The 101,777-nt window shown below is 53.1% G+C and overlaps 4 protein-coding genes and 1 non-coding gene across 6 annotated transcripts; 4 read left to right on the forward strand and 1 right to left on the reverse strand.

Annotated features, from left to right (window-relative positions):
- Nucleotides 1-3,859: 3,859 nt before the first annotated feature.
- ITGA5 (integrin subunit alpha 5) lies at nucleotides 3,860-29,030 on the forward strand. Its single transcript, XM_075551540.1, has 30 exons — nucleotides 3,860-4,232; nucleotides 11,176-11,306; nucleotides 14,356-14,462; nucleotides 14,556-14,676; nucleotides 14,875-14,936; nucleotides 15,035-15,080; nucleotides 15,560-15,685; nucleotides 15,859-15,903; nucleotides 16,016-16,059; nucleotides 18,350-18,406; nucleotides 18,517-18,569; nucleotides 18,834-19,042; nucleotides 19,271-19,462; nucleotides 20,586-20,631; nucleotides 20,786-20,887; nucleotides 21,084-21,139; nucleotides 21,257-21,411; nucleotides 21,669-21,806; nucleotides 21,926-21,993; nucleotides 22,739-22,889; nucleotides 22,993-23,085; nucleotides 23,188-23,267; nucleotides 23,381-23,461; nucleotides 23,546-23,651; nucleotides 23,977-24,129; nucleotides 25,182-25,268; nucleotides 25,358-25,471; nucleotides 26,230-26,331; nucleotides 27,241-27,363; nucleotides 27,992-29,030. Exons 1-30 carry the CDS (start codon nucleotides 3,991-3,993, stop codon nucleotides 28,073-28,075), a joined length of 3,174 nt encoding a protein of 1,057 aa, XP_075407655.1. The 5' UTR covers nucleotides 3,860-3,990; the 3' UTR covers nucleotides 28,076-29,030.
- A 10,097-nt stretch (nucleotides 29,031-39,127) lies between these two features.
- On the forward strand, nucleotides 39,128-53,905 carry ZNF385A (zinc finger protein 385A). 2 transcript variants are annotated; one of them, XM_075551541.1, is made up of 7 exons: nucleotides 39,129-39,252; nucleotides 46,938-47,048; nucleotides 48,631-48,793; nucleotides 50,976-51,218; nucleotides 51,937-52,106; nucleotides 52,334-52,429; nucleotides 52,565-53,905. In XM_075551541.1, the coding sequence occupies exons 1-7, from the start codon at nucleotides 39,166-39,168 to the stop codon at nucleotides 52,793-52,795; spliced, it is 1,101 nt and encodes a 366-aa protein (XP_075407656.1). In that variant the 5' UTR covers nucleotides 39,129-39,165; the 3' UTR covers nucleotides 52,796-53,905. The 2 variants fall into 2 exon arrangements, with proteins under 2 accessions (XP_075407657.1, XP_075407656.1); XM_075551542.1 differs by lacking the exon at nucleotides 46,938-47,048 and having other exon boundaries at nucleotides 39,128-39,252.
- A 6,325-nt stretch (nucleotides 53,906-60,230) lies between these two features.
- GPR84 (G protein-coupled receptor 84) lies at nucleotides 60,231-61,464 on the forward strand. Its single transcript, XM_075552920.1, has one exon. The coding sequence runs from the start codon at nucleotides 60,231-60,233 to the stop codon at nucleotides 61,419-61,421; it is 1,191 nt and encodes a 396-aa protein (XP_075409035.1). The 3' UTR covers nucleotides 61,422-61,464.
- A 10,819-nt stretch (nucleotides 61,465-72,283) lies between these two features.
- Nucleotides 72,284-92,597, reverse strand: COPZ1 (coat protein complex I subunit zeta 1). The gene is made up of 9 exons (XM_075551543.1): nucleotides 92,506-92,597; nucleotides 80,708-80,776; nucleotides 79,323-79,404; nucleotides 78,595-78,686; nucleotides 77,434-77,489; nucleotides 75,867-75,944; nucleotides 75,660-75,711; nucleotides 74,422-74,460; nucleotides 72,284-73,605 (listed from the first exon to the last, which is right to left on the reverse strand). Exons 1-9 carry the CDS (start codon nucleotides 92,521-92,523, stop codon nucleotides 73,558-73,560), a joined length of 534 nt encoding a protein of 177 aa, XP_075407658.1. The 5' UTR covers nucleotides 92,524-92,597; the 3' UTR covers nucleotides 72,284-73,557.
- Nucleotides 92,598-98,932: 6,335 nt separating this feature from the next.
- LOC142452255 (U11 spliceosomal RNA) lies at nucleotides 98,933-99,066 on the forward strand. The gene has a single exon (XR_012785278.1). It is a non-coding gene; the product is annotated as a U11 spliceosomal RNA (small nuclear RNA).
- Nucleotides 99,067-101,777: the final 2,711 nt, after the last annotated feature.

Raw genomic sequence — 101,777 nt, forward strand, 5'->3', positions numbered from 1 at the left:
TACAGCTCTGGGAGAGAGACACGTCTGATCAGAGCACATGGGTGCAAACGAAGAGGGAAGGAGAGAGAGTGGAACACATCCTGGGCCAGCAAGCCCCGATTCCTGCTCCGAGCAGCCAATATACAGAGGACCGGCCCCGCCACGCAACAAAATGTCCCTCACTGACCCATAGCGCTACGGGGGACAACAGTGGAGGCATAGTGCAGGAATTGTGTGCCATCTGACTCTACCACATTGACCGATGTCTCCCCTCACCCACTTTCCTGTTGTACATCCCCCAGGGAGGGGGTCATATGTAGATCATTGTGATCGGTTCCCTCTTTCTCCCCCTACTTTCCCCTTCCCCTCCTGGCATCGCTACTCTCATTGTTGGTCCTGAGGGGTTTATCTGACCTGGATTCCCTGTGTTTCCAGCTCTTATCTGTACCCTGGTACATGCGCTGGTCTAGCCAGATTTGTAAGGTAGAATTGGGGTCATGATAGTGGGGGGAAGGGAGGAAGCATTAAAGAAGTAGAGGGAAGTTGTATGTTTCATCGGTGTTGTACTGCACCCTGACTGGCTCATCTCTTCCTTGTGAAAACATGCAACTTTCCTCTAGTTCTTTAATGCTTCCTCCCCACCCCCACTATCATGACCCTAATTCTACCTTACAAATCCGGCTAGACCAGAGCATGTACATGGGCAGGTACAGATAAGAGCTGGAAACACAGGGAATCCAGGACAGATAAATCCCTCAGGACCAATAATGAGAATAGCAATACCAGGAGGGGAAGGTGAAGGGGGGGAGAAAAAGGGGGAAGCAATCACAATGATCTACATATAACCCCTTCCTAGGGGGATGGACAACAGAAAAGTGGGTGAAGGGAAACAGTGATCGGTGTAAGACATAAAAATAATAATTTATAAATTATCAAGAGTTCATGAGGTAGGGAGGGGGTAAATGAGGATCTGATATGAAGGGCTCAATTAGAAAGAAAATGTTTTGAGAATGATGATGGCAACAAATGTACAAATGTGCTTGACACAATGGTGTGTGTATGGATTGTAATAGGAGCCACATGAGCCCCAATAAAATGATTTTAAAAGAAGAACGGGTACCCTGAACTCCTCTGGAAATTCACTCTCCCAACTTTAAAACTCTAGCCTCCAGGGCAGTCAGGCTGGTGACAATAGGGGCCTCATGAGTGTTCTGCCCTTGCCCTTCACCTCTTTGGCCTCTCTGTGGAACAGACCATGAATCATAACAGTCAGTCATCAGTGCAAATCATTCCTACGGAGAGCAGAAGAGACAGAGGGTACCAGGGAGGTCAGATCGGAGAGAACACAGAGGCATTTGGAACACACAGGCTGGGCCCAAGACAACCTAAGAGAGACACTCACTCACTCAGTGCCATTGAGTCAATGCCGACCATAGTGACCCTATAGGATTAGGTAGGACTGCCCCTGTGGATTTCAGAGAGACCTGAACTCCTTACTGAAGGTAGAAAGCCTGAACTTTCTCCCATGGAGTGGCTGGTGGTTTTGAACTGCTAACCTCATGGTTAGCGGCCCAACACATAATCACTACACCATCAGTGCTCCACAAGGCAAGGCAGAGAGGAAAAGCTGAGAAAAGACAAGGCAATGAGAGGCAGTGGGCTTAGAGGAGAGCGCACTGGGGTTGGAGTCCACACGCTTGGACTGTGGACTCAGCTCTACCACTAACATGTTAGCCAGCATGCCCTTGGACAAGCCACTTCATCTGTCTACACCCATTTCCTCCTCTGAATTAGATTGCTGGACTGATGACCTCTAGGCAAGCCTCTTGGCTGGCCTTTTTAGGCCAGCTTCCAGGTTTGGAGGCTTATGCTGAAGTAGCTCCAACTGTAAGAGAACCCCAAGTTTAGACCCAACCCTGAGCAGGGGGGTGGGGGAAAGAGAGAGTGTCAGGCAAAACCAGGCATGGTGGGAGGGAAGGCAGGAGGTGTTGGGGCCACTGGGAGAGGACTTATAAGGGCAGAGAGATCCAAGAGAGGAGGGATATTGGGGGGAGGAGAAAAGCCAGCCAGAGAATGACTAAGGGGCTCCCGGTGTAAACAGGAGCAGAAAATGGACAGGGAGGGGGGCCTGTTTGAGTTGGCCAAGGTTAGGGAGAGGAGAATTGGGGCTGGACACTGTGTCCCCTGTCCCTCACCCAGGCTCCTGGGAGGAACTGAGTCATACATCTCTCTCCCTGAACACACATACCCCTCTTAGCAACCCCTCTCCCCTACCCTAAGCTCCCAACTCCTGAGAAAATCTGAAGAGCCTCACAGGGCTGAGAACTAAGAGAGCCTGATTCCCACCAGTGCTTTGCTGGGTTCCACAGCACTCAGGGCAGAGCCCTCTCCTCCCTAGGGGCAGTGCTGAGAGGCTGTGGCCTGAGTAGTTTTCACCTAGAGGTTACTTCTTTAGTAACACTGTGCTTAAAATCCTTCCCTAGAGATACCTTGGGTTGCAGCAGAAGAAAGGGTCAGGGCCCTGCAGATGCAGGAGTCGGATGGGGGCCAGCATCGCCCTGGAGCCTGGCCAGCTCCTATTAGATTCTACTCATTAGAAGAAGAAACCCCAAAGAAGGGCTTTTAAAAACAGCTGGATGATTTGGGACAGACAGAGGAGTGGCAAGGTGGCAGGGAAAGTGACTCTGGGCACTTCCATTCTGAGCTCCCTGGGCCAGGCCAGGGGGCTGGGGAAGAGAGAGGGCAGGGTTTGACTGGGGGTGGGCAGGGGGCTCATTCTGGAAGGAGTGTGTCCTGGAGGCAGAGGGCAAGAAGAGAGCTGGAAAGGAGAGGGGGTTAGGAGGGAGATTAGGCCCCTTGGTTCCCCCTCCCCCAGACTCAAGATAAAGATTAGAATCCTGAAAGGTGATCTCATCACAGGGAGCCAGGGCCAGGAGAAGGCGTGGGGAGGGGGTCACTGCTTTCCCTTCCCCTTCCACAGAAGATCATTCTAAGGAGAATTAGGGTCCTGGGTTCCAGCCCCCAGAACCTACAGGCAATAGAAGCAGCATGTCCGGACCTTGTTCAAAATACCACCTTAGCCCTTGCTACAATTCTTCAGGGTGGGCTCAAGAAGAAGGGATGAAGGGGTCCAAAGCTCTCATAAAACTCCCCTGCTCTTGGTCAACTGCCAGATCCAACAGGAGGGCTCCACAGGGTAGGCCGGGGCCTACCCCAGCCCCACAATTGTCCTGAACTTTGAGCCCACTCTGTCCATCCACCCAGTTCAGGGCTTTCCTCATCTGGTGTGTGTGGGGGGTGGGGGGGTCTCAACTCCTGGGTTTTCAATTGGAGCAGCTTCAAGGTGGGGGGGGGCGGGTGTCGGAGGGGGAAGCACGGAGGTGAACTCAGGGACTGGGGCTGGTCCTTTCGGAGGCTGCCTGGGAGCACACTGTACCTACCCTCCTGAAGCCCAATCGCGCTAGAGCGAACCCAGGCCTCGGGCGGCCCCAGGAAGGCAAGGGGGAATCCCAGTTGGTCGGATGCCAGCGGAGTCTCCCATCCCCGTGGACGTGAGAGAGACCCTGCACACAGAGGCAGCCTCCCTCTACCCTGCAGAGGTGATTTCTTTCCTCTTTAGGAAATGCTCCGCTCCCTTTTTCCGACTTCTTTTCCGACCGTTTACGTTGTACATCTGGAAAGGCGGCGGAGGGGGGGGAAACGGCGAAGGGGGAAGAGCCCAAACCCGCCCAGTCTGACCCAGTCCAGACAACCGGCCTCCAGCTGGGGCTGGGGAAGTGGGGGTGGGGTGGGGGCAAAGAGGTGCGGCCCCCCCATGCCCCTTCGGGGTGGGGGGCTCGGGCTGAGCGTTCCAAGGACCCAGGAATGCCCCCCCGCCATCCCCCCCGGCCGGCGGGGGGAGGGCTCAGCCGGGAGTTTGGCAAACTCCTCCCCGCGTTGAGTCATTCGCCTCTGGGAGGTTTAGGAAGCGGCTCCGGGTCGGTGGCCCCAGGACAGGGAAGAGCGGGCGCTATGGAGAGCCCGACGCCAGGGTCCCCTCTCCACGTCGTGCAGCCGCGCGGGAACCCCCGGCGTCGGCCGCCGCGGCCGCCGCCGCCGCTGCTGCTGCTGCTGCTGCTCTGGCTGCTGCTGCTGCCGCCGCCACCCCGGGTCGGGGGCTTCAACTTAGACGCGGAGGCCCCGGCTGTGCTCTCGGGACCCCCGCGCTCCTTCTTCGGCTTCTCGGTGGAGTTTTACCGGCCGGGGGCGGACGGGTGAGTGCGGCGGGCAGGCGGCGGCGAGTGGAGGGGAGGAAGGTCTGGAGACGGGGGGCGCGGCTGGGGTCTGGAGGGGACCCGGGCTGGAGCTGGAGGGGCGGAGTTTGGAAGCACTCCGGCAGGAGTTGGGGGCCCGCGCTGGAGTTGAGGGCCCGCGCCGGAGCAGGGAGGGGACAAGGGCTCGCGTGGAGGGGGCCTGGCGTTTGAGATCGGTGGGCAGAGGACACGGAGCTGGAAGCTGGGGGCGTCTGGGCCGGGGTCCTGGGGCCAAGGGAGAGGAGAGTGCGTGAATGGAGAGAGCCGGGGTCTCGGCTGAGATCCCAGGGCTGCCGGGACCGGAGGCGGGAGGGGGCGCAGAGACTGGGAAGGGCTTGCAGGCGCCCTGGAAGACCTCGGGTTCCTAGGGGGCCATTGTGCAGAGAGCGAACCGGTAGAAGCAGAAGAATTAGCTGGGCGTCATAAGGGGGAGACTGAGAGGGTCAGGGGGTTAAATGGGGGCCAGCTTCATCCTCCCCTCCCCCCTCGACTCAGCCTGGGGAAAGACCCCAGACCTCCCTTTCTCTTCGGATTCCTACTCCACCTTCCACCCCAATCTCTGTTCAGAGGATTGGGAACTTGTGGGGTGTCCTAGGACTCTGGCTCTTGGGGCTCCCTGGTCTGGGGGGCGGGCTCAGCCAAGGGCGGGTGCTTCGATGTGTCGGTCGGTCGGGAGGGGGGTGCGAGCGTGAAGGGGGTGGGCGGTTTCCCTCTTCCTCTAGCTCTTGGGAGGAAGAGAAAAGCTGATTTCCTGTAGCTTGTCGACTGGCTACAGTTGAACTGAGACCGGGATTTGGAGGCTGAGGTCGGAAGCCTGAGAGACGTCAGCTCGCTGGGCCTAAGAACCCGGGGAAGGGGTGGCCAAGAGCAGGACAGCTGGGAACAGAGGCTTCTCAAAATTAGGTCTATGTTCCCAGCTCAGCAAGGTAGCAAGCAGATGGGGAGCCTGGATGTCTGGAAAATGGGGTACCCACAGGCTTGGGAGCAGAGGCCACAATGGGACAGGGTATGGGGAGTAAGAGGGGGGAGGTGGTTACACCTGAGCTGTGCCAAGGACACACACACACACACACACACACACACACACACACACCAACAGGGCCTAATGCAATCCATCTCCCCAATCTCCGAGCTTTGGGATTGCTGCTGGCTGCTCCCTGCCACCCTCCCCAAGCCTCTCAGTCTGACAGGACTCCTGTCAGAGGTGAGGTGTTTTCACACATGGGATACAGGCACGGTTTCTTTCATTTCTAGGCAACAGTGGTTCATCTAACTCTACGATGAAAAGAGGGGGAGACGAGTTCTCTTTTGTGTAAAGGCAGGCCTTGGAGATGGGGGGGAAAGGATGATGTTTCAGGCCCAGCTGTGCTGTTGGTTCTGGGCTACTCAAGGTCCCCACCCAACCCCAACAACCACCACCACCACCCCACCTCCAACTGGCCTATTGCCCAAACCCCATTGCATCACCTCGGCCTGGAGCCTCTGCCAGGCCTGGTCTCCTGCACACTTCTTACCACAACCCAAATGGCAGAGAGAAAGGGCAAGACAGCAATGGGGTCTCTTCCCTTGTGTAAGGTATTCAGTTAGCTGGCTTTTAACTTTCCTCTTGCCTCCCCACTAACAAGATTGTCATTTCCCTTTAAAACACTCCTCTAAAACATCTAGACACTCACATCCTGCACTCCTGCTCCCCGAGGTGTCTGACTGGCCCTCTGCCTGATCTTACAGCCCCTAAAGCTATCCTCTCAAACAGGACCCAGCCTTCTCCTCCCTGCCCCCTTCCCTTCTGCTCTTGCCCCAAGAGAACCCAGGTGTCCAGCCGGCGCTCTTCCCCCTCCTGTTTTCTCGTTAACATCCTCCCTTAGAGCAGGACTCGGAACCATTTGCCTCCCTGATGACCTCTCACCACAGCTGGGCCTTCCGCCTCCCAGCCCCCACCAGGGACAAACTTAGCCCCTCACCTGTGACGAAAGAGAGAGAGCACCACACTATTCTCCTCGCCCTCTCCGGCATCCCTTCTGCTGCGCACAGGGACAGCATCAAGGGACAGAGTTGAGCACCAGAGACTTTCCTGGGAGAGACAGCGGAGACTGGAGGCAACGCCTGGCTCCACCACTCACTGGAGTTTTGTTCTGAAGCTGCAATGAGATCGGGTGTATGAAAGCGCCTAGTCCGTAGAGGGCACTCTGCACCTGAGGCTTGGCTTTGACCCAGTAGCTGTTTGCTATTTCTGGGCCTCCCCTCCCTGCCTGCTTAGTTCTTTGTCTTAAATTTTTCTCTATTTCTTACTCGCTTTTAGTGCTGCCTTATAAATAGTGATAGTAATACTATCCCTTCACATTCCTTTTGCGCTTGCTTACATGTCTATTTTCCCCCTGGATCTTTAGAACAACCTTTGCGTTGGGCAGAACAAGTTTTATGCACACACACACATATGGAGAGAGAGAGAATGAGAGAGAAGCTTTAGGAGTCCTAGAGATTTCAAACTGAAGTTTCTCTAGGGGCTGTTCAAAAGCAACCCATCATTGGATGAGTTTAGAATCCTAGACCTGGAGAAAGGCAGTGACTTGGCCCAGGTGCAAGCTGGAAAGATGGTCCAGCCTCAACCCAGATCCTTGAACCCTTATCCCCCACCTGGTACAACCCTGCAGAGGTAACACTTCCAATCCAGCCAGGCAGACATACCCTTTGAATGCACCGTTTGGCTCCCTGAAATAGTGAAACTAGCCCCAGGACGCTCCACTGTTGCCCTCTTGGATCCTTGTGAGGGCCCAACTGTAGCGGGACTGGGGAAGCAGAAACTAGGAGTGGGACACTAAGGGCAAGCTCTTACATGACCTTCCTGGCACCAGATGCCTCGCTTGGAGAGAACATTGTTTATTGGCTTGACCTGCAGAACCTGGGATGGAAGGGCCACTTAATCGTCAGGAGTAAGTATGGGTGGCAGCCAGGGAAAAGGTGCCCTGGTGGCTCAGTGGTTAAGTGCTTAGCCACAGGCTGAAAGGGCAAAGGTTCAAACCCTCTGAGCACTTTGTGAGAGAAGCCGCTGTCCTGCTTCTTCAGGGCTGCTATAGTACCTGGTCCACTTGTAGCTGCCCACCCCCACCTTGTCAGGCCACCAGAGTCAAACAGTAACTGTGTATTGAACGCAGACTTGGTTAATCAGAAACCTGGCCGAGGAGACAGTGGAGAGGACAGACCAACTGGCAGTGAGGTAGACCAGAACACTGGCCTGGGACCCAGGCGTCCTAGTTTCTAGTTTTTATGGTGGAAAGGACCCTGCAAGCCTTTGGAAATATTACCTAACCTCTTTGAGACGTGGTTTTTTCATCTTAAAAATGGGACGTAAGGCTAGGTCAGCAGTTTATGAGCTTTTTCTTTCTTTTTTTTTTTAATGAGCTTTTTCTTAAAGTGGCATCTTTATTGCTATTTTTCAAAGGTTTTTCCTTTATTGAATTCAAATGATAGGAAAAGGCATACGGTGAACAAAGTAAGTTTTTAATGCTATCATAGAACAGGTAAAGGAGATTGTTCTAGAAGAAGACGGGAAGGTGTGTCAGGAACTTTACCAGCACATGGCTAAACCAGTAGATGCTCTCCCGTGCCTTCCAGCTGTGGTCCCTGGGGTCCCCCGAGGACCACTCCAGGGTTTCAGGACTCTCTGGCCCCAGAACAAATGGTGCCAATTCTCTTCTCTTGGGCCACCTGCACCCCCACCCTGCCACCCCAAGTTATCTGCAAAACTGTATTAAGTAAGGGATAACGAATTCCTTTTTCCATTTTTTATTAACCAAAAAATATCTAGAGCTGCCAATCAGAGCTTCTGACCAGCATGAGATAACCAGGCTCCCCATATGAGTTGATATAATTCCAGCCCAGAGCAAATACATTTGAGGTTTTAGTTAGCCTGGGCTCGCTTATCAGGTAAATGCATGATTTCCGTTAGGCTCTCTGAAACATTGAAAATAGCCTGAGGACCCTCCCTGTTACCTTCTTAGATCCTCCTGAGGGCCCCAACTGCAGCGGGGCTGGGGAAGCAGAAACTAGGAGTGGGGCAATAAGGGCAAGGTCTCTGGTCTGGCTGGTCTGGCCCCCAGTGCCTCCCTTGGGGAGAGCGCTGTTTCTATGGATTGACCTGGGGTAGCTGGGATGGAAGGGCCACTTGATCCTCGGGAATAAGCATGGTGACAGCCAAGGAATCGGCACCGTGGCATCTCAGTGGTTACATGCTCAGCTGATAACTGAAAGGACAGAGGTTCAAACCCACCTGCCACTTTGTCTTGGAAAACTCTGTCTCACATACTTTGGACATGTTACCAAGTAGGAACCTGGAAAAGTCAAGCATCACCAAAAAAGAGGAAGTCCTTCCATGAGCTGGCGGGGTACAGTGACTACAATAGGGATCTGGAGCCCGAGGATGAGGATAAGGATGAGGATGAAGCAGGATCAGGCAGTGGTTCCTTCTGTTGCCTATCATATTGCTCTCAGTTGGAACTGGCTGGAAGTCGTCTAAAAACCAACAAGCCTCCTTGTGGGGAAAGATGTCCCTATGAAGCAGTTCTCTGTCCGATAGGGTTGCTATGAATCCCTTGATGGCAGTGGAGGTTTTGATGGTTGGCTGGTTGGTTGGTTGGTTGGTTGGTTGGTTGGTTGTTTGGTTGGTTGGTTGGTTGGTTGTAGGTGGTCAGGGGCAGGACTGAGGTAGGACCGGGGCTCTGCCTGCATGCAAGGCCTCTGACCCTTCACACAGCCTGAATGGATGTGCCCTGAGCTGGGCCTTGGGGGCTTGACACACTTGGTAAGGCCTAATCTCCTGCCTTCTAATCCTGCCATCATACTCCAAGCTCCCTCCTCAGGCCCCCTTAAAAGTCTTCAGGCCTAGCTCCTCCCCCAGAGGAATTGGGACTGGGGGAGGATCCCTTAGGCCCACCCCTGTGCTCTCCTGAAAGGAGAGTCTCAGCTTCTGAGATAACCTGGCTCAACTTCTTCACTCAGAAAGTGGGAAAGGGTATTGCCCCAGAGCACACTGAGCTAGTGTCGGAACCAGGACTCCTGGCTCCTGGCCCACGGCTCTATTCCCTGCCACTGCTGCTCCGGTCTAGTGCAGGTCAGTGGCCCTTCCGGCCTTCTGGAGTCTGAGGGACCAGCCAAGTTCCCGGGAAGGGTGTTCCCTTCTTTCTGTACTCAGCAGGGACAATGCAAACTCTCCTCCTCTCCCCGCAACCAGTCTCACCTAATGGGCAGCCAGCCAGCTCCTCTAGGAGCAGAGTGGCCAGCTCCCACCTCCCCGCCCCCAACTGGATCTAATGCCAGAGTGACAGAGGTGGGGCTCAGTGGGGGAGACAAATGGTGGGTGGGAGACAAACGGAGAAGTGAGAGGTTGGAAACTGACAGGAAGCCACAGGCAGTAAACATTTCCTGTCCCCAGGGTAACCAAGGTTGGCACCCCACCCCCATCCCTCCAGGAGCTCTCTTCTGCCCACCCCTACCTGGTTCCCCACTTGGCTCTACCTTCCCCTACAGGCATCCCCTGACCCTCATAAGCCTCTCCTCTTTCCTCACTCAGTCCCCTGGGACCGACTCTCCAAGCCCTATTCTCCCCGGGGACACAGCAACAACAGCCCAGGACCAGGCAGCGTTCAGGTCTGTGGTGCATGAGGTCGCCATCAATGAGGCCACCTGGACCCCGCCCCTCACATCCCTCTTCCATTGGGCGTACCTAGTCCACTTTGAAGACACTCCTACCTTCTAGGGCCTCTACCACAGTTCCAGTTTCCTAGTGAGAGAAGCTGCGAAAGGTATTCCCAAACACCAGGGAAATGGTGATCGTGAAGGCTGAGCGGACACTGAGATCATTAGAGATGGACAAGTCCAAGATCGGAGCAAGAAGGAGAGTCAACCCCAAAGCTGGAAGCAACAGAGGGGGGCAGAGGGACAGAGGAATGAAGCAGCAGGGGCAGATGCAGCAGGTGGGCAAAGACCAAGGCTGCAGGGACAGGGGTCCAAGGGCCAGGTTGAATTGTCCAGACAGCCAGATGCAGTCCTCCTGGGAGGCCCGGAAGGACAAAGCTGAACAGATGAGGGCTGGGTGGAGGTTCTGGAGCCAAGGGGCCAGGGATGGTGACTGGCAGATAATCTGGGACCTTGGTTATGAAGGCTCCCATCCCATTATGAAGGATCCCGTCAGAGGCGACCTCTGCACGTGTCTCAGGAGCAACAGAGGGACCATGTATGGAGCTAGGGCACCAGACAAGCGGATCTGGATTCAGACTCCTGGGCACGATGTGTGAGAGGCTGAGTCAAAGTCCAGCCACGTTGGGGAGGTCCAAAGCTGGGTCGCCAGAGGGCAGGCCCAGGCCCAGGGGAATGAGCATTTTCCCGGTCCTCCAGCCCCTCTCACTTCTCTGCTGCCTGATTTCCAAGACTCACATTTTCCTCCCACACACCCAGGGCTGGGCAGCCCTATGCCGCCTGGGTGGTGGCTCAGGGAAGGGCTTTGCCCGGGTAGAAGAAAGAGCCTGCTAGGTGAGAGGCCACTGGAGCATCTAATCTAAAGAGAGATGTGAGGAGCAGAAGAAACTGGGGTGCAGGCCCTCTGCTCCCTCTTCTTCTTAGGAAATTGACTCAAGTTCCGCTTCCTTTTCATAGCTGGGGGAGCCGGGAGAGAAGAGAGAAAGGCTGGGGAGGAGAGGGAGGGGGAAGTGTTAGTGACAGCGGCACATGGGGACCGCCTGACTCCAGCCTGTGCCTCTGGCATCTGTGGCATCTTCTGAGATATAAATACAACCAGGGGGCACCTACCCCCCCCCCAGGCAGCCCTGGCCTAGCGGGCCCCAGACTAGAGCTTTCATTGCTTCCGGGAAACTCGGAGCAACACGAACAGCCTCTCCTTTTCCCTCCACAGGGTCAGCGTGCTGGTGGGCGCGCCCAAGGCCAACACTAGCCAACCTGGAGTGCTGCAGGGGGGAGCTGTCTACCTCTGCCCCTGGGGCACCAGCGCCTCGCAGTGCACCCCCATTGAGTTTGACAGCAAAGGTAACCAAACCCTTTTGGTAGACTCAGGAGTAGATAGGGAGAAAAGAGTCCCAACCCCACCCGCATGGGGGTGGGGTCTGTGTGGTGCGTGGAGCGAAGGGTGGAGCCTGCCCAGTACCCCAGTGGCCACGTGCCCTGGGCACGGTTCTCTGTCCCTGTCCCGCCCCCGCCCAGGATCTCACACCAAGTTCCCAGTTCAGCCCAGCCCAAGGAGGGCGGGCATGATTCACTAACATGTGGCTCTCATTTCCCCTGAATCACCCACAACTCAGGGAGGCCGGGGCCAAGAGCACAGACAAAGACAGGGCGAGTCACTCAGACCATTCCATTCATTGAACTAAGCCCTGACTTAAGTAACGGTGTGCGGTGTGTGAGACAGACCAGCGCCGCCGGTGCTGCAGGGGATTTAAAGATGATGAGGCCGCCACTCCCAAGGAGCTCAGGGTCTGGAGTAGATGCCAAGTAGATGGGAAGGAAGCAGGCTAGACTACAGGCACGAGAGCAGCGGTTCTCAACCTGTGGGTTGCGACCCCATTGGGGGTCCAACCACCCTTTCACAGGGATCACCTGTGGACCATGGGAAAACACCTGTCTCCAATGGCCTTAGGAACGGCTCCTCTGTCTCCAGGCGAGTCCGCCCACATGCAGATACGCCCTCACCCACATACAGTTACTCTGCGTGAAGACTGTTACCCAGGCTACACCATGCTTTAAGACAATACTTCATTTATTTGTCACTATAAATAAATACTTCCCCAAAAAAAGAACTAAATGTTTCACAATATAGAATTACATATTGTTTTTGTGATTCATCACTATGCTTTAATGATGTTCAATTTGTAACAATGAAAATACATCCTGCCTATCAGATATTTGCATTCAGATTAATAACAGCAGCAAAATTACAGTTATGAAGTAGCAACGAAAATGGTTTTATGGGGAGAGTGGAGGGTGAGTGGGTTGGAAAGGGGGAACTGATTACAAGGATCCACATGTGACCTCTTCCCTGGGAGAGGGACAGCAGAGAAGGGGGGGAGGGAAGACTCCGGATAGGGCAAGATATGACAAAATAATGATGTATAAATTACCAAGGGCACATGAGGGAGGGGGAAAGGGGAGGGAGGGGGGGAAAAAAGAGGACCTGATGCAAAGGGCTTAAGTGGAGAGCAAATGCTTTGAGAATGATTGGGGCAGGGAATGTATGGATGTGCTTTATACAATTGATGTATGTATATGTATAGGTTGTGATAAGAGTTGTATGAGTCCCTAATAAAATGTAAAAAAAGAAAAAAGAAAAGAAAATGGTTTTATGGTTGGGGTCACCACAACATGAGGAAGTGTGTGAAAGGGTCACGGGGTTAGGAAGGTTGAGAACTATTGTCCTAGAGAAACCTACTAGCAGGAGCCCTGGGCGCTCAGGGCTACACCTTGCGCTGCTGCCGGCAAGATCAGAAGTGTAAATGAGTCCACCAGCCTCTCTGTAGCAGAAAGTCGACACTCTCCACTCCCATCGAGTTACGGTCTCGGGAGTCTCCAGGGGCAGTTCTACCCTGTCCTAGGTCACTATGAGACAGGGACAGGTCTGCCCTGTCCTGAAGGGTCACTATGAGTCAAAATTGACTCCTGGCAGTGAGTTTGGTTTGTTTGTTTGCTTGTTTGTTTACCCTCCCAGAGCACTGCTGTGCCCCAGACCCTGTCATCCACTGTTTACATGCATCAACTCACTTGAAAGGATTCTTTCAACCACCCTATGAGGTCTTACTAAGAACGCTAGTGATGAAGTCCTGGTGGTGTAGTGGTTACCTGTTGTGCTGTGATCCACATGGCCAGCAGTTCAAAGCCACCAGCAGCTTCTCAGGAGAAAGACTGGGCTTTCTACTCCCTTCCAGTTACTACCTTGGAAACCGGGGGGGTGGGGGGGCGCTCTGAGTCAGCATTGACCTGATAGCATTGAGTGAGTTTGAGTGAATTTGGACATGTCAGGAGAGACCAGTCCCTGGTGAGGGACGTCATGTTTGGTAAAGAAAAGGGCAGCGAGGGGAAGGAAGGCCCCCAGCGAGATGGACTGACACCGCAGCTCAAGCGTAGGATGGCGCAGGACCGGGCAGTGTTTCATTCTGTCATGCATAAGGTCACTATGTGTCGAAACCGACTCGGTGGCACCTAAGAACCACAAGTGGTGCAGTGGGTAAGTACTGGACTGCTTCACCTACCACCCACACTGTGGAGGAAAGATGAGGCGGCCGGCTCCGGTGAAGACGCACAACCTCAGGCATGAAGGGGCAGCTCCACTCCACGGCAGGAAGTTTCATGTAGGTTCAGTCTTTGAGGTGTGATCTTCACTCTGGAGGTGAGGAAACAGAGAGGTGAAGCACCTGATCCACAATCACACAGCTAGTCAATGATAGGGCCAGGGTGTGAACGCAAGCAGTCTGGCTCCAGAGAGAAAGACAGGCGCATGGACACAGGGGCGGACAGTGATAGAGATGAAAGAGACAATGGGGAGGATGGAAAAATGAAGAGGAGGAGGAGGAAGGCTGTCAGATGGAGAGTAGAGACGGGGCTTGGAAAGAGGCAGAGAGAAAAGGAACAGAGATGTAAAGAAAAGAAATGGAGTAAGACGCTGTTAGAGAGACGGATGAGGCCGGAGAAGTTCAGCCTCTTGGGAAATAGCCAAGCAGAGCTGCCAGCCAGCCCCCTGACCCACTCTTCACCAGGAGCATCAGGGATCCAGCTGAGGTGACAGGAGAGCTGGGGGGGGGGCGGGGAGCAGCTCTAGAACCTCCTCATTCTGTGTGTGTGTGTGTGTGTGTGTGTGTGTGTGTGTGTGTGTGTGTGTAAGCACGCAGGGGAGCGGTAAGTTCGACTGTGCAAAATGATCCTTCTCCACCCCTCTCTCCCTTTGAGTCATGACACCCCAGGGTTTGGACGTGCCTGGCATCCCCAGGCTGAGGAGGGTGTGTGGGGGGGGCGGGGGCAGGACCCTCCTGGGAAAGAGGGTGAGGCTGCCCTGGGCCCAGCATGACTCCCCTCCTCTCACGTGTCCAAGGCTCTCGGATCCTGGAGGCGTCCGTGTCCAGCCCAGAGGAGCCTGTGGAATACAAGTCCTTGCAATGGTTTGGGGCGACCATTCGAGCGCATGGCTCTTCCATCTTGGTGAGGGGGTATGGGCTCTGTGGGCTTGGAGATGGGCTGTGGGTGGGTGTGGGGCCCAGTAAACCTGCAGCCCCTCCTCTCCTGCACCCCCAGGCCTGTGCTCCACTGTACAGCTGGCGCACGGAGAAGGACCCACTGCGCGACCCCGTGGGCACCTGCTACCTCTCCACAGACAACTTCACCCGCATCCTGGAGTACGCACCGTGCCGCTCAGGTAGGGACAAGAAGGGCCCCGTGTCCCGCATCAGCTTTCTCTACTTCTGCGTGTGTTCCAGGCTGTCTCCCTGCTCCCCATTAGCCTTTATGCTCACTGGCTTGTCTAGGCAGGGCCTTCTCTTTGGTTCTCTCTCTCACCCCTTTTCTGCCCAACCCATCCATCCAGGCCCACCCTTATCACCTTCTCCCCTCACAGATTTCAGCCTGGCAGCAGGGCAGGGTTACTGCCAAGGGGGCTTCAGCGCAGAGTTCACCAAGGTGAGAAAGTGTCTGGAAAGGAAAGGGGGTGGGGGAGTGGACACATGGAAGATAGGACCTGGCGTTGGACTCGCCTCCTCCCCCTCTGTCCCCCACAGACTGGACGTGTGGTGCTGGGGGGACCAGGGAGCTATTTCTGGCAAGGTAAGTCCTTCCTGTGCCATCCCCTGCCCCCCCGCCCTCCCACCTGCAATCTCCAGCTCCTCTGTTCCCATGCGTCCTCAGACCCCACCCCAAAACCAAAAGCCAAACTCCCTGCCATGGAGTCCATGCCGACTCATAGTGACCCTCTATCTAGGACAGGGTCCACCCTGGGGGTTTCTGACACGGTCACTGTTGACTGGAGTAAAAAGCCCTGCCTTTCTCCCAAGGAGCGGCTAGTGGTCTCAAACTGCCAACCATGCAGATGGCAGCGCAACACTAAGTGTGCTCCGCCACCTGGGCTCCTGGCAACTCCCACCCCGGTTCTCCTTTTCCTCTCCTGAGGTTGACCTGCCCTATTCTACCACCTTGCACTCATTTCCCTCCCTTGAAGCAGACTTCTGAAATCCTGTCATCCCGACCCCTAAAGCCCTCCTTCCCGCCCCGCCCTGCATCCATCCCCTGCGCCTCGGCTTCCCCAGGCCAGATCCTGTCTGCCACCCAGGAGCAGATTGCAGCCTCCTATTACCCCGAATACCTGATCAACCTGGTTCAGGGGCAGCTGCAGACTCGCCAGGCCAGTTCCATCTACGATGACAGCTACCTGGGTGAGTGAGGTACTTTCCCTATGTACCCCCGTGCCGCCTGCCCTCCCTTGGGGCACCCTGCCCTCTCTGCCATGCTGGATGGCAGACTGATGGTGAGGGCCCAAGAGTGGTGGGGAGATGGGCCAAGGCTGCGAGATCCCCCAAATAATACCCACCTCCTCTGCCTGCCCCAGGATACTCTGTGGCTGTGGGAGAATTCAGCGGTGATGACACAGAAGGTGAGTACGTTTCCCCCAGCTGGGGCCAAGGGGCCGGGCGGCTCCAGAACTGAGAGGTATGGCTCCCCTTGCCTCGCCCTCAGGCAGACACAATTTCCTCCTCTCTTTGCAGACTTCGTTGCTGGCGTGCCCAAAGGGAACCTCACCTATGGCTATGTAAGATCCAGCCCGAACCCCTCCTGCCCCCGCTCCCCTCCCCTGGCCAAGCACAAGCATGCATGGCAGTTTGTGGGGGCTCAAAAGATGGGTTGAAACCTGGGCTCCGGAGGCAAATGTAGGTTCAGATTCCGGCCCGCGCTCAGGGTGAATCACTGTGCTCCTCTCTGCTTTATTCCGTAAAAGTCCTGGACTTCTCACCTGTCTGAGCCTCGTGCCCTCTGTGTAATGGGGTAATCATAGTCCTGACCTCACCCGGCTCGGGGAGAGCTGACATGAGACCATGCATGGAGAAGGGCTGAGAGAACTGTGAGGCACCTCCAACTAGGAGGTGTTATTGATAGATGGTGACAAGTGCTCATAAAGGATGTGGGTAAGAATGCCATGGCAGCTCACTCAATGAGCAAGGTTTGTTGAGGCAAGGCTAAGAGATAAGATAAATTCGGCATCAGACCTCCTCGCAAGGAGGTACGATGAGAGCTGCACACACGTAATTACAGTCTCGTTGGAGCTATTTTTTATGAGCCGTCAATGCGTCGGGCACTACCAGTTTGGGATTTGTATTTTCCATAACAGGCCTATGGGCTAGATTTTACTGTTCACATTTTTCACAAGAGAAAAGTAAAGCTCTTAGGAGCTCTCATACCATAGAGGATCCCTGATGGCAAGGTGGTTACATGTTGGGTTGCTAATCACTAGGTCAGCGGTTCGAAACTGCCAGCCCATCCTTGGGAGAAAGCCAAGGCTTTCCACTGTACTGAGTTACAGCCTCAGAAAGCCACAGGTGCAGTTCTGCCCTGCGCTCCAAGGTCAGTGTGAGTTAGAATCAACTCAGTGACGGTGAGTTTGATTTGAGTGTGGAAAAGACCAAATATGTTGCTTGAGAAAGATTCAAAACCAGGTCTGCCTTGTTCCAAAGCTGGCACTATATCTGAGCTACGTAGTGGTTATGTTGTTGTAGCAGTTTAAGCCAAACTAAACTCACTGCCATCGAGTCTACGCCAACTCATATCGACCTCACAGGACAGGATAGGCTGCCTCTCCGTTTCCGAGATTATAACTCTTTGGGAGAGTGAAAACTCTGTCTTTCCCCCTCAGAGCGGTGGCTGGTTTCAAACTGCAGGCCTTGTGGCTAGCAGCCTAATTAATCACCACGACACCCCAGTAGCTTAGGGGATGTAATAATCTCCTTCCGAGGGCCAGGATGGCTCTGAGAAAAGGCTCTAAAAGATCGGCAGAGACGAGCAGAAAGGACATTGCAGCCAAGGTGGGGGGCGGACTTCAGGGCACGTTAAAAGACGTGTGGACTGATTGAAGGTGTGGGGGTAAGCAAAGGTGGTGAGGAAACAGAAGGGATGTTGAGACTTTGGCAGTGGGTAGCAGGGGACTACTGTGGACTTTCAGGCCTGAGGCAGTCATCCTAGCCTGTTGCAGGGATGGCTGGCTCTCTCTCTCTCTCTCTCTGTGTGTGTGGGGGGGGGGGTGGGGGAACAGGGGGCTGGGGGGCTTAAGGGAAGAGGGACCCCACAACAGGAAAACTAGATGGGAAGTTGTCCAACAGTCTGGGTGGGTGAGGGGCTTCCAGGGAAAGACGGAGAGTGAGCAAGAGAGCAGGGATTCTAGAGGATTGAGGAGCAAGGGGAGCTGTCTATGGGAAGGGGGCACATGGGTAGACATGAAGGTTGTGATTTGGGAGCCCTGGAGGATAAGGAATGACTTCGGGCTGTAACATGTTGGCTCTGACACACCTGGGAACACTCAGCTAATACTTTGAACGTCGACTGCCTACCAAGCACTACGTTGTATTGGGCCAGCGGTTCTCAACCTTCCTCATGTTGTGGTGACCGCCCCCAACCATAAAATAATTTTCATTGCTACTTCATATCTATCATTTTGCTACTGTTATGAATCAGGCATCCCCTGTGAAAGGGTCCTCTGACCCCCACAGGGGTCGAGACCCACAGGTTGAGAACCATTGCGTTAGGCTCTGCAAAGGGTACAACCAAGCCCCTCCCTCGTGGATCCTATATTCCAGTGGGTTGAGATGGATGACGGACCAGAAAACATGTCAGTAGTTGTTAAGTGATAGGGAAAAAATGGTAAAGTACACCTGGGTGGAACTACCCAACAGAGACTTGGGAGTGGAGGGGGCAGCAAAACTCAAAAGGAGCCAGGGACAAGGGGTCTGTGTCGCCAGGGAGTACCTGCCCCTGGGTGGCCTGTGCCCATGCCTTCCTCCCATGGTATTCTCGGAGAGCTCAGGACCAAAGCCTGTCTCCTCATCCTCCAGGTCACCATCCTTAATGGCTCCAACATTCGATCCCTCTACAACTTCTCAGGGGAACAGGTAAGGACACACGAACTACCAAAGGCATCTGAACCCAACACCTTCAGCCCAACTTCCCAGCCTTGGCACTCCCTAGCTTTGACTCGGCGCTTTCCCTTCGCCCTCCCCAGATGGCCTCCTACTTTGGCTACGCAGTGGCTGCCACAGACATCAATGGAGATGGGTGAGTAGTGGGAAACAGAGGGGGGCATGGAGGTGGAGCAGGTAGTCCAAGGAGACTTGTTCTCCAGGACTTTGCTCTGGGTTCTGCTGGCTCAGGGGCAAGGAGAGAGCTGGGAGCTAAAGGCCAGGACCTCTCAGATCTTTTGTCTCACGGGGAGGGGAAGGGAAGCTGGGGCCCAAGATGCCTGAGACTTTTTGGCAGTGGGGTTGGAGGATTGGTGGCAAGGCTGGGTATCTGGATACCGTGTTTCCCTCCCCACCTCAGGCTGGATGACCTGCTGGTGGGGGCACCCCTGCTTATGGAGAGGACAGCCGACGGGCGGGCCCAAGAGGTGGGCCGGGTTTACATCTACCTGCAGCACCCCACTGGCATGGAGCCCATGCCCACCCTCACCCTCACCGGCCAAGATGAGTTTGGTCGATTTGGCAGCTCCCTGACCCCACTCGGAGACCTGGACCAGGATGGTTACAACGGTAAATACCACAGGCTCAGGGGGGTGGGGCATGTGCAGGGTCAGACTGGACTGGGGGAGGGGAAGGGGTCTTGACTGTCACCTGAGTTCCCCAGCAATTTGCGAGAAGTTTGCAAACTTGAACCCCAATGTCTGAGTCTTTGGGGCTGACAGATGGGGGAAAGTATCAGTCCTGGGGTCAGGAGATGAGATTTGGACCCCTGGACGACTGACTGTATGTGTCTTGCAGATGTGGCCATTGGCGTCCCCTTTGGTGGTGAGACCCAGCAAGGCTTGGTGCTTATATTCCCTGGGGGACCAGGGGGCCTGGGCTCTAAGCCCTCCCAGGTTCTGCTGCCCCTTTGGGCAGCTGGCCATACCCCAGACTTCTTTGGCTCAGCTCTGAGAGGAGGCCGGGACCTGGATGGCAACGGATACCCTGGTGAGTTGTGCCCAGGCCCCTTGTCACCTTAGATTTCCCCAGTCACATACACCCATGTCCCCCCTCTGCGCCTCTCCCGGCACTTCTATCTGAGGACAGTTCTAGGTGAGGACCACCAGATGGCAATATCTCCCCCACAGCAGCCTTTTTTCAAAAAATCTTTTTATTGGGGGCTCTTATCACAACCCATACATACATACATCCATTGTGTCAAGCACCTTTGTACATTTGTTGCCATCCTCATTCTCAAAACATTTTCTTTCTATTGGAGTCCTTGGTATCAGCCCATTTCCCCTCCCCCACCCACCCTCCCTCACTCTGTGAACCCTTGATCATTTTTTTTCATGTCTTATACCAACCGCGGTCTCCGTTCACCTGCTTTTCTGTTGTCCATCCCCCTGGGAGGGGGTTATATGTAGATCATTGTGATAGATTCCCCTTTTCTTCCCCCATCTCCCCCTCCCCCTTCCCCTCCTAGCATCACTACTCTCATTATTGGTCCTGAAGGGCTTATCTGTCCTGGATTCCCTGTGTTTCCAGCTCTTGTCTGTACCAGTATACATGCTCTGGTCTAGCTGGATTTGTAAGGTAGAATTGGGATCATGATAGTGGGGGTCAGGAAGCATTAAAGAACTAGAGCAGCGGTTCTCAACCTGTGGGTTGCAACCCCTTTGGGGTTCGAACGATTCATAACAGTAGCAAAATCACAGTGAAGAAGTAGCAAAGAAAATAATGTTATGGTTGGGGGTCACCACAACATGAGGAACTGTATTAAAGGGTGGTGGCATTAGAGGGGTTGAGAACCACTGAACTAGAAGAAAGTTGTGTTTCATTGGTGCGCTGCTGAAGCCTGACTGGCTCGTCTCTTCCGCATGACCTTTCTGTGCAGGATGTCCAATTGTCTACAGATAGGCTTTGGGTCTCCACTTCGCCCTCTCATTCACATTGATATAATTTTTGTTCTGGGTCTTTGATGCCTGATACCTTATCTCAACACTTCATGATCACACAAGCTCACATCCGCCTTCTTAAGCAATGGAACTAAGTCTCTATCGTTAGAAAGATAAGGTAGGCCTCCTAATTTGGGGCCTGCTGTGAAGGATGGTTTCTCGACTTCTTGCAGATCTGATAGTGGGGGCCTTTGGTGTGGACAAGGCCGTGGTGTACAGGTATGAATGCAGGGGGCAGCCTGGGGCAAGTGACCTGGGAATTTCCCAGCATGCTGAGGATGGGAGTCAGGGCAGACGACCTGAGTGTGCTGAGGCATGACCAGCAGGTTACAGAGAATCTTAAGTCCACCCACCTGTTATCCATGCTCCACAGGGGCCGCCCCATTGTGTCTGCCAGTGCCTCCCTCACCATCTTCCCCACCACGTTCAACCCAGAAGAACACAGCTGCAGCCTGGAGGGAAACCCTGTGTCCTGGTGAGCGGGGGCCCACACCAGACTGGCCTCAAGCCTGGGATACCTCTGTCTGTGGCTGGGTGGGTGGGGGCCCAGGTCTGTCTTATGAAGGGGACAAATGAGGGGTAACCTAGGCTAGATGTGGCTGGGTGGCCGGTGGTGGGTGGGCTGCCTTCCGCCATTGAGGTCACCAGCCTGCCTCTTGGTCTTTCTCCAGCATCAACCTCAGCTTCTGCCTCAATGCTTCTGGAAAACACGTTCCGGACTCCATTGGTGAGGGAGGCGGCCTGGGTCTCCCCGGCACTGGGATAGGGAGTGGAAGGCCTGGGGGGCTGAATAGGTGAAATGAAGGGAGGCAACGTGCCCTGCCTTACATCCCCTTCCCCACAGGCTTTGCGGTAGAGCTCCAGTTGGACTGGCAGAAGCAGAAGGGGGGAGTGCGCCGGGCACTGTTCTTGGCTTCCCAACAGGCAACGCTGACGCAGACCCTGCTCATCCAGAATGGGGCTCGGGAGGAGTGCCAAGAGATGAAGATCTACCTCCGGGTAGGGTCCTGACCTCAGAGGGCCAAGGGCTGCCTGGGAAGGGTGGCTGCATTCCAAGAGAGGACTTAGACTCTTGCAGGACTGTGCAAGGGGCTGGGGACAGGCTGCCAGGACCCTTGGAGCGATGAGAGGGGTCAGGTTTGGACTTGTGAGTCCTCTTGAGCCCTGAGTGGATAGATGGAGGTGTAAGGGGCTGAGGAGCCTGGCCACCAAGCCCCCAGAGCCTCCTGACTGTGAATCCTCTCCCCTGGCCCCAGAATGAGTCAGAATTCCGAGATAAACTTTCTCCAATTCACATCGCCCTCACCTTCTCCCTGGACCCTCAAGCCCCCGTGGACCACCATGGCCTGCAGCCAGTCCTGCATTACCAGAGCAAGAGCCGGATAGAGGACAAGGTAAGGACAGGGCAGGGACTAGGGGGCCGGGAGGAGAGAGGTCAAGGCTCTTGGGGGCCTACCACCCACGAGGGGAGAAGGTCTTAACTGCCCTCCTTCAAGGCTGCCCAACTCCCCAGGCTCAGATCTTACTGGACTGTGGAGAGGACAATATCTGTGTACCGGACCTACAGCTGGAAGTGTTTGGGTGAGTCCGGGCCCACATTAAAGCAGGCCCTTTCTGCTCTGGGAGGGTCTTATAGCCTGAAAGCAGGACATCTAAGTCTTGGGACCTGGTAAAGCAGAGATGAGACTACTCTAGCCAGCTACACGAGACAGGCTGTGTGATCCTGGGAAGTGACCTCCATTCTCTGTGCCTAAACTTCTTCCCGTGCAGAGAAAGAATGACAGCATCTATGAGCCCTGGTGGCGTAGTGGTTATATGTTGGGCTGCTAACCACAAAGTCAGCAGTTCTAAACCACCAGTCGCTCCATAGAAGAAAGATGAGGGGGGGAGCGGGGAGGGAAGGGGAGGAGAAAAAAAAGGAAACCGAGCTGATTCCAGGAACCCAAGTGGAAGGCAAATTTTGAGAATGACGAGGGAAACGAATGTATAAGGGTGCTTTGCTCAATTGATGTATGTATGAATTGTGATAAGAGTTGTATGAGTCCCAATAAAAAGATTTATTAATTTAAAAAAGAAGAAGAAAGATGAGGCTTTCTGCTCCCATAAAGACAATCTGGGGGGAAATAAGTCGCAGGGAGGATGTTGGAGAGGATACCAAGGCCTCAAGTAGAAAAAAAAATGTTTTGAAAATGATGGCAACATATGTATACATGTGCTTGATACAACTGCTGTATGGACATTATAAGAGCTGCATAAAGCACCTAGCTTACTAAGCCTGCCCTCGAGTTGTGCCTTATCCCGTGACTTCTGACCCGCCTCCCTCCAGGGAGCAGAACCGAGTCTACCTGGGGGACAAGAACGCCCTCAACCTAACTTTCCACGCCCAGAACGTGGGAGAGGGCGGCGCCTATGAGGCCGAGCTGCGGGTCACCGCCCCGCCCGAGGCCGAGTACTCTGGACTCGTCAGACACCCCGGGGTGAGAGGGGTCTCGCTGATGGTCGGTCGGGGCTGGGGGAGGGGGGGTGAGACCCTGCCCGAGGGAAGCCCCAGACCTGAGCTGCACCCCAACCCCTCTTCAGAACTTCTCCAGCCTGAGCTGCGACTACTTCGCGGTGAACCAGAGCCGTCTGCTGGTGTGTGACCTGGGGAACCCCATGAAGGCCGGAGCCAGTGTGAGTCTGAGAGACGGGGCGGGTTGGGGGGGCGGCCGTGACCAGCCGGCCCAGAACTGGGGGGAGCCGGACCCCTGTCTCACAGCCTGCCCTACCTTGCAGCTGTGGAGTGGCCTTCGGTTTACCGTCCCTCACCTCCGAGACACAAAGAAAACCATCCAGTTTGACTTTCAGATCCTCAGGTGGGGCGGGGCGGTGGGTGGGGTTGGGCGGGGCTTGTGTTAATAGGGGCGGGGCGGAGCAGGGGCGGGGCCGGCTCCTGGCTCCACTCATTCTGGTCTCCCGGATCCCACAGCAAGAATCTCAACAATTCCCAAAGCGACGTGGTCTCCTTCCGACTGTCCGTGGAAGCTCAGGCTCAGGTCTCCCTTAACGGGTCAGTGCGGGAGGGGTCGAGTGGGGCATCCGAGGGAGGGAGACACATACCCCCCCCACTCTTCTCAATCCCCCTCCTGCTCAGTGTCTCCAAACCAGAGGCCGTGCTGTTCCCTGTGAGCGACTGGCATCCCGGAGACCCGCCTGAGGAGGAGGGAGATGTGGGCCCTGCTGTCCACCACGTCTATGAGGTGAGGGGGGGAAGACTGGATGCTCGGAGGGGAGTGGTATGAATGACAGAGGAGGAGGAGCTAGTCCAAGGGCCAATGTGCATGGGGGGCCGGAGGGCCGCAGGAGGGGAGCTTGGCAGAGCGAGGAGGGGCTGCTGCGTGGTGGGCAGACAGGGGTGGGGAGGAGGCACTGGGAATCAGCCTTGAGCTGGAAAGACAGGGCCCCCACTGGAGAGAATTGCCTTGCCGACTCCACCAGTCCCTCCTCAGGTCACCCGGGGGTCTCTCTGGGGGGGTTGGGAGCATCTCACCCACCCCTCTGTCCGCTGTACCCTCTCTGCCTCAGCTCATCAACCAGGGCCCTAGCTCCATCAGCCACGGGACGCTGGAGCTCAGCTGCCCCCAGGCCCTGGAAGGTCGGCAGCTGCTCTACGTGACCAGGGTGACAGGACTGAGCAACTGCACCGCCAGCCACCCCCTCAACCCACAGAGCCTGGAGGTGAGGGGCCGCCTTTGTGGGGGCAGAAGTACGGGATGTGTTGGAAAAGGTTCCGTGGCACCTGGAAGAGCCAAAGAGGATGAGCCTGAAGCTGAGACTGAGGTCACTAAAAGGGTCAGAGGCCCACAGACACCTCAGGCCCTAGTCGGGAAGAAGCCTTTGATCGTCCACAGTGCTGTCTTTGTGGCCAGCACCCACATCCTTTCTTGTCCTCACTCACTTCTGGGGGCCAGGTCTGTCACCTGCTCTGGGAAGCTGTCCTCGGGCCTGTCCTACTAGACTCCAGTGCCTGTCTTTAAAGCTGAATACTCGGTAACAGTGACCAGTTAAATGAGGGCCTCCACTGCCATCAGAGGCTCAGGAAATACCTCGCCTAGTAAAGGCAGCCAGGCCCCCACTGGCCTGGAGCTCATGTGCCAGGGGGAGGGCCACAAAACCAAAAACAAACTCACTATCCATGCCAGACTCACAGAGACCCTGTGAGGCAGAGAGGAACAGCCCCGCATGGTGCCCAAGACTTTACATCGTTATGGGAGCAGACAACCTCATCTCTCCCCCAAGGAGTGAGTAGTGGGTTTGAACCACTGAACATGCAATGGTTGCCATTAGCAACTCGATGTGCAACCCACTCTGCCACCAGGACTCCTGAGTGGAAGGAGATAGGCAATGAAATAAAGGTGGAGAAGTTCACAGGCCGTGAGAAGTGATGAGGGGGGAGCCATCAAAGGCACCCTCTTGAGAAAGAAGCAGGTAAAAGACAGAATGAGCTCACCAGTGCAGAGGGAGAGCCGAGCATTCTAAATGAGGGCAGGAGCAGTGCAAAGGCACTGCGGCAGGAACAGGAGCCTCGCTCCCTATCCATCACCAGGCTCTCCCTCCATGTAGACTCCAGGGACCGTGTTTTATTTCTTTCCATGTTCAATGCTGAGCTCAGGGCCGGATGGGTGGATGGGTCAAGGAGAGATGGTGCAAGGTGCGCTGGAACCCAGGGGAAGGCTGATGGAGAAACTGTGATGAGGTAGGAAAGGCAACTGATGGCCTGTCTCTTGCAGTTGGATCCTGAAGGCTCCCAACACCACCAGCTGCAGAAGCGGGAGGCTCCTAGCCGGAGCTCCGCCTCCTCCGGGCCTCAGATCCTGGTGAGTTGGGTTAGGAATGGGGTCTGTACCTGGGCATTGAGTACATCACCGAGGCAGACCGTAGGTGCAAGCTTGGCCTTCCTTCCCAGGAATGCACAGAGGCCGCGTGTTTCAAGCTGCGCTGTGAGTTGGGGCCACTGCACCGGCAAGAGAGCCGAAGCCTGCAACTTCACTTCCGAGTCTGGGCCAAGACCTTCCTGCAGGTGAGGGACCTTTGCTTCAGCCCTGACACTTGACCTTCTGCCTGAGTGGGCTTATTTCCCACTAGAGCCACTTGTCCGTTAGTGAATAGGAACCAGGGGTTCTAGCTCCTCTCCGAGGCCCTTTCCGGGTAGGCGAGGCTGTATATCTCTGGCGCCACCCCGTGTCCACACGGGGAAGGACAGGCTCACATTCCTGGTCCATTCAAAGAGAGGGGAGAATCCGGACCAACACACTATACAGAATGATAGAAAAACAGTAAGCTGGAAGATGAGTGCACAGAGGAGAGCAATCAGACATAGGACTAGTCGAAGCGACTATGCATATGGTGCTCCAGGCATCCTCTTGGGTGCTTAACCCACGTTAATAGTCGGTGGCGGGGGGCGGGTACTTTATTGAACATCGAATTATACATTACTTAGTTACACTGATTCAACTACATATTTATATTCTTACAGCAGGGACATAGGGAGTGATTCATAAGACAGTGAATCAAAAATAGGGGAAATGCCCACCTGGACCCTGGTGAGGCTGTGGGGCAGGCGTTGGGTCACTCACCACAAAGCTGATGTTTCAAACACACCAGCTGCTGGGGCTGGCTGCTCCCACCAAGATTTACAGCCTCGCAAACTATATGTAAGGTCTCTGTGAGACAGAATTGACTCAGTGGCAGTGGGCTGGTGGGAGCCAGGCCCTTGGCAGCCCTCTGTCCCCTAGATTCGAAGGGGGCTGCCCTGACCACTTTATCCTCCACTCACAGTGGGAGCACCAGCCGTTCAGCTTGCAGTGTCAAGCTGTGTATAAAGCTCTGAAGATGCCCTACCGAATCATGCCTCAGGAGCTGCCCAGTAAGGAACTTCAGGTGAGCCCAGGGCCAGCGTTACCGGCCCCAGAGTACCGGGTCTGACACCAGCCTGGGACACGGGTTGGTGGGAGGGAGTGTCTTGATACAGTAAATATTTATTGAGCACTGACAACTGTGCACCAGGCCCTTGGATAGAGATACAGTGGTCAGCCAGGCTAACAGTGTCGCTTCCCCGCTAGAGTTTAGCGTGGAACCAGCAATGACCACAACGTGACAAGTGCCAGTGTTTCTCACTGCCTGCCCTCGAGTCCATGCTGACTCATAGTGGCTCCCTGTGTGTTTCCGAGACTGTTTATGGGAGTAGAAAGCCCGTCTTCCTCCAGCAGAGCTGCTGGTAGTTTAGAACTGCTGACCATTCAGAACACAGCCCAATGCATACGTAACCACTACACCACCAGGGCTCCTGCCAGTATGTTAGGGGAGGACCACTTCACAGGGGCGCCTGAGCTCAGTCCTTCAGGGACAGATCAGGACAGGCTTGCTGGCAGAAGTGATACTTAAACTGAGACCTGAAGAATAGGTATTGGAAAAAAAATGAGGACCTGATGCCAGGGGCTTGGGTGGAGAGCAAATGTTTTGAGAATGATGAGGGCAACAAATGTACAAATGTGCTGTACACAATTGATGTATATATAGATTGTGATGGGAGGTATATGAATCCCTAATACAATGATTTTAAAAAACAGGCTAACCCCTCAGGAAAAAGAATATTCTGGAGAGAGAGGATAGCAGGTGTGAAGGGCCGCAAATAGACAATATTAACACATTTCAGGAACTGAAATTTCTTAAGGTCAAAAAGTCAAAAATGAGGGCTCGGGGAGTCTAGGGCCAATGGCAGGTGAGGGTCACGTGTAGGATGGGAAGGACTTCTGGGTTTCCCGTGGCCTCACGTGGCTTGCTCCCTAGGTGGCCACAGCCGTGCAGTGGACCAAGGCAGAAGGCAGCCACGGCGCCCCGCTGTGGATCATTATCCTAGCCATCCTCATCGGCCTCTTGCTCCTAGCTCTGCTCATCTACGTGCTCTACAAGGTTAGCCCTGACCCTAGCACAGCGTAAGCATCCTCTTCCAGGGTCTCCGAACCTCCAACCCCATGCCTCTACCTCTGCCTGGCCACACACAGCCCATCAGGGCCCATCCTTCATTCTGAAGCCCTTTAACTTAGAAAGTCTCTTGTCTCAAGTTAGTATATTTTCTATAGACTGAAAATCAAAGTATCCCCCGCCCCCAAAAGGAATGCTGTCATGTCGGGCCAATGGCATATGCTGTCATTCCCCAACAACCCCACTCCCCTCCCACCTCCCATCCCAAACCCCATGGCAGCCAGCAAGAGCCTGGAAGTGGCCTCAGAACCCTTCTCAAGAGGCAGCCACCACCAGATGCTCAGAACTGGTAGCTGCCTTCAAACCTCTGTGCCATTCCCGGCTTAATGAGGGCCATGTTTACATTTGGGGAAAGACCCTTTGGTACCAGCTTTGGACTGGGCATGCCGGACCAGTTCAAGGCGCAGTTTGGGCAGCCTGAATTCAGAGGCTGCTCTGGCTGGGGGTGGGGGGATGTGCCTAGGTGCAGGAGAGCCTTTCTCATTCCCTCTGGAGTCACAGCAGGGAGAAGAGGGAGACAGCACATCTAAACCCTCTTTCCTCTTCTCTGTATTAGCTTGGATTCTTCAAACGCTCCCTCCCCTACGGCACCGCCATGGAAAAAGCTCAGCTCAAGCCTCCAGCCACCTCTGATGCCTGATCCCAGACTCCCCAAATCTGAAGGCCCAGGCCTCTCCCACCCCCCCTCTGTTGACAGAGAGGTGTCTGGGCACTTCCTGAAGGTGCTGAGGGCCAGGGAGAAGCTCCTCTCCCCAGCCCAGGGACATACTTGAAGGGCCAAGCAAGGGGGGTGAGGAGCTGAGGCCCACCCCGCCCCCATGTACTGTGAAGGACCCTCGTTTACACACAGCAGACCCAGGGACAGGGGCCTCAGTCTCCCTGCCGCCTTTGCATTTTGGAGCAAGAGTTCTCTGAAAGCCACTCGGACCCACAGCGCTGGGAATCTCGTCTCAGTGTGCAGGGCTTGACGTGCCACCAGGACCTCCTGTCCGGCCCCAACTGAGACTTCGCTAGGAATGTGGAACCTGGGAGTAAGACCTGGCGGCCCCAGAGAGTCCCGGTCCTGGCGGGCCAACATGGAACACTAACCAGGGATGGTGCCCCAGGACCAGCTCAGGGCAGATCCCAAGCAAGGATTGGCACGGGCCCCAAACCCAGCTCTATGGGAAGCAGAACTCGGGTGAGGCCTGTGGCCCATGCTGCTCCGGGACCCTGACTCAGACCATTGGTAGCCTAACCAGGTAGACCCAGGACTACATTTGGGCCTGCGCAAGACGGCCTGGAGGCCCGGTCCACCCCGATTCAGGAGAAGTCAGGAAACGCCCAGGACCCTGAAGAGGCCATGATGGCCACAGCTATGGAACCTCGGCCTGGCCAGACGCAGACCCTTCCAGGGCTCCTGGAGAGAGTGGGGGCCCATGGTCCTGGGCTCATGGGATCTGGGCTCTGCCCACCAGCTGCACTGACGCTACCCCTCCCCTCCCCTCCCTCTCCCCTCCCTGCCCAACTGCCCCCTCACCTTGGCTCCAGGACACCCGGGACTTATTTAAATTCTGTTGCAAGTGCAATAAACCCGGCCTGGGCGTCCCCACTGACCAGAGCTGGAATCGGTGTCTTTCTACCCTACTCCTTCCAAATCTGTCCTGGGATCAGACACCGTGGAAAGAGGTGATGCCTTGTGCTTCCAAGTTTCTCCCCTCCTGGGAGCCCAGGGCACGAGCCCAGGAACTGGAAAAGAGGTGATGGAAGCGGAGACACTTGGCTCCCCTGCCCCTCCCCCAATCCTGCCTGACCTGTCTCCACTGCCCCCAAGGAAGAGACAGGAACCCCTGCTCTCTGGGTCTGAAGATCAGAGAATGCAAAGGGATAGGTCTAGGTTGAGTACGGGTGGGGTGGGGAGGGGCTCATCTGGGCTTTCCGGAACCAGAATAAGAGGAGGCAGGTGGTGACCCATGAAATCAGTCTCAAGAGAAAGCTGTGGGATTATGATCTTTTCACATGTAATACGCACACATAGCAAACGCATCTGGCTCCAACAGCACACACAGGAAACTGAAGCCTAGGGCGCTGCCAGGGGAAGGGGTGGGGGATAGAAAGTATATAACAGGCTCATTAGCAAACCAAAACCAAGCACACTGCCATCGAGTCAATGCCAACTCATATCGACCCTATAGGACAAGGTAGAACTGCCCCCTGTGGGTTTCCAAGATGGTAATTTTTTACAAGAATAGAAAGCTCTGTCTCAAATATGGTAAATTAGAGAAAAGAAAGCCAGCTAGGTTTGGGTTTTATTTCTTTTAAGGCGATCAGTTATCCTCTGAAGTAGGTCTTCTGCATCCCTTTGTACAAGAAGCTGAGCCCCAGAGAGGTGATGTAACTTGCCCAAGGTCATAGAGGAAGTGGCAGAGTCAAGCCTATCCACGTCTGAGGTGAAAGCCCTCCCAGCCCTCATGCTTCACCGACATGCCCTAGGGCTCAGCCCTTTGAAGAGCAACCTTACAGTGCAAGGTAGCCCTTGGGGTCCTGCCTCCAGGAAGACCTGACCTAAAGTACCTAATGGAGCAAGAGCCAGACGTCCTTGTCAGGCCATAGCAGAATCCAGCCACCAGAGGGCAGCATAGCCATAAATTTATGGGGATGTTGGGAAAGGGTGCACCAGGTCCACCTCACCCTGTCCCATCACCAAAGGCTTTTTAACTCAGACATCTCCCTAGAAGTGCCTGCATCACCTGAAATTGTCTCTCCTGAGAGAGAGAGGCTATTCCACGCCACCCTGTGGCTTCTCAATAATTCTGTGCCTCACAAAACTTCTTCCCAGAACGCATTTATAGGGAGGAAGAGACACGGTGAGTCAAGAAGCCTCCGAGTATTGCCAGGATGGCATTTGTGGCATAACAAAGCATCTGGAACTCTCCAGGAGGGAAAACCATTTTTAAGAAACAAGCTGGCCCCCTCTCTGGGGGTGGGCGTGGCAGCAGCCAAACATGCCCAGGAGCCAGATTCGAGCTCCCTGTCACTGCTAAGAAAATCGGGAGAGCAAGCAGGCTGATGATGATCGTGGAGGTGTGTGTAGGACCTGTTCCTCTGTGTCTCCCAGAGGAACAAGTTCTCTCCCAAGAATGCACAAGACAAGGAAGGGGTCCTTGACCAGAAAGGCCCCAGCTGTAATCTGGGACCTGTTTCTCTGCCCTCGAGCTGAGGGTCCCAGGCTCTGGTCTGTTTCCTCCCTCCCCCCCCCCCCCGAAGTGCTGCAAATCAAGCATAAAATGATCTTCTGACGCGAGAGGGAGAGGTGAGGGCCTGGGAGGCCCTGTACCTCTCCTTGTCTGTATTTGGAGATGGAAAGGAGGAGGGAGGGAGGCCCCAGGAAGGGAACAGAGCAGCTGGGGGTGTGGGGAGGGGGAGGGGGCTCAGGAGAGGCAGCTGGCAAGCGGGAAGCTGATCTAGGGGGTCTCAAGTTTCTTGACATCAATTAGAGCAGCCGGCCTGGGCTCATTAGTAGCCCGGGGTGCAGCGCTCATCAATAATGAATTCACCCCACACACTGCCCCCCTCAGCTGCCTGCAAGGTCACCCCACCCTCCAGCCAGCTGCCTCCCCTTGGGAAGCTAAGCAATCTCTCTTTGGAGACCCCTCTCTCAGCATCCCTGAGGGCATGGTGGGAAGGTGGACAAAGAGCTGAGGGCATGGGGTCCCTGTCACTGATAACCATGCCTGATTCAGACCCTTGTTTTGCCTTGGCGCCAACCCAAGGAGAAAGCCTGGCCAGGGAACAAGGGAATGGCCACATACGGGCCTTGCTGGTGCTGGATTTGAACTTCCTGGGCAACAGGAGCTCCTCTGATGAGCCCAGAGACCCCATACCCTGCCCCAAAACCAACCATAGGCAGTGAAGCCATAGGGCCCTGGAATCAGAGCACAGCAACCTCTTGTCCTTGAGCCAGGCCCAGTCTGACAGGCGCAAATGCTGTTCTTTCCTTCTTACTAAATGAACGTGGGTGAGCACAAGAGACTGTCGGGACCCAGGTAGAGTCTCCACTTCCAGAACCCAGAATGCCAGTCCTCAGACCTCTGCCCCTTCCGCTTCCTAGAGTCCAGTCCTGCCCCCTTCTACCCAGGGCTTCCCGCCTCCAACTTCTCTAAATCCCAGTTGTTCTAGTTACCAGACACAACTTCCCCTCTGGCTGCTTGGCATTATGGGAAAGCTGCTGGCTGCTGCCACTCCCTCTCGGGGCGGGTACCGACAGGTCCCAGGCTGGAGAGGCATCTTCCCTAGACACCTCCAGGTGCACTTCCAGACTCCCCACCCCCACCACACCCCCCACTGGGATCCTCATGTCCTTCAGTTGGCCCTAGCTAGCACACTTCCATCCCAGTGTCCCGCACCCTCCTTCCCCAGGTATCCTCACCAATCCTGCCCCCTCTACCTCACCAGACAGCCCTCTCTGGGTCCAGCAGCCCTCTGCAATCCAGCCTCGTTTTCGCAGGGACTTAGCTTTAGGCCCCGGTGGACATGTCCCCCCCTGCCCCCCCACCCCCCGCCGCCTTCCCTACCAGGTCATCTCTACAAGGTTGCGCCTCTGTCTTCAGCTTCTTGCTAATGATCTCAGTTGCAAGCTTCTGTTTTCACCCCCTCCTCGGGCCCAGGGACGGCACACGCTTCCCTCAGCCCTTCCTCAGGGACCCAGGCATTCACGTGCCAGCACCAGCAATCGACCCACCTTTCACCTCCGCGTCCCAGCCCCAGGCATCCTGTTCCACAGTCGGAGAACAAACTAGCTTCTGTACCCCCATCCCTCCGGAGGGGGCTTGGGTGTCCCACCCAGCGCTGGCCCCATGCTTCCCCAGATTACTGAAGCACACCCCGCCGCCGCCCCACTGCACAGAGGCCTAGGGTCCGACCTCCCACCCGCAGACCCAGCGCGCGGGACCCAGGCAGCTCAGGTCCCAGCGTCCTTGTCACCTCCCTCGAGCCGCTAGACCGGGGGCTCCCAGCCCTGACTGCGTGACACCGGAAATCCAGGAGACCCAGGGCAGCCAGGGGAAGAGCGGGAGGAAGCGAGAGGGGCGGGGGACGCCAGGACGCCCCTCCCGGAGCCCTGGGTGCCCGCGTCTCCGCCCCCCTCCTCCTCCCGACTTCACCTGCTGCGGGCCCCGCCCCCGCTCCGCCTGGGCCGGCCCCTGCTCCTCCCCCGACTCCTCCCCCCGTACCCCCAGCCCAGCCAGAGCGGCCCCCGGGACAGAGCGACGCGGAACCCCGCGCTCCTGGGTCCCCAGCATGATCCTCGGTGAGTGGGCTCTGCGGCTCCAAGCTCCTGGGTCCCTCCCAGTAGGTCACCTCCCCCCCCACCTCCCCGCACCGCGGAGACTGCGGCCGCCAGCCAGCGATCGGCTCCCCCTCCCCCTTCATCTGGATCCACATCTGGGGTCCCCGAGTCCCCTCTTCTCCAGGCTGCGCTTCTCGGGTAATCTAGGGAGTGCCGGAGAGGGAAGCAGAGCGCAGTGAGACCCCGGCCCCATAATGAGGGCGTTGCATATTTATGAAGCTCATGAATATTATATTAAGGCCACGAGCGGCTGGGGGAGGGAGCTAGCTGGTCCTGACCTGGTGGAGTTGGGGGAAAGGACATGACCTGTCCTTCCCCCACCCTCACCTCAGCTTAAACACATCCTCCTGGGCCCGGGATAAGAGGGAAAGGAGGAAGGGAGGGGGTGCGCAGGGAGGAGGTGGGTGCATCCTCGAGGTGTGTTTGGTGGGAGGTGGGAACCTGGAGGCTGGAGACTAGGAGCCTGGGGGGAGAAGAGGGGGTAGGGAACTGTCCATCCCAGGGCCCCTGCGGCTCAGATCCTGCCTCCGCAGCCATCCTGCCCCAACACGCCGGGACCTGCCCTCGCCTCCCTGCTGTGGCTTCCTGGGCCCTCCTTCCCGGTCGGTCTGCCTGCTCTCCTCCTCGCCTGCCTTGGACCTGGGGTGGGGGGCGAGGGGGGTGATGGGGAGAATCCGGCTGGGGGAGGGGAGCTCCTACTGGGCTCTGACAGCCTGTCAGCCACCCCATCCTCATGACCTACATCGGGCAGGAAGCCCTAGGGATGGGGGAGGAGAGGGCCTTAGCTGTGCGCTGGCCTCTCGGCTCTGCTCCAGCTTCAGGCCTGCGCCCTCCGACCTGCAGAACCCGCAATAGTCCACCTGCTTGCGCTGACCTCTGCCCTCTGCCCTGGCTAGGCCGGTTCCAAGGCCCAGTTTATGGTGGAAGCCCTCCTACGAAGTCCAGCCACCTGTGGTCTCCCCCGCCTCCACTGGCGACACCTGGTTCCAGGCTGGTGCCCCCTGGACTGGAGTGGCTCCAGGCCTGGTCCCAGTGTTGAGTCCCACTGTTATTTTGTCTTCATCTGGCCCCAGAGTCCTTTTCTCCTTTTACTTGACCCTCCCGCTGGGCTCTCCTCCCTCTTGCTTTCCTCCCCCATCTCTTTCACCCCCTCTCCTGGCTCCCACCACTTTGTGTGCCCCCCACATCTCCACCTGGCAGTCCATAGAAAGGCCAGGTGAAATGAGGGTGGGGGTGAGTGGGCACAAGAAGGGAGGAGAGGCTGGCAGCTACCAGGGGAAATAAGCAATTCCTAGGGTGACCTCCAGAGTGACCACCACATCACACACCCAGAGAGAAGGCTCTACATTCCTCCAACCTGTGAGCTCCCTACACCCTAACTCCACCCTGAGCACCGGGTCCCCACCCTGGGCTCAGAGCCTCTGAGGCAGAGGCAGCGTCATGCTTGCCCAGAACAAGTCTGTGGGAGCTGTGCGTCCCCTGAAAAGGACATCAGGGACCTGCTCAAGCTGTCGGAAGGCCCCCAACGGCTCTGAAATTTGACCCCACCCACCACCAATGAGACCCCCACCACCACCACATCTCCCCTGGGGATGGGGATGCCAGGTGGGGATCCCACACCTTAGCCCTCTTTGAGAAAGGAAAGAATATGAGAAAGCAAGGGCAGCCCTGCAAGGTCTGGACTTGGTGGCGGGTCAAGGTGGGGTCTCTCTGCTCAGGTTTCCTGTTGCGACCCTGTCTCTACCCTCCCCTCGACCATTGGAGGACACCTTTGCCAGTCAGGTTGGGAGAGATTTCTCAGGGACTGCCCTGCTCCTCCCCTGCCTTCCCGTTTGGTCACCTCCTCCCTTCAGGCCCCACCCCCGCCCACCTCCAGCCTGAGGTTATTAGGGATGGTGTTTTAAGTAGCTGTTCATAATCACGCCCTTGTTGCTTTCATCTGTGACTTCAAAGTCTTTCCAGCCCTCAGTAGGTCCTCTGGCCAACAAGGGGGAAAATAAGGCAGAAGGGGACAGACATATGGGACTCAACTGAAGGAAACCCAGACCCATGGGTGGGGGTTAGGGGGTAGAAGGATTAAGGCTCTTCCCCTCCTCCTGCTCCTTACACATCTCTGGGGAGGGAGGAAAGACTGAAAGTTCCAAAGGGGGAAAGAGGTCAGTTCAAGATGAGGTTCCAGTGCGGGTCTCCCGTCCAGTTTCTTCTTTGGCCCTAGATCCTCATTCCCATTTTAACCCAATGCACCTGAGCCTGCACTTTTTACCACCTCAGGCCCTAAAGCTACTTGCAACCTTAACCCCCAGTACCTCTGATCGTAATCACCTCTTGGCTCAGTCTCCAAACCACTGCTAACCCACAGCCCTACCCTAACACCTTTCCAGCCCAGCGCCAGCTGACAGCAGACACTCCCATTCTTTGCTACCAGGACTCTTGCAGCCCCAGACCCCCTCCCCTAAGGCAGTCAAGAGGCGGGCTCAAACCTGGCTAGAATTTCTGGGGAAGGGAGAACCGAGAGGGGTGACTAGACCTCAGTAGGTTAGAGGGAGCCAGGTGTAGTGTGGCTGTGTCTTAGTACTGGAGGGGTCACAATGCCTAGGGCTAGGCAGGGTATGGAAATGGACCGAGGTCCAGCCAGCCAAGAGGTTACGAGTTCACTGCCATCTAAAGAGCATGAAGCTCACTGTCTTTAATAAAGCAGTTGGCAATTCCCCTCAAGGAGCTGGGTGGGGTTGTAGCTGCTGGAGGTAATTACTCTAATGAGCTTCCCTCTGTAGTGCCCTACCCCAGCCTGGCTCCAGCACCCCCTTGCCCCGCCTGCCAAGTGGCAGGGACATGCGCATACACGTGCACGATCGCATGTGTGCACACGCACACACCCCATTTGCTCTTCTCCATCTTCTTACTGCAAACCTGCCTGAAGCCCTCACCTAGCCGGATGTCAGAGCCCTGGATGCCCTGCCCCTGATTTGCTTTCCTATAGCTACGAATCCTGGACTCTCCTTTCTGCAGTCTACCTAGGAAAATTTTCTGCTTGAAAGCCCTATCTTGGGAGTCAGACTCACGTTCTCACTGCCGCTGAGACAATTTCAACTCATAAGGACCCTATAAGACAGAGAAGACGTGGCCCTGTGGGTTTCCAAGGCTGTAACTCTTTAAAGGCATAGAACACCTCATCTTTCAGCTGGTGGTTTCGAACTGCTGACCTTGGGGTTAGCAGCCCAACAAGACAGTTTCAAATCCCTCCTGAACTGCATGACCCTTTGGTCAAGTTACTCCCTCTCTGTGCCGAGTCTCATCGTCTTTGAGGATTCATTTAGTCAACAAACATGTATTGGGTCCTCATTGTTGCGTGCCAGGCTTGGCTTCACTCAACCCTCTCGACAATGCTGCACGGCAGGTCTGGTTGTTCTTGTGTGACAGATGAGACTGAGCAAGCCTTTGAGAAGCCAGCTAGTGGACAGTGGACTGTTCACAAGGACATCATATATGTAAAGCAGTTGGCAGCTAGCAAGCCCTCAAAAGTGATGACTATTTGTATTTTCAAAAACAAACAAAAAAAAAGGACTGGATTACAGGAAGCCAAACCCCCATTTCTGATCACCCAGCCAATGAGCAGAGGTCCCTACCTGAAGGGGGTCTACTTGGAACCCGCCCACCCAGAGGCACCTCCTGGGAGGATAGGCAGACAGGCCTAGCCAGCTGGTCCCTGAAAGCTCACCATTCTGAAAGCGCATCAAAGCACCTGGCATCCATGAGTTGGGATGGGCTCAGAGGCTACTGCTGAAGAGCAACAAACCCATGGCAGGTGTCTGCCTCTCTCCACCTGGAGCCTCAGAGTGGACCCGGTGGACCCAGGAATGCGGAAAGCAGGCAAATGAGTCTGAAGCTGCCCCCCCACACCCCTCCTACTCCAGTTTCACATCTTTCCAACTTCCCACCCTCCTCTCCCTATGTTCTACACACACACACAGGAAAAGACAACTTGCTGGCTTAAAAGAACTGAGTGGCTGCTACCTGTCTGCCTCCCTCCCTCTCTCCCTTCTTCCCTTCCCTGGGGAGGGCGGGGAATGAGGACTCTCTTGGTCCAGGAAGTGTGTGGAACTGGCCCTGGCCCTCCTCCCTTGCCCCAGGCCCACCAAAAAGATTTGGAAAGCTGTGTTCCAACCTCTGCTTCAAAGTTAGATCGGAGCCCTTTGGGGTGATGTGAGGAGAGAGAGGATTTCCTTAGAGTGACTGGGATCTTGATTTCAATCCCAGTTCTGATATTTAAAAAGGCTGTGTGACATCACACCAAGCCTTTAAACATCTCTGAGCCTCGTTTTTCTCATCTATCAGTTACCTCGTGGAACCGTGGCTACCTCATAGCCAGCGCTACCCCGGAGATCAGATGTGGCAACGTGGGCATTCATTCATTGCCTGCACAGGGTGGGCGCCTCCATTCATTGTTTTCCTCCGGCTTTTCCCTCTCCTCTAAGAGGGATGTTTAAGGGGTGGGTGCCCAGAGAGGCTAGAGCCAGGGAAAGGGCCCAGGAGCAGAGTCCCAGTCTCGAGTGCCCAAAGGCAGGCTGTGGTGCCAGCCCCAAGCCAGCTGCTGGGGGTGGAAGCAGGGTGCTGGGGACAGGGGCACTGCTCAAGTTTCTCTCACCATTCCTGGTGCCGCCCGGGGCTCGTTAAGGCTGCCCTGGCCTTGTGTGCCAGGCAAAGAGGGTGGAGAGAAGCCATAAGGGGACAGACCAGGAAGGAGAGGCCTCCTCAGTTTGCCTGTCCCTCTCTCCCTTCCTTTCTGTCACTGTTTTCCGTCCTGGGGGCTTTGTGCCCTACTGTAGCTCTGGTCCACTTCACTCCCTTTCCTGACTGTCGGTCCTTCTCCCTCAGTGTCTGTCCCTTCTCTCAGTCACCTCTTCCTGTCTCTGTCCCTCTGTCTCTGTCTCTCCCCTGCCCCACCCCATCCCAGCCCTGTAGGGGGTAAAGAGGAGGGAATGGACCAGGGGTCCAGACCCCCAACTGCCCAAGGGTCAAAGTCAGGCATCACTCACTCTTCCTCCAGCCCTTAGCTCCAAGCCCCCAATAGCTCAGACCCCTCTCTGCCTCAAGCCCCCCCCCCAACCTTCCTGGACCAGCTCCCTGCCCCCAGTTGTGCTTCAGCCCTCCCTAGCCCCTCCCTCTCGCCTCTGATTCCCCTAATCCCTGCTCCCCCGCCCTCCCCTCTGCCCCACTTTTCTAGCACTCTGATTGGCTGATTCCACTGACTGGGCTGGGGGCTGGGTGCTAGTACTGGAGGGGGCAGGGGGCAGAACCAAGGGAAGGGGACACTGTCAGGCCCAGGCCCTGAGGGGCCAGGGCCAGGCTACTGCCTGGGGGCAGTGGACACCAACTACTGAAGGTATGAAAAGGGGAGTCATTGGGGGAGCAGAAAAGCTTCTGGAGACCCCGTGCCCCAGAAGGTCAACGGAGACAACAGTTAGGCAGCCTCCTGGGGACCCTGGTGGCTGCCAGGTGGTGCTGGGGCAGAGAAGGGCAGCCTGGGATCACAGAAGGGAGCTGGAGGGGGTAGGGAGAAAGCCAGGGGCATCCTGAGGGTCTTTGGGCTGCTCCCTTGGCACTTGGTTGGTGGCTCAGGGTGGGGGGGTGCATAGGAGAAGCAGGCTTGAGAAAGGGTAGTGCAAGGGCCAGGGCCTGTCTGGATTTTCATTTCCCCTTGGGGTCAGCCCCAGCCATTCTCCGTCCAGAAGCCAGGTCATGGTTCCTCCCACAGAGTTGGAGCTGGACGCTGGCTGGCTCCCTGTGAATGGAGGGGCCAGGCTGTGGGTGACCCAGACAATTTTGGAGAAGGGATTCTGAGGATGGCCCCAGGCAGTCTGCCTCCCAGTGTGGATGCCACTCACCCCTCACCTGCCCCCAGAGGTGTGGGGACCCTGAGAGTTCAGCAGTTCCCCCTGAAAATCTAGGCCTCTCATTTCTACCCTGGGCAGTGGGATGAAGCACCCACTTGCCCCCCACAAGGTGAAGCAAAACCCAAAGAAAGGGGTGGATGAGACTTTGGGCTCCAGCCCCCTCCCTCAGCCCCCACCCCAGAATCAGCAGTAGCCAGGAGACAGACTCTTCCTGAGTCTGTCCGGGCCTTGGGGGCGGGAGGCTGGAGAAGGGGAACTGAAAACCACCCAGAAGGGAGCGTGGGTCTGCCCCCTCCCCCAGGCCCCCTGGGCACCTTGCTCCACTGCCCCAGAGCCAGCACACAGGGGAAGTCTGTGTGTGTGCTTGTGTGCATGCGCTGGGGTCACACGGCCAAGGGTGGGGTGGGGCTCCCAAACCTTTATCTTCCTGCCCCACCGCATGCTTTTCTCTGCCTTCCAGGCAGCCTGAGCCGGGCAGGGCCCCTCCCTCTGCTTCGGCAGACCCCCATCATGCAGCCTCCACTGGACCTCAAGCAGATTCTGCCCTTCCCACTGGAGCCGGCCCCCACCCTCGGTCTTTTCAGCAACTACAGCACCGTGAGTAGCAGCCTGCCTGCCCGTCCCCACCCCCCTCCTGTGGCCCTGGGTGCCCCTCTTCTCCTCTCCTATCGAATCCCTGCTCTCTTTTGATGGCTTGACCTTGACCTCGTAGAGTCAATCACAAGTCCTGATGCCTGTCTGGTACACTGTTAATCACTGCTCCTGGCCAGGCGCCATGGATGTTCAGGGTTTTGTATGGAACATCTCATTTCACTCTCCAACGAATCGCCCGCCCTCCCAGCCAGAGAAGTTGGTTGCGTGGTAGTAACCAGTGGGAGGTGGCGGGGAACGTGCGTTTGGAACCAAATCCAGAGAGCAGAGGAAGAAGCCTGCCCATTGGCAAGTTCCAGCTCTCTGTAACCCACAATTGGGTGGACAGGTGTGTGTCCGGGGTGGGACTTAGAAGGCTGGCCAAGTGTCTGGATTCAATGCTATCGTGATACTACACTATGGATGAAGCAGAGAGCCGTGGTCCATTCTTGAGCAGGGCGGCTTCTTAAAGAGCACAGTGTCAGGGAGCAAGGCTGCTGGAGGACACCAGTAGGAGGCTGCCCCAGTCACGTGACTCGGGCCTGCACTGTGAGCGTGAAGGCAGAGGCTGCGTGAGAGACGTGTGATAATAAAAAAAACAGATCGATCGGCCATGTCACCCCCACCCCCCCACCCCCGGGGCCTGAGGGGTGGGAGAAGAGAAGGGAGGGTGACTCCAGGATGACTTCAGGGCCTGACCTCTGTGAGTGGCAGTCAGCAGTTGGGAGGAGGAGGACGAGCTTCCATTCAGATATTGAACTCACCACTCTAGGATGCGTGCGACTAGCCAAAGCAGTGTCTGCAACTAAAAGTTTGGGCAAGTTACCGTTATTCAACTCACCTGAGCTACCATCAGACCCATATTCCACCACAAGCAGCTATCCACCTTGGCTGTGAGCGAAGCACTGCAGTAGATGTTCACTACCCAATCCCACCGAGTCTTCTCAACAACCCAGCCAAGTAGACCAAGAGCCCAAACCCAAGGTAGACATTCGCATTTCCATTTGACAAATCGTGTTGGGCCGGGTTGTCTAGAGAAACAAAACCAGGAACGCTCATCTCTGTATAAAAACGAGCTTTGTGTCAGTCAAGAAGGCACCCCAGCTCAGTGCACCTCAAGTCCACGGGTCCAGTGCAAGCCGGGGCCCTCGGCAGACTCACATCGCTGCAGGCCGATGACACAGAAAGGTGAAGTAGGAAGGAAGCAGGGAGCTCACAGGCCCGTGGGTGCAGAGTCCTGTGGATCCCTGGTGGGCAGGGTGCCGACAGCTCTCTGGGTTAGCAGCCCACACAGGACCACCCCTGGTGGCAGACACGGGGTCCCAGCATGGGGGAAGACCAAGAGCCAGAGAGAAAGAAGTTCTCCTTGTCTCACTTATAAGGCAACACTTCCAAGGAGGCATCTCCAGGCTACCACCTGATTGACAGGTGGAACTCCACCTCTACGTCCACACAGGTACCGTCAAGCTGGCATAAAATCTGGCCACACAAATGGAAAGACGGAAAGGAAGGCTCAGAGAGTTTAGTACTATGTGTAAGTTGGCACGGTATATGCCGAAGCTAAGATCCCAATCCACATAGTTTGACTTCAAAGCAGGTTCTCTTTAAACCAAAGCTGCTTCCCCCAACTCCTCTCAAACAGCCCAAACCAATATTTGTGTCACGCTTTGCAGTTTTTCAGGTGTTTTCAGATCTCAATTTTTATAGCAACCCTACAGGGTAACCGTTGTGATTATCCTCGCTTCTCTGGCAAAGGACCCTGGGGGACACAAACCGTCTTGCCACAGCCACTAACCTGAAGGTTGCCACCCAGAGGCGCCTATCTTGGACGATGTAGGTCTTGGAGATGTACTTCCAAAAAGTCAAAACCTTGACAACTCCGTGGAATAGTTCACTCTACACACCCCGGGTCGGCATGAGTCCGGAGCTGGTCTTGGTTTGCTATGTGCCAGGCTTATGTCCTTGGGGGCTCACAGGTTAGGAGGTAAGACAATATGCTAACAGTTGTTCTATAGTAGGAGAAAGCCATGTTGGAGGCAGTGGGTGTCGGGGGTGAAGAGTCCCAGGGGGTGTCAAGAAACACTTCCAGGAGGTGGTAGTGCTCCAGAGTGATAGAACCTGAAGCAAGTAGCATATGAACTAGACTTTGAAGAAGTTGGTAAGCTTTTAATAAGGGTCTTAGAGAAGTAGAACGTCCAAGACTGGGGCACAGAGCACAAGCAAGGGCTAGAAAAGAATATTTGAGAAAATGCAATTGATGGGGTGTGACTAGAGTATAAGGCCCCGCCTCACCTCCATACTTACCCTCAACAACAACCCGTCATCACGAATGCACTCAGCAGCCTTATGACCTTGAGCAGACACAGGCCCAGAGAGAGTTTGGGAGTTGTGATTTGTGATATGTGATTGGTTCAAGGTCACAAATCGACTTGGTCAGCTCACATGCACAATCCAGGGTTTCTGACTCCATCCCATGCCACGGCTCCACGGCCTTGGGGGGCACCAGTTATTTAAAGCCAGGAGCACGGACAAGTGCCGAGAGTGCGGTCTTTAAGGTATCTGACTGCCAGGGTTTGCCCTGATGGTCCAAACGGAGCAGCTGTGTGACCTTAGGCAAGTTACTGAACCACCCTCCCCGCCCCCCAGGTCCTCCATTGTAAAACTGAACAGCAAGGGGACCAGGGGCGTAGCCGGAAGCACGTGATATGATATCATCATGCAGTTTCCATGGCAGTTGACATGAGTGGACCCCATATGTGTAAGGGTAGAATTGCAGTCCATAGGGTTTTCACAGCTGTGGCCTTTGAGAAGCAGATCGCCAGGCCTTTCTTGCAAAGTTGCCACTAGGCGAACTTGAACCTGCAACCTTTCTCTTAGTTGCTGAGCACATCAACCAGTAAGGCCTAGCACAGTCAATGTGCAGTCAGTGTGACCTGCTGTGACCATGGCATTGCCTATTATTTTTATCTAAGAGAGGTGCAGAGAGAGACAGGTAGGATGGCCAAGGCCTCCCCCTTGGGGAATCAGCAGAATGAGGCCTGGAGAACTGGAGGAGGTTCCAGGAAAGGAAACGGAGGTGCCTCTGGAGGGGGCAGGGTTGGGCCTGGCTTCCTATAGAGTTGGAGAAGCCAAAGGAGAGAGCACCGAGACCAGCGGCGTCTGCATCACTAGTGTCAGATTCCGCAGGGGAGCGAGGACTGCAGAAAAGCTGCAGGCAAGCCCTTGGCAGCCGGGCACAGCAGTTAAGTACGCAGCTTTGGAGTTGGGCTGCTCAGGTTGAGATTTAAATCCCAGTTCAGCCACTCACCAACTCATGACCTTGGGCAAATTATTTAACACCCCTACCCCCACCCCTCACCCCCAAAAGCTCAGTTTCCTCATCTATAAAATGAGAGCGATAATAGTTCTTCACGGTGTGCTGAGACGAGATGGGATGATGGGATGAAAAAGGGCAGCGTGGTGGCTGCCACCTTCCAGGGACCCGGCCCACATTAGGTGGCGGTGGTACTGTTATTCGCCGGGGTCTGTCCATCCCAGCTCCTCCTCTACATGGGCAGTGGTACCTTAGATGCCATTCTGCCTTACTCTCTCCCTTCAGCCTCCTCCCACTCACTAGAGCTTCCCTCTGCCCTTGCATGTCCCTCACAGCCAGCCCTTCTCTAGGCCAGTCCCCTGCGTCCTTTGTGAGGAGGTGGACCGGGAGGGGATGAAATCCAGATTGGAGAGTGGCAACTCCAGGACCTATCCAGGGAAGGGATGGAGGTGTCTGGGGGAGCGGCTGCGAGGCCCACCTACCGCTCTTCCCTCTGCGCTGCGCGCTCTCGGCCACCGGAGGGCAGCCAGTGCACGAAGCGCAGCGCTTGCGCTGATGGACCCGGGGTCCCCGGCAGGTGGCAGGCGAGTGGAAAGAGGTGGGGAAAGGTTAGGGAAGACGTCCCCAGCCTGAGGTCGCTTCTGTCCTGCACCCCACCCACCCCGCCTCTGCGAGAGTGGTACTAGACACATGGCAGTGCCAGATTCGGTCACCTATTTCTAGTGGGGGAAGTGACAGGCGTCTTGTGCAGAAGAGGCTGGAGAAGGGGTCGTTTGGGGACTCGGAAGAGAAGCCGCTGACTGTTGAAGCACGGGGGCCGGCGTCAGAGACGAAAGAAAAAGCAAAAGTTAGAGAAACAGGGTCGTCCATAGGATTGATTGGTGGGGGCGTGGAACCCAGAGAGGGACCCCAGTGGAGGCAGCCCAGCTCATCTGGTCAGTGCGCTCGGCCCCTGGCCTGAGCTGCCCTTCTCCAGGCAAAGTCTTTTCTGGAGAAAGTATCTGGACATCTGAACGTGGACACCCCCGCCTCTCCTTTGTCACCCCGAACCCCTTCATCCTCTGGAGTCTCTGGTTCCCTGTCCCCGCCCCCGTCCTGGGCCCGCCCTCGGTCCCGCCTCCAGGGCGGGCTCCGGCCCAGGCACACCACCTCCCCTTCTCCCGGCTGGCCCGGCCGCAAAGCCCCGAGCCGCCCAGGCAACCAGCGCCGCGTCCTCCGGCCTGCCTGGCTCGGCCAGGCTTGGCCCCCCTGCCTGGGTCCACCACCCTGGGCCATGGAGCCGCTGCCTCCGGGGTCCCGCAGGGTAAGCCACCGGGCCCCTCCTCTCTCCCCGGCTGCCGCAGCGTCCGCTGCCCCCCCTCCATCCCATCCTCTCCCGCCCCTGCTGATCTGACTACCTCTCCCTTCACCCAGTCTGATGTTTAATCGGCCCATCCCCCATACCAGGCAGGGCCCCATCCACTCTCTGGACCCCAATTGCCACCCCCTGACTGCTGTCACCAGTCCGGGTACCCCTGTTTCTTCCTTCCAGATCCCTGGAGACCCCCACAAACCTACCAGCTTACCCTCTCAGGTCCTACCCCTCCCCTCCAATTACTGTCCCTCATATCCAACCCTGGCCCCATCTCAGCTTCTCTCCTTCCCTGCACCCCTCTCCCCTCACCCCCTGCCTCCACCTGCTCTTTAGACAGCCCCTGCCTCCCTGTCTTTGGGATCTGAATGGTCCTGGCCCTTGGTGCTTCCAATCCCTGAGATTCCACCCCTTGTCTCTTGCCTTTATTTTTGGGGTGTTGGGTGGTCCAACCAGGGGAAGTGGGCTCCATCAGATAAAGGGTAATGGAAGGAAATGTAACCTTATGTAGGCCCTCCCCCCTGCTCCTGATCTGGTTTCCCTCTCCCCTCCCCCTTGCCCTTCCTGATTCATTGGCCCCAGTTACAGGGTACAGAGTCCCCTTCATATTTGCTGGGGGAGGGCAGGTGGGAAGGGAATGTATTGGGGACCTTCCCAGGCTATGTCTAGATCAACACCCTGGGGAAGGGGCTCTGGGGGCTGAGTTCTCGGGGATGCTGGTTTCCACCTCTCCCCAGGGAGCCCTCATCTAGGTCACCAGGGCCTCTTGACCTTGGCCTGAAGCTGCATGTCAGTGGCTCACATGCCACCTGCCCTGAGACTGGGCCTAGGAGCCCTCACCTTCAGCCTGAAGCCTCCTCGGGTCCCAGATGAGAGGATGGAAAGGACCGGTGTGACTCACTGGGTGTCCCCTTCCATGAGCCCACTTCTAGATGGACTTAGGCTGGGGAGGGAGTGTGCAGAGGGAGGACTCTCTCCCCTTAGAGGAAGGACCCACTGGGACAGGGACCCTCTTCAACAGATGTAAGTTGGAATCCAAGAACCAGACTCCCTGCCACATAATCAATTTGGACTCATGGAGACCCTATAGGACAGGGTAGAGGTGCTTCTGGTGGGGTTCTGAGACTGTGACTCTTTACAGAAGTAGAAAGTCTCGCCTTTCTCCCTCAGGAGTTGGAGTCGTGAACCCAAAAGTTGTCCTCAGGGCATTGGCCAGGAGCAGGCTTGGACCATAGGATGGGGTGCTGACACAAACAGGGACCTCTATCCCATTCCTCTTTCTCCCTACTGTTTCCACCGAACTTAGGTTTCCTGATCCAGATTGGGTTTCTGTTTGGGCTGCATTCCCAGCCCCCACCCAGTGTGTGAGAAAGCTTAGGAGCCCAGGCCTCTGGGACCCAGCTAGGGGGGAGGAGGGAGGGGGGAGGCGGGGCGGTCTCTGGGTAGGGAAGAAGGAGAGAGGCCTGGAGCTGAGATGCACCGCCTGTCTCCCCTTCCTGCCTAAAGCTCGCCTCCAACTTGGTCTTTTCTTTCTGCCAAGCACATCATGCGTTCCCACAGATAAACACACAGCTGAAGCTTACACAACCTGACCGTTCAGCCCCAAAATGTTGATACACAAGTGATGTACACACAGAACTTGACACTCGTTCACACTCCACCCATACACAGATTGAGCTCAGCCAGCCTAGATGCACACACAGACACGCCCGTACTTCCCCTGTTTGACTTTTCTGAAGATTCTAGATTTGAGGCGGGCAGACTTAAAGGAAACTGATGATAGTTGAAAAGTGTGAGCTGTCGGCAGGCCAGGAGACTGACGCTGTCCGCTCTGCTCTGCTGGTTGAGCCACACTGCCTCCACCACCACCAAGCCAGGGCAGAGAGGGCGAAGGCCACCCCTTCACCCTCTCACTGGGATGCTTTTGCCCCTTTCCTAACATGAACCCCGACCACCCAGTGAGACTTGGAAGAAGCAAAGAAGGACCAGGATGTGTGGGCCCCTACATCCTCCCCACCATCCTCCCCTGCTTAATATTCCTGTCTCTCATCCACCCGTGTCTCCCTTCCCCCGCAAACCCTGAAGACCCCGGGCACAGAGATGTGGGCCTCAACTGGGGAACTAAGAACCCCTAGGTGTCAATCCATCCATCAGGAAGACAAGAGTTCAGCTCTGATTGGTCCCCTTCTTATGAGCCATCTTAACCCTCCCAGTCCTCCTCAGCCTCAGCTACATTCCAGTCTCGCCTCTCCCTGGCTCCCTGGGGGTGGAGGAGGAGGACTGTTCATGCCTGTAAGCCCCTGACTTCATCCCCTGATAGCGGACAGCCTCAGGAAAACTCCCATCTTCTCCCCTCCTCCTGTGAACTCTTGGCAGGAGACTGCAAGACATCTGCTGACCTAGGGTGGGGGCAGAGATGGATTCTAGTCCCACCCAGCCAGACAGCCCTGCCCCTGAAGGCCCTGTTGATCAGAGAGTGTTGAAATCTCCACTTATTCCCAATTGTGCGATGCCATCACCTACTCCTTCCTGAATTGTTCTATGCCCTCTAGAAGCTGCTGCCTTTAATAGGTCCCAGGAATGTGTCAGGGTATCTTAGGGCCAGAGGTGGGAAGATGGGACCAGAGGCCGGTTGTGGCAGACAGCCTCACCTGAGTGGGGAGCCAAAAGGTCCAAAGAGTGTCCTCTGACCTGGACGTCCTTGGTGACCAAGCCAACCCTCCGTCAAGCCCAGTCAATGCAGGGTGGCCTTGGGCAATGCCAAGCTCTGTGACATGGGAATGCTGTGTCTGGTGATCTTCCGATCCCTTTCAAGGCTGGGAAAGAACAGAGGGACTGAGTTCAGAGCTCTCAGACAGGCTGAGGGATGGGGAGCCCGCCTGGGACCTGGGCCCAACCCGCTGCTGCCAGTTGGAGGTAGGGGGTGGGTGATAGCTCTGTTCCCCACCGGGCCTGGGATTCCTGGCTCACCCCAGCCTGCCTCCACAGATGGACCCTGTGCAGAAGGCTGTGCTGTCCCACACTTTTGGGGGACCCTTGCTCAAGACCAAGCGGCCCATCATTTCCTGTAATGTCTGTCAGATCCGCTTCAATTCACAGGTAAGAAGCCCAACTGCTCACCAACCCAGGGGGGGGAGGGTTTAGGGAAGGACAAAGGCTTAGGGGCATGCTGGAGGAAAGGCAGTGAAGCGGGTGTTAGAGGAGGGGTAGAGGCTGGTGGAAGTGCTTGAGAGAACCAAGAGATGGCTGTGTGTTCTGACAAGAAATAGCCAGGTCCTCTCAGGCTGACCCCTTCCTTCCTTAGGGGCCGGGACATCCCTGATTCCCAGTTTTTCAAAACACTAGTGTCTGTTGGGAGGGTAGCCTCTGGCCCCGCTCACTGGTCCTTGAGCAAGGGCTCAGTTAGCTCACTTACTCCCCCACAGAATCTTGCCCTCCTTGACCTTCTCTTATCTTCTCCCTTGACCCACCCACCTCCCTTTAACCTGGCTTCCTCCTCTCTGGGCCCATCTCTACTCCCTCCACATCCTGGGCCCCACTCCCCTTCCACGGGACTCTCCCAGTGGGAGAAGCCATCCTAAGACCCAGAAGCCAGGTGTCTTCATCCCAGATTTCCTTCTTCCCAGCCTCCACTGGGCCTTGTGTGTGGGTCTAAAAGGGGCTTCTGGCGGGGAGTAGAGTGGGAAGGGGGGTCCACACTCTGAAAGCTTTTGAAGAAACACAGCAGAGCCTCATTCTGCTGAATAGGGGGAAATCAAGCATGCTCTGTTTCCTCGCCCAGTCCCTCCTCCCTCCCCCTCAGTACTACTGGGCTCTGCCCATCCCCACCCAGGGCTTCAGTCTTTTCCTGGCTACCCCTGCCTGGGTGACCTTGGGGCCACAGCAGTGTATGTTCTCCGCAGGGGGTGGGTGCACAGGCTTGTAGAGGAGGGAGAGGTGGAGCCGGGTCCACCTAACATCTAGCCTCTCCTTTAGTTCGGACCCCAGGTTTTCCCTCTCCCAGCTCAAGGAAGGTAGGAGGATAGAAGGGTAGAGGCCCTGGAGGAGCCCTGCTGTCAGAAGGAAGCAATGTCAGAAAGCCCTCCCCTCTTTTTGCCTCCCCTCTCCCTCCCCCACCAAGCGACTCTGTTGTGACAGCTGTCTCTGCTGCTGTCTCTGTCTCCACACTGGGCTTGGGGCCAGGGTCCTCCAGGCTGTCTGCAGAGGCTTGAGGGAAAATGAGACCCAGGAGGGAGCAGTCACTAGGGCCAGGGCATTCGAGCTCTTGGGCCTCTCAGCCTGAAGATGGAAGCAGCAAAGGCTGGCCCCCAGGGGAGGGGAAACAGGCACCGGGGCCTAGAGTCCCAGAGACTCCTGGATGCCTGGGTGGCTAAGCCCCTCCAAGTTTAGGATTCTGCCAGAAGGATAGGGGTCACCCTCCCTGAATCCAGCCCTAGAAGACTGGGTGAGGGTCCTGCATCAGCAACCAGACCCTGGGCACAGTGGGGGAGCACCAAGGTCCCAGCACTCCAGTTTGAGAAGCTAATCTGAGCCCCAGGAACAAGCAGGACTCCTTGGCAGGGGGTTTTACATCTCATGGACCTAGGGAGAGATTTACTGCAGCCTGCTGAGACTACTCCTGAGCTGGGCCCGAAGGTGGGGAGAAGGGTTTGATGAAAGGGAATTTTTTCTCTGTCCCCAGAGTCAGGCCGAAGCGCACTACAAGGGTAATCGCCATGCCCGACGCGTCAAAGGCATTGAGGCCGCCAAGACCCGAAGCAGGGAGCCTGGCACCCGGGAATCCGGAGACCCAGCTCCCCCAGGCAACAACCCCCAAAATGGGGATGGGGTTGCCCCTCGCCCAGGTATGTCTGATTCCCCCAGTATTCTTGCCCCACCCCGTCTCCAACTTTTCTGTGTACTCTTCACCGCATCCCATACTTCCTTCTGTCCCCATCCCTCTTTCTCTGTCGCTCCTCTACCCCCACCCAAGGTGAGCCAAGCACAGTGATGTGAAATTTCCATCCTGTCACCCTCGTCCGTCCCCACCCTGGCTCCTCTCAACAGAGTTCTGCCTGTCTGTCTTCCCACTGCCCAGTGACTCAGAAAGGGGCTAGGGTGAGGCTACCTGGCAAAGCTCCCCAAGAACAAGGGAACCCATCAGGTCCTGGAGGAGAGTTGCTGGGAAGGAGCCAGGATGACTGAGTGCTTGACCCCCAGGGGGACTTCCCTCAGGGAAAACAGAGAGGGCCCGGGAAACCCTGGAACCCCCAGCATGTGATTTTGATAGAACTGTTGGCCCCTCTGGGCCAGGAGTTTTCTCTTCTGGGAAGTGAAGGGTTGAGACTTGAAGATGTCAAGACTTTTCGAGGTTTACCAAAAGCAAACTCAGTCTTGCTCGCTGATGGCTGGTAGCCATCCTCAACTATACTCTGAGCCAAGGAGAAACTGGGCCGAGGGAAGATCAACGTAGGAAGATTGATCTACCTCCCCATCCTGGGGCTCCCACAACAGATGCTGGGCATGGTCAACTCCAGAGAGCCAGCATCCTGCATCTCCTCCCTGCCCTTGCCTGTCCTCCTGGCCCTGCCCTAAAAGGAGAGACAAATATCCTCACCAACCACTTAGGAGCCCCCCTGCACCCACTCAGAACTGCCCTCGGGTGCACTCCATTAGAGCGCTAGAGCTGAGTCCTAGTTAGGGCCTGGCAGCTTCTTAGCCGTATCCTCTTGGCTTAGCGCATTACAACTCTGAAACACAAGGCTGTTGATTATCTTTATTGTATAGCACTGTTCTAAGGAGCTTTGCCAAGAGCCCTGGTGGCACAGCAGGGTAAGCACTGAGCTGCTAACTAAAAGGTCAGCAGTTCAAATCCACCTGCTGCTCCTCAAAAGCGAGATGAGGCAGTCAGCTTCTGTAAAGATTTCCAGCCTCTGAAACCCAATGGAAGGGGTGTCCTCTGCCCTGTCAGGTGGCTATGCGTCAGGATGGCAGAGCAGGTCAGATGCCTTATGCAGATTGCCGCGCTGAGCGCCTGCAGTGGAGGAGTTGGCAGTACCCGCCCTCCTTCCACAAAGTGGTTACATGTTGGGCCGCTAGTCACAGGTCAGCCGGGCCACATGACCAGTCACTCTGTAGGGAAAAGACCTGGCTTTCCACTCCGGTAAATGGTTCCAGTTCCAGGAACCCACAGGGGCCACTCGCCTCTGTCCTGGAGGGGTCTTCATGATTCGGCATCCACGGGAGAGCAGTGACTTTGAAGTGTGTTGCTTTTGTTTTTGTTTGTTTCACAAACCATGAAGTCCTGCTCTGAGGAAGAGTGTGCTGCCCAGATTAGGATGGAGGTAGAGGCCCTCAGAAATGAGGAAGAGAGATAAGAGAAGAGGCTGGATGATGGTCAAGCAAATGCATGCCTTATGGGGGTCAGAGTCGCCCTCCCAGGAGCTCCCCACCCCCACCCCCTTCAGCCCTCCCCATGACCCGGAAACTGGATCGGCTGCTGGGTAGAGAATGGGAGCGCTAGAGTTTCCCCTGTACAGAGGCCTGGGCCTGTGCATCTTTAACGAGCCATGAATTATGGAGAAGGCCGCATCCCTGCGCCTTCCCTCCCTGGCGCTGCTCTTTCCGGTTCCCTTTTGCCAGGTCTGGGTCCGTCTGTCTGCCCGACTCTCCGTGCCTCTTCTTACCTCGGCCTCAGCCTCTTCCCAGGGCTCTTTTACAGGCCTCACAGGGGACTGGGCAGGAGTCCAGGAAGGGGCCAAATCCATGTCCGGTGCCTCTCCCCCTGGCCTGGCCGACTGCCAGCTTCAGCTCAAAGTGGGGAACCCACGGGGCTGAATCCCCAGGCCACGCTCAGCTTAGGGGGATGAGCCAGGCCAGGGCTTGGCGTTCACACCCAGCCAGGCATTCACACCCAGCTGAGCTACATCTGGTTCTCACCCGGGGCATGAGAGCATGTTGTCATAGGGCGTCGACTCCTGAGCCCCAGGTTCCAGGCTTTCTCCAAAAGCCATCTGAGATGCTCCTGTGTTTCTCCCCCAACAACAGTTTCCGTGGAGAATGGAATGGGTCCGGCTCCAGGGTCCCCAGAAAAACAGCCTGGCTCCCCATCCCCTCCCAGCGTTCCGGAGACTGGTCGGGGCACAGCCAAGGGTGAAGTGGGAACCCCAGCCCCAGCTTCCCTGCCTGGGGGTAGCAAAGAAGAAGAGGAAAAGGCCAAGAGGCTGCTCTACTGTGCTTTGTGCAAGGTGGCTGTGAACTCCCTGTCCCAGCTTGAGGCTCATAATAAAGGTATGAGCTTCTCTGGGCCCACCCACACCACCCTGTCCTCCCATCCATATCCGGGGCCCTGGGGGACCTGGCAGCCTACCTTCTTCCCCAGTAGTGTCTTCCCCATTCCCCAGCCACCCTCCACCTTACCTCTTTTACCTAACGCTCCCCCAGACTTACATTGTTTTTGAGAGGGTCCCAAGCAGCTTGGAAAGCCCCCTCACTTAATGCCCAGCCCTTGCATTGTAACAGGGAATGTGGGTACTTGAAGCCTCATTTTAAAACCCCAGCTGGCACTGAGTGGATCCCAACCTACATTCCTGTAGGAGCCCTGATGCTGTAATGGGGAAGCGTGGGCCTGCTAACTACAAGGTTGGCGGTTCATAACCATCCCCTGTTCCATGGAAGAAAAATGAGGCGTTCTGCTCCCTTGAAATTTTACAGCCTCCCAAGCCTTAAGGAGCAGTTCTGCTCTCTACAGCTCTGCGGGGTCACTGCAGGTCAGAACCGACTTGACTGCAGTGGACTTAGCTGTTATTAAGGAAACAAGCAGGCAGCCTCATCTTTCTCCCACGGAGAGGCTGGTGAGTTTGAACCACCTGGTGGATTTGAAGCACCTGAGGTTAGCAGCCCAACACCTAACCCACAGCACCACCGCCACCGAGGCTCCTTTGAAGTCTAGCAGACCTGGAGAATTCGTTTCCTCCAACCCTTACCTTCTACTGTCTATCGGCTCCAGGTACTAAGCACAAGACAATTCTGGAGGCACGAAGTGGGCTGGGCCCCATCAAGGCTTATCCTCGCTTGGGACCTCCCACTCCTGGGGAGCCCGAGGCCCCTGCCCAGGACCGAACCTTCCACTGTGAGATCTGCAATGTCAAGGTCAACTCGGAGGTCCAACTGAAACAGGTGTGTTCAAAGCGCTTCCCAGCAAGCCTCTGGAACTCCGCCTCTGCCGGGGAGGGGGAGAACCCGGAGCTTATGTGGAGCCCCCTTTTCCTGGCCTTATGGAGTAGGGGAAGGGGCGGGGCCCAGTGATTCGGGGCGTGGTTACCGCTGCTGCGGCGCCGCGCCCCGTCGCGGTTGCTCCTTTCGCGGTGACTTACAGCGCCCTCTGCTCCTGCTCCATCCCGCAGCACATCTCCAGCCGGCGACACCGAGATGGCGTGGCCGGGAAACCCAACCCGTTACTGAGCCGTCACAAGAAGCCCAGGGGCGCCGCGGAGCTGGCGGTGAGGCCTGGCCTCTGGGGAATTCAACGATGGGAGAGTCAGGGTGGGGAGAAGGGAAAGGTAGGGTTTGGAGGGTCGGAGGTGCCCCCGAAGACTTGTCTTTCTCTTTCCTCCCTGCTCTACACCCCGCTGCAGGGCACGCTGACTTTCTCCAAGGAGCTGCCCAAGTCTCTGGCGGGCGGGCTGCTCCCCAGCCCTCTGGCGGTGGCTGCGGTTATGGCTGCGGCTGCGGGATCTCCCCTGTCCCTGCGCCCGGCCCCAGCCACACCGCTTCTCCAGGGACCACCCATCACGCACCCCCTGCTCCACCCGGCCCCCGGGCCCATCCGAACTGCGCACGGGCCCATTCTCTTCTCCCCCTACTGACCTCAACCCTGAACCCCCTCTCCCGTTCTACCCCCCACCTCCAGCCGGGACCCAGACCTCCGGGCTCCCAGCGCGCCCCTCCTCCTGGCACTCCCTGAATGATCTCTCTCCTTCCCCCCACCCCGAGGTACGGGGGTTCCAGGAACGGGGAGGGCCAGCGGGGAGGGGGGCTTCAGAAGGGGGGACACCCCAGATCTCAGGGAACCCCGCCCCATGCCCTTCCTTCTCCCTTAGAAAAGGGGGGGCCGTCTCACCCTCGAGCCCCCTTGGAGACACCCCCCCTCCCAAAAGCCATGTCCATTCAACCCTTCCCCCTCAAACCTAGCACAAAACGGGGTTCACAAGCCATGGTCTGGGTCCAGGGGCAGAAATGGATTTTCTTGGCAATAAGCGGACTCTGGGACTCTGGCCTCCTACCCCCAAACTGAAGCGCTTCCGTGAACACCCCGCCCTCCACTGGGGGAGGGGAGCAGGCAGGATCCTGGGTCCCTCATAAGCACTTTGGTTTTACTGCCTGCGACCTCACTGTGCCCGCCCCGCACCATGCCCCAGCCCCCGGTCTAGCCGGGCCCCCTCGCAGGGAGCAGCACTTGGGGGCATCTCTGGCACTTGGGTGGGACCAAGGAGATGCCCCCAGATCCCCTTCCCTTCTTCTTCCCCAGTCCGGTTCCATTCTTTGCACCAGCACCCATCGCCCTAGGGATACCGAGGGGGGCGTGGGGTGTCTAGTCCAAGCCCACCCCCAACCCCTCGCCTTCCGCAAAACTGTGAGCAAAAAGCAATAGAAGCCTCGCCCCCGCCCCTCCCCTTTCCGCAGGATTCTGTAGCCTCCCCCGGCCCCCCACTCCTAGATTTCATGGCCATGGCCGTCTGCACCCACCAGACACCTCCACTGCACAACTCAACTCGGGCGGGGGCGTGACCCCCCCCTCCTCTGTGATTTCTGTATCGTCAGTCCTCCCTGCAGCCAACCCTCGGGGGTCTGCCCAGCCCCATCACCTCTTTCCTCTTTCTGCTTGACGATGTAGCAGCCCCAGCTCCCCACCCGCCTCGGCCCTCCCCCTTTCCCTCTCCCTGATAATAAAATCTAGATTCGTTCTGTCCTCTGCCCCACAGACTCAAGACTCTCTCCGTCTTTTTTCTGCGGTTTTGGAAGCTTTTCGGTCGATGGGGTGGGGGTGGGGAGAGTCTATCAGTATGATGAGCGTGACCCGTACATAGGAAAGGGGACCAGAAGGACGAAGGGGAAGGGTAGACGTAGGAGGGAAGCTAGAGCAAAGGCCGCCGAGCTGCCCGCGAGCCCCCACCTCCCCTGCCTCCGGGCTCTAGAATGGACCCCAGTCCGAGTCTCGGGTTGCCGCAGCGACAGTCGAGAATTTGTCGCAAATCCACTAGGCGGCGCCAAAGACACGGAAACCGTGCCCGAGACGAAGCGCCGCAATGGTCCCTCAGCGATTCCGGGGAGACAGGGCCAGCCCCGCTCGCAGACAAAGAAAGGAACGGGGGCTTCCGTGCCTCCTGGTGAGAAGCCCACACCTCCTCAGGGTTGCAAGGCGCGGGAGGAACTGAGGGTCAGACCTCTAGTCTCAGACCCACATAAATAGTGACCTTGTCTTCCCTGGACCCCCGTTTCCCATTTGCAAAAGGAACCCTTTTGGGTGGAAGGAAAGGTTCGTTGAGCCCTCCTAGGAGATGGCTTCAAAAAGTTGGTGGGAAAATTCCATTCTGTTTTTCCCACGAGGAAGTCTCCCAGCAGATGCCTCCATACACATTCCCATTCCACTCACGCCTTGAATCCTCTCAGTGCACTTTTCTCGCTCCCTCCGCGTTTCCGGTTTCCATTTCTTCTTCTGCCCTAACCCTGAGCACTCGGTCTTGGCTAAACGCTGCCCTGGTGATCCTAAATGGTGGATGCTTCGAACTTGGGGGTGAAGTCAGTTCCAGACCTGGGGAGTGAGGGCCGCACCCCGCAGGATTCCACACGCGCTTTGAAACCTCCGCGCACATGCGTGCTGGAGGAACCAGTACGGTATCTTTTCAGACAGATTCCAACTGCTTGTCTGGTCCCCTCAATGCCCAGGGTGTACAGAGGGTCTCCATTGGCTTCTCGGAATTCAGTTCCATCGCACACCACCACGAGCCACCGGTCATCCTGTAGCCCTCTCCCCCCAACCCACTGGCTGACCAGCAAGCCAGCCAGAAGAGCCCCAAGCGGAAGCCCCCATATTGTGGGGTACCCCCAGTTTGCATCATCTGTGCTCACTTCCCCTCTGTCCATTTCCCAGTCTTGCAGAAGAGAAGGGGGAGGGAAGTGGAATGAAGGCTGCTAAAGAGGAAGGGGAGAGGAAAGGGGCCTCCTCACCGGGGTTTGCCAACTGTGAGGTTGGGGGTGGGGCTCACTATGGGTTCAAAAATGGAACCCATAAAAGGAGCCTGGTGTGTTGGAGGGTTTATTCCAGCTCATTGCCGCTCAAAACAAGTCCCGGGCTGCAGGTGCAGAAGATTGAGAAGCAAGGGTGACGTTTGGGGAGAGAGGGTCTGGGAGACACTGGAGTTAATGAGACTGAGATACTAGCCAATTTGCAAAGGTACCTCAGACCTGCTGGCTGAAAACTGAAGGCACTGCTCCATTCTGTCGTTCCTCTTCCCACATTTACCACCCCAACGACGAGCCCACGCACCTGGACAACTGGGCTCATCCAAGCTCCTCCCTCTTCCTAACCCTTCACTGAGTCACTTGACGTGTCAATTGACGTCTTAACAACCTATAGATCATCATCATCCGATTCTGGTCCCGCAACCTCTGCTCTGTCCACAAGTGGTTACATAATTTGCAGGATCTGGTGCAAAATGAGAATGCAGGGCCCCTTGTACCCAAAGCCTGAACATTTCTTAAACATCATTTTATTGGGGGCTCTTCGAGCTCTTATAATATTCCATACATCAATTGTATCAAGCATATGTGTACATATGTTGCCATCATCATTTCCAAAACATTTTCTACTTGAGCCCTTAGTATCAGCTCCTTCTTTCCCCTCCCTCAAAGCATGAGAAATTCAAGAGAATGACAGAAGAATAGGAAGCCAAGCACCAGGTGCTTCTGAGGGCACCACCCTGTGCAGGGGGGCATGCCCGTGGAGCCAGTCCTGGACCTAACTCGGCTCTCCTTTCTCCTGTGTGGACAGGTACCTCCTTACTGATCTCTCTCACGCCTCACCTACATGCCGGGCACTTCCTACTCAAAAAAAAAAAAAAAATCACTGCCATGGTGTCAATGCCGACTCCCTAGGACAAGGTAGAACTGCACCTGTGACTTTCCAGGACTGTGGCTGTTTACAGGAGTAGGAAGTTCCATCCAGCTTCAGAGAAGCAGCTGATGGTTTCGTACTGCCAACCTTGCAGTTAGCAGCCCAACATGTAAACACTGCACCACCTGTCCTTCTTCCTCCCTACTCAACTGCGTACAAATTCCCCCCATGGCTTCCAGCATAAACCCCCAGCTCCTTCCTGGGACACACAAGCCCATGTTGTTCCATCCCTGCGCACCTTCCAGGATCTTCTTTCTTATTCCCTGTCTTAGACGCTTTGTGCCACCTCAATCGAGTGTAGTCCCTCAAGATGCCCTAAGTCTGATCCGATTCCACGGCACAGAGACTCTGCATGCTGGTTCCCGTCTAAAATGCCCTTCTTAGCTCAAAGCAGCACAACTGTTCATTCAAAACCTGACTCTCCAGAGCAACCACCTCTCCAAGAAACCTTTCCTGACCTGCTGAGCAGCGCACCCCTCCTTTTCTCTATAATACCCAAACTTATTTGACCTACTGCCCCTTCTCCGGCAAAAAAGACTCAGCATGCCCCGCACCCCCACCTCCAGCAGTTAACAACAGTTGTGCTCGAGCCCGCCATCTGGGATACAGTATAGGTGTCTGCTTTTGCAACTTCTTTGGGTGATTCCAGGGTCCCCTGAGGGCAGAATCACCCACTTGGGAAAACACTGCTCCAGAGAAAGGTCAGCAAATATTTTCTTAAAGAAAACCCAAAAGCACTGCCAACTAACTCCTGGCAACCCTACAGGACAGGGTGGGACTGCCCCTGTGACTTTCTAAGGCTGATAGCCCTTTTACAGCAGAGGAAAGCCTTGTCTTATCAGAGAGTAAATATTTTAGGCTATGCTAGACAAGAGGAAAAAGTGATGTAACCAAAGAGCAAAACCAAACCCACTCTCATCCTGTCAATTCTGACTCATCGGGACCCTATAAGGAAGAGCAGGACTGCTCTCTAGCTTTATAGGAGCAGATGGTCCAGCGGGTAAACTCACGGTGCCACCTTAGAGACCTGTGTCCAAGAAAACCAAATCCACTGGCATCAACTTGATTCCACCTCAGAGCGACCCTACGTAGGGTTTGGGGAACTTTGTACATCTTTATGGGAGCGGAGAAGACAGGCTGTCTTTCTTCTGCGGGGCAGCTGGCTGGTTTGAACCACAGACCTTGGGGTTTGCAGTCCAACGCTGACCGGGCAACGCCAACAAGGCTCCTCTTTTGGGTACCCAGAGAGTCATTTCATACCAAACTGGAAAACAAAAACAGGCTTAGCTCATGGGCCGTATAAAAACAGATGGCAGACCAGATTTGACCCAGAGCCCAGTTTGTCAACAGTCTCTGCTTTAGAGAATCCGTTATGCATCTCTGTATTTCTCTCACTGTCTCCCGGGCTAGACAGTGTGCAAGCCTATGGGGAAGCCCGGGTGTGTCTGTTTCCGTATGGTCAGGGTCAAGCTCAGGGCCTGGCGCTCAGAGCACATTTGCTGAGTGAATAAGTGATTGAACCGGAGCCTGAACCCCGTGGGAAGAGAAGTCTGAATGCTGGATGCTCATTTCTCACCTGTCCTCATCACACGCCCCTTTCTCAGGTGGACTAGAGTGACCCATGGGACTTCAATCATCCCTGTGCTCCAGAGAGAGGACAGCCAAAATAAGTGCCAAGGTTTAATCATAGAGCTGCTCCTAGAACTTGGTCTTGTCCCTTTGTCCCTAGAGAGTGACCCAGATGTCCAGGTGTTGCATCTCAATGACAATCCTTGTCAATGATCAGATAGGTGTCCTGTCTTATAAACAGGAAGGATATGGATCTTCATCATAGGAAGGATAAAGGAGGAAGTAAGAAGTGTTGGGGGAGAAGGAAAAAAAAATTTGCCTTGCCCTAACCCTGGTGCCATAGGGCATTGTGCGCGGAGCTGTTAGCCACAAGGAAGACCCTCTCACAGCCCTGGAGACCCTGATGCAGGAACTGCCCTGTGGGTTTCCTAGCCTGGAAATGTTCATGGGAGTAGAAAGCTTCATCTTTCTCCCTTGGAGCAGCTGGTGGCTCCAAACTGCTGACCTCGTGGTTAGCAGGCCGAGCCAAAACCTCCAGCGGGAGAAAGATGAGGTTTCCTCCTCCGGGAAAGAGCAAGCATCCCTGAAAGCCACTGGAGCAGTTCTCCCCTGTCCTGTAGAGTCCGAGCGATGGGTGGCACTGAGTGAGTGAGTGCAGAGGCTTGGGGTTAATGTAATGCCTCCGGTAGGCAGGGCTGCTGTAATCAAAACGTTACCCATAAGTGGCTTTCCCAAAGGAGACTTTCTCACAGTTGAGTTGGCTAGAAGTCTGGACTCAGTACCTGTCTTGAAGGGAAGGCCTGCTCTCTGTGTTAGTGCTGGAGGAGTCTGTCTCTTGGAGCTCCTGCTCCTGCGGGATTTTCTGGTGACTTGGCATTGCTCTGCTCTTCCTCCATCTCCGCTCCCTGCTCCTTAACTTGCTGGTTTAAAACTCTTTTACATTTCAAAAGAGATGGACTCCAACACACCTTAACCTAACCAAGAAAACTCCTTCCCAAATGGCATGGTGACCACAAGCATAAAGGTTAGATGGTTACTCTCACTGGACCGTGGTCCCCAAGGTCAGCAGTTCAAAACCACCAGCCACTCTTTGGAAGGAAGATGGGCTTTCTACTCCTGTTAAGAGTTACAGTGTCGGAAACTCACAGGGACAGTTCTACCTTTGTCCTATAAGGTCAGTGAGGGTCGGCACTGACTCAATGGCAGTGAGTTTATTTGAAGGGGACAGGGAGGCACTGTTCAGTCCGTAATAGATAAAGAGCGTAAGAATTTCCAAACAGAAGTGCACAGTTCACCGGGCACAGAAAAATGAGTCGGACTGGAAGGACGGAAGGAAGTGGCTGAGCTTGGGCAACTGGGGAGTTTTTCAGGCTCCCAGTCCAGCATAAGAGGAGACTTCAGAGAACAGTAGCGCCTGTTGAAGGCTGACTGCGCCTCCCAGGAAGAGTGCTGCTTGTGTCCGTTGGACTACCTCTGCCACCGGAAAAAGAATCGAAGACTGACAGACGCAAGTGGCTCTTTTTGTGGTAGGTGTGCTTGTAGTACTATCTCTTCACCTGCCAGGTGGTCATTGACAGAAAAATCAGGGGTGGGGGTGGGGGTGGGGGGGGGTGTGTGTGTAGAGAGAGAGAGAGGGGAGCAGAGGGCCCTCTCTGGCATTCAGAATAGAGAAAGCAGACTGTGTGTGTGTGTGTGTGTGTGTGTGTGTGTGTGTGTGTGTGTGTGTGTGTGTGTAGGGAGAGAGAGAGAGGAGCAGAGGGCCCTCTCTGGTGTTCAGAATAGAGTAAGAAGACTGTGTGTGTGTGTGTGTGTGTGTGTGTGTGTGTGTGTGTGTGTGTGTGTGTAGGGAGAGAGAGAGAGGAGCAGAGGGCCCTCTCTGGTGTTCAGAATAGAGTAAGAAGACTGTGTGTGTGTGTGTGTGTGTGTCTGTGTGTGTGTCTGTGTGTGTGTGTGCGTGTGTGTGTGTGTGTGTGTGTGTGTGTAGGGAGAGAGAGAGAGGAGCAGAGGGCCCTCTCTGGCGTTCAGAATAGAGAAAGCAGACTGTGTGTGTGTGTGTGTGTGTGTGTCTCTGTGTGTGGGGGGGGGGAGAGAGAGAGAGGAGCAGAGGGCCCTCTCTGGCGTTCAGAATAGAGAAAGCAGACTCCTGGCTGGTCTCGGCCAGTGGGGAAGGAATTGGGGTGGGGTGGGGGGGCAGGAAGATTAATGAGAGCACCTGGGAGGATATTGAAAGGGCCTAGGGTTTGTGGGGGCAGAGAGCACAGAGACTGAGTCATTCCTTTTGATGAGAATTTGGGGAAATGGTTGGTAATGGGGAAAGAGTACGAGAACTGAGGGGAGGAGTGGGGAGTTTAGGATAAAGGGAATGGGTATGGGGGCTGATGACTTAAAGGTGTCCAGGGACCCAGGATCATGCAAGAGTCGCTGCTGCTTTGCTTTGATGATTCCCCAAGACGGGCTTCTGTCTTCCCAGCTTGCAGAAGCCAAAGAGCAGATTCCGGTGAAAGTCCAGGCCAAGTTCTGACTCTTCCTCTTCCCTCCACAGCTCTTCAGCCTCCGTCATGTGGAACGGCTCTGATGCCAACTTTTCCTGCTACCATGAGTCTGTGCTGGTCTACCGTTACATTGCGGTCAGCTGGGGCATTCTGGTGGCTGTGACGGGCACCTTGGGCAACGCGCTCACGCTGCTGGCCTTGGTCATCCTGCCCAAGCTCCATACCCGCTTCAACTTGCTCATCGCCAACCTCACACTCGCGGATCTGCTCTACTGCACCCTGCTGCAGCCCTTCTCCGTGGACACCTACCTCCACCTGCACTGGCGCACGGGGGCCACCTTCTGCAGGGTCTTTGGACTCCTCCTCTTTACCTCCAACTCGGTCTCCATCCTCACCCTCTGCCTCATCGCGCTGGGACGTTACCTCCTCATCGCCCACCCCAAGCTCTTTCCCCAAGTGTTCAGTGCCAAGGGGGTAGTGCTGGCGCTGGTGGGCACCTGGCTAGTCGGCGTGGCTAGTTTCGCCCCCCTCTGGAATGTCTATGTCTTGGTCCCCGTCGTCTGCACCTGTAGCTTCGACCGCATCCGAGGCCGACCCTACACCACCATCCTCCTGGGCCTCTACTTTGTGGTTGGGCTAAGTAGCGTTGGCATTTTCTATTGCCTCATCCACCGCCAAGTGAAGCGAGCAGCCCAGGCTCTGGACCAATACAAACTTCGCCAGGCAAGCGTCCGCTCCAACCACGTGGCCGGGACAGAGGATGCCATCCCTGGTCGTTTTCAGGAGCTGGACAGCGGGTTGGCCTCGGGAGCGCCCAGCGAGGGTATTTCATCGGAGCCAGTCAGTGCTGCCACCACGCAGACCCTGGAGGGGAACTCATCTGAAGTGGGGGAGCAGGGCAACCACAAAGTGGCTAAGCCGATGGCAGAGAGAAATCCACCGAAAGCGCCTGCCCAGGCCAGGCCGACCCCAAGATCCCGGAAAGCCCAGGACTCCCCATCCGAGTTTGGGAAGGTGACTCGGATGTGCTTTGCGGTGTTCCTCTTCTTCACCCTGAGCTATGTGCCCTTCTTGCTGGTCAACATCCTCGATGCAAAGGTCCAGGCTCCCCGGGTGCTCCACATGCTGGCTGCTAACTTCACTTGGCTCAATGGTTGCATCAACCCTGTGCTCTACGCAGCCATGAACCGCCAGTTCCGCCAAGCATACAGCTCCATCCTTCGACGAGGGCACCAGAGTTTCCGCAGGCTCCGTTAGGACAGTGCCCTCAGTCACCAGATTCCATGACCGTCCCTCCTCCCCGGACCAAAGTAGCCAGTTGACACAAAAGTAGGTGAAAATAAAGACTTGGAGGACTTCACAGAGAATCCAAGCCAAAGAGATGAGTCAGTCAGGGTGCAGTGTAGCACTGATGAAACATACAACTTTCCGCTAGTTCTTTAATGCTTCGTTCCCCCCTCGCCCCAACACACACTATCATGACCCCAATTCTACCTTACAAAACTGGCTAGACCAGAGCATATACACGGGTACAGATAAGAGCTGGAAACACAGGGAATCCAGGACAGATAAACCCCTCAGGACCAACAATGAGAGTAGCGATGCCAGGAGGGGAAGGGGAAAGAGGGGGGAAAAGGGGGAACTGATCACAATGATCTACCTATAACTCCCTCCCAGGGGGAAAGGTAACATAAAAGTGGGTAAAGAGAGACAGTGGTCAGTGTGAGACATAAAAAAAATAATTTATAAATTATCAAGAGTTCGTGAGGGAGGGAGGGAGGGAGGAAGGGAGGGAAGGAGGGTGGGGAAGGGGGGGAAATGAGCTGATACCAAGGGCTCAAGTAGGAAAAAAATGTTTTGAAATGATGAGGGTAACATATGTACAAATGTGCTTGACACAATGGATGTATTTATGTATGTGATAGTATGTATGTGATAAGAGCTGTATGAGCCCCCAATAAAATGATTTTTTTAAAAAAGGCCAAGCCATTCCATGAATGTTTCAGTCTGAGGCTGTCCAATGTACAGTGTTATTAATAAATGAACTCTCTAGTTTTAATGTATAAGTGTAGTTCCTGGAAAATAAATAGTCCAGGTTTGGTTTAGAGACTGGAATCTAACAATTGAGTGTATGTGTGTGGAAGGCAGGGATGGGATGAGAGGGAGGTGGTAGTTACATAATCTGGTGTCAATTTGAGAGGATTAGGAGTGAGTAAAGGAGAGGAGTCTGACCTGTAAATCAAGATATAACCAATGAGGCCTGGCCTCCTGAGAATTCTGGAAACTCTGGTACTTTCTCCTTGGGGCAGAAGACACACTCTCTCTGCTCACTCCCTTGGAGACTCTCTACTGACAAGGCTGACTTCCTGTGGGCCATCCTTAAAGAGAAATCACATGGACCAACTCTGATGCAGCTAGAACCCTGGACCTGGAGAAGCCACGTGGAGACCCCTGCCAGTGCTCAGGTGCTTACAATGGCACTGGATCTCAAGACTTCCACCCACTGGCCTGTGATCTTCCTGCATTCGGCATCATTGCATGTATGCTGTGAGTGTGAAGAAGACTTTATAATATGGTGTCAGACATATAGGCTAATATTGGAATTATGGACTTGATCTGGTCTGGGCTGGGCTGTTTCCTTAATATTCAACTGCTCTTGTATATAAACCTCTTTCTTATACACATATGCGTGTTTATGAATTTGTTTCTCTAGTCTACCCAGACTAACACAGGGGGTGTGAGGATGTGTGTCAGAGCAGGGACAGGAAGCAGCCGGCCTGGGACACAGTCCTCTGCTGAAGGTTTCCCATGAACAAAACCCATGAGTTGGTTGGAGGGGACTGTTGTCAGGTGGCATCATGCCGGTGATGGTTCTGGCTCATAGTGACCCTACAGACTACAGAACGCGACGCAACTCAGTCCTGTGCCATCCTCACGATCAGCCTTAGGTTTGAGCCCATGATTGCGGCCACTGTGCCACAACATTTTGCGGAGGGCCTTCCTCTTTGGCGATACCTCTCTGCTTTACCAAGCATGATGTCCCTCTAGAGGGCTCAATCTCTCCCGACAGCACGTCCAAAGTAACTGAGACAAAATCTCACCATCTTTGCCTCTAAGGAGCAAGGCTTGTAGAAGCAAAAGAGCAGAGACTCTAGTTAAGAGGCCTCAGGGGCAAAGCTGGAGAGAGATCATACCAGTCAGAGCCCCTTCCTCCAGCAAGCCTATCAGCCCCCCACCACCCCTTGTACTTCTCTGAGCAGTCGAGCCCTTAAAGCGCCGGTGGTCACCAGGGGGCGCTAGTTCTCTGCGTTTTCTCTCTGGCTTCCTGAGGCCTAAAGCTGCCAACAGGATTAGGAGGCCTAGTGCCCTGAGAGGCAAAGGATTCTCCCTGACCTGGGGGAATCCGCCCTCTCCCTTTTTCTCCAAAATTTAGGAAGAAAGGCCAAGACCGAGGTGCTTATTATTTGAAATATTTATTGTCTTCTAAATGTGGGGGCCTAGGATGCAGCAGGTGAGGAAAGGGGAAGGGGGCCCACACTGGCACTAGAGGAGTGTGAGAGTCATGATGACAAGACTACTCTGCCTCCACGCTGTCCCTTCCCCATCCCAAATCCATGGCTTTAGAGAACAAAGTGGAGTCCAGAGAAATTCAGACAGGGGAGAAAGCATGGTAGTGTGATGACCAAATCAAGACCCTCACAGTCAACACACTCCCAGGGTCCAGGAATCCTGCCTCCCTCTGTCTCCTCTCTAGAACACTTGCTCCTGGTGTCCTGCTTCCACAGTAGCCTAACCAGAAGTCAAGTTTGTGCGTGCTACTGAGGGAGGGCACCAGACAGGCGGGGTGAACCGCAGGACCAATGATGAACGTCAGCTTGGGAGTGGAGAGACCAAGGGTTCCCCGTGAGGACTCCCTGAGATTAGTTCTGTGAATGTGTGCAAGTCATTGGGGCCACTTTGGACATGAGGTTTTATCACTGGTAACAAGAGGGAGTGGCTGGTGTTCTTTCTCACTCAGTGCTGTTCTGTAAACAGGTTGTTGGGGGTAATCCTCACAAAAACACCCTTAAGTATATGATCTCTTTCTCTCAAATAAGAAAATTGAAGCAAAAGTAACTTGCCCAAGGTCAAACAGCTAGTGAATGCCATCCAGATTTGAATGCCCCTACTCGTCTCAACACAAGACAACTGCTTTTTTAAAACTGCAATCAAGTGACCAGCTAGTCCCTAAACGTCCTAAAAAAAAGAAGTCCTGATCCCTAAAAGCTGGACCATTCTCTGAAGGGTTGTAAACAGGGTAACTTTTCATTATTGCTTGAAGGTAAGTCAAAAGCTTTGGCAAGGTGAAATGAGCAGCAATAGGGATTGAGGTTAGACCTCAGGAAGGACTTCTCAATTTTCAATCGCTGGAAAAAAGAAAACTGACTCAGGGGACCAGAGAGTCTGAGCTCACTAAGTACAACTCCCTGCCCTGGAGTCAAATCTGATTCATGGTGACTCTACAGAGCAGCAGGGTAGAAATGTCCACCCGTGGGTTTGCAAGACTCTAAGACATCATTATAGGAGTAGAAAGCCACGTCTGTCTCCAGAGGAGCAGCCAGTTGTTTCGAACTGCTGACCTCACAGTTAGCCGCCCAACGGGTAACCCCTAGGCCACCAGGGCTCCTTCTGGGACCACAGAGGGCAGGGTAGGAGCAACGAAGTAACCCTTTCCTTTGCCGCCCTCCACGCCCTGCCAACCGTCCATCGGATGTGGGATTATCACTCAGGCTCTCTCTTGCGAGCATGTGCGCGGTGCGAGTGTGTCCGCAGTGAAGGTCCCTTGGGTGCGGGGCTCACGCGTGTCTCGGGGAGTGTGTGCGTTCGCGGCCTCGGCTTGCTCGGGAGTGTCAGTGCGTGTGCGTCCATCCCCCTCCCGAGCGCTAGCGCTTTCTGCCGCTATCTCTCACAGCTTCTCTTTGTCTCTCTCCATCTGTCCGTCTCTCCCGCAGGCGGCCGGCCCCGCTAGTGGCTCAGTCGCCGCCTCATTTTGCCCCCTCTTCTAAGCGCGGCCTCCCCCTCCCCCTCCCCCTCCCCCCGCCGGCCTCCCCCCTCCTCCCTCCTCCCTCGCCCCCGCTCCAGCACCCCCGCCCGCTCGGCCCTCGCTCGCCCGCACCCTCTCTCTCTCCCGCTGTCTCTTACGGGCAGATTTATGGTCAGCCCAGGGCCTTTCATTGGCCGAGCGCTGACAGCATTTGATTTAACGCTGCTTCCCATTGGCTGAGCTTGACAGGCCGATTTACGAGTCACTCTGCCATTGGCCAAGCCGCCCCGGCTCTGATTTATGGCGCGGAGGCTGCCGAGAGGAGGGGGCGCAGCTGGGGGGGGGAAGACGCCCCTCCCCTCGCCGCCTCGCCCCTCTCCCCGCTCCCCTCCTGCTCCCTCTTCTCCCCTCCTCGCTCGAACCGCTACCCCTCTGCCGGGGTCTCTCAAGTCCCCTTCCCCTCCACCCACCAGGAGCGGGGCCGCGGTGGGGCCGGGGCGGGGTGAGCACTGAGGTGGAGGACGGGGTCTGAGGGGAAAACGGGAAAGGGACCCGTCCGAGAGGCGGAGGGGCGGCCGAAGTGGGGACAGGATCGTGAGCTAGAGAAAGTTGAGGGGCCACCTCGTGAAAGGGGAAGGGAAGGAAGCCCTGGGAAGTGGGCGTGGGGAGGAAAGAAGGGGAGCCACGCGAGGGGAAGAAGGCCGGCCGAGGGAACCGAAGAGAAAGGGCCTTTGAGGGGACGAAGGGGGGAAGCAGCGGGAGGTGGAGGGACTGAGAGGAACTTCCCCCTGCCCACCTCCCCAGCCCCCCCAAAAAAACAACACCCTCACTATCAGGACAGAGTAAGAGATGGAAATTTCCTCTCCTGACAGCGGCTTTGAAAAGGGACTTAAAAGAGCAAAGGCATAGAGAAGGTTCCAGAGAAAGATGGAAAGAGCGAGAAGGAAAGAACTGGCCGGTTTTAGCAAAGAAAACCGAGGAGGATACAGACTTAAAGGAGGGAGATCGGAACTCAGATTAGTTCTTATTTGTTTTTTGGGGGGTGAGGTGGGACAAGACTAATTCCCTAGAAGAAACAATGAAACTCTTCCTCCTCCGAGTACAGACCCCCTGGGGTCTGCTGGGGGGAGGGGCGAGGGGCCTCCTCCAGGAGATGTTCCACTGTGTCAAGGCTGCAGGCTGCAGTCGGTTCTCCATTCAATACACCTCACCCCACCCCCTTGCCTACCTCTCCAGTTGAATTTATGAGTTCAGGGTTGGCCTTCAGGAATTAGGGATATTTATGCTTCTTTGAGAATGAGGTTTGGAAGGTGATAAATAAGGAGCCATTGGGGGGGGGGTGAAGCTGGGGTTCTATTTTTAGTGGGACCACTTTCCCAAGCTCCCCACCCACCGATTCTCTCTCACTTCTCACCTGAGGCAGAGAAGGGAGCCACTTGAGGGAGGTGGGGAGTGGGTTTCAGGTATCACAAAGGGGGTTCGACTGTCCTGGAGATATTTTCAGAGGACTATAGAGCCTTTGCAGCAGAAAGGATTGAAGGTAGATGGAGAAGGAACTTTCTTCCAACCATCCTGGAATTCTTCTAGCCCCCAGAGTACAGTTACAGCGTTGTTTCTGAAGATGGAGGGAAATGGGGGAGAAATCCATTTCCCCTCTGTTTTCCCCTAAGTTCAGTTGCTGAGGAGTAGGGGAGAAGAGCTAGGAAGTTCAGAGGCAGTTTCTCTGGACACACACACACACACACACACACCCCACCACCACCACCACCACCACCCCCACCCCCACCCCAGGGATAGGAAGATTTGAAATCCATTACACAGACCACAGTTTAGGTCCCTGGGAGAGGAGGTTAGGAATGTGGGACTTAGGGCATCTCCTAGGAGCTGGCCCCCAACCTGTCCACGCCCACTGCTGGCTGAGAATTAAAAACAGTCTGTAGTTCTTCCCAGCCCTTGCCCTGAGCCTCCAGGCAGAGGGGGTCTGTCCCCTAGATCCAGCATGCCTCTTAGCCTTCAGCTCCAAAAGCCATGTGTCTGTGACTCTCAGCCCAGACAGAGGGCTTGCTCTGGGCTTGGGTAGGTAATGAAAAAAAGTTGAGGGTTCCTAATACAAGGGAAGTCTAAGGAGAACAGAGATAAGGCTGGGCAGAGTCCCCAACCCTCCCCCCCCACACACCCCCCAGGATGCCTTCCATCTTCTCTGGCCTCAGCAGGATGGTCACAGTGCACATGCATATGCCCTTGGGCATGTGAACACATGCGTGAACACATACATACACACACATCAGACTGTTCTGCCCAGAGGAGGAGGAGGGAAGGAGGGAGGAAGGTCTACATGGCCCTTTAAGAGCCACTTAGGGTCAGAAAGCCTGGGCTAGAGAGGGGAAGGAGCTGATGTCAGAAGATGGATGGGCAGCAAGATGGGGATTGATGCTAATGGGGGAGTTAAAGCTAAGTACCCAGACACTCAGAGGGCAGAGCTACAGATCTGTCTTCCTTATGCTCACCCCCCTCCCCAAACCAAAGCTGTAAATCTGCCTCCTCAATTGGGGGGAGGGAGGAAGGAAAAGGAGATGTTCTCCTCTTTTTCCGGTTTCTTCCTCATCCAGCACCCCTCCCTCCCAATTCTTTTGTCCTCTCTCAATCGCTCCTCCTTATCCAGGATCCCTTCCTTCCCTTGAAGATTTCCAATGTTCAGTTTCCCAGCAGGAACTGAGGAAATGGTGTGGCGTGCAGAGGCGTTTGGGAGGAGAGCACCGCGTGTGGACCCGTGAATCCCGCAGAGTTCAGGCTGGAATGGGCTGCTAAGATTGTGAGGAGAGCACAGTAGACCAGAGGCTCCCAGTGGCCCTTCCTGTAGCACTGTCTCTTTTGGAGGGAATTCTGGAAGTTTTCTCCCAGAATAATAGGGAGAGGGTGGGGTGAGGAGAGAAGCAGGATGTGGGGAGGCCAGAGGATGGAAGGGATGTGGGAGCCTTGGGGATGGGGTTTATGGAAGCCTCTGGCAACTGGAACTCGAAGGGGTTGGTGGGCCTCCAAGGGCAGTCAGAGAAGCCGCAGGAGCTGTCCACTGCAAGATAGATGGGCTGATTTCTTGGAAACTCCTAGATCATGCCATTCCCTCTTTTTGAGCACACACCCTGTCTGCTGAGTAGACAATTTCAGGTCAAGAATCTATTTCCTGTAAAGGCAGGGCCCTGCTGCACCTTCACACCTTTTAGGGGGAGAGTTGGGATACTCAGGGAGTGAGCCAGACTTTCTTAATGGGCCCAGAGTTAGTAAGCCTTACTTTCTTCCTTGTGCTTCTACATGAGGCTGTTTCACATCTTGCAGGATCCATAACCACCCTTAGCTTCCTCCGGACTGTCCTCAGAGCCAGTTCTGGGAAAGTCCCTGATACATTAGAAGGAAGTCTCTCATTAGAGGGAAGTAGGTCTCTCTCCAGCTCAGAGGCGGTAATGACCCCTTCCAACTCCTGCAAACAATCAGAGCTTGACTACCTGAAGCACATCACCCCTGGGGAGGTCCACATCTTGCACTGATTTCCAGGGAGACTGGCTCCCACCTTTCCAGACCTATCCTTCTCCCTATGTGTCTCTCTACTGGCAGTAAGGGAGTCTGATCTTGCATGAGGCCCTTTCTGCAGCGGAGAGAAATCCTTCTCCAGCTTATGTGTTGCCGTGCTAACCCTGTCGGCCTTCCCAGTCCTGGAGGCAGCTGGTGTCTGAGTGTCCGTGGTTCCTGAATGAATCCTCAGGTTTCATAAGACAATGCCCCTAGGGCATCAATCTCTTCTCTCTCTCCTCCTCCAAGTCCTAGAATCACCTCAGGACTACCTGTTTTTCTGTTTTCTATATCTGGGACAGGGGGAAAGGAGGAGGAGAGCAGGGATAGAGCTGGGGAACTGGGGGTGGCGAATAAGGACCACTGCAACCCAGGCTTCCAGACTCCCAGCATCCGGCCCAGCGCGCCCTCCCCTTCCAGCGAGAGGTCAGCCATTGCCCTCAGCGCTGGGCTCTGGCTTCTTCTCTATACCAGCTATAAATCCTGTCTTTGTCTCCCTTTCCAGACTCCGGCCCCAGGCAGGCTGGGGGTCAGAGGCTGGGGAAAGGGGTCAGTGTGGAGGAGGGGGAGATACAAGCAGAGTGGGAGGAGATGGACAGGAGCAGCTGGTGGGCAGTGAGGGGATGGACCTCCTGACAACAGATCTTGGCAGCACATTCCAGCAAAGCAGCACTCCGACCCAAACCAGAAAGCCAGGATTCCTGAGATGTGGGTGGAAACACCTTGGGAATGCCTCTCCCCCTATGAGCCCCAATCAGGAAAGCTGGGATAGGGGAGCTTTAAGCAAGACCGCTGAAAGAAATGGGAGGATGTCAATTGTGGGAGTCATCCTAATCCCACCACAAATGCCTCTATGTGCATGCCCACGGGACACACACACACACACACACACACACACACACACACACACACGGTTGTGGCTCAGCAGCAGCAGTGAGAACCCTGCAGAGCCAGTCTGTCCCTCGCAGCCTGCTGCTCCCCAGCGACCTTCTTTTGCGACTTTCCTGTCTCCATCTCTTCTCTGCTCCTTCTCTTCTCCGTGTCAGTTTCTCACACTCCCGTTTGTCATTCTCACTTGCTGGGAGCTCTCAGCTGCTTTGTCTCTCAATTTTTTTTCTTCCTTTGTTTCTCTATTTTCCTGTCCCTCACCCCCTCCCTTGGACTCTCCATCTGCCCTGGCTCTGCTACTCCCATGGACTGGCCCAGCCACCCCTCCTGTTCACTCCCACTCCTCAGCCCTCTGCTCTGGCCCTGCATCAGGTTGCAAGGAAGGATGGGGAGCAGAGGCTTGATGTGAGTCTCTGCTTTGGTAGATCTGGGGTCCTATTGGGTTATGATATGATGTGGAAGTGGGCGGAGGAGGACAAGAGGGCTTGCAGCCCCAGGTGACCAGAGAGCAAGGCCTAACTAGGTGGGGTAGTGTGGGAGGAGAGGTTCATAGAAGACACTGAAGGATGAACACTATAGAGAAAAAAGGTAAAGGGAAGCCCTTAGGGTTTCCTTTAAATGTGTGTGTGGCGGGGGGAGGGGGGGTGTTTCAGGGTGAGAAGCGCTTCGAAACACAGACCCAAAGCCAAGATCAGGCGGCCTGACCAGGGAAATGCTGATTCTGCCCCCTCCCTTGTTGCCCCCCTCAAACTTCCCCTAGGAAGGTCTACTCTGCGGTCTTAAGCGCGCTGGTTCCTTCCCCCCCACGCACACACCCCCTCCTGTCCTCCTTCCCCCAGTTAGAATGACATCAGCTCTGGCTGCCACTGTCCCCACACTGCTGATGCACTCTGCCCTGCCTGCGTGAGACCCTGGCCATCACCCTGCCCTACCCATTCATCCCTGGGGCTGGGGTTTACACAGTCCAGCAGCCACCACCAGGATGGGGGCTGGGGGGAGACAAGGCAGTACCAGGAAGGTGGCAGCAGGAGGAGTGGTGAGGAGGCCCAGGCAATGGGGGGGTGGAGGGGCGAGTTGGAGTTGGGGGGAGGCACTTGAGGCAAGAGGCTTCAGCACTAAATCACCCTGGATGGGGGGCTCCCTCTGGCTCAGCTCAGTGGGATAAGGAAAGGAGAGACTCTGGGAGTGGGGCAGAAGGGGGAGCCGTCACATCTGGCAGGCAGGTGTCTGGCACCATTCAGGCTACAGACATTTTCCCAGCCAAAGGGAAGGAAAGGGGGAGGAGGGGGAGGAGGGGCCTCTCAGGGTCTCCTGGGGGAGAGAGAAGAGCTCTCCACAGAAGAAAGAGGCCCAGAATCCAGCAGAAACTGGCCTAGGGAGGGAGTGAATCCGACCCTGCTTCCATCTTCTATGCAGTCAGTGCTAGGGTGGTGGGTTTGCTCAAAGCCTGAAAGAAAATGATAGGCCGGGACCCCTGGTGAATTCCACCCCCAGTAAGAAACACAGAAGGTAGGGGAAGTTCAAATCAGGCCAGGCTCAGAGACTTCCCAGTTTGGGGATGGAGGAAAACTCCACTCTCAGCATGCTGGATGATCTGGTAAGGCCAGATGAGACTGGTAAGGCTGGCGGGCACTGCTACTCCAACCTCGGAGATGCCAACTTCAACTCAGTGCAGGGCTGCAGGGTGCTCCACAAGGCGTTTTCTTCTCTAACCTGCAAAGAGGGGTGCCAGGCACAGGCTGCTGAGCTCTAACTGCCACGTTCCCAGGGAGAAGGCAGACCAGACCGGGCAATGTCTGCCCTCCTGATGCTGGCGGCGCCTGCTTCCCTAGCTGAAGCCCTAATTCATGCTCTTGCTTAATCCTGGCTCTGCAGGCCCACCTTCTGATGCTAGAGGTGACTGAGGAGACCCTTCAAATCACTGGAGAGGAGTGCTCTCCACACTGCTCCCCCCACCCCCAAATCCTGCAGAGGAAGGGGGAAAGAAAACCAAAGCATTCTCTTGTCGCCGCGGCAACCATAAAACCCCCAGCTAAATCCATCTTGTGAGCTCACCGCCCCATTAAGATGCAGGGCCAGGCTCTGCGGCAGCCCAGCCACATTCATTTGTGCGAATAAAGGTGGAGGAGGGGGAGGGGAGCAGGCTCTGGAGGGACGGGGAAATGGCGAGAAGAGGTTATTTACACCACCGTCCTGACCTTCTGGAGCGGCGCTGGCTCAGATAAATAACCCGCTCAGCGCCATTTCAGAGCAGGAGTGGGAGGCGCAGGAAGGGAGCGGGGATGGAGGAGAGCGGGGCTGGAGGAGAGCCCCCACGCAGGTGCGAGGCTCAGGGTTACTAATGGCTGAGGCGGGAGCAGGCAGCTGGCTTTGGGGGTGGTGGGGGTGGGGGGGAGAACTCAGTTCCCTGGGACTCCCACTGAGAAAACACCATCCCCACCCTACCCCTGGCGCCAATTTCCAGGCAAGGGGACGGAGAGATGCCAAGGAGGCAAACAGTCCCGTAAATTAGGGATGGGGAGGGGATGCTGAGGGAGTCTCGGAGGTAGAAGGGAAGAAATATTATAAGATGGGGAGTGAGGGGGGCTGGAGGAATGGGAGCCGCTGCCAAAACGAGAGGAGCAGAAACATCACACAAAGGCAGTTTGGAAAAAGAAACCTGCTTTATTCCTCTGGACACGGAGTATGAAGGTGGCTATCTCCCGACTCCATGCGTTTCTTACACAAGTATGCCCAGTTACCTGCCCACTTTCGTCTAGAAGAACTGGCAGTTAGTGAGTAGGAGAGAACCCAGAAGTCTCAAAAAGTTGGTTTTTTTTTTTGGTGGGGAGAAAGTTTTCAGTGGAGAAAATTAGACCCAAGGGTGGGTGGTTCCATCTTCTTAGGGAAATCAAACCCCAACAGCTTCATGAAGAGACACCTCTCGCCAACCTGCGTCAGAGAAGTGTCCAGATCCTTGGATGTGCAGCAAAGCAAAGGTAGAGAGGAGAGGGTTAAGCAGACTTAGGCAGAGGAGGGACATGCATGTGGGGGAGACTAGGAGGTGCTGAGCCCGGAGATTCAAGTCATAAATTCTGTCCCCTCCCCAGTTCGGAGCAGAGTTCTTCCCAAGACTAGAATGGAGGTTCCGTCCCGAGAGTGGCCTTGCTCCAGGGCACCAAGAGGACGAGCCAGGAGAAGACCCCGGTGGTGAAGGTGGATAGCGAGGGTAGTGGACGCAGAGATGGACACTCCCACACGCACATTCACAGACCATCGCAGTGTTGAGGCTACAGTGTGCGGCTGTGACTGAAATAGAGATTTTATAAGCTCTATCCACTGAAATTTAAGTCACGATTTCCTCTACTGTGTCCGCCCTATAAGTTGTTCTCGATCTCGTTTCCAAGACTGGCAGACAGGACAATAAGAAGGCATGGGAGAAAATGCTGAAGCCAGTATGGGGGACGAAGCTGCGTGCACCTCTCCCCGCCCTCCACTCATTCTGGACTCTCGGCCAGGTCATCATTCCACAGGGAAGAAGTCTCTCTCCCTCCGCTTGCTGGACATATGGCTGCTGGCTGAAGGCCGGGCCAGGGAGGGAAACAGCACATGCCTTCTCCTGCTTTGATCTGAAGTGGGGCTGCAGCAAAGGGCACAGCGTTGGGGCGAAAGGACAGGAGGAACGGGAGTATAATGCAGCCTAGAAAGACGGTGTTTCCCTCGTCCTGTGTCTGAATCTAATGGAGCTTTACTCCCAGACAAAACAGGGAGAGAGAGAGCGAGTGTGTGAGCAAGGGGCACAATCACAAATAGCATGGAGTTTTAAGGACCCCTGGGTTCCCCAAGATGACCCTGAGAGAGTCAGTTCTGGGGCCTAGGTGAGAAGTCACAGTAGACATGCGATGTTTGCAGGGAGGTGAGCCAGGAACAGCGGGGTCTTCACCGAAGCAGTGACCACTTGATCTGTTCTTTGGCTGACTGCAGCACCTATGGAGACAAAAGGGGCTGTGGGGAAGGCTGGGGGGAGGAGTGTGGGGTGAGAATGGGATTCCCTTCCCACACTTGCCTTCCCTATCCTTAGATGGGGATAGAAAACCCACAAGGATAGAGGAATGGGAAGCAGCTCTCTAGGCCCCGAGAGGGTTATCAATTTAGGAAATCCCCGACTAGAAAAATAAAATTTGAAATCCACTGGGAGAACGAAGAGAGAAGGAGGTAAGAAGGCACACTGGGAGGAAAAAAGGAAAACAGACGAAGTGGGGGTTACGAGACAAACGTCAGAGGAGGGCAGTGGTAGCGCATCCAGATGGGCTTCTGGGCGAGACTGCCCAGGGGGGAGAAAGCTGCATCCTGCCCTTGCCCCACCCCACGCAGGTAGACAATCTATAGCAGTCAAGGTAGCAGGATGGATCTGCAAGGCCTGCATATCCTGGAATATGCATTTCCAGCCTGGCCCTCATTTGAATAATGAGAGAGAAAGCGCACAAGCGCGTGCGCAGGAGTGTGTGTGCGCACAGACCATCTGCTTAAGGCAAGCCTCTGCTGGGGAATAAATCACTGAGTGAGGCAGCAGGCAGCAGGGAGGGTTTGAAGGGTAGAGCAAGGCTGGCAGCCACGCTCAGGGGGAACTGGGATAGGAGTTGGGGGTAGGGGAGGAAGCAGTTAACTGCATGTGTCCCAGTTCTCTGGATTAAGAAAGAGAAGAAAAAAAAAAGAAGAGGAAGGAGCCTAGGAGGATGTGTCTTCTAGTATCTAGTGCCATTCAACCATCTGGGCGGCCCAGGCCAGGGGAGAGGGTCATACCTGAGATACTGTCTGCTCCGTCAGGGGCACATCTTCACCCTGCGACACAGAGAGACAGGCAGGCATTCAGCCAAGGGGAAAACTGGAGGAAGACCTCATTGGTGTTGGGGAGTGGAGAAGGAAGAGGTTTCTTTAGACTAAAGCAAAGGGCAGAGGCCCTACAATTATGTCCTACCCTGGAAGGACAAATCACCATGATACAGTCAAAATTTCACTTGGGCTAAGGATCTGTGAGCCCCAAACAGGGCCATTTCATCCATTCCTCTGTTTTAAGGTAGGAGGACTTAAAAGATGTATCCCTGTCCAAGTCATCAGCAAGTTATTTGATCTTCAACTCCCTCAACTGAAGGGTGGAGGCCCTGATTCCCTAGTCGGAGAAGACTGTCTCTGAATATCAATATGGCTAGGGAAAGGATGAGGGGGAGCCAGGGGTAGTTTAATGGATCCCGCAAGGCCTGATGGGTAACGACAGCATGTTAATTTGAAGAAATAAACTGCTGCAACAGCAGCCTGAGAAGGGGAAGGGGGGCTGGTGGGGGGGCCCCTCTCTCTTGCCACATAGAGACATATGTTAGAGGAGAAGATTAAACTATGCAAATGGAGCCCCCGGCAGTTAAGGGAGAAGATTTCCCATTATCCGGCACTGTCAGCCTTCACTCGGTGGAGGTCAGAGCCGGGACATCTATGAATGGGGAGAGCTGCTGTGCTCAGGCATCTCTACAACCACCCCTCGCCATTTCTAGAGAACCCTTCTGCAACCCCATCATCTCCCAACAGGCCTGGAGGGGGCCTTCTGTGGCTAACTCAACAGGCCTTTCCTTCCCTGACTCTGACCCAAAGGGACTGACCAAGAAGTTGTCTCTGATAATCTCAAGGACATACAGCTGTAACAGGTAAGGAAGGAAGCCACTTGTCTGCCTCAGATGATTGGGATCCACACCAAAAAGAATAAACCTACCTCAAGTTCCCTCAGAAAGTTTCTTTCTTTAACTCATTGAGTATATATTATGTCCAGTTTGTGTAAAAACTTTAAGAGATGTTAGGCACCGTGGTGACAGGTGCAGAAATTGGTTCATTTTGCTTCCCTTCTTTGGGATGAGAATCTGAAAGGGGAAGGAGGTCGTATTCAAAGACCCCTGACCCTCAGATGCATTTACGTAAGAAATCACTCAGCAGGTGTGGCCCTGGAAGGCGTCTGCGAGTAGATGGAAGGATACAGGGAGCACACGCCTACTTACCCTTAATGCCACCCGGTGCACAACTTGCTGAGGATCACTCTCTAGGATCACCCTACAGAGACGGAAAAGAGATCACTGTTCACTCTTCCTGAAGGATCAACTGACTGAAGGACCTCTGGCCACTCGGCCCACATGCAGTAAGATAGGGGCAGTCACCCATTGCCTAACCTCAGGCCCCAGGAGGTTCAGCTGGGGCACAGAACTCACCCTCCATCCACGATTTCATCCACAGCCAAGAAAAGCCCTTCCATGTTCTCCAGGAGAGCTCGCTTTTCTACATTTTTCCTGACCCCCAAAAGAAAAGAGAAAAACCAGCCTGTAAGTGTAAGAAACCTAGGACATTGTCTGAGCTGGGGGTCCCAAACTAGACCAATCAATGTCTGCACCAACCACACAGACAAAGGAGTAAAACAACTGAAGAGGAACTTCGCCCCCAATCCACTCTAAATCCCGTCCTAATCTTACTTGCTGAGTAAGGACCAGGTACATATTTTTAAAATACAGCCAATATCTGACGATTTCAGGGTTGATTACCAAGAGCTAGTTTTTCTTTCCTGCCTGTCACAATGCTGCGCCCGAAACTGCTCATAAACACTGACATCCGTGGGTGGAAATGGGTGGAAAATACACAAAGCTAAACCGCAATCTGGAGGCCGTGGGAGAGGTAGGGAAAGGCCTGAGGGTAAACTCTTTGCACCAAGCACTGACAAACCTAAGTCTCTCTCCCTCCCCTCAGTCCCCTCCCCCTCACACCCAACCCAGGGACTGAAGAGAATGATTAGGGGCCTCCTCTCATCCACCAGCCCCAAAGCCGGTGGTTGGTGGTTGGTGCATGTGGCCAGTCACATCCGTCAGTTTGACTTCTTTACTAGATCACCCGAAACGAAGTCTACGCATTCACCTGGCTAAGAAATAAATCACCCTTCCTGAGGAAATCTGAGCCACTCGCCCTGCTGATTTTGTAGGGCTGAGCGCGCCTGCTGCTCTGCTCCGATGGCTGTCTGTACTGGGTTCACTTGGGAGCTGCTGGGGAAATGAAGTTCAGACCCGTGGATGCTTTCAAGAAAAGAATCCTTTATATCTCTTCTACTGCCCATGTCCTTGAGGACCAGGGGGCGGGTGGGGGATGAAAGAGAGGGTCCTCTTCCACAGAAGGGAAAAATTAAGGGCTAAAAGTAAAAAGTTCAGAGTGTTGCTTCAGGTTTCCTCTGGGACATGGCCAATGCTTGCACTTGCCCTACTCTAAAGTAAGTAATTAAGAGCCCTGGTGGCCCTGTGGGTTAGGCATAGGGCTGCTAACTGCAAGGTCAGTGGTTCAAACTCCCCAGCTACTCAGCGAGAGAAAATGAGGCTGCCTGAGCGCTAAGGGGAAGGAAGAGTTACAGCCTCAAAAACACTAAGAAGCAGCTCTAATCTGTCCTATAAGGTCACTAGAAGTTGGAATTAACTTGATGGCAGTTTTTGTTTGCTTTTATGTAAAGAATGAAGCCCAAGCAAGCACCCAGAAGGTTCTTAAGACTCTGACAGAGACCAGAGCTACTAGGGAATGCAAGAGCTGACACAGAAGTGAAGATTGTACTCCGTCTTATCGCATCACCGTCCACGGTAGGAGAATCACTTCCATGGAGAGGATATGGTTTCTATCTAGCTCTTCCTGTCAGTATGAATAACACTGAAGTAATAGGCCCAACTCTGGAAGCTTCTACTGATCTACAAATCCCTAAGTCCCCGTTACTTTATCTCCCAAAACAACATCAAAGAATGGCCTGCTCACCTCAGCATCTGGCTCAAGGAGTCGAAGAGACAGTTCAGAACAGTCATGAGCATCAGCTGTTGGGAGACACACAGAAACAGACGGTAAGGTTCAAGGACGAGAACGAAAACTACCGGAACGCAAAACCCTCTAATTTGTTAAGCATCAAAGTGCAGACTTTCACAAAGACCCAAACGCCTAAGGTGGAAGGGAGAGCAAGACTGGGCCTGTGGTTTCTCGCATTAGTTACCTCGGCTACGTGAGACCCAAACATGAGGTCTCTTTCTGCTGGAGGGATGTTCTAACAGAACCTCCGAGTGGCTTTACCAACGACACAGGTGTTGCCTGGTGTCTTAGGGAGAGCTATCACTGATCAAGCAATAAGCTGAGGTCAAAGGGAGGCAGCAGAATGAGAGGAAAATGCATGAGCTCTAGAGTCAGACAAATCCATTTTCTAGATATGTGACCCTGTGAAAGTTACTAGGCTGAACCACATGAAATCACCACTTTTATATTTCACTAACGGTCAAACACAAGTGATTCAGCAATGGTTCCTCACTGTCAAAGGACTCAGACATAATGCACAGCAATATGGCAAGGCTTAAAGAAACATGTATTTACAAGTTCCCTGCAGCATTGGTTCCCTCAAATTTCCCCTTTTGCTTCAAATTACCTGGAGATAGAAATGTTCATTTTCACTTCTCTACTCTCCCAGCGATCGCTACCATTTACCATGTAGATCCATGGCAAGTAGCTTTCCATGCACACAGGAATGTAGGTGAGGACCATGCCCACAGCCTTCCCAAGTGGCTCATTCAGAAAGTCTGGCTTCACCATAACCGGGGGTGTGGGGGGGCTGGCTAACCGACTCAAGGCTGGCCAGGCAGGAACCCTTCAAAGCAAGAACTACCCGCGCAGCCGTGACCCTCTCTCAGAAATCCACCTTAAAACACTACCCAAGACATGGGTCTTACACGTTAGCATGTACTGAAACGCGCATCATTTTATCTCCTACTCGGAGATAAATGATCAACCTAGGAAATCTTCTTTTCGAGGCGGTTCAATGGCAGGGCCATGCTTGTGAAGCTGGCAGGGTCACCAGAAGTCAGAGGGACAAGGCGTTCATTCCTAGGACCTGGTGTTTGTGGCGTAGGAAGTGTGATCCAAGGTGGGCATGCTTACCTCGTTTTCATAGGAGCTGCCAATCACATAGAAATAGAGATCAATACTGCTTTTATAAACCACTGTCAGGCCTTCCAGGAGGGCAATTTCACCTGGGGAGATGGGGAAACAGTGAGTGGCCTGAAATAAGAAGGTGGGAGAAAAGACTCACCATGAACGGAGTAGTCAGCTATTCGAGGGAGGCGGAGTTAACAGGCCAAAATGACCCATGCCCGCTCCCATGGCCCCAAAGTAGGCTTGTTTTGTGTTGTATAAGTTTAGCAAAGGAGAAACATACACTTGGGGGGAGTCTGAATGCATGTTCTCCTCTATTCCCCGACTATCCCTTATTTGCCTCCTTGTGTATGAGACAGGATACTAGTCGATCTTTCGGAGGTGAAACTGCGGCGCGGTCACCTTTACAGACTTCCATTTACCTGCCCTAATGGATGCGGTACAATAAGCAGAGCTGCAGTTAAATTTGTCAAGGGAGGCTCATAAATCCAAGGACTAGACAGGTAGCTAACAGCCAACCTTCCAGCACGGTATTCCCGCGTGAGGTACACTCACCTCCCCATTACATTTCTGAAGAGTTTATTATATGAGAGGAGGAGGGGAGCAAAGAAGAAGGAGAGGAGGAGGAGGAGGAGGCGGCAGAGTCATTCTAGCCTCTCTTCGTCATCTTGTCGCCACCCCCTTCCCACCATGGTCCCCCTGACACCAGGGGTAGGGAAAGGAAAATGACCTACTGTCAGTCCGATGAGTCTTGTTGAAAATGTTCTTCTCGAAGGCCTTCTGCTCCTTGACACTGGGGTAGGTGTCATCATAGTACTGGTCAGAGGGAAAGGAGAGGGGGGGGGGGGGAGGGAGACGACGACATTAGAGCGTGAGCCCGGAATGATTGGTGACTGTGTTTCGTCCTGGGATCTTGGGGTTTCTCTCCTTCAAGGCACAGGGCAAAGGATAAATATGCACACGGAGAAAGAAGGGCTGCAGGGGCAGGGGATGGGCAGTGAGTAATCTGACGCCAAAAAAGAAACGAAGAAAGGTCCCTGAGTTAACATCCCCAGCACTGGGTGAAGGCCTGCGGCCTGCGCGCCTTACAAAGCAGGCTCTGTTCCCATCGACATTCGAGCAGTGTTCCCCGGGGGCCCTCGCTCCGTGAGTGCTTCCTAGAAGCAACCCTGGGTCGGGGAGCAGTGCCAAAGAACCCCAAAGGCACTAGCCGCTCTGTCCAACTCCCACTTCCTGCAGGAAGCCGAGGAACGGAGAGAGGTGGCAAAACCCTGCCCGCTGCTCTCCCGTGGACAAACGGAAAGCAGCAGGCGGCACTCCAGCATGCCACTGAGCCCGCTCCCAAGCTCTCCCTGGCAAGGGGGAGGAGATGCAGGCTGCTAAATCGTTCTGCTCTTTAGGGGCTAATCCGTCGCAGTCAGCTGAAGACCTATGACAGGTCTGGCATTTAGTAACTGGATAACTGTTTCAAAAGGTGTCCTGCATAGTTACATCCAATTACAGGAAGGAACAGCTGGTGAATTCTAAACTAATCTCTACCTGCTGATTGATTTATGCTGTGTGCGCCCAGAGTTAATACACTAGGGACAGAAGAAATTTCTACAGGAGGGGGAGAATACGGAGGGAGGCGAGAGGGGTGTCCTTTCTCCTTTCTCAATAGACCTGAACTTAGAAACATCACCCTGGAAAGCCAAGACAAAACAAGCGAGATGGTGACTACAGACTCCTGGCTGGCACCTTGGACTTCCAAGAGTTTCTTAGAAAAACCCAGGCAGGATGACAAGGTCAGAGGAAAGGCAACAGGAAGGACGGGCAGGTGAAGATGGCTTCTCAGGTCTAGCCTCTGCTCTGTTCAGAAACCCAAGTCTCTGAAGCTCTTCCCTGATCTCCTACAGATAGCAAAGGACGCCACCACGGTCAAAGACAGCACGTAGGGAAGATGGATGGGTACCTAAGAAACAGAAGCAGCTCAGATTCTATCTGGATGGTCAAGGTAAGATGGAAAACCTGTTGAAATTATAATAGCAAGAAATATGAATCAAGAGAGTCAATCCTAAGATTCAAACCTCGAGATAAGTTGAGGCCCTGTTCCAAAGCTCGCTCAAAAAGGGCATCTTACCTTTGCAAAGAGTCGGTCTCCATCGTTGTCCAGGATCAGGATGGCTTTGACAGTGTACAGGGAGGGTTCCTAAAGAGACATGAACACATCTTCAGTCCGGAAAGCTGCCACCACCAGTGAAACACCAGATCCCTTCCCCTTGGTCCCACTGGGTTACAAGGGTACACGATGGGGCTTCTGTAGATCCCCTACCCCAACCCGATGGGATTAGACATTTCCCTCTGAGAACGACCAAGTGGTGAGTGAGCTGGAGGGAAACAGCAGCTGAACAAAGGTCTCCAAGCAACATCTGAGAAACCGTTCATCTGCACCGCACTCATGGAGGGCACAATCAAGATGGGGCCTACCGTTTTTCCAAATGACCCTCCTTGGGCTCCCAAGCCCAAGTGAGTAGGGAATGTGACAAGATTAATTAATAAGCACTGCACAAGGCCATTTGAAAACAAGGCTGAGCGCCCTCGAGTACTTGGCTATTTCCGCAGAGCTGCTGCAGCAGCAATGCAGAGGTATACAGCATGCTTTCCCTAAGCCGCCTGACTCGGAGCTGAGGGGACTCTGTGCGTGCGCACACGCACACGCACACACACATACACAGACACACACACACCACACACACACACACACACCCCACCCCACCCCACCCCACCCCCCCAGTCCCAAGCCTGCACGCGGTCCAGTGAAACATTCATCTTCTGGGATCCCAAACCACCTACTACACCCCCAACTACACTGAGCGCTGGGGTGGTTCAGAAGTCGTGAGAAGAGGATCGAGTCAGAAAACACTGAGGCCTGGAGAGAGTGAGGAGGCAAGTTTTCTCTGACTCCCAGAGTCCAATTTTGAGGACAAATATTCTCATGAAGGAATTGGAGCCTCAGCCTTGATGGCTACACGCAAACACTGCCCTTCTGCATTTGCAAGCATGTAATTTTCCAAAACATGTTGCGATCAGATGCTCTCTCCCTGAAACATCTAGGGAAATCCACTACCCAGGAGGCAAAAAAAGCATGTGCATGGAGGAGTTTCCAGACTCACATTCCTGTCTGACCAACATTGCTCCCCACTGACACCCCTTCCTGTTCTTTGAACAAGCTGTGATTCTGTTACCTCTTCCCTGGTCTTAATCGGGAAACCCAGTCCTCACCAGGCTGAACACATTCTCCAATATTTCTCAACAAAGAACTCAAGGAGAGGATCATCATCCCTGAAACTGCAGCCTTTGAAATGACCATCTCTGCCAACGGGGCGCCGAGAATACGGCCCCGTGTCAGGAATGAAGTCTAGCTGGAGCAGTTAAGAATGGGAGTGAAGGCACCCACTCTTTTCACAGGTTAGAGAGAACTTACGCCTCCCCGATTGAGTTTGAGGGAAGCAATTCTTGTGTTCTGTTCACCGATTTATGCCAAATGTCCAGAACACTGTTTGTTTTCAATGCTTTGTTTATACTAAAAAAAACAAACAACTCACTGCCATCATCGGTTCTGACTTATAACGACCCTGTACAACAGGGTAGAACTGCCCCGGGGATTTCTGGGACTGCAATATTTATGGGAGCAGAAAGCCTCATCTTTCTCCCACTAAACTCACGATTTTTTTCAAACAAAAATTCAAAAGTAAAAACGTCTTGGGGCAGTGCGCGTCATGCTGAGGTGGGGTTTTCTGAGGTGGCCGTTACAGATGCTATTGCTACCAACCTTGACTCTCCTGTGACAGACACTCCGTAAAGGTCTCTCTAAGGGTTACTCTCTGGGATATTCAAGGCCTGAGGACTCCAAGCTCAACTAGAGACTCTGTGAGTAGCTAAGGAAAGTCTTCTAGCGGCTCAACAGTCTCAAACAGAGGCAGCTGTCCCGACCCCGACCTCCCCACTGAAAGATCATCCCCCAAAAGCAGGCTCAGTTCTACAGCCTCAATTCACCCCCAGGGAGACACCAATGGGATTAAATTTCCTTAATAGAAGAACAGCGGTCCACAGGGACTTGGAATTCATTGGCTCTGTACCTCTACCCACACTCACAGCACCCTTAAAGAGCTGTCCAGTGATTTCAAGTGTGCACTGGACCTGGCACACACAGCTGGTTTCTACAGCCAGTCTGGCATCCCTAGAAGGAATGGGAACCCAAAGAAATGAAAAACCCTCGTGGCCAACAGCTACCTGAGAGAATCAGACCATGTCCTTGATAGCCAACAGTATATGAATGCCTAAGACAATCAGGCCAGCAAAGAGAGACAGATCCTTGGCTTCTGCTCCTGCCTCTTTTCACTGGCTCCTTGGAAGACACTGTCAAAGGCTCAAATCGGACTTACTCCGCAATGAGGGCTAAGAAGGTACTCCAGAAGAACTCCCAAAGCAAGGATCACACTAGCGAAAGCTGAGAATGGAAACGCTCCTTTCACACTCCCTCCCTCAGCTCGGGCTGGAACCAGCAGCTTCTCCTGCCACCTCCTGACTGCAGCTGGTTCCAGCTCGGCCAGCAGGCCGGCCAGCATCCCACCTCTCAGGAATGGGGAGAGCCAGAAGCTCCCCTCAGGCCACAAAACCGGCCAATTTAAAGGCCCTGGAAGCTATTACATGATCATGTAATTTTATTCTAAGTTTTTGCAAAGGGCAAGTTTATAAATAACTGCTAGCTATTGAGAAACGGGCTTCTAAGACAATGGACTAGGATTGACCTTTATTGCATTAAGGCATAAAATGTGTAGGGTCTCTCAGTAATATGAGAGGCTGGACAAGTTTAGGGCCATGTTCAAAGGGTTTTTAAAAGGTCTCTTCTTCCCTCCCGCCCTCCAAAAGGGTAGTTGCTAGAAAGCTTTCGAGACAAAGTTCTGTGATGCACTGACTGTCACAGAGCCACAGCCTGAGTGTATGACAGAACTTCACCTCAAAGGCTAACAGTACCTGGAAATGATGTGCAGGCTGAGTGGCTTAGGGAAGACTGGGTAGCTCTGATAGATTTTCATGTATGTTTTTTATTATTAATAAAGCCAAACTAGAATGCACTCTCCTCAGGAGAGCAAAAGCATTGCAGAAAGAAACAACTGGGCGACAGAAAATGAGCCTGTGATCTCAGTCAGGGGCTTCTGAAGCCGGATGACACCCATCAGCATTTCCCAGCACAAGCCCGACTAAAGGGGAAGAAGAGCTCCTCTTGCTGCCCCCTGTGGGCCTTCCAGCTGACCTGCAGCTTCCATGGGCTTTTTAGCAAAACACTAAAGATAGCTCTGAGAAAAAGCTCTCTGTCTGGGCAACTTGTAACTCAACGTAGTGGAGGAAGGCTCTAAAGCTGTACTGAATTAAGTCTGTTCTATATATATATATATATATATATATATATATATATATATATATATGTATATGTATATATATATATATATATATATATACATATATATATATATATGTATATATATATATATATATATATAGAAAGACACCACTGTGGGATAAGACCTTGCTATGTCACCAGAACAGGACTGGGGTGACAGTGATTGAAAACTAGCAGAGATGATGCATGAGGGCTGTACCTCATTACTTCTGATTCATCTCTAAAACCAAACTCACTGCCATCGCCTCGATTCTGACGGAAACCGCTTCTATAAGGCAGGGTAGCACTGCCCCTGTGGGTTTCTGGGGCTGTAATTCTTTCCAGGAGTAAGAAGTCTTGTCTTTCTCCCTCAGAAGGACTGGTGGTAGATGGCTGTGTGGAGGCAGAGGACGCTGTCCCCTCATTCATGTGCACAGTAAAAAAAACCGCAAGTGAGGATCCGATCCGGCCGAGTTCTTCACGACCTCCTGCTAAAGCCGACCCTGGCAATACGACAAGATGCTCTTCCTTCAGTGCTATGAATGAAGTAGCACTAGGTCAGCTCAGACACAGAAGGAGAAATTCCTAGATATCACTCCCAACTCCAAATACACAGGTATTTCGCTCCCTGACTCGATGCCAACTTTTTCAACATGAAGCGCTCCCTCTGGGAGGGAGGGCTCCAATTTGTCAGCCAGGAGCTTAGGGACTTCAGATGAAAAGAAAAGAATTAGCTAGTCTTTGACGGAGAAGAGTAATTTTCACGCACAACCTCCAGGGTTCGCTTAGACCAAATAAACACAGCTAAAGAAAGAACAGGAGCCATGGGCACTAGGAAACATCATCTCACAGCTGACACAAGCCCAACAGCTGGGAGGCACTGACAGCAAGAAGAGCCACCCAGAAGAGCCTACCTGACACAGACAAAGCACATGGAAAACAGTCACCAAGAATTCTTTCATTATATATACGGCAATTGAAGAAAATGTCTCCGAACTCCTAAGACATTTGGCTCAGCCATTAACTGAAGTTTAATGAACTCCTTTCTCTGGGACTAGGCTTCCCCGCGGAGAAATGAGAGGCCTGGCCCAGGTTGGTTAAGGTTAATACCTTTTTTGCATTACCGAAGACCCCTCTGACAAGCTGAGGAAATCTATGGACCTTTGTTTCCCCCCAAATATACATTCACAATTTTTTATGATTTCAGGGAGTTCAAAGACCTGGGCTTGGAATTAAATCTGAGTCTCTCTGAAGATAATAAGATGGTATGGAAAGAGGGAGGAAAATGAGTGATACTTTTACAAATCACCCCACCCGCCCCCACCCTCCGCTGCCTGACACCTAGTAATGACTTCAGCGGGGATGTGTGCGGCCTCCATCAATTAAGGACTAGGCCTGAGAAAACTAACCCAGCCAGCAGAGGGAGCAAAGGTCAGCACCACACCCTTCCAGCTTTTAATGGCTAAATCTGGCGGCAGTGGAGATGGGCAACACAGACAACCAGGTCCCCCGCTCTTCAGGAATGCCAAGTCTCAGGCCTCAGAAAGCTGTCAACCGAAGAAGAGTTTCTAGCTCAGGGATTACACAGACTCTAACTGCTCAACTATCAAGGAAGCGCAAAGAGCTCGGGCCAATGCAGGGACACGGCAGCACTGCTGGGAAGAGGGACGGGCATGTGGAAACAGGGCTGCGACCCCTGCTGCCTCTAGATTTGGCAATCTAGGGGCTCATATTTAAATACCACTCTTCAAAGGGAAAAATCAGATCGGCTGGGCCAGATCCACTTCGAATGTGTCCTTGATCATGTTTTTAGCATGATTTATGCCTCCTCCAATCCTTGGCCCTGAAAAGAAAAAGCCAGTCCCCGAGAGTCTGAACGACAGGCTCTCTGTTCATCTTTCAGTCTATTTGTCCCTCAAATCAACTCCAGAGGGAGAATTGCTACCCTCTCCTCGATTTCAGTCAGTCTCTCTCTGAACATCAGGCAGTGGGAAAGACGTGAGAAAGGACATGGGAGAAAACTGGTAGACCACTGGCTGGGAGTGAGGCGATCTACTGCAGCGGTTCTTAACCTGTGGACCCTCTCACAGGGGTCGCCCGATTCCTAACAGTAGCAAAATGACAGTGATGAAGTAGCAGCGAAAATGATTTTATGGTTGGGGGGTCACCACAACATGAGAAACTGTATGAAAGGGTCATGACGTTAGGAAGGTTGAGAGCCACTGATCTACTATAATGCTGGGGAAATTAAAAAAGCCACAGAAGACATAGGCTTTGACTGAAACATATACCAGGGGGCTGCGAAAGTGTGGAAAATGGAATGATTTTGTCAACACTAATGGGTGCAAAAAGGAAGAAAATGTTCCGAAGTTGATTGTGATGATAGCACAAGCCTTCTTAACATGATTAAGTATTGAATTGTGTGATGTGTCAATTATAGCTCAATAAAACTAATTTTTCCCCCCACAGGGACTCCAGGATACATAAACCCCCCAGGGCCAATGATGAGAGTAGAGATACCAGTAGGATTAGGGGATCGTGGGGTGAGAAAGGGGAAACAGATCACAAGGATCAATCTAGAACCCCATTCCCAGGGGAACAAATATCGGAAAAGTGGGTGAAGGGCGATGGAGGATGATGTAAGATATGGAAATAATAATCTATAACTTATCAAAGGTTCATGAGGGAGATTAGGCAGGGGAGGGAGGGGCAAGACATGGGTAGTTGATTTCAGGGAATCAAGTGGGAAGAGAATGCTTTGAAAATGATGATGGCAGCATATGTGCAAATGTGCTTGACACACTGGATGAATGTATGGATTGTGACAAGAGATGTTAAGCGCCCCCAAAGTATTTATAAAAAAAAAAAATTTAATGACATTTTCCCACTTAGGGTTTCCTGAAACAGTTAGAGGAGACAAAGCACCAGCAGAGGTGATAAAGGCCACAGATTCTACGGGCAAGAGAAACGCAACCTCACTGCCAGGGAGTCAATCCCAACTCAAAGTGACCCTTTAAGACAGGGGAACACTGGCCCTGTGGGTTTCCAAGACCATAACTCTTTACGGAAATATAAAGTTGCATTTTCTCCCCGGAAAACTGGAGCTAAGAAAGCCAATTGTAGGGCAGGCTCTCATTAAGAGGGCCGTCCCCGGTGCAGGCACCTTACAATGTGCATGGACTCCCCCTTCCAGCGTTCTGCCTCTTGCCCAATGGCTCTAGCAAAAGCAGTTAGGTAGGCACTGTATCTTTATTCCTGCTCTAGCCTTTGCCTCTTCAAGTTCCTCTTTCCACAACTAGTTTTCTTCTCACTAACCTGATTCCTGGCACCCTGGTCGTGTGGTGGTTATGAGTTGGGCTACTAACTGCAAGGTCAGCAATTCGAAACCACCAGCCGCTCCAAGGGAGAAAGACGGGGCTTTTTCATTCCCATGAAGAGTTACACTCTGGAACTGTGGGCTTCCAGAATCGATTCGATAGCAATGAGTTTGTATTTGTTTTTGTTTAATCTTGACTCTAACCAAGTCACATTGACAAAGTAAAAGACAGTAGCAAGTACATGGAAGAGACCCTTCATCAAGCTGCCATAAAGCCATTCTGCTCCCTCAAATATATCTGGGTAACTGCATCCATCCTCTGCCTCGCAAGGAGGCCCTGACGTCTCCAGGGCCTGGCTTTCTTCACACGGAGGCCCCCTCCGCCTCTTTCTGACCATGTGACAGCTCCCCTAGACCTTCGATGTAATTTATACCTTGCCAGGGACCAACTCTTTCCCACCACTGTGAAGGAGAGGGAAAAAACATATATAAATACGTCGGAAATCTATAACGAGGTCTTCTTGGAGGGCAAGACATGGGGAGAGTTAGAAGCGGCATCAATTGCTCTTTGGGGGTTTTAGTTCAAGCCGAGGTCTGCTTCCAGCAATCAACCATTAAAACAAGCCGGCCAGGGTAACAGCACAGTTTATTCTGATCATTTAATTTGAAGTGTCAATAAATTAAACTTCAATCAATTAAACTAGGTGTGCAATAACCCAGATGGACACCCCGACACCAACATAATCACAATAAAAATTTTTATGGCTGCCAGGGACCTCACCGGGGGCAGCGCTGGCACTGCTTGCGCCCTGGCTGAGAAATATATCTCCACAGTGCAGGAACAAGATTGCTGCTCCTAGCGAAATGGAGGGGCCAGGCTCCGGCAAGGACGCAGCTGGGAGAGGGGCACAGGGGACTGCCAGGAAGGAGATGGGAGTGCTTTGGGGGCTTAATGTAATTGATACCTTTGCCGAGAGCAGGGGGAGGGGGCATTTAGGCCAAGTACCTTCACTGTTAGTGCCAAAGGAATTTAACAAAAGCCCCATTAAGATGATTCAGGAAGCAAAGGCCACAGCGCAGCATCAACCTTTAAGAGTCGCTGATGTATTCCGTATCGGTCCCTTCTTCGTATATACACATACCCTGTGCACTCTGGATGGCCTGGTTTTGGAGGAGACTGCACCTTTTGGAAATGGTTACTGTTATACGGCACAAATATCATTAGGAAGAGAGGAGAGAATTGAGTCAAGTGGGTGGAAAGCCTGGACAAGGGCACAGACAGAGACTGCAGAGGGGGCCCTCGCTGTTGCTGGGTGCCGCAGTCGGAGGGGAAGGGCATTCTGGATGGGACGCAGCATGCACAGGGGGATTCTCACAGTATCGTGAGGAACTGCACTTAGTTTGGTAGAGGGGCCCAGCGTGACAGAGTACAAGTGCCCCCATGCGTTTCCTACGCTGTAACTCTTACAGGAGGCAATCACCACGTGCTTTTCTCCTGCAGACTGCAGCTGGTGACCTTGAACTATGGACCTTTGGTTATCTGTGGAGCATTTAACCACTGCACCACCGGGGCTCCTTATTCAGATCAACAGGAAAAAGAAAACCTACGTGGAAAGGCTTAAGGATCCAGATTGCCAGACTAAGCCAGTCTTGAGGAAACCAGGTAGAGGAGGAAGGGCACACATCACTCATCCTGAAGATTCCAGGGTTATTCATGGAGAACAGTGACCATCCTGCGATCCTTCTCCGTTCACAGATGAAAAAGGAAAAGCCAGCAGAAACAGCCTGAGAGAGGAAGCTGAGGCCTGAAAGCACTATTCTTAAACACAGAGCTAAGCAAGATAAAAAGTCTCTGAAGGTCAGTCTGCAAGGGAGGCCCGGATTACAGAACTCAAGAAAGAAACGTGACCCCTTCGAATACACTCAAATGAAAGAAATGTTTTCATATTTTGAAATGTCCATAGTGAGACTAAATTGTGATCAATAATTCCCTGTGCCTTGGAGAAGTGAGGAAATGCAATGTGAAATGAGGCTTCCCAAAGGAATTTGGTTAGGAATCTGCCCACTCCATGGAGTGGTTTGTTAAAGACCATTCTCAGTAGAGATTAAAGCGAGATCCAGAGATTCCTCATTCTTTTCACAATCAAGATGACCCCCAAAGAATCAGATGACACTGAGTCCACAGAGGAGGGGATGAGATCAAAGGAGCAGTGGAAGGGAGGTCTGTAATAAACTGGAACTGTATGAGCCCCTAATAAAATGTAAAAAAAGAAAATGATTAGGGCAAAGAATGTACAGATGTGCTTTACACAATTGATGTATGTATATGTATGGATTGTGATAAGAGTTGTATGAGCCCCTAAAATGTTTTAAAATAAATAAATAAATAAATAGACTGGAACTAAATTTGGTGAGACAGTAACATGAGGGTAGTTAAGAGAGAAACAGATTTAGGAAATATCACCTGACGCTCAGGAGCCCTGGTGGCTAGTGGTTATGAATTGAGCTGCCATCCGCAAAGTCAGCAGTTAGAAACCACCAGCCGCTGCTCCTGGAGAGAAAGACAGGACTTTCTACTTCTATAAAGAGTTACAGTTAAGAAAGAAAAAGAGTTACAGCCTTGAAAACCCACAGGGGCAGTTCTAACCTGTCCTGAAGGGCCATTGTTAGTTGGTACTGACTCAATGGCAGTGAGTTTTGGTTCTCAGCCAGAGTTCATCTGAAGCAAAGAAAACAGAAAATTATCTAAATGACTTTTCTTAAAATTCCTCCCATGGATGGCTAATGCCATCTTGAATGCAGAAAAAGAAACTGAATCCTTTCACAATAAATCCCTTTAGGGCTTCAGGGCTTAATTCTCTCATGAGACCCCAGTGAAAAAAGTTGGAATGATGGGGGAAAGTATTCACTTTCAAATGGGAGACCAAAATAAATTAAACTGTAAAGAACAAAACAATGTTGGGAAGCACTAACCCAGAGGAAGAAAAATACATATGCCATCCTTAAGACTCAGTATAGGAAATTACGCTTAATGCTTATGAATATCCTAAAAATTCCTAAAATCAAGTCAGTTCACAGACTCAATAGTGACCCCATAGGACAAAGGACAACTGCCCCTCTGAGCTTCCTAGACTTTCAATCTTAACAAGAATAGACTGCCTCATCTTTCTCCCACAGAGTGGCTGGTGGGCTCAAACCACTGACCTTGTGGCTAGCAGCTCAATCATATCCCACCACACAAGCGTTAGGCCAACTGCAAGGTCTGCAGTTTGAAACCACCAGCCCCACTGTAAGAAGTTATTATCCCCCCTCAAAAAAAAGCCGTTATTACCCCCCCCCCCAAAAAAGAAGTTATTACAGTCTTGGAAATGCACCCGCGCAGTTACTAGGAGTTGAACTGACTCGATGGCAGTGAGCTTGGTTTGCTTTTGGTACTCCAAAACTCTAGTTTTCTAACTTGAGGGTTGCAAGGACAATTTTGTTGAGGATGAAAAGTCAAATCAGAGAATGATTTACTCTAGGAGGTTGAGGCAATAAGAATTTCATACTAGTTTTGACAATGTACGCTCTTAAGCAAACTCTTCCCCTATATTTTGATTTCCCCAAACTCCATTACACAGGTTCCTCATGATAAAGAGTTATTATCTAATATAACACACACGAGGCCACCGTGAGTCATAATCAACCACGACAGCATTTTTAAACCAAAGTTCAAGGGAACCTAACCAACTCAGCAGAGATATGAAGAATGCAGCACCTTGGCATATTTCATGGAATATAAGGAAGAAAGGGGTTGGAACAGGACTTCCCTGAGGAAGTGGGAATAGGAAACTGAGGTAAGCAGAAAGGTTTTCACCAGAATTCCCTCAATTCGGCATTATGCAGAAGACCAGACACCTTGTGTTGGAAAGCCTCTCCAAGTTACCATCTTCTTCCCTCCTTTACCTCCAAGGAGGCTTCCTGGTAAGTGTTGTTGTGAGCTTGGGCTCACAGCAATAGAAGGGAACATTGCCCGGTCCTGTCCCACCTTTGTGATGTTTGAGCCAGCTAGTGCAGCCAGAGTGTCAACCCACCACAGGAGGGTCGTTCCCTTTTCACCGACCCTCCACTCTACCAAAAGTGGTATGTCTCCTACAGAGACAATCCAAAGCTGTCTAAATGCTTCCCAAGAAACGGCTTCCCAAGCATCTCTCTTACTCCATTCACCTGTTAAGAACGCTGGCTAACTGCCTGGACACGGTTAATACTAAACACGACCTGTAATTGAAGGTTCCTATCTATCTACACCTGACCAATCTCTTTGGGGAGAAGAAATTATCTCTCTGCCATTTGAAAGAGAACTGGAACCTGTCACCCGCTTGTTTATCTGCTGAGGATCCAAATGTGTACTTTGATTAGGTCAGAGAAAAGACACAAAAAGAGAAATCTTCTCTGCAAAGAGGTCTAGAACTCAACACAATGAAGGAATGCATTCATTAACAAGCTGCAGGGAGCCTAAGGAGCAGGACGCTTAGCCACCCACGTTTCCACACTTCCATAAGAGGGAAGCGTAACAGATCCTAAACGAGCTCCTAAAATCTAAATAGGGAGGGAAAAGGAGAAAAGAATAGAGTCTGGAAAATAGTGTTGCACAATCTATGACAACTCGACTAAAGTCTTCCAGAACTTTGGTGAAACTGATTCTTTCTCATGGCAAACACATATACGAGGAATTAACAGGAAACCGGTATCAAGAGAAAAGGCTTTCGAGGAAATGTGACAGGGGGTGAACGAGTTAAATTCTGACAACCAACAAGCGACAAGAGCATCTGCCACCTGGTCTTACATTTTGGAACAAGTTCGGAGATTTGTGCAAACTCAAATCAGGAGGAGATGCTAAGAATTAGGAGGACGCTGAAGAAGCGAGCCCAGTATGCCTAGAATTCCATGTATCCTACGGTCTCCAGGTACTCCCCATAACTTTCCACTAACTCTGCGCCTTCGCGCCGGCACGGCTCCCTACTCTCAACTCGAGGCTTTAGTTCCTGAAGTAGGCCACCCACTCACTCCACAAGAGGTCGAGCCTCCGTTCCCCGAGAACTGCCCGCAAGTCTCCCTTTCCTCCCTCTCAGCCAGGCCGCACCCTGACTCCCGGCCCCTACGGACACCGCAGCGTCTCCGCTGCCCCTCCAGCTCCTACCAAAATCAGCGCCTCCATCTTGACCCGCAGCTGGTGCAGACGTGGAGCCGCAAAAGCAACGCCGCCGCTGATTGGTCCTACGTCCACAAGAAATCCCGCCCAAGGCATGGATCATTGGGCCACCAAGTGCCAGCACTACCCTACTGACCAATCAGTGTATGAGCTTGCTTGGTGTATGCAAGCTGTCCAATCAGAACGCGTAGGTATTTGATTGTCAGTTTGAACACGTAATAAGGTGCCCAAATTGCTTGACTCAATGGGGCGGGAGGGTCAGTGGGCCGGGCTGTTTCCATGGGGAACCGAGGAAGCGATTACTACTGTTCCATTGGTTGAGCAGAGCACGTGAGGCTCGTTAACCATTTTCATCCACACGCCCTCTAGGGGGCGCCATGCTCCCCTCAACTCTTTAACTGGCCGTGTCCGACAAATCCTACCCCAGTCCCTGTGGTATCCACCCTGCTCCCGTTGCTGCGACCACCACCCCTCGCTCCTTCCGTCTTGCGCCCCAGTGAGCCCTCATCAGATCACTTTAGCATTCTCAAAGAAAATCTGCGCAATCGGAGAGCGTGCCGTGGGAGACACAGATATTAACTAGACACAGAATGTTAAACCAGATGAACCTCAGGGAGAGGGACTGATAACCACATTCACAACCTCCCAAGATGCGTCCCCAACTCTGCTGGGTCCAAGGAAAGCCAAGAAGCTAGTGAGTTTTTTAAAGTAGGTTTTAGTTTGTTGCTTGTGGTTGTTTGTTTCTGGCCTGGTGTGAAAAGGGATGTTAGAACTTTGGAGTCCAGAAAGGAGAAAATTGGAGAGACACAAGAATAATGGGAGCAGGTTCTGTGGTTTTCCAGTATGGACAAGCCATTGCAAAATAAGAAAAGAGAAGTTTGCTGAGCACAGGGATTTCACAATGGGGAAGGGTTCTGATGAAGCTTGACATTCCCCTCCCTACCCTGTTGGTTTCCTGGTCATCGACCCTCTTAGAAGAAGGGCCTTTACTTTTCGTTGCCTTATATTATCCTCAGAGCTCATAATGGCATCCAAGTGCTTGCTGAGATACTGAGCTTTAAAAGGGGCATAGGGTGGGGGGAGGTGCAAAGGAAACTATACCAAAAGCGTGCTTGCAGCAGATCAACACATCTTAGTTCCAGGTGAGGCTACAGAAGCGGGAACAGGGGGCCAGGTACCATACACTCGTTAGAATCACATACAAGATTGTTCCGGGAACTCCCATCCTGGGCGATCAGCGCAGGACCAGTACAAGGATATTCATCAAGGACCCACCCAGACAAGCCCCTAAAATGAGACTGCCCCTCCCTGGGCTGGCCAGAAAGAGGTGGAGGTAATCCACTTTCCAAGGCATTCTGCCTGAGGGCAAGATGGCTCAAAAGGAATTAATGGACACTTACTTAGCAAGGACTCTGCTTTCACTGTCACCCATAACCTACTGCAAACTGGGTGCTCAGAATTTAAGCTCTATCTAATACAAAATTAAATGAGAAATTATGTGTGAACATATAAGGGGGCTTCAAAAAGTCCATAGAAACCTGGAATGAAAAGATTACAAATTTTTTTTCTACAAATTTTTGGAATTGCCCTCACAAGTATAGACCATTAGAGATGTTGCTATTTCAGTATTCTAAATTTTCAAAATTTTTAGAATATTCAAAATTTCACTATTTTAATACTCTAAATAATTGAACACTTCTGAACAAAAACATGAGATGATGGAAGCAACTTTAAGATGATCACTTGGATGGGTGTATGTGCAGGAGTATTGGCAAAGAAGAGTCAAAAGGTAGACAGTCCCAGGAGGAAACCTTTGCAGTTTGGTAGGTTACAGGGTCACAAAACAGTGACCATAAGAAAATATCTCTAAAAGATTGTGCCCAACAAATGAAATTACCCACTGTCATTTGGAACTTTTAGAACATACTAGAACTGCCCCATAGAGTTTCCAAGGATATAAATCTGTATGAAAGCAGACAGCCACATCTTTCTCCCCCGGCAAAGTGGCTGGTGAGTTTGAACTCCACCTTTCCATTAACAGCCAAGCGCTTAATCACTGCATCACCAGGGCTCCCTACAAGTGGAATTAAGAGACGTCAAAGTGTAATGAACAGAGGAGATGGGGCATTTGTCAGTTAGAAGTAGCCAGTGACCTGATGTAACTTCAGAAAGGCATAATTCCATCAACATATCTAAAGTTCCCGCAGCTTAATCACTTAAAGGAAAATGGTTGGAGCCGTAACACAATCAAACTCTAACCCAATCAATTATAGTAAAATAGCTGAGGCTAACATAAACAGAATCAATTATATTAACTTGGCTGGAGCTGAAACTTGAGCAATTGAATTGTACTTTGTCTTCGTGGAAGGGGAGTAGGAGACACTTTACATAGATTTCCTCCCCAAAAAAGGATTTATCAGTGCTTCTCGAGTGACATTTAAGGAAGAAGTGTCCATATTGGACCACCACAAATAAATATCTTTATTTTTCACAAATATATATCTTGCACTTTTATAAAGGAGATGGATATAATTCAACCAGTCATTAAAATTAGGTAATTCTACTTGTTCACTAAGCAACTTTCTAATTGTAGCTTTCAAAGAAGTTACCATTAAAAAAAAGTTTTTTTATGAAGTTACCATAACCAGTGTAATCACTCAAAAGGATTGTCTAGGCCACCATGTATTTTATGTCAAAATATGTAAATCACCCATATGGCTTATATACCAGGTTCTTGAAGGAGCCCTGGGGGTAGAGTAAGTTATGCATTGCTATGGTCAGCAGTTCAAATCCACCAGCTTCTCCGAAGGAGAAAGATGAGGCTGTCTGCTCCCATAAAGATTTACAACCTCCAAAACCTCAGGGAGCAGTTCTGCTCTGTCCTATAGTGTCACTCTAATCGACTTAGCAGTGGGTTTGGATTGGAAACAGTCTCTTGTGAGTGAGGTCTTCCAAACTTAGTGAATTAACCAAACTGGAACTTCTGAGCATTCAAGCTGAGAGTCAGGCCCTCCGAGAGAGAAACAAGTGTTTCTATCTCTTGCCACTCTAACAACGCAGGTATGCAACTCAAAATGCTACCGTCCAGACAATGTCCACACATAGTGACCTCATAGCTTTCCAAGCGAACAACTCACTGCCTAGCCTACAGCATCGCCCACGCACAGAAGCGCCTTATTCCATAACACATGTGTGGTGACAGGCGGTGCTAGCCTGGGAAGGGTTGGTGTGATCATTAATAGAGAGAAACACCTGGCTCTTTTGATGGGGTTCATGCAGAAGATGCAAATGACAATAGCTTGGCCCCCTGACTTTCCAACTTTTTGGTTATTGGAAAAGGCAACAAACTCTGGCTTTCTCTTCCGGAGGGAAAGGTACCCACCTCACCATCGCTGAAGAGAGAGGCAGAGGCTGGCTGCCAAACAGAGCAGTGGGCGAAGTGATCTCTAGGTAGAGTGAATGACGAGGTCTTAAAGTAACATATACAGCGTAATCTTTTAAATGTAATTGTGCTTGAACTATTGAATTGCATGGTATGTGAATTATATGCCAATAAAACTGCAGGGGAAAAATTAATGAAATGCTCCTCAGAAAAAAAATGTAAAAAAAGAACAAGAGCCTTTTGCACGCACCCTGAGAAAAACAGTGAGAGGAGATTTGTTTTGTGTGAGTTTAATCAGTCCTGGAGACCAGAAGGGCAGCGTTGACCGAAGGGCAGAGTTGGGAGGGTTAGGAAAGTAGGATTGAAAAGTAGCAAACGGAGGGAGAAAGTTGAATCTGTGATGGTCCACTGAGGGGTTGCAAGGGTTAAATCGAATCAGAGCGTATATGAATTGTTGACTGAAAAACTACAATATGGGGGCAGGGAATGTATGGATGTGCTTTATACAATTGATGTATGTATATGTATGGATTGTGATAAGAGTTGTATGAGTCCCTAATAAAATGTAAAAAAAGAAAAGAGGAGGAAAAAATGATTAGGACAAAGACTGTACAGATGTGCTTTATACAATTGATGTATGTATATGTATGAACTGTGATAAGAATTGTATCAGCCCCAATAAATTGTTAAAAAAAAAAAAGAATTGTATGAGCCCCAATAAATTGTTTTAAAAAAAAAGAAAATGATTAGGGCAAAGAATGTACAGATGTGCTTTATACAATTGATGTATGTATATGTATGGACTGTGATAAGAGTTGTATGAGCCCCTAATAAAACGTTTAAAACAAAACAAAACAAAAAAAACTACAATATGCTTTGTAACCCTCCAAATCCACAATGAAAACCTTTTTGGTTTTGTGTCTTAAAGAAGCAGATTGCTTGGCAACATATGTACAAATGTGCTTGATGCAATTGATGTATGGATTGTTACAAGAGCTGTAAGAGCCCTCAATACAATGTTAAAAAAAAAAAAGGAAGAAGTAGATTTCCAGGAATTTCTTCCAAGGTGCCTTACCAATGAAATATGAGGCAAGGTCTTCTGCTGAGAAGGCAGGGAAAGGGTGTTGGAGAAGTTAGAAGGGAAAAAGTGTAAGACAGCTAGTGTGCAAAGTAGCAAAGGAATTGCCAGATGAGAAAGCCAACCAAGAAAGTGCAGAATTGTTGGCAGCTGTAAATGTTCTAAGCAGAAAATTAAAGTGATGGTAGATCACACAACAAAATTGTGACACATTTCTCCATCAAGGCTTAGGTGCTCAGGTAAATATTCCGAGGAGGTACTTTACTTGCTTTTTCCAAGAGAGTTCAGTGGAGGAGAAGAGGGGTAAGAAAGTAAAAAATATCTCTAAGTTTATAGTGCTTGATATGAAGGGGAATGAATGGATTTTTTAAAAATCTTTTTATTGGGGCTCATAAGGCTCTTATCACAATCTGTGCATACATCAAATGAGCAAAGCACCCTTATACATTCGTTGCACTCGTCACTCTCATAATTCACCTTCCACTTGGGTTCCTGGAATCAGCTCGGTTGGATTTTTTTAAAAGTTTGTCGGCATATAATTCACATAACAATTAATTCAATAGCGCGGTTATATTAAGGAGAGTTGTACAATCATCACCACAATCAATTTTATAACATTTTCTTCTTTCTACTTGCTTTCTATTGTTACACAAAACAAAAGGAAGACTTTCATTCCAAGGGGAACAAGCCTGGGATATTGCCAAGAGGGTATGCACAAGGGAGGGCAGACAAAGCAAAGGATGAGACTGCTGACATGTATTAACTTGAGTGACAAGGAAGAGGGAGAAGAGCAATCAAGGAGTGGGGAAAGGGGAAACTAAATGGTAAAGGGGGTGGACTAGCAGCTTAAACTGTTGATGGTCTGAAGTGTCAATCCCCACCTAATTTACAACAGATGAAAACATTTTTTAAATGTTTTAAAAACTAAGACAAACACTTTCAAAACAACAAGCACAGATAGGAACTGGAAACACAGGGAATTGAGGGCAGATGATCCCTTCAGGACCAGTGGTGAGAGTGGCCACATTGGGAGGGTGGAGGGAGGGTGGGTTGGAAAGGGGGAACTGATTACAAGGATCTACATGTGACCTCCTCCCTGGGGAACGGACAACAGAAAAGTGGGTGAAGGGAGACGTCGGACAAAATAATAATTTATACATTATCAAGGGTTCATGAAGGAGAGGGAAGAATGAGGAGCTGATACCAGGGGCTTAGGTGGAGAGCAAATGTTTTGAGAATGATGAGGGCAATGAATGTACAAATGTGCTTTACACAAGGACCACATGGCTGGCCCCACTCTGAGACGTGATATCCCTCACTGGCATATTATTATCTCTTCAGGGCTATCTAGATAAGATAGGCAGGATAAACAATCTGGAGGAGAAAACAATAGGATCTACGGTTCTATGGGGACATGGGAGAGGGGGAGGCAGGGAAAAGGAAGTGGGTGTTAACAAACCCAGGGACAAGGGAACAACAAGTGACCCGTAATCAATGGTGAGGAGGGTGTAAGAGGCCTGGTAGGGCTTGACCAAGGGCAATGTAACCTAGAGGAATTACTGAAGAGGAAAGTCAAAAGAAATAGAGGAAAGAACTAGGAGGCAAAGGGCATTTATAGAGGTCTACATACATATGTAAATATATTTATCTATGACCATGGGGAAATAGATCTATGTACATACATGTATAGGTTTAGTATTAAGGTAGCAGAAGGACATTGGGCCTCCACTCAAGTACTCCCTCAGTGCAAGAACACTATTTTATTAAACTGGCACTCCAAAAAAAACAAAACCAAACAAGCAAATCAAAATAAATAAACTGGCATTCCATGATGCTCACCTTCCCAACACAATCGCTGAAGACAAAGTGGATAAATAAGCAAATGTGCTGAAGAAAGCTGATGGTGCCAGTCTACCAAAAGATATAGCGTCGGGGGTCTTAAAGGCTTGAAGAAAAAAAAGGGATTCTGTTGTTAAGTGACACACGCAGGGCATCTCTATTGCTCTACATGTGGGATCAACATCAAGAGATTTTGGAAGCGTAATTTTTGTTACCTGGACTGCTAGTGATCACTGGTCCTGGGGGGGTAAGGGGTGGGAAGGTTTGAAGATAAAAAAGCATCCATTTAGCTGAAAAGCAACAAAGTCCACATGGAAGAAGCACACCAGCCTGTGTGATCATGAGGGGTCAATGGGATCAGGTATCAAAACCCCAGAACAAAAAAATCATATCATTGTGAATGAGGAGGAGTACGGAGTGGAGACCCAAAGCCCATCTTTAGGCAACTGGACATCCCCTTGTGGAAGGTTCTTGGGGAAGAGATGACCCAGTCAGGGTGCAGTATAGCACAGATGAAACATACAACTTTCCTCTAGTTCTTTAATGCTTCCTCCCCCCACCCTACTATCATGATCCCAATTCTACCTCACAATAGAGCATGTACATGGGTACATATAAGAGCTGGAAACAGAGGAAATCCAGGACAGATAAACCCTTCAGGACCAATAATGAGAGTAGCCATACCAGGGGAAGGAGAAGGGGAAGGGAGAAAGGGGGAACTGATCACAATGATCTACAGATAACCTCCTCCCCGGGGGATGGACAACAGAAAAGTGGATGAAGGGAGATGTCAGACAGTGCAACACATGACAAAATAATAATAATTTATAAATGATCAAGGGTTTGTGAGGGAGGAGAAGCGGGGAGGAAGGGAAAAATGAGCTGATACCAAGGGCTCAAGTAGAAAGAAAACATTTTGAGAATGATGAGGGCAACAGATGTACAAATGTGCTTGACACAATGGATGGATGCTGATAAGAGTTGTATGAACCCCCAACAAAATACATTTTTTTAATGGATGAGTTGAAACAAAATCTGTTTAAATTGCTGAATGTAAAACTCATGATCTGTCCTGTAAGCCTTCACCTAAATCACAATAAAGTTTTAAATAAATAAAACTGAAAAGGGTTAAAGCACAGAGATATCACTTTGTGGACTTAAGGTATGCCAGGCCCGAATCGTGGTATTTTTAATCACCTCATATGCAAAAACTGGGCAACAAATATGGCCGACTGAAGAAGACTGGATGCATTTGAATCACAGTGTTTGCAAAGACTGTTGATTGAGCCATAGGCTGCCAGAAGAACAAACAAATCTGTCTTGGAAGCAGTATAGTCAGACTGCTCCTTGGAATCAAGGATGACAAGACTTGGTCTCTTATACTTTGGCATGTTACTAGGTGACCAGTCACCGGAGGACATCGTGTTTGATAAAGTGCAGGGTCAGGAAAAAAGAGGAAGACCCACAATGAGATGGATTGACAGAGTGACTGCAGCAATGGGCTCCAATTGACCAATTGTGAGGATGTCGCAGGACTGGGCAGTGTTTCATTCCATTGGACATAGGGTCACTGTGATTCAGAACAGACTCAACAACAACAGCATCGGCAACCAATGGGGTTAGAGGTCCTTGCGGGAGGAAGAATGATATTCAAGTTATAGAAGAAAGGATTAGTGTAAACTCAAAAAGGCAAGCCATTTGTCAGAGTGGGTCCCTGACTTATGGTGACACCATGTGTACCAGGTAAAACAGCCAAAACGGAGTTTTTAAGTTTGCTCATTTGGAGGTAGATTGCCAGGCCTTTCTTCTGAGGTGCCCCTGGGTGGGTTTGAACCACCGAGTTTTGGCTAGCAGTGCAGTGATTAGTTACGTAACCCAGAGACTCCTGGATGGCAGAAGAACCATGTCCGGGTCAGAGAAGGGAAGGCAGAAGGTAGTCACGAGATCCTGAAAATGAACATAGCTGAGGAGTTTCTTTTTGTTCAATTGTTCCAACTTTTTTCTCCCATCTTCTATTTTTTCCTAATTCTTCTTTCTTCCTCTCCTCTACGGAACACAGCGGTTAAGCACTTGGCTGCTAATTGCAGGGTTGGCAGTTCCAGCCCACCAGCTGGTCCCTAGGAGGAAGATGTGGCAGCTGGCTTCTGTACAGAGCACAGCCTTGGAAATCCGACAGGGCGACTTCTGTCCTGTGCAGTCGCTGTGAGTCAAAAATCGACTCAGCGGAGAGAAAGGAGCGGTGGGGTCTGCTTTTCATCTCCTGCCTGAGCGGCTGAGCCACCGGTCCTCGGCTTGGGCCTCTGCCTTTCCTTTCCGCCTCCTCTCTCTCTACAGTGAAAGTGGATAGTTGAGGACGAGGCCAGGGGCCTGACACCTTCCTCATCCTGGTTGTCTCCTCGGACAAGTAATTTCCTTGAGGAACTCATGGGCAGAGGCAGCAGCAACCCGGTGACAGGCTTACGCTTTACCTGCAACCGGAGAAAGCACAAATGAGAACTGCCAACAGGCAGCAGGAGGTGAGAGACTGTGCTGTGGAGACAGCCTTATTGGGAAGCACTTTGGACACAAGAGAATATGGGCTGGGGCCCCGCGGCACTGGGATAAATGCAATACCTCTCCTCTCTCATCTGTGTCAATCTCTGGTAAGTGTCGTTGGTGTAGGGGTTATGTACTGGGTTGCAAACTGAATGGTTAGTGGTTGGAGACCACTGGCAGCTCCCTGGGAAAAAGACTGGGCTTTCTACTCCTGTCTCAGTTACCGTCTAGGAAACCCACAGGGGTCACCATCAGTCAGCACTGCCTGACAGCAGGGAGTTTGACTGCGCTCTCATTCATCCTGTGTCTTGGTGTATTGGACGGAGACTGAGAGAAACAAAGGGGCCTGGGACCGCCACAATTAGGAGCACTGTGGGATTCTCCCTCATTCGTTTCGGGCAAGAGGGTGGCTTATAGGAGCTGGAA

This window comes from Tenrec ecaudatus, chromosome 6, assembly GCF_050624435.1.
Source record: "Tenrec ecaudatus isolate mTenEca1 chromosome 6, mTenEca1.hap1, whole genome shotgun sequence".
Classification (NCBI taxonomy): domain Eukaryota; kingdom Metazoa; phylum Chordata; class Mammalia; order Afrosoricida; family Tenrecidae; genus Tenrec; species Tenrec ecaudatus.

Bases quoted from the DNA above. Each gene is read 5' to 3' on its own strand.
- ITGA5 (XM_075551540.1), top strand. From the start codon at position 3,991: ATGGAGAGCCCGACGCCAGGGTCCCCTCTCCACGTCGTGCAGCCGCGC. The intron at 14,677-14,874 runs GTAGGGACAAGA...CTCCCCTCACAG, and splicing joins GTACGCACCGTGCCGCTCAG to ATTTCAGCCTGGCAGCAGGG. The intron at 20,632-20,785 runs GTATGAATGCAG...CATGCTCCACAG, and splicing joins GACAAGGCCGTGGTGTACAG to GGGCCGCCCCATTGTGTCTG.
- GPR84 (XM_075552920.1), top strand. From the start codon at position 60,231: ATGTGGAACGGCTCTGATGCCAACTTTTCCTGCTACCATGAGTCTGTG.
- ZNF385A (XM_075551541.1), top strand. From the start codon at position 39,166: ATGCAGCCTCCACTGGACCTCAAGCAGATTCTGCCCTTCCCACTGGAG. The intron at 52,107-52,333 runs GTGTGTTCAAAG...TCCATCCCGCAG, and splicing joins CGGAGGTCCAACTGAAACAG to CACATCTCCAGCCGGCGACA. The intron at 52,430-52,564 runs GTGAGGCCTGGC...ACCCCGCTGCAG, and splicing joins GGGGCGCCGCGGAGCTGGCG to GGCACGCTGACTTTCTCCAA.
- COPZ1 (XM_075551543.1), bottom strand. The intron at 78,687-79,322 runs GTAGGTCATTTT...CCATCTCCCCAG, and splicing joins CAAGACTCATCGGACTGACA to GTGAAATTGCCCTCCTGGAA. The intron at 74,461-75,659 runs GTAAGTAGGCGT...TCTGTGTCGCAG, and splicing joins TGCACCGGGTGGCATTAAGG to GGTGAAGATGTGCCCCTGAC.